Source organism: Drosophila rhopaloa, unplaced genomic scaffold (assembly GCF_018152115.1).
Source record: "Drosophila rhopaloa isolate 14029-0021.01 unplaced genomic scaffold, ASM1815211v1 contig_155, whole genome shotgun sequence".
Taxonomy (NCBI): Eukaryota; Metazoa; Arthropoda; class Insecta; order Diptera; family Drosophilidae; genus Drosophila; species Drosophila rhopaloa.
Genome location: NW_025335034.1, coordinates 6261976 through 6374266, shown reverse-complemented (window position 1 = coordinate 6374266; position 112291 = coordinate 6261976). Strand labels below are relative to the sequence as shown.

General features: G+C 38.8%; 6 protein-coding genes across 27 annotated transcripts; 1 reads left to right on the top strand and 5 right to left on the bottom strand.

The window, feature by feature from the left end:
• The first annotated feature begins 3888 nt into the window (after nucleotides 1-3888).
• Nucleotides 3889-72827, top strand: LOC108043908 (uncharacterized protein CG43427). Of its 10 annotated transcripts, none has more exons than XR_006417421.1 (16): nucleotides 3889-3977; nucleotides 4534-4694; nucleotides 16353-16405; nucleotides 27729-27783; nucleotides 37305-37347; nucleotides 55573-55923; nucleotides 57410-57616; nucleotides 59185-59327; nucleotides 59808-59964; nucleotides 60952-62250; nucleotides 67308-68445; nucleotides 69121-69494; nucleotides 69760-70670; nucleotides 71007-71212; nucleotides 71462-71589; nucleotides 72098-72207. XR_006417421.1 is itself a non-coding variant. In XM_044457040.1 (15 exons), the coding sequence occupies exons 6-15, from the start codon at nucleotides 55816-55818 to the stop codon at nucleotides 71336-71338; spliced, it is 4599 nt and encodes a 1532-aa protein (XP_044312975.1). In that variant the 5' UTR covers nucleotides 3889-3977; nucleotides 4534-4694; nucleotides 16353-16405; nucleotides 27729-27783; nucleotides 37305-37347; nucleotides 55573-55815; the 3' UTR covers nucleotides 71339-71407. The 10 variants fall into 10 exon arrangements, 8 of the variants coding, with proteins under 8 accessions (XP_044312975.1, XP_044312972.1, XP_044312976.1 ...); XR_006417420.1 differs by having other exon boundaries at nucleotides 71007-71236; XM_044457040.1 differs by lacking the exons at nucleotides 71462-71589; nucleotides 72098-72207 and adding an exon at nucleotides 71307-71407 and having other exon boundaries at nucleotides 71007-71236.
• Nucleotides 38260-39213, bottom strand: LOC108043910. Of its 2 annotated transcripts, none has more exons than XM_017122728.1 (4): nucleotides 39081-39213; nucleotides 38705-39022; nucleotides 38475-38655; nucleotides 38260-38408 (listed from the first exon to the last, which is right to left on the bottom strand). In XM_017122728.1, the coding sequence occupies exons 1-3, from the start codon at nucleotides 39144-39146 to the stop codon at nucleotides 38491-38493; spliced, it is 549 nt and encodes a 182-aa protein (XP_016978217.1). In that variant the 5' UTR covers nucleotides 39147-39213; the 3' UTR covers nucleotides 38260-38408; nucleotides 38475-38490. The 2 variants fall into 2 exon arrangements, with proteins under 2 accessions (XP_016978217.1, XP_016978218.1); XM_017122729.1 differs by having other exon boundaries at nucleotides 38485-38655.
• Nucleotides 45014-45664, bottom strand: LOC108043905. Its single transcript, XM_017122719.2, has 3 exons — nucleotides 45596-45664; nucleotides 45225-45542; nucleotides 45014-45169 (listed from the first exon to the last, which is right to left on the bottom strand). The coding sequence occupies exons 1-3, from the start codon at nucleotides 45662-45664 to the stop codon at nucleotides 45014-45016; spliced, it is 543 nt and encodes a 180-aa protein (XP_016978208.2).
• A 1107-nt stretch (nucleotides 72828-73934) lies between the features above and the next one.
• On the bottom strand, nucleotides 73935-75002 carry LOC108043907 (eukaryotic translation initiation factor 3 subunit F-1). The gene has a single exon (XM_017122721.2). It carries the CDS (start codon nucleotides 74901-74903, stop codon nucleotides 74061-74063), a length of 843 nt encoding a protein of 280 aa, XP_016978210.1. The 5' UTR covers nucleotides 74904-75002; the 3' UTR covers nucleotides 73935-74060.
• Nucleotides 75003-75644: 642 nt separating this feature from the next.
• Nucleotides 75645-90488, bottom strand: LOC108043906 (neprilysin-2). Of its 6 annotated transcripts, none has more exons than XM_044457111.1 (11): nucleotides 90257-90488; nucleotides 90057-90175; nucleotides 81524-82035; nucleotides 80013-80227; nucleotides 79465-79641; nucleotides 79029-79405; nucleotides 78887-78910; nucleotides 77520-77929; nucleotides 76804-77054; nucleotides 76562-76748; nucleotides 75645-75987 (listed from the first exon to the last, which is right to left on the bottom strand). In XM_044457111.1, exons 2-11 carry the CDS (start codon nucleotides 90071-90073, stop codon nucleotides 75836-75838), a joined length of 2322 nt encoding a protein of 773 aa, XP_044313046.1. In that variant the 5' UTR covers nucleotides 90074-90175; nucleotides 90257-90488; the 3' UTR covers nucleotides 75645-75835. The 6 variants fall into 6 exon arrangements, with proteins under 6 accessions (XP_044313046.1, XP_044313044.1, XP_044313045.1 ...); XM_044457109.1 differs by having other exon boundaries at nucleotides 90350-90488; XM_044457110.1 differs by having other exon boundaries at nucleotides 90354-90488.
• A 4341-nt stretch (nucleotides 90489-94829) lies between these two features.
• On the bottom strand, nucleotides 94830-111459 carry LOC108043205 (transforming acidic coiled-coil-containing protein 3). 7 transcript variants are annotated; one of them, XM_017121785.2, is made up of 11 exons: nucleotides 107968-109329; nucleotides 105999-106200; nucleotides 103241-105721; nucleotides 98149-98456; nucleotides 97962-98026; nucleotides 97827-97898; nucleotides 97669-97773; nucleotides 96066-96227; nucleotides 95848-95997; nucleotides 95609-95790; nucleotides 94830-95293 (listed from the first exon to the last, which is right to left on the bottom strand). In XM_017121785.2, the coding sequence occupies exons 1-11, from the start codon at nucleotides 108346-108348 to the stop codon at nucleotides 95286-95288; spliced, it is 4116 nt and encodes a 1371-aa protein (XP_016977274.2). In that variant the 5' UTR covers nucleotides 108349-109329; the 3' UTR covers nucleotides 94830-95285. The 7 variants fall into 7 exon arrangements, with proteins under 7 accessions (XP_016977274.2, XP_016977279.2, XP_016977276.2 ...); XM_017121790.2 differs by lacking the exon at nucleotides 107968-109329 and adding an exon at nucleotides 111199-111459 and having other exon boundaries at nucleotides 94830-95790; nucleotides 98149-98414; XM_017121787.2 differs by lacking the exon at nucleotides 107968-109329 and adding an exon at nucleotides 111199-111458 and having other exon boundaries at nucleotides 94830-95790.
• Nucleotides 111460-112291: the final 832 nt, after the last annotated feature.

The following is a 112291-nucleotide window of genomic DNA, read 5'->3' as shown; positions in this document are numbered from 1 at the left end:
GGACTCCGTTGTTCGCCGCCTTCAGATCGAACGGCGTCGAGGATATGGCGAACCGGCGGCTCACGACGTCTCGAAGCACGCGGATATCGTCGCGCACGCGCCTCTTGGCACTGCCAGGAAAGTGGCTCGTCTCAGTCCAGGCCAGCTCCAGCTCCTGGTGAGCATTGTGCTCCCGGAATGTCCGCGGCGACGATTTTGGCCAGGTGGTTCATGTCTGCCACCACCGGATAGCCACTGTGGCCATGAAGCAAGGCGTTGTTGGCGCATTCGTCCACTATTATTGCTATCAAATGCTTCTCCAGCTCCAATGATTTGATGAGCTCCGGTTCCTGCTCAAACTAAGCCATGATCTGCATGGCCGTAAATGCATTTTGTTTTTATATAGATCCGTCATCCACCGTGTGTCCCAGCGTTGGCTGGGTACATCAATTGTTTAAATAATAGTTTAATTATTGGAAATTAATAAGACTAGGTACCCACCCCAGTCAGGTTTATCAGGTCTACCATCAAGTAGAAACGCCTGCCGTGATCCTTTAACTGTTTTAGGCCGTCCAGGTGTTTACGGATTCCGCTTTGCCGGAGTTGGGAGGTGCTTGTCCACCTGGGCGCGCAGGTGGGGCATGTAAAAATATTTAAGCCTCATAATATCATAGAGTATGAAACTGTATAGAGGTTTCATTTGCTCTGGTTGCAGCAAGGTCGAAGAGACACAGATAAGTCGAAAATAATATAAATTTAAAATATAATTAGAAATAGATAATTACTTTGAAGCTAATATTAATTGTTTCTTTATTTAGCTTGCTATTCCAAGCAATTTTCAGTTCAGGAAAAAATCGAAAACCAGGATAATGGAATCGGAAAATGTGTAAGTAGCGTCAACAAAAATAAGTGCTTTGTATTGTTTGTATGTGTGTGACGCTTGTTGTCAGATTTCGTCTTCTTGTTTTCATTTCTTTGCGCGCCAATTCAATAACAGAAAAAAATTTGAAGACTTTGATTTCAAAATTCAATACAAACAGAATTTAGTTCTTTTTATTATTTTTTAATTACTTATATAATTTTTTTTTATTTATTTTTTGTTTTTATTTATTTTTTTTTAAATTTATTTTTTTATTTTTTTTTTGTATTTATTTATTTATTTTTATACCCTTGCAGAGGGTATTATAATTTTGGTCAGAAGTTTGTAACGCAGTGAAGGAGACGTTTCCGACCCTATAAAGTATAATATTCTTGATCAGGATCAATAGGGGAGTCGATATAGCCATGTCCGTCTGTCCGTCTGTCCGTCCGTCCGTCTGTCCGTCTGTCCGTCTGTTTCAATACCGTTTGCGATCTCAGTTTAAAAGCTAGCGATCTGAAACTTTCACAGTCGTCCTAAAACAAGTGTACGCAGATCAAGTTTGAAAACCGCCCCGATCGGATGTCTATATCCTATAGCTCCCATAGGAACAATCGGATATAACTTGCAAGAATGGAAGATATTTCGCGCAGTGTAAAAGCTATTGACATAAATCTTTCCAAATCTTATTTTTTTATGCGTACCTTGATCAGAGTAAAAGCGCGTGACGATCGGACGTCTATATCCTATAGCTCCCATAGGAACAAAAGGGTAAAATCGGTTAAAATTTAATGATTTTTAGGATATTTCACGCAGTATACAAGCTATTGACATGAATCTTTCCAAATCCTATTTTTTATGCATACATTGATCAAGGTGAAAGCGCGTGCCGATCGGACGTCTATATCCTATAGCTCCCATAGGAACAATAGGGTGAAATCGGTCCAAATTTGATGATTATCAGAATATTTCGCGCAGTGTATAAGCTACTAACATAAAATTTTCCAATTCTTATTTATTTACGCATATCTTGATTAGGGTAAAAGCGCTTGCCGCTCGGAAGTCTATATCTTAAAGGAGATAGGAAAAATTGTTAAAGGCTGCGAAAGTATCCCTATTTTTCTATTTGTATATGACATTTTTGCAGTATAAAAGCAATTGACTTGAAACGATGCAAATCTAGTTTACTTATGTATACCTTATTCCTTTCGCTACTTTTTCACTTTTAGCAATTTGTCAAAGTCTGCAAGGGTATTAAAACTTCGGCTTGCCGAAGTTAGCTTCCGTCCTCGTTTTATTTGTTTATTTCAGGTTGAAGAAGTGCATAGTTAACAACTGTGCGGGGCATTTCAATGCCTTTTGTTTCCCGAAGGAGGGAAACAAGTCTAAATGGTTGAAAAACCTTAGATTAAGCCACGTAACCAAGCGTTCTCGGGTGTGCCAAGCACACTTCAGGCCGGAATGCTTCTCAGGAGGAATTCTGAGGAAGGGAAGTGTTCCGACCGAAATGTTGGGTGAGTATTTATTCCATTTTTTAGTTTTTAAGTTAAGTTATCTAATTATATTTATTTATATTTATGTAATTTATGTATATTTATGTAACTTTACTAATTTTTTTTTATTATTATTATTATTTAGGTTATAGGTCAGTGCATGAACCCATGTTCAGCCCTTGGCAAAAAACTAAGCACTTAATGTATGGAATTAAGGCTTGTCGTAGTAATGAAGGCCTAATAGGGCTAAATGTAGAATCCGTTAGGGAATTCTTTGAAACCAAAAAAATTTTTAAAAAGGAAAAAGAAAATATTTTGTTGTGTGAGCAGAAATCAGAATTCAACACAAGACAATTCGACAAGCCTTAATAAATTAAATACTTAAGATGGATTGAGCTCTCCTAATTATTTAGAATCCAAAGGACTGAGCTCTCCTGTTTTTATAAATGTACCAGAAAAAGGATTGAGCTCTCCTCCTATTTTGGAATCAAAAGAATTGAGCTCTCCGAACTATGTATTAAAAAAAGGATTGAGCTCTCCGAATAATTTGGAATCCCAAGGATTGAGCTCTCCTAAATATTTATTAAAAAAAGGATTGAGGTCTCCTGTTTATACTAAATGTAAACCACAAACCAAGCTCTCCTAGCTTTTCTTGGATAAAAGCTAATTTAATTATAAAGTGTTTAAAACGAAATAATAAAGTTTTAAAAGGCGAAAACAAAAAGTTGGTAAAGGGACAACATTGTTTAAGATCTCTTAATATTTCGTTAAAAAAATAAATTTCTAAAGAAAATCGCTCAAACGAAATATTAATTCAAAAATATATTGAATTGGAGCAATGCAATTTGGTTTTAGAAATGCAAAATGATGCTCTCTCTAAAAGAAATTTGGCCGTTTGTAACAAAAACGACGCATTAGAAAGCCGCAATTATGATTTAATTTTGGAAACAATGCTGTTCCAAGAAAAATCATCAATGCTTCAGGTGAAAATGAATTCTTTGCTTTCACAAATATTGGAGCTAAAAGAAAAAAATAAAAAATTTGCAGAGGAAGTCGAAAGCGCTGGTCGCCTTAAACTTTTAACTTGATTTGAAGATTTTGAAATTTTAAAAAGCAAATTTTTTGAATGCTCCAATTTGTGCGGAATTAAAATTCAAAGCAAAGAAAATGCCGCAGGAATGAATGAAAATGTCATAACATTCCAGAGTATCATTTCACAGAAAAAGGAAATTCATTGCACCGATTCAGAAAAACGGCTATGAATATATTTATGATTTTGTTCATTTGTTCAATATTACTCTATGTTTGAACAACGGCGCCAAAACTGTATGACCACTTTGGAGAAAACGCAGAAAGTTCCGTAAAATCAAGACTGTCGGCGATGCCACCCTCAAGACCCTCCCCGTCCCGGCGTTGCCAGACTCCGCATGCCAGCATTGCCAGTTTTAATACAAATTTGTGTGACCATTTTTCAAAGTTCGAATGTCGATATTTTTTTGAGGTGAATAAACATCGATGACATCCGATGCTAGCATCGATGTTTCTCCACCTCTAAAATAAAAAATAAATAATTGAAAATTAGCCGCCGAACCGATCGGACGTGTGTCGCGCTTGTTCGCCTTTTCGTGATTTCGCCCCATGGCACGGTAAATAAATAACACAAGAAAAGTTATCAAAACTGTGGTGAACCCAGAGCCTTGTATTTATTTTTCCGTACAAAGTACCGTGTTTTAAATTACAATACACTGATATCGGTGTGAAAAAGGTGCACCTGTGCAGTGTAAAATTGTGAATTCAGTTGCGGTCTAATTATTGCGTGTGTGGGTGTGGGGGTGTGTGTATGTGAGTTAGTGCAATTTTAATTTTAGTTTTGACGAAATATTTAAACGAAAAAGTGAATAATATTTAGCGATTTAAGTTGTTGCTCATACGACACAAAAAAAATATAGTTTTTCTTGCTTAAAAATACCAGTTTAAACAACTACCAACTGCCATAAACGGCCAACAGCAAAAGCAACAACAATAACAACAACAACAACAGTTCTAACAACAGTACACAAACAAACACGTTTTCCGTTTTATTTTTCTGCTCCGCGTTTGCTGGTGTGTGTGGGTGTGAAGCTGTGTGTGAGGGTGTGTGTGTGTACGTGTTGCTCGTCTGAGTATAGAAATTTCTAATGATTTTTGGTTGTGTTTCCGAAGAGCAGCTCCAAACAACAACATCAACTATTGGACTCCGCAGTGCCTGTTTTATAATTTGCATATATAATTTTATTTTCGCCCAAAACAACTGCACTTGCAGAAATAATACAATTATTAAAAAGCAACTGCAATATCAACGATCCCAGCTTTGAATTTGGTTGGTGAGTATTTTGCCGTTTACGGAAACCTATTAAAAAAAATATGTGACAAAACTTGAAGTTGTTAATAATAATTTTCCAATTTAAATTTCAACTTTCAAATATTTTTATTTACAACTTTAACATTAGATAAGGGGTTTTCTTTTTAAATATATCTTTTAAAAAAGGTATTTAAAGAGGAACAGGTGGTTTTGAGTGAAACAAAAAAAGATCAGTACGTCACGGGTCCGATCGACTTAAAATTAATAATAAGTTTTGTGCTGGATCTTCTTAATGTTTTACAAAAATATTTATTTAACATTTTTACGCTCTCGACATATGTTTCGATGGTTTGTCTTATTTTTAATTTTTCCAATATTTTCACTTTGCTTACCAAAATTTCTCACCACTCAAACTTGCAGCATTAAGGCGCCTAGTCATTTATTTGATATCATCATTATCGTCATCACCTGAGCTACAGGTTTTTAGCTAATAAGGTAATGGGAAAAAAGACGAAGAAAAAATTGCTAAATTATAATCGAAAGAAAAAATCCATCATTGGAAAGTTGATTTGATTGCATTTGCGGAATGCAGTTGCCAGGGTTGCCTAGTTGTGCGACAGGCCGACGCATTTTTCGCTAGCCGTGCACTTGGCTAATATTTCAGGCTTCATGCTTCATTTGCCTTTAGAGCGGTTCAAGTCAACTTTCGGATCAAAGTCATTCGAAAGGGCTGGAATGAATTATATACGCGTCGACACACTCTAAGCTCAGCTATGTAGAGTTTCATTCATATCTCGAGTATTTTTTATTAAACAATTTTTATTATTAAGCAAGTATATTTTCGAAAAAAGTAATTTTTATTACACATTATTTAAAGCATAAAATTGATTGATTTTAGGGCAAGTTTCTTAGGGATTTTTTTTTGAGTGGGGTGTAACCACACAAACTTTCCACCGTCTTTTACTTGTACCACCCACAATAGTCGTAATAAATCGCTCCAGGTGACAGTGGTTGCTAACTTTTTGCAGCAATTGGCAGGGCAGGCGGAAAATGTTGGGTAGAAGCAGAGACGCGTGGGGACATTACACAATTATCCAAAACATTTCCCCCAGCAAATGCAATTTTTTCAGGCCGTTCACATGAAAATCAATTCCTTCCTCCCTCTATCCAACCCCTATTACACGAAAACAAATTTTTGTTATTATCGAAGACTAATTATAATTAATTAATTTATTAATTATAATAATTATAGTTAGTAATAATAACTAATTAATTTATTAACAATAACAATTAAAGTTAATAAATGTATTATAATTAATAAATAAAAAAATTATAATTTTAAAAATGTATTTAAATAAATAAAATATTTGAACACTTTCCTTCGAGCTTTTTCATTAATTATTTCAACCCGCATAAAACAAAATGTATTATATTTTCTTGACATAATCTTTGGGATAACCTATTTAGCATACATTGTTTTGCATTGTTGTTATTCCCATTAAGTGAATAAGGGATAAATAAAAACTAGAGACAAATATTATTACAAAATCAATAAAAAATTTGTATCTTTCTAAGTGTATTTCCCTCATTCCTTGCCCGTTGGTTGTTTTCATTGCCGTCTGTTTTTCGCCGTCATCCGCTGCTGCTGTTTTGTTTATGCTTTTCCCATCTTATTGTTTTTGCGCGCCCCGTGCGTCAATTTATGTGAGTTCAGTTCGCCTGCAAGACGGAAGCACTTCTTAATGATACAAATAATAGTAGCTGTAGCGGCAGCTGGAAAAACTGAAGAAAAAAGGGTGTCCCGGTCGTTTTTTGCATTTTCACTCGCCACCCCTGAAAACTCTCCGTGGAAAATTGGCGCCTCCGCAACTGCCCAAATGCCGCTGCTCAAAACTTGTTTGCCGCATAATTTCCAAAGTTGCAATTTTCATTTTTTATGGCCATTTGTCTTGGAGTTGCTTTTTGTCTGTTTTATTTTTTATTTTTCAGTTGAAAGTGTTTGCAATGCCTGTTGGGGCACATTTGGAGCTGCCCGGTTTTGTTTTTTTTTTGCCTTGCTCATTTTGTTAGCCGTTGAGGTAATCTGAGTTACGTAGAGAAAATTTTTTCATTTTTGGTTACTCCTTAGGTTTGTCCCTTCTCAGTCCGCTTTTCGTTACAAATTTACGGATATTGTTTACTATATTATTTTTAATTTCTCCAAAATAACATTGTATTTTTAAGTAATATCTCTTAAATAAACTTTATATGCTCATATTTAAAGTTAATGTGTTGGTAAAGGTGATCTCTCTGGCTTTATTCTACTTTTTAAAGAACACAAAGCTCGCCTTTCAGATTTAAAATTTTAAGCCAGTTTATGATTGATACTAAAGCGCAACTCTTCCCTTTCTGGGAGCCGGTACATTGTATCTGATTTCATAACCATTTCTGGTTTAGTCCGGCTCTTTCATAATCTACCAAAAGCACTTGTCACTGCCATCTGCTGCTGGCAACTTCCACTTGGCTACCCATATGGGCCCAGTTTGGGTATGCAGCTTACCTGTCCCACCACCAAATACAAGTGACACTTGTGCAATTATTGTACAAAATGTTATTGTCCACTCTTGAAAGCAAGTGTGTGTGTATAGTAGAACCCTCTTGGACAGGTTGATTACTGTAACGAATGGTTTTATTTTATGCCCACTTCTTCACGTCTACCTTTGCCGACGTCGCTCTGAAACAATGGCGGGTATTTAGTGAAAATGCTCTGTGCGGAGCGGTGGCAGAGCTAGCTTATTAACTTACCTGTTATTTCAACCATTTTCATTTTTCACACGCACGCAGGTCTGGAAAATGGAAAATGCACTAGCCTGCGGATTAGTTCGCCCAGGCTTGGATTTCTTTGTCTGTCCCGCTTTCCCGCTCCTGCTTTTCTCAATGAGCGGAAATGCCGCAGGGGGTGATTTCTTTTCAGGTGTATGTACCGGAAAAAAAATTTGTGAACTTTTATTACCATATGTAATACAATTTTTTAATTTTTATCCATAGTAAAATAAAACACTTTTTAAAATGTTCCACTAAAGTTATAGAGTCTTGGTACTTCATTATTTTATTGGTTAATAAACACAATTTTAAATATATTCAAACAATACCATATTTTTCTGATGTGTACCCTGTATTTCCAAACTAAAACCAGGGCCTAAAAAAGGGAACTTCTTATTTTCGGTCCCTACTGATTTTATTATTTAGGACGTACATAATTTGGGCGAGGTCTTTCCTATCAGATTCTAGTAAATTGATGGCGCCCGATGAGTATTTATTAGTTCGTTTTCGTGAGTTTACTCTATAATTAAAATGCAACCCGATTGTTAAGTTGGGTCTAGGTTGATCGCAACTGCGGCTGCTTATCATTAAAGCGCGATTAGTTTCGAAGCTTGATTTAATGAATCGCCTTGAGAAAAGAGATTTGTTGGATTTTTAATGAGTTGGACTGTGTTAATTTGAAATCAGAGCGCAGATCGTAGTATTAGCGTCTGCAGACATTAACATTTTTGGAAAGATATTCCCCAATCGCAAATCACAATGAAGCAAAGTGAGTTTTTGGTGCATAAATATTAATTCAATTACTTTTAAATTCCCACAACGGATTCCACTAATTGAACATTTCAATTACATAATCATTTCTCTTATCGACTCTCTTTGGGGAGACAATTGTCAAACATGGTTGGCTTTAATTTCAGCAGCCACCCACTCAAAGGATACATTCCTAGCATATATATGTGTAAAACTGTATATAGCAACTTATATAAAAGTATATATGGAATACAAACTGTTGACCTAGCTCCAAGAGCACTGGCAGAATTAATTGCCACAGGCATTTGTTGTGTGTATAACGCGCAAAAGTTGAGAGTTTTGGATCATATACATGCGCTTTTACATACTCATTCTGTTAACGCCTAACATTTGCATGCTAACCGTGATTTTATTGCGTGAAATTTCACTAAAATGAATATTACTTTATGGGCACTTTATTTAGTGGGCATAAATAGGCGAATAAGTGTTTTAACACATCGTGACTAACTTTGTTGCAAGCATTATTCTTCGCCACTGCTGTATAATAAATACAGATTAAAATTTTAAAGAGCATGGTTTAATTGACTATAAATAAAGGTAAAATCAAAGCTTCAACCCAACAGCTCGTCATCTTACATTTTTTGTGGCAGGATGTGTTTCGATTTATGAAAGTTTTACATGGTTGCATGGAATTTTCTGGTCGAGCCACCCTTGGCAACCAAAACAACCTACCCCAACCCCACCTCTGTTAGCCCTTAACAGCCGCCTGTTAACTTGGAAATGGGGGGTGGGAAACAACAGCTGTTCCCAGCTTGGGGGCGTCGCTCCCGAAGCCGAAAACGAGTGCAATGAAGTTATGTGCCCACTCTCGGCCCCACACCCTCCAACTTTTACAGGCTGCCATTGCAACAGAGTCGACAGCTTGTGACCTATATAAAATTGAATATGTGTATAGCATATAGGTACCGCTATACATATATACCTACAGATATTGCAAACTTTTAGGAGCCTAACAAATGTCCCAAGTATGTATGGAAATGGCTTTCCATGTTCCTGTGTGCCCAACTTCAGGTCGAGAATCCGTCGGCTTGGGGGCCTTATCAGTTGGCACGAATGCTTTCCGCCCCGGAAAATGGCTCAGTTCTTTTTGTGGACTTAACGCGTCAAGTTGGGCTCAGGAATATGTGTCGGTTCTGTGCGGGATAAATGAGGGAAAACTCGTGAATTTTTAATACGCCGGGCATAAAACCAGGCTGAATTCGGGTAAAAAACAAAATAAATGTGAGAAGATATAAAGAAGAGGGGTGTATGAAAGCTCGTCAAAGGTAGATACATTTCCCCTTTAAAACTTAAGTAAATATTTAGTCTTTCCTTGCCAGGCCCTGTCTGGGGTTATCTGTGTTTACTGCCCTACCTTTGTTTCTGCGATCTCATTTAAATATTGCAATTATTCACACCTCTTAACCTTCAGACCACTCTTATCAGCTGTATTTATAGAATTCCCACTCAGGCGTTCTCCGACTGTCCAGCGACCCATTTATGCAAATATAGAGCTCTGATTGCACCTGGAACTGCGCCTCAATCGGATTATATTTGTATAAGGACGAGCGGGGGCGCTTGATTAAAGTCAACAGAGACGGGATAGACAATGGGGGCTGAGTCCATATAGAAGCAGCGTCAACGTTTATCAGCAATTATTAGAGGAACGTCAAGTTTTTTATTTACTTAGCGGCACAACGAACCACGAGTTCCCTTTGGGGGAAATGTAAAACGTTCTCTGTTTACATTTATTTTACCAATTAAGTTTTTATTTATTTTATGTTTTAGGCTTTTGTTACAAATTCAATATTGTTTGGAGTTGAGCTAATTTCTAGGATATTTTTTACTATTCAAATGAAAAAAAAATAATATATTGTTTCAGTCGGTTCATCCAGAGGGCCATTATTCTAAAGACAGTTAGTTTTCTTACGAAATTTTTGAAATATAAAATTAAATAATTTTATATGATAAAATTTCAAAGCTATTTACATTTTAACATATACTTTTGATAAAAGCCGATAACATACATAGTTGGTTTTAATCATATAATAGGTCTATAAAAATATAAAGTGAATACCAATTTTTTTTTGCCTGCACCAGTGATAAGATAAAGCAATTTAATTTTACTCCCTATTTCGCTTTGCCAAATAATCACACTTTTGCACTATCTTCAAGAGAATTCATAAAAACCTTTGGTTTTTAATGTGTGGCTTGCGTTAAATTTCTTGGAAGGGGAACTTAAGTAGTTCCGACCAAGTGCAATAAAAACTGACCAATTCGTGTGATCGATCAATTCAAACCCCCAACCCTCTTGCTCCGTAATTAAAGCATTGAATTGTGGCTTATAATGGTTAGCAATACCATTATTCCTGCTGGTCTTTTTCGGCTGCTGTGAAGGTCAAACTGGGGCGTGGGGTTGGGGGTCACATGTCAAAGTCGATTTAGGGTAACCGTAAAACCAGATCTCCCCAGAGACCTTCGCATTCGGTTTTTTGGGTGCTTTATCTCGTCTCCAGCTGCCATGATAATTACTCGCATCGCATAATTTTTAGGCCTGTCGTATGCCTTTTTGTTTTGTTTCAGTTTATAATTTTTGATAAATGGGCTCAAGTTACTTCACAGTTTCGACGAACAGTGACCGATCAGTTGGGTTCGGATTACCAATAAGAAGTTGTTAATAAGTGCCTGACTAATTGTTTAACTATTTTTCCTACCAGTGTAAATAAACACTTTCCTACTTAACAGAGACTTTATGTTGCTTAAATGCAACAATTTCTCTTGCTGGGAAAATTTTCACTTTTATTTCTATAGAGCCAGTTTGCTTACTGTTGCGGTTGTTTTTGCTTGGCTGTAACACGAAAAGCCAGGCAACTCTAATAAATAAAATAAAAGGCAGTTGAATTGTCCGCCCGCAATGTGGATGTGCATGGCGTAGTTTCAACTGACAAACTCATCCGATGGGAAGTTTTTATTGTGGCACGAAAAGCTCCCCGGCCACCATTTAAATCCATCCTGTCGAACACCTTTTTAACTATGTATAATTTAAATATTACCGAAAGAAGAAATAAAGTAAAATTGTTGTATAAATCGGTAATTAGCAAGTATACAAATAGGTAAAAATCGTAATACCAAATGCAAGAAGGAAATAAAAACTATTTTCTAATGTTTTGCTTAAAATAATAACAATACATTGGAAAGAAATTGTAAGTATAAGTCTTAAATTAAAATAAAATGCACAATATCGTTTATTTTGTTTATATAATCGTTCATTTGTTGGAAGAAAATGTTTTTTTTTTCTCTGTAATTCGTTTAAAAAGAGTCATAATCATTTGGAGTAGCCACACAATTATTTCCTCTACCGTTTTGCAGCGCTCCACTCACTAAAACTGAAAAACGCACTTTTTTGCCTGGCTGACAACCTTAAGCCATTTGCCAAGATCCAGCACTTCGAGCTACACAAATGCATTTCCTTCTTCCATGCAAAGGTGAGGCCCCTAAAGGGCAAGGAAAAAATGCATGGGGAAAATTTAAATGAAATCGTGTTTGAGCGGAAAATGCACTCGGTGTGGAGTGGTGCTAGGGGCAGCGGGGGGAGCGGTGGAGCGTGGCGCGGAGAAGTGGTATCTAATAAAATGCACATTATTGCGAATTCGTTATGGCCGAGAGCTTGCCTCTTGGCTCTTTGCTGAAATTTTCTCGCTGGGATGCGGGCCATGCAATTATTGGTGACTGGGCTTGTGGAAGCTTCGGAGTGAAGCTTGGATCGGGTTTTCTGCGGCCTTCACCTCGCTTGGAAAACAGTGTTGTGAAGCGCCAACTGCCCCAATGTGACGACAGATGTGCTCTGTCTTGGCTGCCAAGGAATTCGCGCAATTTGCAGCAGCAACATCAGCAGCGGCAACAGAAACATCAACATCAACGGCGGCAACAGCGACCATCGACTGGGAGTGACTTATGCGCATGCCCAACAACGAGTTTTGTGGCGGTCGAAAATCGCTGCCTCCAAAGTAAACAAACTTTTCTCTAACTCCCACCGCCCCCATCACCTTTTTCTCTCTCGGCACAGTCTGGTTTCTATATGTATCTTTTAACATGTATATATGTTTGTTGAATATTAAAAGCGGTTCTAAAATTGCTCAGGTATTTTATGAAACCCCCAGGCAAACGTATTGGTATGTCATCCGATAAATACAATATGTATTATTATTTATATAAAACTTAATTACAATTTTAAGCAAGCTTTCAAAATTATTTCCTTAACTACATAAACAACTTTCCAATTGTGATGACAAATATTCTTATGCAAATTTGTTTTTGTTTGGTATATTATTATATATATATGGACAATTTTGTTCTGATCTAATGGTTTAGAAGATTGTCAATTTAAGCATGAACTAGTACATAATCAAATTATATTCATTGACAATATTTCTTTTGGGTATCGATGCCAACCGAATTAGCTTGGAAGATATTTTCCTGATCTGTGTTGCTAACGATTAGCACACTTTTTAATTGCTTTACAGCTTTACAACTAAATCTGTACCCATACTAATTATAATGTTTTAAAAAAGTTTCCCTATTAATTACTTTCCTTGTATGTACAGAAAATTCAAGCGATCGAAGTTGTACTGTAAATCTTTCTCTGTTCGCGCCTCACTGCGAAAGCCGGTTGTTTGTTATTAGTTGGCCCCCAGACAATGTTGGCCATGTGTTCGGGTCTTGGTATGCGTGCGTTTGTTGGCCTTTTGACGTCTCCCTTGCCTGTTTCTCCCCCAATTCCCCAGATCCCCTCCTCATCCTGTTGCCGCTGTTGCAAGTTCAGTGACTGCGGTCCGCGATCCGCTGAGGTTTTACACCGAAGCTTGCAGCCTTCGATCACAATCAGTTTACGCTTTGCTTACAAAACTGAATGACCGGCCATTGATCATCATCAGCGTTCAGGGGCAGAAAGGGGAGGGAAGACCACTCCCCAGTTAGCATCTGCTTTGCATTGACCAACACTGTCAAAGGTCTTTGAGCCAAGTTAACCAAATGGTCAATTTCCGCTTGTGCCCATCCATAAAATCAACAATCATGATTTATTTATAGCTCGTAGCTGAAAGGGGAGGCCTGCTTGCGCTTATCAGTTTGCAGTCTTTGTGGAACTTGACATAGTTTACTCACCCAATCAGTCAATTTGGGTGCGATTACTTAGTACATACTCGAATATTAACTGGTTGTCTTAACTGGTCTAGGGAACACTATAATGGCGCCTATTGTTGGCGGCAAAATCACAATGCTTTGCTTTGTCATATGTGAGCAATCTTGGTGTACATTTTTTATCTAAGGCTCGAGATAAGGAAATAGAAAAGAAAGTTAGCTTTGGCAAGCCACAGTTTAGATACCCTTGCATTTATTCCAAAAAATGGATTAGTGAGTTTGGCCATGTCATTCCCAGTCGGTGTTTTACTGCGTAAAACTGCACTGTCACTATGACAGATTTATATGAAAGCTATTTGATCTAGGTATCCGATTTGTATCAAACTCTATGTATTGGTTCGAGATGGTATAAAAACAATCAAAATTGTTACTGCAAGGATCCACCTTGATATTTTAGAGATCAGAACAGAAAGTTAACCATCAATAATGGTTTCAAATCCTGAAGATATTGTTTAAAACCGCTTAACTAGCTTTTTGGCAGAACCGAATTTAGTCATTCGGGCCGTTATGTCAATCGTAAAATATAATTTTTTTTGGTTTGGTTTGTTGGTTTTTCCTCATAAAAACCAAGTATATAGCAGGTGTAACACCGTTTCTTCATTAGCTTTGTGTGCTCGTAAATACCGAAAGGCCAGGAACCATCTTATCGACAAGGCGATTTTGAAAGCAAACAATAATGGTAAAATGCAATTGTAAAGAGCTGTAAATTATAGCATGGGAAGGAAAGCTTCATCAGACAAGAGAAAAAATTTGTCCATTAAGGCAAAGCCAAAGTAGTGGCAAAAACCAAATGCACTTGAAATTCTACGATTCTTTTTCTAGATGAGCTTGAATTGTCTTAAATTCGTTTTGAGTAAATGCCTTGGCTTTACTTGTAAGTGTGCTATTTCTGCAGTTTAATATTTGAATTTTTATAGCAACAAGAACAACTTTCCACTTGTCTGTGCTCTTTTCTTTCAGGCACAATTAGTAATTTTGTCACGAAAATTTCCTTTTCTTTTGTAATTGCTTGCATTTTTGTAACGCGTTTTCTAATTTGTATGTCTACCTGGGTTCATTGATTAGCTTTTTATACAGACATTTAGAGGGGTGGGGTATGAATAAATCCAAACATCAGTGGATGTATCACTTTGTTCTACGTCCATTCTTCTGGTGAAAATGTCTTGCTGGCTTTATGGATTTTTGATGAACGAAGAAAGTCTCTAGACGCCTGACCATATTGGTCAGGTTCCCCCTTCTCCAGATACGTGCTTTTGAATTGAGGCTTAACTGGGTTTTTTTGGCTATAGAAAGTTGGTTTTTCATTCTGTCAATTAACGAGGCGGAAAGTGTTCTAACAAGTGGATTTATGAATCTGATTTACTCAGAGACTGTAAAAGGACTATAATTATATCTATTCGTTTTTCCAAAGTACTTTCCTCAACCATATAGTTTTAAGTTGAAATTAGTTCTGAAAACGGGTCCCAATCCTTTTTATGCTGTCATTTAATTTTGGAAGGTATTTAAAAAGAGAAAAAGTGATATAAAAATAGCATACATTTTAATGGACAGAAAACTTTAAGATTTACTTATGGAAAGAAAAGTGCTTTAATAGGCGGACTGCATATGCACTGAAAAAAAAACAATTAAAATGGTATTTTGAGCTATTTATGTGAACAAAATAGTCGTTTCATAGCATAATTTATAATAAAAACTTTGTTGGTGTTCCTTGTACCTCCAATTGAATTTATATGGGCACGCCTCGTTTGAAATTTATGATCAATTTAGTAAATGATCCCAACCCTTTGGGCTCACAGCGTTTGATGTTCTAATGAATACAATATCATTAGATGGATCGGCGAAATCATCGCTGGCTAGGCTAAAATTTCCTCAATTGCTTTGCGTGCGTAAGAAATGTTTCTGTGGGTTTTAATTGCACATTTATTAGCAACTGGCACGGACATACGAATCTTCGCCTCGCGACTTCGTTTAATTTTATTTTACACATTGGCGCTGCGCTTCCAGATACAAGATACATCTTCGCTTTGGCGCCATGCGGGCAATAAAAATGTTTATTTTTGCACACCGAAATGACGACAACCAAGTTTTGTTCATCTTAATTGAAACGGTCTGAAAAGAGTTGGAGGTGGATGGCGAGCGGCCCCAATAAGCGGGCAGAACCCGAAACCGCGAAAATGTATTTATTTGCTGTACGACTTGGAATATTTTTGAAGAATTTCATTTCGACTTCGCATAGCCTTTGGCAATTTGATGAATAGTTCGTCCCATTCCTTGTCTTGAAAAGTGGTCGTCGTCAAATTTAATTGTTTGAGAACGAAACAAACAACTCATTCAATCATTCAATATCGATCCGCCAATAGATACTCATCTCGCCGTTTCTGTAGTTTATCTTGCCTGCATAATTTTCTGTAATTCGTTAGTTGATGCCGAGCTGTCAAATGAACAAAAAAGCAACGAAAATAGCGAATTCGGTGACTATTTTTATGCTTTTTCGCCCTGGCTGGCTGATCTTAAGGAATTTTGAGTTCTTGGCTGCGTAAAAATTAAAATATCGCCTGCCTAGCTGTCGAGGGTGTTACGCATTTTTGGCTGCGCAAATTATGCAGTCTGTAATAAATTTTCAATATATTTAAAAATATGATAAATAATTTTATTTGCATAAAAATGCCTTCTTATATATGGTTCCATCATTATGTGTCATTGATGAATTGGCCAAAAATTATTATTAGTATACATATAATAAATAAATAATAATATTATTAGGCGAAGTATTAAAAAAAAACATTTTACAAACATCGAAATACATCAACGATTTATAGTTTAATACCTGTGAAACTATTATTTCATCTCTTTTACCTTATTAATTTTTCAATTTTCTATCTTTCTACAGGCTTAAGGTGGCCATTTAAAGTTTGACAAAGAGAAGCCTAACTGCTTTGGACGGTAAGTGGATCTGCTGAATATATAATTTCATTAAAGAATATGAAAAATGTTCATCACATCTCTGACTTCAAAGTGCTAAAAATTGTAAGAACAATTTAATGTTTTCCATTTTAATGGGATGGCGCCAGTTCAGAGATCACGGATTTTCAAGATTCACGATAATTTATGGTGAATGAAATCGAAATATTTTATAGAGCGTACAATTTAAATTAGTGAAATGGAAGAAAAGAAGAAATAAATGTTAAGGCTGCCCCAAACTATAAAATGGGGAAAAGCTTTTATTTTGATTTTTAATGTTTGCCAGACAAGCGCAAACGAAAACAATGTACACAGAAATAGAGCAGGCCAAATAAAAAACCATAAAAACCAAAACCCGAAAAGAAGCCAAATAGATAAAAGAGAAAAAGTGAGGAGTAGGAAAATGCAATGAAAATTGAGTTATAGAAAGAAGAATACGGCGACGAAACAGCGCTAAAAATGCGCCTCACAAAAATAGAGCAAGGCATGTGGATAGAAATGAAAGAAATTAGATGAAAATAGGTTCCATATAAATATATATATATGCGTATATGCATGCTATATATATGCACAAGCATATCCGAGATATTTGTAGAGAGCTCCCTGTCTTAGCCAGACAGGAATTCTTCCCGTTTATTCGGATTTTCGGCGTGAAACAGCAGAGAAAACGAAGCTACAAGTTGGGAAACGCGTATTTTTATTCTGTTTTTGTATTTTCCTTTTGGCACAGAGACATTTTGGGACAACTGAATTTATGGCGCCTTTCTTTAAATTTTCCCGTTGATCATCGGAATTTGCCAGCAAGCAGCGAGAAGAAAAATCTTACCATTTAGAATAAAGAGTTTCTCATAATACCTTCAGTATACCTGAAGTACGGATTTAATCAAATGCTACACAAAATTCATAAAAAATCATAGAATTTAAATTTTTGGTTTAGGGCCTTTATGTTTGACACATCTTTTACGTCGATTCCCGAGATATTTCTCTTTGTCAAACCGTAAAACGCTCAGCAGGTCAATAATTACGCCGGCCCCCTTAACTTAACTCCGATCAAAACCCTTTCAGCAAACAAACACAGAATTGACTTTCTATAAATTTACGAGTGAAGCATTTAAATGTCTACAAATTATTCATAAACCAAATGACATATTCACAGGTTTACTTTTATATTACTGCGATGAATATTACCTTATGCATAATAATAATTTTTGGATATTGGTGACACGTGTTTTGAAAGCCAACTTCAAGTCAAATTTGAAGAAAACTTTGATGGACATGGACAACAATAGTATTGTTATGTGTATATATGTATAAAAGGTTTCAATAGACGCTCTTCACAGCAAGCCACTTTAAAATTCTTTTTTTTTATTTGTTAAAAAATGGTTTTAATTCTTTAGCATTCTTTTATTGTCAATCTTTAGTAAAGTTTTTTTTTGTGTATTTCTCAGACCAGAAAACTTGAAGTTTTCTTTGGGATCACCGATAGAAACCAAATTCCAAACCAAGTGGTAACAAACATTTTTTTCTTAGAATTGGTTGTCGTTTAACGTTGTCAAAGCCCCTTTCCTTGTATTAGTTGGGTAAAACAAGCAACGGAAGAGTTTATTCTGTACAAAACATGTACAGAAAACCAAGGCAGAGAAGAGAAAATGTGTATTTGACAAAATAATACACAGCATTTTTAATTAAGGGCATGCATATTAAATTAACTTTTGCTGAGGGAGGACAAAATAAAAAAAAATTAAAAGTCCTTTTTTTACGTCCAATTAAGTTTATCCCCCGTGATCTCTGCACTCAGTACATTGTAATAAAAGTGCCTTTACTGCTCGGCTTAGAAACTCCTAATTAAAATATAAAATATGCATGCCCATGAAATCTTATATTTCACGGTCAAGTCTCCAGGGCAAAGGAATAGAAATCAGATTATGTGGCCGATGTACACCTCAAGGAATAATTGTGTGGGGTTTGGTGGAGGTTTGTACCTTGATGATGATGACGATAATGATGATGACGACCACAAAACGCGCTGATGACTCTGTTACTCTTCAGTGGTTGGGCCCCTTTGGATCTTGGGTCTCTGGCAGAGTCACTTCAGGTGGCACTTTACACTCACTTCGGGATAAACAGTAGCAAAATTGTTCAACTTCATTTGATTCCTCCAGACTTTGCTTTGTGCTACGTTTTTCATTTTTCTCGTTATTACTATGGCTACTGCTTCTGCTGGGCTGTATATTGTAAATATGAAATTTTCTCAAATCAGTTCCCACGCATATTTCTTGGCGTAGTTGTAGTAAAAATAATAATATTTTTGTGGTTGTGGATGAGTCCCACTCATTTGCCAAGCATCAAGTGCCCGCGAGTTTGCTGATGCTAGAGTATTTTAAACCCCAATTGGAGAATCAAATGCGTTTTCTTGTTGATGAACCTGGTAGATTGAAGTTTTGGGAAAAAGCGGTATGATGATAATCTCTGCTGGTGGGCTGCACTTTTCCGCCAAGGGGTTGGGCGATTTATTTCACCGATAACAACGAAAGTTTTCCCTACATTTTAGTAGAATTAAACTATTTTGACTTAGGGTTTCTTCCATTTAAATTAAGACCCTGCGAATTCGGGTCATTTTAAACCGCAATGGTGCTTAAAATCCACTTTATATACAAGTTTTGTTGTATTCTACTGTTTTGAGGTTTCGGTTTTAGCCGAGATAATGTATATGCAAGTTGACAAGAGGCTGGGTTTCTTTTCATTTCTCAGTCTTGAATGCAGATTTCTCTGTTTTTTTCTTGGGTTGTGGTTAAAAACATTTTTCTGTATAGTGACAGATGGTTAAGTTCCATAAAAACTAATACAATCTTAAAACGAATTCGAGTAAAACGCTCGAAAATAATAATAACGACAAGAGAAATTGTATGCCCACTAGGGTTAATAAAAAGTACGTTTGAGATTTGAAAACAAAGTTGAATTATATTATCTTTTTGTAAGTGTCTACCTTTGATAAAATGTTATCAATTTGTGGACGCAAAAACCGTCCGAACGACCAGTCATAGAATATGGAAGTTAAACTGACAAATTCGCATGAATGATTTTTTTATATATATGCTGTGAACTGAATAATCTGCATGAATACGCATACGCAAGTATGAATTAAATGCACAATTCTATAAGTTGGGCTAAAACCCATAAGAGACGTGTGAGATACACGTAAAATACTTCAAAATATGAGAACTGAAGAAGTAAAGATTATCATATTAATTTCCAGATGTATCTTTGTTTGTTTGTGTTCCTTTGGTATTTGCATAATTTCTGGCTCTGAATCGTGAGCTTTTGTCTTTTGTTTGGTTCTTGCCATTTGCTTTCTGGCACTTTTTTTTGGCTCGTTGGCGTTTCAATTATAAAAATAACAATTTGCTAATTTGTGTATCGCATTGCTAAATCTGTATCCGTATCTGATGACGATGATGAAGATGAAAATGACGACGCTGTTCTCATGCGGTTGCTGGGCGACTGTGGGCGTTTTGACTTATAGCTTGAATTTGCTCGCTGGTTTCTGGATTTTCAAAGAATTTCTTGTGATGATATCATATTCTGCATAGTTGCCATTGCAACGACCAGGCTTTTATTCTCCTGTAACCCAATTGTGTCTGTCCATCAAAGTGATGCTGGGTCGGTCGTCTTCCCTTTTGCGCATCTTCCGCATGCAAAGATCTTAACTCGGCTATAATTTGAGCTGGCTGGGCGGATGAGTCACGAATTACGGATCATCATCAGCATGCCTGCCAAACCAGTCTGTTACTTTTTTTTAAGGATGTGCTGATTAAAATTTACGCACAAGGTCATTCCGGCTCTACGCCTTAAACTCTTTTAGACATGAAAATTAATGCATGGCATAAATATTGCCCATCAAAAAAGAGAGAGAGGAAAAGTTTGCGCGATCCTCAAGGCGCATTTAGCTTAATCAACAACTGGTTGCTGATTTTGCACAGGGAAAAACATTGAGCAGTATTTCTTATATCAGTTAAAACTCTAATAAAATTACTTAAACATATGAAATCGTAATCAAAGATTGATGAATTTAATTTTATTGAAATAGTTACCAATTAGTAGGGTAATTACAGCCACTTAATATCTAACATTTTTCTGCTGAGTTTGTTTTCAGTGTGCCTTCGGTAGTGGTGGTCTCCGGCCAACCAGTGAACTTGAGGTCTGACTTTGACTCTGGACCCGATCGGAGGTTCATGGCAAAAGAGCGAACGGCTCCAAATGCATTTCTGGCACAGCTGCGCATGGAAAATGCTTTTCCGACAACGACACATTTCTGTCATCATCAATAATGCCGCCATATAGACACTTCTTGTCGCTTGTCGGTTGTCGCTTTGTGGTTTGCCTTTTGCCTTTGCCTGCTGCAACAAAAGCAACAAACAAATTGGCACAATTTCTCCTCCATACGCGTGTTATGTTGCAAACGCTATGTGGCTTGGTCGTTGCCACCATCAGTATCCCAGTAAAATAACCGCTGCAGCATCAGCAGCTGACATCTCTTGCGGCCAAAGCAACGTTCAATGTTCAACTCAACTCTCTTTTCTGTTTTTTTTGCTGGTGCTGCTGTTGCAGATTTGTTGCCGGCTGTGCAATACTCAACATAAATTGTGCACAGCTGCCGCCAATCGTTTTGCATACCCTTTCCTTCTTATACTTCTTTTCATACTCAATAAAGTGAGGGAGAAAGAGTTTGAGACTCCACTAAGTATTTAATTTTTGATCAGCATTATCAGCCGACTTAGTCATGTCGTCGAAAAAATATATTTAAAAATGTACGAGTATTTAGTATTTTGGATAACTATAGAATTTTGTGTACAGATTTTTAAGGACGCCAAACAGATTAAGTTTGTAATTTAAACATGAACATTAGACAATTTTATTTTTTTTTATTCCATGCTGTGGTTAACCTTTTATTTATAATTACGAAATATTTTTAGACAACTTATTATTTATATATAAAACCGTTTTCGGATCCATCAGGGTAGTCGACAATCGTGGCTTTTTCAGTTCAAATTAACATTCTAGCCGGGAGTGAATATGAATGATCTTTAATCAACAGTTAGCGGCGCCGCCGACGCAAGATTGATGCAACCTTTATAGTCGATGCCGAACCCCGCCACATTCTATTTTTTCCAACTTATGTTTGAAATTTTTTTATTTTTTTTTTGAGAATTGGAGCGCGTGCTGCTCCATTTTTGCATTGGATCGGTTTTGGTTTTTACCAATGCAGCTGTGTCTAGGCCCCAACAAATTAATGTTTCTATACTTTATGGATGGTGGGGATACCCCTACAGGTGATTATGTACGGAAATGGTTTTATCGGTTGATGGTTTCAAAATGTCCTCCTTGTTACCAAGCCAATTAAAATAAATTCATAATTGAATTGTCATGGGCTCTATCAGAAAAAAAACGCGTTACCGTAGCTTTAACTTCGCATTTTTATGACAGTTATAAGATAAAGTCGCCAGGTTTTGATTGAATGAAAGAACGTGTCGTCAAAATCGTATAATATGACTATATTTCGATTTGTAATCATATACCAACTTGCGTGGAAAATACATACCTACATATAGTAAAAAACTAAATTCAAAAAAATTAAAATATTTGTTTTTTTTTTGTCTTCTGTTTTGATATACAAAGAAAGTTAAAGTTTCTACAAACTTTTAAAACATTACCATTAGATAGAAAAAAAATAAAGTTTAAGGTTTTTACCATGTTAAGTTCGCTACACTCTCTCTTAAATTATTGTGTTCCACAAATTTAAAATTTTCAAACAATAAAAATATATTAAAATAAAACAATTTCTTTCTCTGTACGAGTGTGTGCGCCTATTTTAGGCCACGATACTGTCTTTTGTGGCTTTAATTAACGGTCAACGGAAACTTATGCGCTTTTGTCTACTTCTTGGGTATTTTGCTGATTTTTTCTTCTTTCGCTTCACGTTGTCTAAGGTTACCGTCCAACCGAATTCCGCTTTCGTGTGGGGAAAGGGGGCTCTCTTAATTTGTGGTTTTTGCATATCGATATGCCTTTCCTTTCTGGCCCCTCCTCCATTTCTCAACCATGCCTGTGGCATGCTGCGATCTCACCCGATATGTCAATGTTCTATATGCATGACTGATTTGACTGAGCTATAAAAAAAAGAGAATCGCTGCTGTTGTGTGCGGCATGGCTGTACGAACGATCAACTGTCAACTTTTGTAAACTTCCGGTTCTGGGTTTTGCTCGGCTCGTTGGTTCGGCCCACCTAATTTATTATTTTTTTTTTTAACAAAAAAAAATGGTAACCACCAATAAAAAAGAGGATAAGTTTTGGTCTTTTCGTTTAGACTTTGGTTTTTATTTAAAAAGCATTTCATTACATATTTAACTTAATTTTTAAAAGTTACAGAAAGTAAAAAGTAACCTTAAAAATATTAAGAATAAAACAAAAATGCTTAATTCCCCAAATTTAGGTGCAAATAGCAGATATCCTTCTCAAAAACTGCATTAAATATAAAAAAAGTTCTATTCCAAAGATTATTAATAGCATAGGAATACAAATTAGCAAAAAAAATAACTTAAAAATAACTTTGAGACAATCTATTTTCAGTTTTGTGGTTAGATAATGGTGGTTGTAATAAAAAATTATTCCCAAAAAAATTGTCAGAAATCAATGAAAATCCTATCAGACATACAGACTTAACAGAATGTTTGCGATAAGAAAAATTTGGATAGTTAACTATCCAATACTTTTTAATTATTTGTTTTCAATCAGTTTTTTTTAATCAATGCTTAGGCATTTCTTTTTGTAAATTAATATAAACGAGGCGAAGAGTTGTAGCCAAACCGAGATGCGACCAGGATGAGCAAAACTTAACAATGAAAAGCATTCAGCTCCGGCTTCGTCTTACATTTCCCATCTGCTCCGCATCTCCCCAGTCCTCTTTCTCTTCATGGTGATCATCTCCGCTTTAAACAATCACTTTCGGCCAGGGTTCAATGCACCCGTCAGCATAATACACTGGTTATATTAGTGGAGGTTCGTGCAGCCCCCGAACTGATGGTGATGATGATGATGATGGTCGTAGCATAACAGTCAAAACAACCGAAAAACCAATGATGGCAGAAAATAAACAACCATCCGTAATGACTTCGGCTACAGAAACGACAATAACACAACGTCGGCCGATAATAGCAACAATGTTGCAGCATTGGACTTATCGGGATTGTTGGGGCGCCGTAAACTTGGCTTATTATGGGGACACTGGACATATCTGTCTATTAGCTGATAGGGCCCCACTGGCGTCCATCGAGACAGAAGTATATGGCGAAAGTCGACTTTTTAAACATTAGTATTTCTTAGACCGCAGAATGAAAAATATGCATTTTCAGAAACTTGATCAAGAATGTCTCGAAGTTTCCCCTAATAACAACAGAGCTCTATTTTTTTAGATTATCCCAAACTACATTCCTTCCCTGTCTCTATCCTGGGAAATATTAAAAAAAAACTAAAAGCTTTTCAACCGTATCTTAATTAATGACTTTGTTCCAGGGATTCCAGGGAAATTTCCAAAATAAAATCGAACTTCTCCGTAAGCCAAGATTGCAAATTGCGAGGAACCGCTGGCGGAGTGAATACAGGAAACTAGCAACAAAAAAGTGTAATTAAGATAAAATTAGCAGTGAACAAAGCCAAAAATGCGCATAACCTGTGCGTGCGATTCGAGTGTTGCAATTGCAACTAACAATTGTTGCTTGCCTCCAATTATCATTTCTGCTCGTGTGTGCGGCGGATTTCACGGTACTCTATTGTTTTGCATTTTGCAATATAATGCAGAAAATACATCAATAACGAAACATGCAAACTTTTGTCTTCTTCTATTAGTGCCAGGGACACAGCTACAAACTAACGAAGCAACGGCAAACGCAGAGAACAAGAAAAATAAAATAAAATAATATATAAAATGCTGTTGCCACATCTTTATTTCTTTTTGATCGAAAATCACAATTTAAATAGCTCGCTTATGTCATCGCTGGGCTATTGTTCCCAACTGCAAATGGTGCCTTGTTGCTAAAATTAAATAAGCCATTCAATGCTTAGAAGATGACAAAATACCGCAAATACTTTTGTTCATAATACGGTGCAGCTGTTTTACTGCCAACCAAAACAATCTGCGTTCATTGATTGTTTAGCCAAATAAATAAAGCGAACAATATGATTCATCCCCAACGAGAAGCTGCTGAATATTGCCAAACTGTAAATGCTATTTACAGCGTAAATTCTACATAAGCTTTTGGCCGTTTTGGGTAGCAAAACTGTTGACAAAATTTGGTGTTTTATTATGCAATCAAGTTAATGTGTTAGGTGCCTTAGCATAACCCGTTCTTCGCAGTCTGAGAAATCCGAACTCCCTTGCGAAATTATATAAAAATGCTAATTGTGCTCAGTAATCGGTTTGGCCATAGATAAAGCTATAGAATCTCCATCCTTGCTAGACCTTGCCCTGATTCATTATGCATGTACATAAATTATAGAAAACCCGTAAATTATATGGCCAAGTGGATGGATGGCAAGTGGTTAGCCTTTGAATCTGGCCAAATAAGCAGGAACATTAGGTGAAATTAGACCATAAATCGAAAAGATCGCAACAGTTAGCCTACCTTTGATAATGTAGTAAATTCTTTTTAAAATAACACGTACGTAGAAAATAAAAAAAGGGAATCTTCATGTAAAGAAGGAAGGCTTTAGACGACTATGACATACCAAACATATTTTATATTTCATTAAATATAATCAGAAATAGCTATATAAATAGGAATGTTCATATATGTACATGAATGTATACGATAATAATAATAATATCTGAATCTCTACAACTAAATGAAATAAATATATTTGCACTGCAAATGTAATTTCCTTTTCTAAATATTGGTATTCTTAACAAAAACATTATCATCCCTATTTTTGATACAGAAAGTTCTCAGTGGGAAAGCTCAAAATATTTCAACTATTTATTTTAATAAACACAAATCTGAAAGAAAATTACCCTCAAATGCTGTCAGTTCACACTTCGACCTTTCACATTTCGACAAAAATAAATGTATAGCAACTAGTGATACGACAACAAAATACTCTGTTCTTATCTTAAGAGCTAACCATATCTACCCTTGCTTTAAGAGTTAAATTAGAAAATTCTTAATCACAAAGTATGTATGGATATTTATTTATTTTTTAAATTGTAACATTATATAAAGTTACTTTTTTAGCCTTCATATCCTATTGAATCGACTATAAAACTGTAACTTGTACCACTGGAAATTTCTTTGGATTATGTATGAAATGTGCTTATCCGTGGAATGTATTTTTCGACGTATTAAAAACTGCGCCTCAGCATTTCTGAATTGTAAACAATCCATTCAGAGGGGCAAACATAAACGAAATTTATTAATTAAACTCAAAAAGGAAAACCAAAAGTGCGAAATCGTTTACTAAGAAACGAGCAGAGGCCAGAGAACGGAGACGAAAAATTCGATGTCGAGGCCAGCTGCAAAAATACGAGCAGACTTATATTTACATTTTGGCCAATGAATGAAATATATTTTCCCCGTCTGTTTTTCTCTTGTTTTTGCGAAGCTTTCAGTTCAAGGCCAAGGGGGCGTTTGATATAGATAAATTCAAACCGATAATGTGACACAAATACACTAAATATAAAAATGATTATTCATATTTATCTATATGTTTAAATGGAGGAATGAAAATAAAAGTAAAATGCCACCTACATTTCCCAAACCAATATTTACTCCTCCCAAGGTCAAATGCCGCATTGTCATTTTTTAAAAATAATTATATAAAATATTATAAATATTTTTTGTATTTTTTTTCACATAAAGAGCATTTTCCATAAATTACTAAATGCTAATTTCAAAGTAACAAATTAACATAATTTTGTCTTTTACAAAACTGTTAAAAATTAAGCATAAAATGGCGAATGGCAGACTTTAATGATCCACTCGCTCTGACAACTGATTGAGGGTTTTGTAAAACTTATGCTCAGATAGTTTGACTGATTTCCCTTAATTTTTTTTTTTTTTACGTTTCATAATTTTGTTATTTTATAATTCGTATGTATGTGTAAACGGAAAAAATAAAGATTAGCGATATTTTTTTCTCGTTATATCATGCAAAATGATGAAAGTTTTTGTGATAGTTTGTGAAGCCATACAAGTAGAGCAAAATGACAGTTAGATGAATGCATTTAGATTCATAAAATGGCATTAAATTTATACTGTAAGCTTATAAATCATTTTATTTTTTAGAAACAAAATACATTTTTACGATAAAAAAGTATCATAACTCAATAATTTGTATATTTTCATTGCCATTATATCTTTCTTTTGTCTTACTCTTTCTTATATATCCGAGTCACAGCATACTTAACCTTACAGAAATAACCGTAGAATTTTCACATTCACAGTTAAGTGATAAAAAGTTTTAGCGGTCATTTGCTAGCGAAGACGAAAAACGTTTTTCTCGTTTTGTTTTTTAGCTGAACAATGACAAAATCGTATGCTCATGTCTGTTGGCCAGTTCAAAATGGAACAGTTAAGTTTGTCTAGTTAGTGACCAAGCAAAAGTAGGGATAATCTAGGGAATAATTTGTGTATATTTATTATACCATGAAGCAGCAAAGTGTTCTCCTTAGTAATTTTAACAAAATATCATTATGTTACCTGAAAACAAAATTTAGTTTTTAAAGGCAAGTTTCTCGCTTCCCCATCAAGACGCTGACGACACCCGGCGGACCTTTGTATTCTATCTTAAGTATTAAATATGACCGGCTTTAACCCACCACAAAACAAAGTCCATCCTTGTGTAGCGTGTTCAACAAATATATGTACAAAAAAAATATTTAATCTTAAATCGGTTGTTTTGGATAGGACTATAGACATTCCTTTAATTCTATGCTAAACAAGTCAAGAGAAAGTCTAAGAATAATTTTAATTCTTTCTTTTCTATCCAAGAGCAAACATAATAATCGTAAGGTGCGGTAGAGACGACAATGCATTAAACACAATAGATCCTTATGTATTTACAAAAAACTAAATTTATAGTGAAAGGCCTACCAGGGCATTAAGTAATGTTCAGTAGAACAGTTGAAACACAAATATTTTTATTAAGTTAATCCTTTTATAAATTAATCCTTTAATCCGTTTTATCTGTATTGGAAAAATTAAAAGACCTATAAAAATCAATTACATTTAATAACTTCAATGTTTCTATTTACAGATCCCAACGAATAACACTTCGACCAATATCCCACTCAGTCAAGGAATTTCAAAAGGTAAGCTGGTTGTATATAAAATAAACAAAGTCCCCGACATCCACTCAATCGCGCAAAAATTTTAGCCAAGGGTCGTTAATCAAAAGGCATCAAAATAAAACGCACAGTTTGCCGTCTCACACGGCGCATTGCATCATTAACGTTGAATCAGCAGCTATGGGATACTATGTATATACTATAGGGGCGCATGCATACCTGCCAGATACAGATACTTATAGATCACAGAGTCAGCTCAGTGAGTGCACCGAGTGAAACAGCGTCAAATTGCATTTAAATTGAATGAAATTAATTTGACATGCAAGCTGTGTTGATTTGCCGCCTGAACTCAACTCGAGACTTGTCTGCTTTCAACAAAGCGTTATAGTTACATGTGTACAGATACGCACACACTGTAGGCAGCCAAAGATACAAGATACAAGATACACAAACTGCAACCAGATAAAAGGCAATGCACATGTCGGGCGAAATCAAAATGACAGCCAGTCCATACGGAGAGAAACCTATAAAGGGTAAAAAATATAGAGAGCTGGCAGGAACAGGCGAGCATAGATAGGTGGATTCTAAACGCATCCACCAGATACAACAGCCTTGGGCAAAGGAACGGTTCAGTGTGTTGGGTTGCCTGCCGTACCGTCTGTTTTGTGCTTTCTTTTAAAAATAACTTGGAAAATGATATATGCCACGATGCCGGGCTCCCCTGTTTTCCAACCCAATTTCTGTTCCTGCTTATGGAATATTATCATCAATTTTTACACAGAGACAAACACCTAAAACACAAAACATAAAAATTAAAATAACACATAATCCATAGAGTCCGTTTTAACGTGATCCGGTATTCGGAAAGTAAGAAAGTAAACAGTGTCTTAAAATTTGCAGTGACAGTTTTTTATAAATTTGTGATGGAGAAAATAATTATTAAAAAAATAAAGACTTAATGAGTTGCTCTTATGATGGTCTCCAAGTAAAGCCAATGAATGAGTCATGAGTAATTTGTATATTTAATATTGCTAAATAAAATCGAATTTTCTGTACAAAAAACCGATTTCATTACCTGAAAAACTTACCAAAGGAGAAAGGACAATTTTAAGCAGAATAAAATTATTTTCGAGTCTTTTATTTTTAATGCTTGCTGGGATAAGTCAGCCATAACAGATTTACAATTTAATTTTAAGAATGTTTAGAAAAACATTAATAGCAGGACTGCAAAAATCTGCATATCGTTAAAGTAACCAATGATATTAAATCAGTTGAAAAGTATTTCCCTGATGATATTTCTTATGACGAGCGAAATTGAAAAACTTATACCAAACCGAAGCAAAAATGTTGTCCTTGTGTATATCAGTATTACTCTGCCTTTTTTAGTTTCAGCTGCAATGGCCTGGTGATTGCGTAGGCGTTTTCAGATTTTGCATTTTGATTTCCTTCATTTATAGCACTTTGCTGCCAGCTTTTTCTTCCGTTAGCTTTTAGTAATTTCTCGCCTAGCGTTTTGTTGCCTCGAGTCGTTGAGTCTTGTATATTGTTAGTGGCCTAGCATCTGTATGAGCAGCGAGATATGTATCTGCAGTGTATAGCATTGACTTTGGCAGGCGGATAAATGAATGATTGCCTTGTTCGTTGTCATCTCTGGTCCCCGATCGCTTTGATCTCGGCTGCAGTGTGGGATTGTCTGATAGAACGATTTCGGTTGCCTCCAAGGTTAGTCTCCCAATGAAATATTGCTTGTTTAACTTTTCGGCGTCGGAGTTTCTGCACGATTTGTTTTGGTGGGCTGTGATCAATTGGTTTTTATTTGTTGGGCTAGTGTGAAAATTATTCGTATGCCCACTATCGATAAGTTAAGTATGGCGCGTAAAATTAAACAAGATAAATAAATAAAACAAAAAATTAGATGTTGTTAAATTTTTTATTTATTTTTATGGCCTTATTTATTTTTATACCTTTTATTCGAATTTAATTGTCGCTTTATCAATTTTGTATAAAGAATAAGCTGAAAAAGCAATATCATATCTTCCATTTAAAAGAGAGAACTTTCAATGGGGTTTAAACGTAGTCAGCTACTAATTTAGTTCCAAACACTTCACTTAGAAATGGGTGACCGGTTTGATTCGAGATATGTATTTTTACAATCTTTGTATAGCATATAATAATTTATTATACCGATAATACAGATCAAATCCTAAATAATATCTCAACACTTGATAGCCATTCACATACGGCCTTTAACGGCAATTTGATTCAATTGTTTATCAATTTGCCGAACACATTTGAAAATGCCATTTGACCAATTTGCTTATAAGTACCCACATTAGGCACACATTCCTTTGAAAATCTTTTGGGCTGGGCAATTTTGTGGGTGGCCGTTAAAACCGCACCCAAAATTTAACAGAACTTATTTGTTGCGTAATCGACGCTGGCATTCTAAAATATATTTAATTCACATTTTCCGAGTGGCTTTGTGATTTTTGGTTTAATTTGGATAAATCGCTTAGGCACAAAAATTACAATCCTCGCTGCACATAAGCGATGCTAAATCATTTTACATCGGCGGACGACGTTTAATTAACCATGAAGCTTGACAATCGAAGGCAAAGCTTAACCACAAAACTGAAATTAACCAAAGAAAAGTATCAAGCGAGAGCCCCTCACCTGTCGGCAATATACAATTTCAGCGTTTGCAAATTATTTCGCATATTCGCCGCTGAGAACAGAAAAGCACGGCTAACACCTGAGACGTGAGAGGGCGCGGCAGAGCCTCTAAGCCAACTCGGCATTCGCAAATCCGTACGAGTATCTCTGCACGTTTGGATCTGTAATTCTCCCCCGCCCCAAACTTTGCCGCAATTCAAAACGCGTAATTGTTACACCCTGATTACGCGACCGCAGCGAAACACAAATTAAAAAGTAAGACGAAAAATAAAAAAAATACACCGGAAAATATTTGTTTAATCGATTGTTTTTCGTTAACAAAAAACCAATAGATTTTTAGTCAATGGTTTAAATCAAATGTCTTCTGGGGAATATGAATGATTGTAGCACATTAGGACTAATGAATTAGTAATGAATAGTTTGAGTTGACAAATTCATTTTTATGGATTAATTTTTATTTGTCTCTACAATTTTTTGTTTGCGACGTTCATTTTGGTCACAGATAAAGATTAAGTCCATGAAACAATACAATTCAACTACACTGTTCACATACACTCCACATTACTTCCCCCGCCGGTAGATGGCGCTCGGCCGACAATTTTTGCCAAGTTTCACATTTTCAGGTCGTAGTGCGTGGGAATAAAGGGGTATGGAAGTTTTGGGCGAAGGGTAGGGGATCAGCAGCCAAGCCAGACTATCATGCTTCGCTGGGTCGCTTAAGGTATGAGAGCAAAAGTATTTTGCATGGCACTTGTGGGGACGCGGATGTGTAGAGCGGGATGAAGCCTTTAAGTTGCAGTTAACTGATGTAATAATGGGATTGGATGAGAAAAAATGCAGTGGAAAGTTAGTAGAGTGAATTTCTGGATTTCCTTGACGCAGATGAACCTTTCGAATGGAATATTTTAAAAGATATAAAATCTTTTGCTTCAATAGTGTAAGTTAAATTTGCAAAAACATTATAAACTAGAATATCGATGTTCGCGATGTATTGTTCAAATCGTCTACAATTTGTAATATACTTAAATTAACACTGAAACTTCTATACATTTTAATAAAATACATTTTTTGTGTATGTCCATAATACACACTAATATTTATCCGAAATACATGATAGAAAGAAAATAAAATATAAAGATTTGTGCACTTCGAGTACATTCTTTAGATCAGGTTTTATAAATAATCGAAAAATAGCTGCAAGGGGAACGATTGGAAAATCGGCAGAGCTTCATTGTTTTTAAATATACCGGCATAAAAATTAAAATATTTAGTTTGTATAGGAGCTGCAAAGTTAGTTAAAATTATTGCAAGCCAAAGTTTCATTCATTTCTGGTTGTTTTTCAGTTAAAACCGACTTTTGTCTTTCGCTGGTAGATAAGTAAGATTTCTTATGATCTGTCCGAATAAATATTTTTTGATACCCATTAGTGCATGCACCCTAGCAGTTTAACAAACACCTATCTGATCTGTAATAAATAATTCCCTATCGATTTTGATCGTAAGTGAAAAGTAAGCTCTAAACCGGCAAATATCGATCGCCCCACTAAACGCAAAAGCGAAACAAAATTGTTCCACTTCAGTTGAGGAACACAAAAAGAAAAAAAATAAAAGAAACACAAAAACAAGAATTAGAGATCAACAACAGCACAAAAGTAGTTTAGAGGAAAATTAATTTTGCACGATCATTGTGCTGATTCTACTCATTGAATTCTATTTGTAATTGTGAGTGTGGTGTATCTGTGTACCGATGTATTTGTATCTGCGAATGAAATGGAAACTAAGTATTGATTGCAATTGAAAACTGGAACTGGGGGAAGTGGCCGAGCAAATTGAGAAAACTGGCTTAAATTATAGGCAATGCCGTTCCGCAGAGGAAATCACTCCTAATTACAAAAATCGTCAGTTAGCATTAAGCAATGGCTCTCAAACTGTAATTCAGTTTCGTGTATTCTTCTTGATATGCCTTTAATAGTCGGCTGGCATTGGCTCTTGAGAAAAATTTAAGTAAACAACAGTTTGCATTTTTTCTTTATCTTTTTCGAAGTTTTTTTTCAATATATTTTGCGCTTTTAATGGGCAACTAATACTAATTTATTTAATTATTAATATATTCCTTATAATTAAAAAGAAAACTTTAAGATGAATCAGATGTTGGTGACTGTTGTTTTGATTTGTTTTTTTATACCCTTGCAGAGGGTATTATAATTTTGGTCAAAACCGACCCTATAAAGTATATATATTCTTGAACAGCCATGTCCGTCTGTCCGTCTGTCTGTTTCTACGCAAACTAGTCTCTCAGTTTTAAAGCTATTGAATTGAAACTTTGCACACACCCTTCTTTCCTTTGTACGCAGTATATACATATGTCGGAACGGCCGGGATCGGCCGACTATATCCTATAGCTGCCATATAACTGATTGATCGGAAATGCCATAACTTTGGTGTTTGTAAAGTTAGGAAGTTGGGATTTTCTATGGGCTATCAAATTTCATAAGGATCGGCCGACTATATCCTATAGCTGCCATATAACTGAACGATTGGAAATGCCGTAACTTTGGTATTTTTATACCCGTTACTCGTAGAGTAAAAGGGTATATTGTATTCGTAACAACTAGAAGGAAGCGTTTTCGACCCTATAAAGTATATATATTCTTGATCAGGGTCACTAGCCGAGTCGATATAGCCATGTCCGTCTGTCCGTCTGTCTGTCTGTCCGTATGAACGCTGAGATCTCGGAAACTATAAAAGCTAGAAGATTGGCATTTTGCATGTAGATTCTAGGAGTTCCTACGCAGCGCAAGTTCATTTCAAAAAGGTGCCACGCCCCCTTTAACGCCCACAATCGCTTATATACGATTTTAAAAATTTAAATATTTCGGAAAAGTAAAAATGCAGTTTTATTGTGTTTATCAATACCTATCGAAATGTTTTTCAAATCGGACCATTCGTTAAAAAGTTATGCGTGATCAAAGTTTCTATCTCCATCTCCCTCGCACTCCCTTTACCTGAGTAACGGGTATCTGATAGTCGGGTCACCCGACTATAGCGTTCTCTCTTGTTAAAGTTAGGAAGTTGGGATTTTTTATGAGTATTAAGAATGCATCAAATGAATAATTTTGGAGAATATAATTTACAGAGTATTCTGCAAGGGTATATCAACTTCGGCTCCGTCCGAAGTTAGCTTTCCTTGTTATTTGCTTAAAATAGTACAGCGAGGCACTTACGTAAATTGGAAAAAAAAATAAAAAAGGACTAAAATTTTAAATCAGATGTGTGTTTTAAATGGCTTATTCCCATTTAAAAGTTGTGTAACAGCCATTCATCTGTATTTGCCGACTAAATTATTATTGAATGTAAAGTTGAAGTTCATTTAAAAACAAATTTTAATAGTATTTTTTATTAGAGAGGTTAATAAATGCTATTGCTCAAGTAAAAAGTTTCAGTTTTGGTCCCTTTTTAATGAATGAGTTTCTAATATATGTATTTTTTTATGGGTCCAGAATAAAAATCTTTATTAAGGGAATTATAATTATTATTGAAAATTAAAAAATGTACGCTTTAACCTTATCGACTGTTTATTAAATTTAAGCTTCCCGTAACATATAAAATGCGAGATTACCTATTTGAGTGAAATTCACCTAACTTATACTGATATAATTGATTACAGTATGAAAAATGAACATGGGTAAATTTGAATATAACAATAAAGAAGTCCGTGAAAGTCAGAGTTTTAATCGGACTGTAAAATTGAACAAATCGAGATGCTGAACATTTTGTAACCGCCATAACAGGGTTCCAGTTTTTCTATATTTCTAACAATATTGCCAAGTACATTTCTTTGGCGCTTTACAAACACTTTGTCAAGCGTTGAAATCGCAACATTCTGCTGAATGGCTATAAATTCCTTTGACATCCTCGCCAAAACTCCTGCTTCGATTCATTGACCCAAACGCGGGCTGAACCCCGACCAAGTTCAAGTGCGCCCCACACTCACTGGCGGCTGCCATGACCACATGAACATGACAACATCTGCTCGGTCTGGCAGGCCAGCAATCAAGCTGGGGATGCGGTCACATTGAAGTTATGCCGGCCGGTCGAAGGGAGAACCTGAAATCAAGTCTGCTTAGTCATCGAACTTGGCCTAATGCAAAACACAGGCAGCCGACTGCCGACTTGAGGATGACTCAGCCCCGGACTGGCAAAAAAAAGCCAAGCAAAACAAAAAGAAAGAAGGAAATGTGCTACCAGTTTAGCTCACAGAGCCAAGAACAGAAGATCGAACGCTGAGCTGGCCCGATGCTTCTGCTGTCCTACTCCACTTCTTCGTGGATCCGAGATTTCAGTGTGTAGTTGGTTGTTGGTAGTGGTCTGCTGGTTGCTGGTTGTTATGCCCAGTCATGGTTTGTCGGCTCCGCAACGAACGCACGCCCTCAACAGGAGATGTATCTAATGGATGCCTTGCACTGGGAAAGGTCTTGGGCAGAGCAGATATTTGAAATCATTTGAAAATCTGCCCGATTGGTGATCTTAATCGGTAGTTGTTACTAAAATATAACGAACACTCTGTTCTTGTAGAGTTTTGAGCAGGGAGGAGCAAACTTTTTTGATCCCTAAAATGTATATTTCTAACCATCTTCATCAACAAGAGGATCTCTATAACTTAAATTGTAAGAACAATGTGATTTCTTACACAGAGATGAATGATAGAGGTAATGTATTAATTAGGTTGCTATAGACCTAAATGGAACATAACTTTTATAACACACCGAAAAAGCTAATTGTTTCTCTTAGTGCATGGCCACATTCCTGCCCCGAATACCTTTCGTACGTGTTGTGGTGTACAACCCTCAATTAGTTATTCATATAACGTGCTAAACAAAAATGTAAAAAATGCAAAAAAAATGACAAAGGCCACCCCCACTCCGCGAGTTGATTAAGGCCCGCATCCAGCCGCATTGGCTACTTATGTCTGCGAGGGCGAGCTCATCCTCATCTTCGCCATCATCCGCATCCTCGCTCGCATCCAACAACTCGAACATTGTTTGCCTGTCTGGGCTTTGACAAAACTTTGCATGTCATGTTGTCATTATGGTTCCTTACCCTTTCTTGCTTCCACGGAGCCCTAACTCCCCTCTTACATGAGCGGATCCTTTGGCTGACATTGTTTGTCTACTTTGGGCTGTGGTGAGCTCTTCGTGTCTGCCGGCAGCCGGATATTCATAGACATTATAGACACTTATCATCGGTTTAGGCTTCACGCCTTTTGTCTCACCACCAGCGAAGTTTACATAGTCCCTTTTCAGCACCTTATCCCCCCATTTGCAAACCGGGATCACTCTCTGCTTGTTCAGCATATTAAAGTTGTTGAAAGCGTCTTCTTACCCTGCATAAAATTCCGTCAACGCCTTTTGAACCCCATGCGGAGAAAACATTGGGTAGTCTCAGATTTTAATTTTTGAGAGGAACAGCAATTGAAAGCTTTCATTTTTGGTTTTAATATATATGTTATAAGTCTTGGCTTAGCTTAAAAAGAAACAGATTCTAATTAAGTTCCCAGATAGCTTGTTAGACGCAACATTATTAGCCATTACAAAAGCCTACGCGTATTTAGGTCACCCCTATTCGCAGAGGCCTTCATCTGGATGTCGGGATCCAGGCCCAATCGCAGGCATATATGGGACTAAGAGAGCAATAAAACTTCATAAACTGCAAACTGTGTCAATGGAACACAAAGAGCCTTCTTTGTTTGCGGTCGGGCTGATAACAATATCTGAAACTGTCCAATAAAAATCAAAGCCATACAGTCTATAGCCCCATAAACGTAAACAAAAATCGTTATTGATTTGAGTCTGCATTAATTGTTGTTCAGTTGATAATGTCAAAAGACCGTAAAAAGTGTTTGCATAATCATGGAACCCACAACAACACCTTGCACAATTTGACCACAATGTTGTATTAATTCGAGATACGAGAGAACTGCAATAAGTGGTTTGTTTGGCATTCAACTTTGGCATTTCGCTGTGGCTTTATTTTAAGTTTTGTTAATGTAATCGGATTGGTTATGAAATGATGTTGGGCCCACGCCACTATTGCACACCCAACTAAGAAAGTTCAAGTGTATGACGACACGATGGCTGCACTCAGAACCAGCCAAAAAGTATCTGACAGATACACACGTCGGTGAAGTGACTGCATCGCTGCCTTGGATTGCTTGGCTTGCCTAACAAGCGGAAAGCAAAAACATAACAGTAAAGTAAATTAAGTAAAACCACACACCAGCAGCAGCAGCCACATCAACAAAGAAACAAATGCACTGCGGGCAAAAGAAAAACCGGACAGAGCCTGGTCTTAGATGAGAGTAAATGTTGGTCTACAGTGTCCGAGAACAGAGAGTGTGGAAATATACACATATATACAAGAGGGAGGGGATGGCCGGCCGTCTCATAACAAAAGTGGCTGACCTCGAGAATTCTCGCTTACATTAGAAGCCAAAGAGATCACTCAAATGTATCTGAATCTAAGTCTAAATCAGTAACTGGCCGCTCGTCGCATTCTTGTTCTTCTTACCATCGCTTTGGGCTTCTTCACCTATGTCCAATTCATATGCCTAAAATTGGTAGCTTGCCTCAGAAGTTGGATATATTCTTTTGGGGCGAGCAGTTGGTTTTGTTTATCTTTCGATTGCGGTCTGCTTGCGATCGCTTGTGCTGGTATATTACTGTCAATAGGAATTTTATTAGCGCCTCTAAAGGCGACTTCAAGACCGGGTTTCAAAAGCATTTGTTGAAAAAATCTCAGTAATTCGGTTAGGCGTTCTTACAGAAGCTTGGTGATAATCAAACATATAAAAAATTGTATTTTCTTTCTTTCAGATCTTACTCTAAACTGTGACAATAACTACATTAGACCAAATCGGTAAGTAATGCTCTCCTCAACATTTAATAAAAAAATATCCCTTACAATCACTATTACATTCGACCCACATTAAATCAATTATCTTGCAAATCGTTCACTCGCTACGATGTGTTCACGTTTGAAGTGAAACCAACAAAGATTAGCTCAGATAAGTCGAAAACCAAATGCAACATTTATATTTTAATTTGTATACTCTTTCGATAAGTCTTTTAATTTTGGTCAAATGTTTGACTAATTGTCGATTAGTATTGTATAATATTATAATATTTTATACACTCAATTTATTTCTTGTGTAAGGGGATAATCTGATTTGCAAAATTGACATAACTTTGTTATAAGGTACATTGACATATACATTTTTCGTTAAGCTGCACAAGTTTTTCTGTTCGCCAAAGTTAGCCTCCTTTCTAGTTTTTATGAGCTTTTGTCAAAGAAAAAGTGGTGTACAACATCCGGCACCAAAAGCATTACACAAGTGCTGAGCGATATAAAACATTCAACAAAATAATTACAACGTAACATCCGTTATAAAAAAAAAGCTCTTACAAGAAAATATATTGTGAGTTATATGTATAACTTTTGAAAATTGAGTTTACGGTGGTCCAGCAACTTTGAACTAAGAAATTAAATAAGAAACAAGAAAGGAAAGCTAACTTCGGGCGGAGCCGAAGTTGATATACCCTTGCACGCAGTATATAAGTAGGAACGGCCGGGATCGGCCGACTATATCGTACAGCCGCCATATAACTGATTGATCGGAAATGCCATAATTTTGGTGTTTGTAAAGTTAGGAAGTTGGGATTTTTTATGAGTGTTAAAAATGCATTATATGAATAGTTTCGGAGAATATAATTTACAGAATATTCTGCAAGGGTATATCAACTTCGGCTCCGCCCGAACTTAGCTTTCCTCTCTTCTTTTAAATTAAAAAAACGTAGTTTTTAGGAAAAGTACAATTGAAACGAATTGGGCTGGTTAAAGGTGGGTAACAAGAACTACAGATATTGTACGATGAATTGCACCACATCAAGTCGAATAAATTGAAATTAAATTCTTCGCCCCTAAAAGTAAAATCGTTAGCGTTTTTTGTTAAAATATATATTGTTTGGAAATAATAAAAATCATACCATTTTTTACCTTTGCTTAATTTTTTTTGAGAATGTCTTCGACAAACGTAAAACTGACATTTGTATCGAATTGCAATTTTCGATCTAAAAACCACCCCATAGTCAACATGTAATCGCCAGTTGGAAGCGGAAGCCGTAGTAGTTCGTACTTTAGATAAAAGTCCTTTACGATCTGTGTACCCTAAAATAAAAGTTAGTGAGATGTAGAACAAATGTGTTGAAACTCTTACCATATAGGGGCATGTGTGGTTAAAATTTGAAAATTCCTTAAAAAGCCCGAAGACAAGTGTTGCAAATGGATTGGAACGGTATCGAATGAATTGACACACATCTAATTTTTGGTCAAATAGCCATGGTTTGTAGCCATTGGCCCTCTTTAAAACTTGTATATGAAGGTGTATATCATAAGCTGGGTGTAAGATCGTTCCGTTCATATTAAGAAGCACTTTGTTTCGACTCACAGCCTTTAAGCGACAGTTGTGAAACACAAACCAAGATGTGTTGTAGCTCTCACAAATGAAGTTCGTAAACTTAAATACGACCGCGTTCTGACAATATGAATTAGTATTCACTCCATATATGAGTTAATTTAACGGAAGGACTTACGTTCAATCCTGTGTTATAAGTTAATAATACTCCGCAGAGAGCCGGAATGATCAGCAAAGCCCGCATCGCAGAAATGTGTTTAAATCAAAATTGTTCCGTTCTTTATTTTTTTTCCTTAATTACTTCCGTCGCATTTATAATTGTCATATATTTATTCACTTTAATTTTTGTTTCCAGTATGATGCGTTTAACTTAAACATTTTGAGAACACTTATTTACGCTTTATATTTATACCCTTGCAGAGGGTGTCATAATTTTGGTCAAAAGTGTGCAACGCAGTGAAGGAGACATCTCCGACCCTATAAAGTATATATATTCTTGAATTATTATTGCTGAATTAATTTTATTATTTTTGTTTCAAAATTGCTTAGCGTAATTGCATTATAATAATTAGTTTTGGTAAATTCTAGGTAGTATCGAATATACATTTGGATGACTAAAAACTATTTAGAAATGTGAATATTTTTGCTTTAATTTGGGTACTATATACAGATAGAATGTATATAAATATTGTTTGGTGCTGGCTTGTTGCTCAGACCAATTAGTTCAAAGCATTATTTGTCTTTAACAAGAAAGGAAAGCTAACTTCGGGCGGAGCCGAAGTTGAAATACCCTTGCAGAATATTCTGCAAATTATATTCTCCAAAATTATTCATATGATGCATTTTTAATACTCATAAAAAATCCCACCTTCCTAACTTTAAAAACACCAAAGTTATTTCATTTCCGATCAATCAGTTATATGGCAGCTATAGGATATAGTCGGCCGATCCTTATGAAATTTGATATGTCGAATTGATTGGGCAAAACTAAAACCCATAGAAAATCCCAATTTTCTAACTTAACAAACACCAAAGTTATGGCATTTCCGATCAATCAGTTATATGGCAGCTATAAGATATAGTCGGCCGATCCTTATGAAAATTGGTAGGTCGGATTAATTGGCCAAATATAAAACCCATAGAAAATCCCAACTTCCTAACTTTACAAACACCAAGGTTATGGCATTTCCGATCAATCAGTTATATAGCAGCTATAGGATATAGTCGGCAGATCCTTATGAAATTTGGTACGTCGGATTGATTGGCCAAATATAAGACCCATAGAAAGTCCCAACTTCCTAACTTTACAAACAGCAGAGTTATGGCATTTCCGATCAATCAGTTATATGGCAGCTATAGGATATAGTCGCCCGATCCCGGCCGTTCCGACTTATATACTGCGTGCAAAGGAAAGAAGGGTGTGTGCAAAGTTTGAATTCGATATCTTTAAAACTGAGAGACTAGTTCGCGTAGAAACAGACAGACGGACAGACAGACGGACAGACAGACGGACAGACAGACGGACAGACAGACGGACAGACAGACGGACAGACAGACGGACAGACAGACGGACAGACAGACGGACAGACAGACGGACAGACAGACGGACAGACGGACATGGCTATATCAACTCAGGAGGTGATCCTGATCAAGAATATATATACTTTATAGGGTCGGAGATGTCTCCTTCACTGCGTTGCACACTTTTGACCAAAATTATAATACCCTCAGCAAGGGTATAAAAATTGCTCCTGTGTGTCAAAGAGTAAGCCATGGTGGTGTAAGCGTTATGTTGCAGAGGGCAAGGGTATAAAAATTGAAAAAGGCGAAACATTAATTAATTTAGTTAAGAGCTTCATGTAGGTTTTTACGTAGTGTTAACAAATGATAGCCAATCATAACGAACAAACAATTTTTATGCTAATATTGGTACCTGAACTTTTGTTTTTGAATAGACCCCAAAGTCAATTTCATGGGCCCAAACAATGAAAATCCATTGGGCTGTGTTGCATGACCAGCGATGCGCACAAAAATAAAGTTTAGTTTTTAATGCTTCGCACAGGCCGCCAAAAAAAATGTATAAGAAGAATATACTCCCTTGTCCCAAATACGGAGCTAGAAAACGAACACCTAAAAGCTACGGGAAAGCATGGCGTGGGTCTTGTTATGGTTTTGGCCTCTATGGCAGATTCTGGTGGGGCAACCTCGTTTTTATTGACGGATCCATGAGATGGCCTAGATGTACCTAAAAATTTTAAAAACTGGGCATACGCGATCGATTTCGGTATTACCAGGATAACGATCCTACACATTCAGCAGCAATTGTGAAGACTTGAAACTGCCCTCACGTAGTGAATCCACCTGCCCAGTCACCAGACCTTAACGTCATTGAAAATTTGTGGGCAGTTTTGGATCTCGGCATCCCCAAGAGTTCAATATTTAATTAATTAATGATCTTAAAAAGGGCCTCTTGGGATAATGGACCAAGATTCCAAAGGAGATCACAGAAAAGTTGGTTTCTTCGATGCAAACTCGATTGAAGGATGTCATCAAACAGAATGGATGCCTCACAAAGTATTAAGTTATTTAATAGTCAATATATTTAATATGTTTGGAAATAATAAAAATCTATAGAATTTTTTGTTTAATATTGTTTTGCACGAAATAAGCTGGAACATAAAAAAGTCAGTAACTTTAGTTTTTCTTAGTTTTAAGTGTTATCTAATGGAGTTTAAAAATAATAAAGTGCCTTAATGAATGCCAAAATACTACCAAAAATAACTGCATTTAAATCTTTTATATATTCCGTATAGTTTGCCAACTATATTAGCCACTGTACATACATTTGCACAGGGTCGAAAACACTTAGTTTTCCTGAAACATACTTTTTAAGAAATATAAAGTATATCTTTGAATTTATTTAATATGTATTAAGAAATATTAATGCTTTTATAATTATTTATATTGGAGTCATCTCGAAACAGATTGTAGCCTATTTTTTGTGAGTCAGGTCAGTAAACAAGGTTTAAATCCGCTCGTCTTTTTTTAAAATCTGGGCATAAAACCTTATTTCATACGCCGGTTGGAGAATATTTCCGCTCACGTTGAGGATCATCTTCCCAAGACTGAATGCCTTAAGACGACAATTATGGAAATCAAACTTTCGCACTAAAAATTTCTAATCTTTAAAGATTTCTAACATCCTACAAGATGATAAATATTCTTTCATCTTTTTTTAAAATTTTTACAATACCACATTTTACATTTAAGTCAAACCCGTCAAGATCAAAGGTGAGTTTATGAAATATAATAGTATAATAGCGATACTATTTTCATGAAACATGAAACACCAATCGGTTTTGTTATTTTGACAATGTATTTTTTAAATTAAACAAGAAAAGAAAGCTAACTTCGGGTGGAACCGAAGTTGATATACCCTTGCAGAATATTTTATAAATTATATTCTCCATAACTATTCATATGATGCATTCTTAATACTCATAAAAAGACCCAACTTCCTAACTTTAAAAACACCAAAGTTATGTCATTTAAAATCGTTCAGTTATATGGCAGCTATAAGATATAGTCGGCCGATCCTTATGAAATTTGGTAGGTCGGATTGATTGGCTAAAAATAAAACCCATAGAAAATCCCAACTTCCTAACTTTAAAAACACCAAAGCTATGGCATTTCCGATCAATCAGTTATATGGCGGCATTGATTAGCCAAAAATAAAACCCATAGAAAATCTTAACTTCCTAACTTTAAAAACACCAAAGTTATGGCTTTTCCGATCGTTCAGTTATATGGCAGCTATATGATATAGTGGCCCGATCCGGCTCGTTCCGACTTATATACTACCTGCAATAGAAAGACAACTTTTGGGAAAGTTTCAAGCAGATTGCTTTAAAACTGAGGGACTAGTTTGCGTAGAAACGGACGGACGGACATGGTTGAAGGTTAAAGGGGTGGATAACAAGAACTGCAGACATTGTGCGATGAATTGCACCACATTAAGTCGAATAAATTGAAATTAAATTCTTCGTCCCTGAAAGTAAAAAAGGTTGGCGTTTATTGTTGAAATATATAATGTTTGGAAATAATAAAAATCTATAGAATTTTATACCTTGTTTAATTTTTTTTGAGAATATCTTCGACCAACATAAAACTGACATTTGTATCGAATTGCAATTTTTGATCATAAAACCACCGCATAGTCAACATGTAATCGCCAGTTGGAAACGGATGCCGTAGTAGTTCGTACCTCAGATACAAGTTCTTAACGATCTGTGGACCCTAAAATATCAATTAGTGAGATGAAGAACAAATGTGTTGAAACTCTTACCATATAGGGGCATGTGTGGTTAATATTTGAAAATTCCTTAAAAAGTCCGTAGACAATTTTTGCAATTGGATTGGAACGGTATCGAATGAATTGACATCCATCGAATTTTTGGTCAAATAGCCACGGTTTGTAGCCATTGGCTCTCTTAAACATTTGTAGATGAATGTGTATATCATAAGCTGGGTATAAGATCGTTCCGTTCATATTAAGAAGTACTTTGTTTCGACTCACAGCCTTTAACCGACAGTTGTGAAACACAAACCAAGATGTGTTGTAGCTCTCACAAATGAAGTTCGTAAACTTAAATACGACCGCGTTCTGACAATATGTATTAGTATTCACTCCATATATGAGTTAATTTAACGGAAGGACTTACGTTCAATCCAGTGTTATAAGTTAATAATACTCCGCTGAGAGCCGGAATGATCAGCAAAGTCCGCATCGCGTTTAAAATTGATCTCGAATAACATCAGAAATATGTTTAAATCAAAATTGTTTCGTTGTTTAATTTTTCCCTTAATTACTTCCGGCGCATGCAATTACTTTATAATTTTCATATATTTATTTCTTATTTATAAAATATTTGACCTTTTTTTATACCCTGGCAGAGGGTATTATAATTTTGGTCAAAAGTGTGCAACGCAGTGAAGAAGACATCTCTGACCCTATAAAGTATATATATTCTTGATCAGGATCGCGTTCTGAGTTGATATAAGCATACTATGAATAATTTTGGAGAATATAATTTACAGAATATTCTGCAAGAGTATATCAACTTCGGCTCCGCCCGACGTTAGCTTTCCTTTGTTGTTTTAATTAACGTTATCTCCAACAAAAAAGGAAGCAAACTTCGGCAAGTCGATGTTTATATACCCTTACAGTTATTACAAATCGACTACATATCGATTTCTATGCCTATACTACTAAAAACAATGAGGCTATGTCGATTTTGCGCTGCATTTGGCCATCGTTTCTATGGCAGATATACGATATTGTTGTCCAATTAAAACCGTAATTCTATAATATTAAAGTATTACCAAATCCCAAAGAACAAAAAAAAAAAATTAAAACAAGAAAGGAAAGCTCGGGCGGAGCCGAAGTTGATATTCTGTAAATTATATTCTCCAAAATTATTCATATGATGCATCCTTAATACTCATACTTCTTTTGAATTTGACATATCTACCCTTTTCAGCCTCTTTTATAATGCAAGTAACGGGCAGTAACGGTCATAGAATTAATTATATAGGATATAGTCGGCCGATCCTTATGAAATTTGGTAGGTCGGATTGATTGGCCAAAAAAAAACACATACAAATGGCCAAAATCCCAACTTCCTAACTTTACTAACACCAAAGTTATGGCATTCCCGATCAATCAGTTATATGACGGTCATAGGATATAGTCGGCCGATCCCGGCTTATATACTGCGTGCATAGGAACGAAGGGTGTAGGCAAAGTTTCGATTCGATATCTTTAAAACTGAGAGACTAGTTCGCGTAGAAACAGACAGACGGACAGACGGACATGCTTATATAAACTCAGGAGGCGATCCTGATCAAGAATATATATACTTATAGGGTCAGAAATGTCTCCTTTACTGCATTGCAAACTTTTGACTGAAATTATAATACACTCTGCAAGGGTATAATAATCAATTCAGTTCATTTTAAATGTAACTATATTTACAAAATTTAAGATGGGGATCCATGCAGTTTTTTCAAATCAGTTTAAATTTGCTTTTATTAATTGGTTAAACATCAGCTTCATGATAAATTCTCTTCGAACGAAAAATATATGCCCGTAGAAAGTATAAGTACCTTATCGATGTACCACTTTATTGAAATTAGGTATTCCCCAGAGGGAAGCGGGACCGGAACTCCCTCTCCTGAGAGATGGAAACCCATTACGTAAACTGGACCCTTTAAAAAAATATTTTGGGAACATTAAATGGATTTGGAATAATAGGACCTTTACCTCGTAGGGACATGTGAAATTTAAATTGGAAATTTGTTTAAAAAGATTATAAACAAGTATTACCGGCGCATTATAGGGCCTCTGCAAAAATCGACAGCCATCGATTGTGATGTTGTAGAGCCACGGCTTAAAACCACTGGCCCGCTTGAAAATTTGACCGTGTACTCGGATATTTCTGGCAGTTTTCCGCAGAGTCCCGTTAAAACTCAGTGTAGTTTTGTCCCTGCGAATGGCTTTTAAACGACATTTGTGCACCGAAATCCAAGATTCATCCACTGAATCACAAACAAAGTTGGTAAACTTGAATCTGGAAGCATTCTAAACAAAACAAATATTTATTTGATAGGAATACATTAAAAAGAGTTACTTACAATGGTACTCTGTTCAAAAACAATATGAAAGGCCAGAATTAAACATATAATTCTAAATGCGGTTCCCATGGTGTCAAGTGCCATTATTAAATGCATATTTTTATAAAACTAACTCAGCAAAGTATACCTCTGTTATATCGGCTTTATTACTGGTCAAAATGAAGTTATAAGTATTGAGCTTAATGGTGTAATCACCATTATTATTAGATTAAAAGAATATATTATATTCCAGTATGCAGTATTTAGTTGATATTTCATAGTCGTTCCAATTAAATATTGAAATCTTTCTGTTTCTTTTTTGTTGATTTATTTTTATTATGTTGGTTTGAAAATGGCTGAACATAATTGCATTGTTATAATATATTTTGGATAATTATAGGTAGTATCGAATATACATTTGGATGACTAAAAACTATTTAGAAATCTGAGTATTTTTGCTTTAATTTGGGTACTATATACAGATAAAATGTATATAAATATTCTTTGGTGCTGGCTTGTCGCACAGACCAATTAGTTCAAAGGATTATTTGTCTTTAAAAATTGAAAAAGCCGAAACTTCATGAAGGTTTTTTATATAGTGTTAACAAATGATAGCCAATCATAACGAACGAAAAATTTGTATGGTAATATTGGTAGCTGAACTTTTGTTTTTAGAATGGCTGGCAACAATTAATTGGCGCAATAGACCCCAAAGTCTATTTGTATCATGTAGTTTTGGAAGCGAAAATCATGGGTACAAACAATGAAAATCCGTTGGGTTGTGTTCCATGACCAGCGATGCGCACAAAAATAAAGTTTAGTTTTTAATGCTTCGCACATGCCGCCAAACATATTGAACCAAAAAGGGTAAGTTTTGACTCTGCAAATAACACGTTGTCCAAAACAAATTCAAAAGAATATGGTCCCTTGTCCCAAATACGGAGCTAGAAAACAAGCACCTAAAAGCTACGGTTAAGCATGGTGGGGGTCTTCTTATGGTTTTGGCCTGTTTGGAGGATTCTGGTAGGGCAACCTCGTTTTTATTGACGGATCCACGAGATGGCCAAAATGTACCTACAAATTTTAAAGGAAATCGTGCTGCAAATTGCTGAAAACCTGGGCATACGTGATCGATTTCGGTATTACCAGGATAACGATAACACATTCAGCAGCAATTGTGAAGACTTGAAACTGCCCTCACGTAGTGAATCCACCTGCCCAGTCACATGACCTTAACGTCATTGAAAATTTGTGGGCAGTTTTGGATCTCGGTCAATATTTTATAAAAACAAGAAAGGAAAGCTAACTTCGAGCGGAGCCGAAGTTGAAATACCCTTGCAGAATATTCTGTAAATTATATTCTCCAAAATTATTCATATGATGCATTCTTAACACTCATAAAAATCCCAACTTCCTAACTTTAAAATCACCATTCGTTCAGTTATATGGCAGCTATAGAATATAGTCGGTATAATGATCTTAAAAAGGGCCTCTTGGAATAATGGACCAAGATTCCAAAGGAGACCACAGAAAAGTTGGTTTCTTCGATGCAAACTCGATTGAAGGATGTCATCAAACAGAATGGAGGCCTCACAAAGTATTAAGTTATTTAATAGTCAATATATTTAACATGAAGTTCCTTGCACGAAATAATATGCAACAGAAAATTCAGTATTTTTAGTTCTTCTTAGTTTTAAGTGTTATTTAATTTAGTTTAGAATAGATTGGCTTGTTTTTAGTTTGTTTTGATTGGCTATAATTTATTTACAACATATAAAAAAGCTACATGAAGCTTTTGCGACTGAATTCTATTAATATTTAATTCTATTAATGAATTAATTAATGTTTCGGCTTTTTCAATTTTTATACCCTTGCAGAGGGTATTATAATTTTGGTCAAAAGTGTGCAACGCAGTGAAGGAGACATCTCCGACCCTACAAAGTATATATATTTTTGATCAGGATCGCGTCTTGAATTGATATAAGCATGTCCGTCTGTCTGTTTCTATGCGAACTAGTCTCTCAGTTTTAAAGATATCGAATTGAAACTTTGTACACACCCTTCGTTCCTTTGCACGCAGTATATAAGTCGGAACGGCCGGGATCGGCCGACTAAAGCTAAAGCCGGCATATAACTGATTGATAGGAAATGCCATAACTTTGGTATTTGTTAAGGTATGAAGTTGGGATTTTCTATGGGTTTTATTCTGACCTACCAAATTTCAAAAGAATCGGCCGACTATATCCTATAGCCGCCATATAACTGAACGATTGGAAATGCCATAACTTTGGTATTTTTAAAGTTAGGACGTTGGGATTTTTTATAAGTATTAAGAATGCATCATATGAATAATTTTGGAGAATACAATTTACAGAATATTCTGCAAGGGTATATCAACTTCGGCTCCGCCCGAAGTTAGCTTTCCTTTCTTGTTAAAGACAAATATTGCTTTGAAATAACACAGTCCAACAATTTTTAGACCCAAAAACTGGACACAATTTTTCTTATGCAATTTTTCGCGCTGAATCTAAATTCGGTACTCCAGCACCCACAGTTTTTGAGATATTCTAACCTAAAAGTGTGAAAATGCAAATAAATATCCTAAAAATCATTAAATTTTAACCGATTTCACCCTATTGTTCCTATAGGAGCTATAGGATATAGACGTCCGATCGCCAAGCGCTTTTACCTTGATCAAGGTATCCATAAAAAAATAAGATTTGGAAAGATTTATGTTAATAGCTTTTACACTGCGCGAAATATCTTCCATTCCTGCAAGTTATATCCGATTGTTCCTATGGGAGCTATAGGATATAGACATCCGATCGGGGCGGTTTTCAAACTTGATCTGCGTACACATGTTTTAGAACGACTGTGAAAGTTTCAGATCGCTAGCTTTTAAACTGAGCTCGCAAACGGTATTGAAACAGACGGACAGACGGACATGGCTATATCGAAACCTCTATTGATCCTGATCAAGAATATATATACTTTATGGGGTCGGAAACGTCTCCTTCACTGCGTTACAAACTTCTGACCAAAATTATAATACCTTCTGCAAGGGTATACAAATTGTGATCTTTCAATTTGTATGCTAATATTGGAACACGAACTTTTTTTTTAGAATAGTTGGTAACAATTAATAGGCGCATTAGACCCCAAATTTGTATCCTGTAGTTTCGGAAGCGAAAATCATTAGTCCAAACAATGAAAATCCGTGGGGTTGTTTTACATGACCAGCGATGCGCACAAAAATAAAGTTTGGTTTTTAATGCTGCTTGTGCTTCGCACATGTGCTGCAGAGCCGTAAAGTCGACTGTTTGAAAAAGAGGTGGCAGTGCTACCAGTTCATGTTGCAGCCACATTTTTTAGTCTCGGGGGCGGAGCAAATGAGCTCCTTTCAGCTGGCTTGGCTATCGGACTCTTGCCCCATACAAACAACTACATTAGCCTTTAAACCTTAACAACAATGGGAAAAATGGGCCTACGGATGCGTATTGATTTCGCCCAATACGTTTTGTTCCTGATACTGTCAGATTAAAAGGGTGTACACATTCTGCTTGGGCACCACCGATTGTTCGTCTGACTGATGTTGTCCAAGAATATACATACATTTGCACAGGGTCGAAAACACTTGATTTTCCTGAAACAAACTTTTCAATAATTATAAAGTATATCTTTGAACTTATTTAATATGTATTGCAAAAATTTGTTAATGTCCAACAAACCAACCAAATTGTGTTATTTTAAATAAAATCCATTTGCCTTCTCCCTTCGGTGAAGCGAATTAAACATTCTGTCACGCCTTGAAACAAGCTCGATTTATAAAAGAGCCAAACTGCTATCCATGTATAAAATTTTAATTTCAGCCACAGAACGTTCTTGGCAACCTTTTTTCTGGGGCGTGTCTCGTGGTCGTGGGGTACTGGTGGGTGTGTACGAATGTAAATTTTTAACTTGTAACTCATTTTTAACGCAAAATAATAATTTTGAGCTTACTGTTGTGGTGGAACGCAAAATGGGCCAGGCAAAAAGTGGGCGTGTCAAAGGTCGGGGGTTGATTAAATAGCCCAGCTAATATTACATATCGATGAAGAACTTTTACTGACTGATACTGGAACTTGTATTTGGAGTGCTGAACAGTAAATTAAGTGAGCAAAACTTAGAGATTGGTTTTTGTTTGCTTGAAACGTGTAAAAATACTCGCTACAACGCAGATGGCAACACAAATTGCCAGCAGTTGCAGGCAGCAAACAGCAGTTGGCCTAAAATCTAACGTATCTAAGCGATACAGATACAAATGCTCCGAAATTGAAATCAAATTGCCGCCATAATGCAAATGCTGCAATTTGTACATTGTTTGGTTTTCCTTTCATTTGCTTGTTTTTTATCCAATTTTCCTGTTGATTTGGCAATTTTCTGCCCCCGGATAGAGATAGCAACAGTTGCTGCACACAGAGATGGAAACATGCATGTCACTGGCAAAGAGTTACAAATTGCAACTCAGTGCCAAAAGAATGTGCCATGATAAGTCAATAACTATTATTAACGCAAACCGACGCTGCGCGCAGTAACTCACAGATTCAGATGGCGTTTTCGAGATACAGATACTGATTGTATCTCGGAGGAGCGAAAGTGCATTTCGGCCTTATCGATATTGAAATGTTAATGAACTGAAAATTTTGCGTGTCGAATTGTCGAACAGTTCGCGCTGGGCATGTTTTCAAGATCTACGCTCAGATCGCGGCAGCGTGATAATTGCCCAGCTATGTTCAATGTACTAACATACCAAGATTGCCATTGCTGCGATTGGAAAGGCAACAACGACAGACAAAGACCAAAACTGAAACCCATTCGAGACTTCACTTCACACTTCACTTTCCATTTTGTTGTTTTCTGGCCACGCTTGAAAAATATTTCAATTAATGCAATCGAAAAATGAGTGGGCCAAATAAGAAATAGGAGTCGTGGCTACAACGAAAAGGCTAAAAATAGATTTTCACTATGCATTTTGTACATTTCAATCGGTTTATCACGGAATCTATAGAAATATTTTTTAATTTTTTTCTTTTTTCGTTTGTGATCTTCATTATCAATGTTGCGCCAAAAATATCTAATGATTTGCACACAATGCACTTGAAAAGAGTTCAGGAGCTCATTGCTGGTTGCTTTTCCATTTAAAATTAAAACGATTGCTCTTGACTTTTTAATTTTAGTGAAAAAGCTATAATAATAAATTGAAATAAAATAACTTATTCTATGAAATACTTACAAGGAAAGTCTTACCAATTTTACAAGGAGTTCTATAAATTTATGTAACCTACTGAAAGGTACATTTTATAATATAATGAAACCTACAGAAATAAACTAACTTATTCTATCATTATTAATTAAATAAAACAAATATTCCCGAGGAAAGTCTTGTCAACTATTACAAGGAGTTCTATATGTTTAAAGTGACCTACTGAAAGGTATAATTAGTCTTGTAAATTTTATATAAAAAGGTAATAAATTATGATGTTGTTCTATATAGTGTTGTTATTTACCAATCTACTATTTTTCGCAAAAGTGATCACGAACTAGGATGGTCCCCTGGATCGCAATCTACCACAAATGTTCCAACAATCCCATCCATCGCTCGCACATACCCACAGTTCAAACACCCTTGATTGGCATCTATTAACCCCTCGATCATTGCACAACACTGGGCAAGTGAAATCGACAACTGAAGTGCCCGAGGCAGACGTGTACATATGCTTTGGCATGGCATGTCACCCAATGCGCCTGATATCTTGCGGATACATGTAACACGAAGAAAAAGCATTCATTGAAGCGCATGGCATGGCCGTCGTCTCGATTTATGAGCCAACCCACGTCTTACGCTGGTGGGGGTTGGTGCTGGTGCTGGGAGGTTGGAGGTGGGAGGTGGTTCGGTGGGTTGGACTCAGTGAGTGATGGCTGCACTTCAGCGCCCACAAACCAAACGGCGACACTTTCAATTGCACGGCTTAGACTCGGTCTCGGACTTAGATTCGGGTTCGGACTGCAGACTGGAACGGAGATTGGAACTTGCACAGTGCAACAGACACTCACAAATATTCAGATATCGAGTTCGAATAATTTTCAACCCCAAAAATAATATTGCTAAAAGTTTTTGATATGTTTGCAATCATTTTTGACCAGCACCACTTTGTTTGAATTGCAAACCCTTTTATTTTTTAATAAAACATATGTTTTAAGCCGAATAACATTTAAAAACATATTTGTAAAAATGTTACCTTGAAGGCAGGCATACATTTTTTATTCCTTACAAAAGATGCAATCCTTTTCGTCGTGCTTCACTGTTTCAAAATCAAAAAATACTTAAGCTTCGAAAACTTTAAATATATTTTTACCAGTGCGGTCGCACTTTCTCGGTGTCGCGCTTTGATTTGTTTTCCATGGGTTTTCTTGCTTTATTTTTATGGCTTCTTTTGGCGCAACAATTTGAATGTCATTAGTGTCAGTGGCCGGCAGCTAACGGAGCTTGACACCATCTCGTCTCCAGCACCCTGTCAGTACCCAGTGATGATTTTCCGACGTCGACCCGCCCCAGACACTCTGTGATTTTTCTTTTTCACACTTTTGGAGGCGAGCGAGGCCGCGTTTGGCTGAAATACAATTTCAATTTAAAGTCACGTTGAACATTAACTACAATGCCACTTTCCAGCTGGTCAACTCTTCGAGCTGCTCCACTTTTGTCTTCGTTACCGAATCGCGGTTACTCGAAAGTGTCGCCGGCTCTATTTAATGTGCTCGGTCCGCTCAGCAGATCATTAGCGGAGCCCCTGCTTTTAAGCAGCCAATAGAGTACTACGGTTATTATTTGTTTTCCCCCGAGGAAAACACAAACCCAGCCATTGTTCTGGAGTATGGTGCCCCATAATCTTGATTTCACTTGCCTGATAAGGTAATACGTTTGCCCCTCTTTAGATTCAAGTCCCTGATAAATATTTAATTAGATATTTTGCTGTTACAGAACGGTCTGGTTATTGTTTGTCCGTCGTCTTCTAAGTGAAAACATACAATGATCGTCTTCTATGAGCACGGAGCTGTTTGCATTCGTATTAGACTATGGTAAACAATTAGCGAGAAAGCTTTTAGATGTGATTGAGTGGCTTGGATTATGGTGATTCAGAATATATTAAAGAAAAGAAGAGAGATAGGGGCCCGGACTATCGAGTGGATGTTTCTAAGCCGAGATATCGAGAAACCAAATCTTGGAAAAGCGTTTAAATTTGCTTCTTTGTTTAGTCATACGACTATTCAGAACCATCCCAAATATTTTGAATTTATCAATTTTCAAACAATTATTTTCGGTTCTGTCCATTCTATTTGTTTCTAATCTGAAAACGAAGCCCTGCCCTTGTTTGCCGCAAACACAATTCTGTATGAATCGGTGTCTTGGAGCTTTTCTTTGATGTTGCCAATCGCCGCTTTGGAGCGGCTCTAACTGTTGCCGCTAATTAGCTAAAACACAGACCCAAAGACAACAGCAAAGACAATTGAGTGGCATTTACGCGCCGCGTTCTGGTACAGAAGAATTCCCCTTCCATACAAACACATCTCACTCTCTTTCACTTCTCGACATCGTCATCATAGTCGCCATTACTATTAATTCAGCACCCCGGCGCATACAAAAACATCTTGATACAATTTCCAACTGAGGGCCGACCAAAAGAAGCCGCTTTGGCTTTGAGTCTCGATTGGCGCCATTAAGATTAGATTTGACGTTGATCTTTTCCTAACCATTTATATTTAATTATCATTTAATCATCGCTTAATAATTATTGTTAATTCGTCGGCACTGGGCAAGCGAACCATTACTTGGGAAAGTTGGCGAGTTGCTTATATAAAAGATAAATCCCCAGACTTGCCTTTCTGTTAAATTTAAATTATTGCAATCTTCTGCTGACGTCGTTGGCCTGGTCATTAAAGTTGTCCATTGAAGTTGTTGCCTTGTTGTCTTGTTGTCATAGTTTTTCATTGTCGTTGTTTGGCTACATTACAAGAAAAACTAGACTGAACGATAAAGCTTAGAGCGCCATTAAATATTCGCAAGATGTCGCAAAAACAGGACGAAGTAATTTTCACATAGTTTTTGGGCTTAAGAATGTTAAAATGATTTCCGTTCGTAAAATTCCGTATAAAAATACTAAATCCAGAGTTATAACAATGAAGTTAAGACGAAGTTTCTATAACGTTCCCAATGCTTTCTAAAGAAGCTATTTATATGATATAGATTGATCCCAGTCGTTTTCTTACTACTTCCAATAGAAAGAAAACCATTGTGAAAGTTTCATGCAGATTGCTTAAATACTAAGGGGCTTGTTCGCGAGAAAAAGAAAAGACGGACAGATCGACTGTGATGTTGTGCACTGCCTTTTAATTTAAAAATATATTGCCTTCCGCAAGGAATAATAATGGAACTTAATTTTTATTTAAGAATATAGCTTATATATTTGTAGCTTACCTGAGTACAATTCTTTTTTCAATTTGTTAGTAAACAATCTTAAAAGCCTCACAATTTGTTGCTGTGCATAGCAACTGCTGCTGTTGCATTAAGTTCAAACCTCAGTCTCGCCGTTAATTACTACAATTTGAAAATTTTGTTTTAAATTGTGTTGGCTTTTCCTTGCATTTATTGATTGCATCTAATGTCTGCACTGTTGCTGCTTTCTGCATTTTATATGCAAATTAGCATTCAGAAACATCAGCAATGAATGCTTAACATCATCATCAGCGCATGTTGATTAGCCTCGTGCCATTGGATAGTCTCTTCTCGAGTCTCGAGTCTTCTGTCTTCTGTCTTGAGTCCTCCATTTGAAGTGCCTGTCTTCTCCACTTACACTGGAGTGGTGAAAAACGTCGGCACACAACATGTGCTGATCAAATTTGGCATGCAAGTGTGCGCTAGAGAGATCGCAAGATATAAGGAAGATTAGTAATCATGATCATTGGGGCCATTCAAGAAAATCAAGAATTCTCTGACAAATCGTTGATAATCTAAATTGATGGCAGAATCTTTACAGACACATTCCACCTAATGGGGCACTATCAAGAGCACAAATAACACCCTAATGATCGGTTTCAATTTCATAATGTTTGCTTTTCATAATACAGGAAGCCATGGGTATAGCTAATACTCATCAGCTGTCATATTACCCTAATAATTATGATCGATACTGGTCCAGCAACTCTTACTCCCGATGGCAATAACCCGCTTTTCTCGCAACCTTTGAACCCACTTTCTAGGAAAAACTCGAAACATGCTGGGATGCATTCATAAAAAATTAATAAACAAGCTCGATTACAAGGCGGGGAGAACAGTGGAATACCTAATAGTTATTAATTAGTAGGAGGGAATGAAAAGCGTAGCAAAACGATCAAAAAATACCGGGTCACATACAGTGAATGGAGGGCAGGAAAAAATAAAGAAAAACAAAGCCACACAAGCTCGTAGGCTTATGTAGACAGATGGATGACGAACGGTGCGGATGACTACGTGGATGGGCTGGTGGATGTAAGATGTGGCTGGTGCACGATGACGATGATGACTGTGGCAGAAGTTTATAAGATTGACCCGCATACCAGCGTGTGGGTCCCAGGCCAGTGCGGCATCCACTCAGACGGAGGGACGGACGGGGAAGCAATTGCACAATTAGATAAAGCATCTTATGGATGCACTTTGATGAATGTTAATTGAACTCCACGCTATACTTTTCGAGCATTGTTCAGCTGTCGTCGTCTGTCAGTTGAGGAAATGCTTGCCGGTTTTTCTGTAGATCCTTCACGGATGCAGTGCCGCCAACTAGCTCAGCACATGATGACACCTGCCCACTCGTCTTGGAAGTTTTAGCAGGGGTTAATGGTTCCTAGATGAGGCCAGCTCTCAGGTTCCGACACCGTATTCATAATATGCCTTTTATACTCAATAAGGTGTATCTTTTATTTTGCAGCTAATGAAATCGGACACCTCCAAAGACCCCGCCCGATGCGCGTGGGTGGTGGCGCATCGCTTTTGAATCGAATTCGGAGACATGCTCAGCCATTGACCAGGGGCCAAGACGACCGCGTAGGAGTTCGCTGCCATGTGAGCAGAGCTCAGTCGGCACACAAAAAACGTTCAACGAAAAGCTAAATTACAGTCAAGAGCAGACGACGGTTATCCACAGACAGGTTGCAGTAGCACAGAGCTCCAAATGGAGGCCACTGAGCAGGATGTCATGCTGGAGGGCAGCGAAGACCTTATGTCCACATCAGCCTCGTCCACAAATGGCGGGGATACAAACGGTTGCGGCAAAAAATTGGTGAGTTTTTTCACGTTTATACCTTGGTATTGAATAAGTTTTGTAGATATAATACGCATAAGAGAAAACAAAAAAAACACTCTTTTTACCAAACCAATAACAAGTAAAAAAGAAATATTTAGAAAAAAGTGCAAAAATAACCTTGCCGTGATTATAATTTTAAGTAATATTTTCTTTATCAGGCATCAAAATATAGAGCAATGTTTCTGGAGGAATGTTATAATTTAGTTATATTCTCTGTTTTCTTTTGGTGTTCGGAGTTTCTGATTTTCCAATAACAAATAGTCTTAGGGTGTTCCCTAAGCTCTCTGGTTTCCACCTTCCACTTGTAATTTAAAGCCTACTATATTGGCGGAAGTATTTGCGGGCAATGAGCGATGAATGCATGGCCGATTGACTTTTGCCATTTTCCGTATAGTACTTTAAGAAAACTGCACAACTACACGTGAGTGGGTGGGTCAAAGCAATTGAAATAATTTTGAGGAACCACTAAGACCATTGCCAACAACTAAAAGTAAAAGTTTGCCATAGAAAGCAGAAAGTAGTAAAAAGCAAAAAACATTAAATATTTAATGGTTTTGGGAGGCATAGAATGAAAGAACGAACTTCAAAAAACATATATAAAATTGTTTTCATAATAATGACTTTTTAAACTAAGCCTAAATTACCTTTCAAGTTTTTCCTAAAACTAAAAAAAATATTATGTATGGTAGTTTATTCTAAACTAAACATAAATTAACTTTCAAGTGTTTCTAAAAATAAAAAAAAATACTATATTTTATACAATTGTAACAGATAGGACAAAGCGATTATGCCTATTTAATATATAGGTATATAAGTCAAGCCTTGTCTGTATGTCCGAGTGAATATTGAAATCTTAAGAACTAAAATAGGTTAAGCATGCCCTCGCAGCGCAACTTGGTTTCAAATATTTCCCATTTAAGGGAATATATTTTTGTACATAATCGCATAAAGTTACGTGAACGTCTAGCAGATTGAAGACCATATAAATTTAATTGAAACATATATTTTGTTAACTGTATTTATCGAACTCTTCGTAAACATATCTGACTCAGAGCTTACATAAACTTTCTTCAAGATGTAAATAAATCACAAAAACCAATCAGTTAAGGACCCAAGGTTTTCCTTGACCTGCAGTCTTAGCCAATCATAATTTCCATATAAGCCGCTGAATATTTAATGCAATTAAAGCCCGCTCAAGGCTGCCAGCTTAATAAGCAAATACTTAATGGAATTTAAGAGCAAAATACACAGGCATACAGGCACAACTGCCCACGCGTATATACGGATGCAGTAGCAGTATCAATGACTCCACGCCCTGGAGATCTGTCTGCTGACATTTGCATCTGACTCTCGAACTTGATCCCCTGCTCCCTTATCCCCCATCCCAAACTTTATTCGATTGAAAGCAATTCATGCTAATTAGAAATTTTATTGCACTTACTGCATTTGTTGTTAATTGCAGACCGTGACCTCGCCGGATCCCACATCGTACGTGACCAAGCAGCGAGTGACGCGGCCCACGCCCCCAGCTCCTTCGAAGAACCCGATGCAGTTCGTCCAGATCAAGCCCTGCAACCTATATCAGACCGCGCAGGAGCAGCTGAAGAAGGCCGAGGAGGTCAAGAAGCTGAAGGAGGTGAAGAAGGAGGAGCCAGAGGAGTGGCAGAACGTAAGTCCATATCATATATCACACCGATCCGCGTAAATCAGCAACTCGATCAAAAAGTCGTGACAAATTTTTAAATCGCTGTTTAGGTGATTTAATATATGTTACTATAATGCTGGTCAGATCTTTTTAAATAAAAAATAGTTAAAACATTAAATACCTTAATGAAATACTAGGATATGAAGACGAATAGGATATTTTTTCCGAGGTCTGTGTATGTAAACAACAAGTGGTACTTTACTAAACAATTACCAAACTCTGCTGAATAATCATCCAGTAAAAAAAAACAATAGTTTTTTGATAATGCTAAAATATTTTTTTTAGCTTTACACCACAAAAGCAAATAATAATGTGAATGGCTTGGTCTGAAAGGGTATTTAGCTATCGGCTCCCGAAGCCAGTCTTTCTTTCCATTTTTTGCTAACTGACTGTTTGGAACTTATCGCCACGGATAAACTAAAGCGAAACCACTTGGGCATGGCGCATGGCACATGGCTCGTTATGGCCGCTCCAGTTTCCAATGCACGTCGCCCGTTAGCGGACAAAAAGATATTGCATTGCATAATCACTATTACATTTTGTTGATAGTTTTTCTTCACCGCTTGTTTTTTTGTTCACTTCTATTTTCTTTGCACAAAGTTGTGTGTTACATGCAAATTTGCTGCTGCCATAACCCCGGCAAAGAGCTGCCTTTGACGTGACTGTACCCACCTAATTACCTAATCAGCCATTTCGATGCAGTCGTTGCATTTGAAATGCCTTCGGACGATTAACCAGTATTCCATGGGCATCATGTTTATCGAAATTTCATAGGTTCCCAGACATAACTTTTGCTTTACGACTGTGTGCCAAAAACAAAAAAGTTAAGAAATCCATTTAAATGCGTACAGCGTTTTGGAACTGGGCGACCGAATTCGATGGGAAAGGAAGTCCAAATGCTGCTTTAATTGTCTTCGAGTGTAAATTGCTTTCTTTTTGTTTTATTTAGTAATGCGAAAACGTTTAAGTCTTTTATTGGAGCCCAGTTTGGTATTCAGATTTGAAGATCAATAAAACCAACCGGAAACTGTATAACTGTTAGTCAAACGAGGAAAAGAACTTCGATGTGATTAACAATATGAGTCGATAGTCATTATCGGCATAAGAGAAATGTTCAAGAGATAAACTTATAAGTGAAAATATCAGGTTATTTAGCCGAGAGTAAAATCTGTCGTTAAAATCTGGACATTGGCACATCTCTCTGAATCATACAAAATGGGATCACAAATTCTTTATATATACTGCGGCGACGCTTATAAAACTGAGCGAAGTTCACGCGCCTCGGAAACATTTCACCTTTGTCACGTAGTTCCGCAGCCGCGTCAAAACTTTTTAATTGCCATCAAAAGAAACTTTTGCTCGTCCACTTCCACTGTGCGAAAATACAATAACAATTTACACTTACACATCTGCCCATTTCATTTTCTATACTAACTTTCGCTACCTTTCTGCCCCAAAACAAAACACGGCCAACAATGCGATCCGGTGACAAACAACAAATAATAAACAATAAACGGCAAACACACAAACAGAACCTTGACAATTGGAAATCATCAAGGCGAAAACGTGTCGAGCACATCATCGATCGTGCGGTGGAGACCAAGAAACTCGAGCTGGAGGAACATGATCGCATGCGACGAAAATCGAAAACATTCACCGAAATGATGGAGGAGAGGCAAGTACAAGTCCCAGTTTCGATCGAGTGTCAATAGTGTGAAAATGTTGCAAAAAATGTATCCTTTAACATAGAATGAGAACCAATTCAAATCAAATTTCAAAACACGGTGTTGCAAAAGAATTTTCCAAATCAATTTAATTTTAATGTTAATGTATCTTACATTTAACTGAATAAAAAAAATACTTTATGTGTGTGTCATCCTTAACCAATTGACTATGACTAATCTTTAACGGCTAACTAAAACAGAATATAAATTATAAAATATTTCTTCAAAGGTTAAACAAAAGTGTTTTGATTTTGCTATGTTTTTCAATAATTTATATTTCGAAAAGGTTTGCTTCTAATATTTATTCATTGTAATGAAATGTTTAAGCTATTTAAAACACACAACGTGTGGCACAATTAAACCAACCAATCTAAATGTTAACACCTGTGCCCCCTTAATGTATCAAGTAATTTAATAAAATGTCCTTTTAGGGCTGAACGGGGCGGACCTCGAGGGCGTGCAAAGCTGGCTTCTCTGGCCGTTTACAACGAGGATGAGACGAACGATCTGAGCGATCTGGGGATCGGAACCAGCAGTGCCAGCGGCAAGAGCAGTATGTCCGAAGATTATGACAATAATAGTGTGATGGTGAGTAAAACACGAAATTCGCCAAGAATAGGGGTCAATGTAACAGATTATCACAGAGGCAATGACATAATTAGCTCGATTTCTTGTACCAGTCCATTTCTTATAGTTTCTCCGCCTTAATAATTGTTTTTGCCATCATTAAGTGTCATTTATGGTGTTTGCTAGCCACGGCGTAACAATTAAATATAATTTATAAACACTTCGCCGCTGAGGCTCGAGCTTTCAATTGGCCATTGAAGCCTCGTTGGAAAGTGTTGCCAGCAAAGCGATGCGACACGGGCTAATAAACCCAAATAGTTTATTAATCAAATGCGCGCACAAGCATCACCGCAATAAAATCATAATCATAAATAATAAACAATGAGCCACAAACAATCGACGAAGCTCAGACAACAGAAACGGAGATTCCTATTGAGATTGAAATTGAGCGTTAGATTGAGCTGCGGATTGAGCAATTAGACGCGCTTGTCGCCAGGCCATAAAATGTTTAGCTGCAAACTGTAGAAAAAGTATGTTAGTTCACGACATCTGGGACCTTAGAGAATTGGTTGGATCAGATTGGAAAAAGGAAAGTAAAAGTAGAAAGGGAAATTCGTGAGAACACTAAAATAAAAGCTGAACGATATATGTTAAATGGGAATGGGAATGGGAAACTAAGAAAAACGATTTAAAGAATCATAAATTAATTTAGAAAGGGTAAAGCCTTGGTAAGATGGGTACAAAAACAAAACACATTTAAAAATCAATCTGTTATTAGAGTTTGGATTATCCTAGGTGTAATTATTGACATTGGAAATACCAAGGGCAAGAACCCTTTTTACAATACTAACAAAGCATGTGTAAATCCTCGTCTATTTGATATATTTAGTAAAAGCTAAGTTGAGTGTTATCCAAACTAAAAAGGCAAAACAAACTAAGTCATTATACAGACACCATCCATTAAGTACTTATTGACTAATTTTTGATTGAAATCGACTCCATCCACAGAGCGACCACGCCGCCGAGCTGGACAAGGCGATTGGCGCAGCTAGCCCTGGAGCTGCTGGAGTAATCTCTCGAAACGTAGAAGAGCAGCAGAATCACATAAATCGAAACGGCAGCAATGGGAACCACGGCAACGGCGTGACCATTGGCCAGGCGGGCATCTCGAATCCCTCCAAGGCAACGGGAAGGGAGTACGTCTCCTCGCCGGGATACGACACTTCGTCCAGTACGGCACCAGCTAGTTCCCCGGATCCATGTGAATACACCTACGAGGGAGCCATCCAGGACTACAAGCAGAGGGTCCAGCGGGCCAGCAGCAATGGCAATGGAAATGCCAATGGCAAGGTTATCGGAGAACCCATTGCATATCCTACAAGGCGTGGATCCAAGATCGAGGATCGCTTGAGCGGCTTTGAGGTGACCTCGCCTAGCGACACGCAAGAGGGTGTGGAGAAACAGAAGGTGGACGTGCCCAAGGTGGACATCTCCAAGCGCAAGGAGATCTTCGAGCAGGTTAAGACAGAGGTGTCCAATGGAGCTGCTTCCGCTGCCCCCAAACTGGTACTTCGAGATCGTTTAACCAACGGGAATTCAGCTCCCACTGCCCCCAAATCGGACGTTAGACGTCTCTCTGGCGACGTCTCCAGCATTCGGGACCGCATGCAGAGCTTGGAGCAGCAGCGCAAGGCCTTTAATTCCAGCAAGAGTGTGGATGTGCCAGTGCCGCCGCTCAAGCAGCGCCTAAACAGTCTGCAGCAGTCCGTTACCAAAGAGGAGCAGAAGAAGCCACCGCTGGTGGCCCTCATCGATGCCAGACAGCTGGAGATCATGAGGGGCGAGGAGGAACGAATGCGTCAGCAACAGCAGCAGCACAAGGAGCAGCAGCATCTGCAGAAGGGGAAAGATAAGGAGATGGAGAAGCATGTCCCACAAAACCAAACCACTGTGCTCGCTCCTGCGCCAGCACCACCGGCCCTTATTATAGAGGAGCCACCGGTGGCGGCCACAAACGATGACAGCGGCATCCAGGAGGACACCACCGACGAACTGCAGCAGCAGCAGCAGCAACTCAACGCGGCCATCGCAGCCTTGGCCCTCGAGGAGCGCCAGTTGGAGGAAGCGGCCAATGCGGTCAACCAGATCGAAGCGGAGTTCGATGAGCTGACCGATCTGAATCCCTCGCCATTGCCACCATCGCCAGCTCATCCATCAGTCCTACCAACTCCATCGGCAGCTGCTCCAGTTTCAACACAAGCGGCCAATCAAGCGGCTGCTCCTCCATTGCGGGACATGGAATTTAGTGTAAGTTCTACTAACAATTTATTCGAATCCGCTAAGATAAGTCCTTGTGATGTTGATGTAGTAGCTGCTTCAGCGGTGTCGGTGTCCAAATCTGGTCCCACTTCCAATCCCACATCCACATCCAATCCGGTTTCCCACGCCCCCAATTGTAACTTGCGTAGAAAGCCCTCCAACGAAATGGTCCATCATCGCAATTTGCTTAAAATGTTCAAGGAAACCTTTCAAAACGACGACGATCTGAAAGAGGTCGGTGAGCCGGTCACTTCTCCGGGTCAGTACACCCAGATCTTTGACTTTACCAATCAGCCGAGTAATCCCCCAATACCGATACCAGCACCCTCGAGTCCGATCCCTACCCAAATACCACGTCCTCTGGGCAAGCCGCCCATGTCGCCCAAGGCGGTGAGATTAGCCTCAAGTCCCAGGACTCAGATTAATCCTGTTAGTTCGCCCACGAGTTCTGCGGCCTCGCCTCCGCAATTTAGTATCAACGGCCGCGTAGAAATATTTAATTCACGGCAGCTTGAAAAGCCACCAACGCCACCAGCTCCGCCCAAGAGAATGGTGAGGATTGAGCAGCAGGTTAAGGAGGTCGTTCCTCCGCCAGAAGTGGTAATGTGTGCTCCCCCCATGACCATCGTTCATCCCGATGAGCTGCCCAAACCTAATACGGTCAAGGCCCTGTCCAATTGCTTCAGCCAGAGCGAATCCACCCCGATTACCTCGCCCATCATGTCGCCCAAACCCTTACCCAGGAGTCGCATTCCCCAGATAACGCCGCCAGCTTCTCCGAAGCCCCTGAAAAGAGCTCAGGTGGATGAGGTGGATCGTAGCTCCGGGGACTATGCTCCAGTGGTGGGTCAAACCAAGGCAATCGTGCACACGCCCCCTAGCAAAATAAACCTCCAAGCAAACAGAACCCTCGATCCTCTAGCACCCAATGATTCACTGTACCTGCACACATCTTCGCCTTGCGAAATGCCTTCCCTGAAGGCCTGTTCCCCGAACGAATCCAGCCTGTTTAAATTGGCCTCGTCGCGACCCACCTCGCCCTCAGTGGAGGTGGCTCTGTGCCAGCAATTCCTGGACAGAGAGGCACCCAGAGATATCCAGCTGGCCGAAGAAGATCGTAGGATATTGGAGCAGTTTGCTGTGGAGGAAAGGCCCTGTGATAGGATCGATGTGACCAAGTCACCACTGCCCAGCACTGGTTACCAGAATGTGACCGAAGCTCTGGTGAAGCAGTGTGATGGCAAGAAGGAGTCCCATGCTGTGAGGGAGCGGGAGGAGATCCCCAGCCAGGAAGACATTGCCCTGTGTGCGGGATTACTCGACTGCCTGGCCCCAGCGCAGGAGCCCGTCTGCGACAGCATCGATGTGCAGAAGTCACCAGTGCCGGCCACTGGCTTCCAGGACATCAGCGAGGAGGAGGTGAGGCGGTGTGATAGATCGAGTAAAAGTTCTGTGATCACAAACAGACCCAGCTCACCCATCGGCAGTGCCCGGGCAGCCCATTCTAAGGCTCTAATGGACACTTGCGAGCAGATCATTGCGGAGGAGCGGCTAGCCAGCAGTCAGATGATGAAGACTTCGCTGCCGGAGTCGGTGGACACCAAGCCATCGACTCCTCTACTAGGTCGCAGATCCAAGATTCCCATACCCAGACCTTGCTGTATATCCACCTCTGGAACTGATTCCATTAGTAGAGCGGGCTATGCCCCCACCGCAGCTCCGTCCCCCTCGGAAAATGTGGAGCAGCCGTTGATAGCTCGCACTCATCTGGTGGAAACGGAGATCAAGGTCAAGGAGATCTCTCCACCCTGCTCGCCCAAGCCCCAAGAGCGGAGTCAGCCACCCGCACCACCGGTGAAGGAAAAGAAAAAGAACATATTTGATTTCCTGCGAAGAAATTTCGGGAATCAGGAAGAGCCACAGCATCATCCCACGCTTAACGAGACACTCGAGAAGAAGGTGGTGCTGACCAGCACCAAGAGTGGCGTGGACGTGGTCAATGCAGATGAGTTCGTTCGGGTGGACAACTCCAAGTTCTATGTGGCCAGCGAGGAGGAGGATGAGCCGGCGCCACCCCCTCTTCCCAAAACCCCAGCTCCTGTTAACATTGAGATTCGGAAAAAGATCACTACCGACGAGATATTAGAGGAAAATACCACAGAGCAGGCGCTGACCCAGGAGATTAGCGATTTGCTGGACGATGAGATCATGAAACTGGAAGTAGCTGGTGCCTCAACATTGAGAAAATAGTATCGGAGTAGAAGTCGCCTCAAGATCTGCAAGACCTAAGGGGTTAGACTTCCTACACTTGGGAGTGATACGTGATCTCTCAGCCGTTTCGTTAGCTAATGAACATGAACATGAAGTAAACCGACTATCCTTATAATGACCTATAATGGCTCTCTCATATTGACATATATTGAAATTATACAATCGGATAATATGCAAATGAACACGAAATTAAGCTAATCTTGAACATTTTACAATCTTAAACAACGAATGATAATTTCAATCGAATTTATTTTTACACAAACTATTTATTTTACTATGGTTTTTGTTGATTTCTTTCGAATTATATTCAATTTTTATTTTCATTTTGTTATGGGCTCAAGCTACGTAAGCTACAGTTTTCTTTATTTAATAATATACTAAACCCAAAAATTATGTATGAAAACCAAATTTGATTTTATATAAAGAATTGTCAAACATATGTTTTATGGTTATATATTTTATACACAAACATACACACAAAAACTAAAAAAGATAAGATCGAATTTTTACGCGCTAATACACAAAAAAATAAATTAAAACCTCAAAATCATACCAAATAATATAAAAGATGAAAAATATTATAAATACAAATGAGATAATAATTGTTGTGCTATTTTATGAATAAACCTAAACTAAAATCCAAATCAAGCTGATGAAACTTCAATATTTAAAAAGATAATTATTTACATTTCTATACGCCGCTTGTAAATTTACGCCCATCCATGACGCTAGTACTAGAACTGCTTGCACTGCTTGACGTAAACGGCGCTGTAAAATAAATGTAGTGTCGTGTAAAAGCTGAACTGGAAAACTGAGCAACAATCAAATGTATATTTTACATGAAACATCACACTTTTCATATGTGAATTGTATGTAAGGCTTTAGAATATGGCTCTTTAAAAGATTTTCTCGTCCATATACAATCCAATCCGGAACATCTGAATCTAGAAAAGAAGATAATATCTTAGATATACTTAAAAAAACCATAATAGATATTTTTTATGTAAAAAGGAACCATATATATCTGGATAAAAAACCAATCGTCAAAACTTGATGCATCCTGATTCCCCCTATGTCTAAATAATTCCCGATATTCCCCATGGAACTCCAAACCAAATTCTAACGGTTAAGGATTCTTATTTAAGGCTTTATTCTACATGCTATCTGATTCACTCACTATCATAATTCGTATGCATATTTCTCTTACATGCCTTGCGCTCGTTTGTTGGCTAAAAAATGTAAAATATGATTTATCTATTAATGCAGTTACATAGTTTACATGCTTACTGCCAGCAAAAGTTGTTGCAAGTATACAATTTCCGAGGTAAGCGGTTTTCTCTAACTCATATCCCTTGTTTTGTGCCTTCTGTGTTCCTTTTGTGTTTGTTCTTTACTTGTCGTTTCTGTTTGTTTGTTTGTCTCGCCCGTATTCGTCGTGTTTACGTTCTCAGTTGCATTGCATGTTGCGTTTACCCACTTAGCACCTATTTAAAATGCCAAAAGTCACCCATCCGCCTAGTGGGGTTTCAGTTCAGATTCAGTACAGCGGGGCATACTTTGGGGGGCCGCCTCGGTATATCCAACCCCCATCCGCAGACCCTGGAGTGCTGTCTCCGCAGTTTTGCCGCCCCATATATTGCCTCCGCTTTTTATCTAAACAAATCGTTTGGGTCGATTCAGCGCTGCAGTGCCTACGTTTAGTGTACTTTAAGCCCTCGGCGGTTTTGGTTCTGTCGGGCAGTTTCATACGTACCCGGACCTACACGCCTGCCTCGGGCTATCTTTACAGCACCCTATAATAATATAGTCGTGCCAATAATTCGCATTGGACAGTGTGCGGGCACTTAGCCCGGGTATCTAGAGTATGTCCCATAGATACCAAGTAAATCGATTGCAGCGCTCCAGTTCGTTAGACTGTTTCGATCGTAAACCAGTGGTAAGCGGCTGGTTTTCATACTCAATACCCATATTTGCACAAGTACTTCCCCTAATATATAAATAATTTTTTCTTGGAATCTCGTGGGAATTTATAAGAACCGGAAAGAAGTGATAACGTTTCACGCATGTACATTTGCTAAGGGGTCTAAAGAATGTCCAAAATCAGCGACGACAAATCAGTTCCTTTTTGGTTACTTGACCGACGCAGACGTAGGAAGATTTAGGTTTCAAACGGACGGAAAGACAGTTGGTTATATATACTTATACCAGGTATTAATACAGTTTTATTTTATTTTTTTAATCAAAGGTTTTTAGCTGGGAAAATGTGCATATTAATGAGAAATAATTTGAAAGGTTTTGTTTGTTAAAATTTGTCACCTAAAATGTGTCAAACTGTACGTTTATTATCCGTATGGGAATAGCTAGGGATTAGCTTAACTTATCTTCCTTTTTTGCTCGTACCTGTTTTCGAAACGTAATTGTTTAAGTAGTAGTTGGTTATCTGCCCTTTCAGCTGCATTGAATGAACAGTATAGGTACTATTGTGGAAAATTCTGTGAAATTTTGTTTTGCAACCCCTTCCAAATTCCGTTGATATTGTGTTCCTTTTCTCGTTTTTCTCCAAGTTTTTGTTTGATTGATTTTCGCTGTATAATTTAATTTATATTTGTTATCTTTAGTTGTTTTTGTTTAATTTGCAAGCTAGTCTTTGTTTGAACTAACTGAAATTCATGCGATCCATGCGCATTCTTCTCTCTTTCTCTCTCTGTCATGCACGCTTTTGACGCTTTCTCGCTCGCTTGCCATGCCACGCCCACCTCATCCCGCCTCCACAGATCAACGAAGCTCTTGAATTGGCGCTGCAAGCTATCGATCGCGAGGCGACAACCAAGCCAATGGACAAGGCACAACATCCGCAGAAGCAGGAGGAGAAGGAGCAGCAGGAGGAGTTGGTCGATCGGCCAGAGGAGGAGGAGGAACCAACTCAGAAAGATGATGAGGAGCAGCAGGAGCAGGAGGAGTCCAATGAGCGGGGGGAATCACACACCGAGGGTGGGGAAATGCCAAATAAAACCGATGAGCAGAAACAGGGGGAACGAGAGCCCATCTATGAGAATGTCAGCTCGACTATATCTATGCATGAAGTAGATAATGAACAGATAGCAACGATGACGATAACCACACAGACCCAGGCGACGCGGAGGAGTCACAGAAGAAGCATTCCAAATAAGCAAACCAGCAACAATAACGAGAATAATCAAAGCCCTAATCAAACCAACAGCAACAGCAACAGCAACAAAAGCAGCAGCAGCAATCAAATGGAGAACAGCACAGCCGCAGCACCAGCAGCAGCCATCGTGCCCCCAGCAATATCTGGAGATGCCGAGCCCTACTACCAGGTGCCCAAGGCCGCGGAGCCGTACTACGATGCCCCGAAGCATTTAAGACCCGTGCCCGTTTACGAAAACATCGAGATCTTCTACTCGGGCCTGGAGATCAGTCAGGGATCAGCGGGAACGCCGGGAACACTGGGGTTGATGGAGCCGCCCAAGGAGAAGCCACCACCACCGCCCACCGAAAGTCCGCCGCCGATCCCGGCGGACGAGGGCCACGACGACGAGCTGGATGGACTGGGCAGCAGTCTGGGCCACAACACCGACACTTGGTCGTCGGACAACACCTACGAGACCATCTCGAATGGCACCCGCAGGCACCTTCAGGGGCAACTGGAACCCGCCCAGCCATCGCCGCCCATCAAGCGGATGAACTCGACCAAGCGCATCAAGAAGGAGCTGCGCAACAAGCGCTCCAGCTTCCTGGGCATCGAAACCGACGGGGACATCGACGACATGGAGACCTACCTGGAGCTCACGGTGGCCCCACCGCCGGACATGGCCCAGCTCTTGCAGGAGGAGCGGCGCCTGGAGAAGCAGCTGTACATCAAGGCGGGACTGTGCGACAGTTCCGACACAGGTTAGTCATTATGTCCCATCAGGTCTTTAAGTACAGTGGGGGTGGGTGAAAGAAAACCGATACCGAAGCCAACAGGGCATAAAAACGAACGACAATAGCAATGAGCAAATCACCCGCTGGACGGGGAAGGGGAAGGGGTGTCGACTGGGGCAGAGGGCACGAGGTGGCCCCCATCTGCCCCCGCGAGGTTAAGTATAAGTAATCCGTTTAGTGTGCGTGGCCCATGGAGCTGCCACAGCTTTGGCTGAGATGCTTCCCCATTCGGGTGATGAACTGTTGAACTAACGAGTGAGGTGGTTAATACATCTGTCAGGTGCAAATTTCCCATTTTCGGTTAATTAAATATAATTGGTACTATTTGCCAATAGTCTTTGTATACTAAGTTAAAAATAATTGGTAGTAAACTAATCTTATATTATAAGTAGCAGGCATATTAGTAATACATAAAAGTAGTAGTAATATAAAAGTTTAGAAATCAAGTTAATTTCTCAAAGAAAGCAGAATGTCTTTTTAATTATTTATTCTCTTCCATTTATACCATTTTTGATCGGGCATTATTACTGATCTAGCAATTGTTAATTGCTTTTAGAAATAGTTGACTCATGTAGGTACTCACAAAGTAAAAACTATAAGCGAACCCAATGTATCCCTTCACTTCCCCTTTTCCTTCTCCAGGAGAAAGTCGCGACTCTGGTGTTTCTGAGAACCACTCACGGCAGAGCAGTGAGCACTATACGAACTCCTCCGAGGAGAACGACACCCAGTCGGAGGCCACGCCCCCGCCGCTGCCCCCGCCCCCGTCGACCGCCCAGTTGGGCGAAGTCATCTACCAGAACGAAAGCCTCCTGGCTGCCCAGACTCCGCTCCTCCAGACGGTCAAGGGCAACTCGGCCGAATCCTGGACGGAGTCGGCGACGGCGGCAGCGGCGGCCACCCAATCGCTGAGCGAGGCCACAGCGACGGCCAATGCCAAGATGCAGTCCATCGAGGACAAGATCCGGGAGCAGGGCGAGGTGTTGCGGGTGGAGCGCGAGCTGCTTCATTTTTCGGTGAGTACATGGGTCGAATTTGATTTGCGCTTTTTTTACGAAACCGTTTAACCAGGTCTACCAAAGATATAATATCCCAATTGGGCCAAAGCTTTTTCAAAGGTCATTTGATTAAAAATACATAACGTTTTTATAAAGTTAAATATATCACTTTTATTGCACAACTGCATTGGTTATATTAACAAACCAAATTGTTTTGTCAAAAATATTGGGAAACCGTGGTTATAATGTAAGCCAAACATAATACCCTTAATTATTTCCGCAGCAGGAGGAACTGAAGCGACAGCGTGAGAACCTGCTCCTCCGTGAGAATCTGGCGCGACGGGAGCTGCAGCACGGAGCGAAGATGCTGATGACGAACAACAGGCGCTCGCTGCAGGATCTGCACCACGGCCTAGGCATCGGCAACGGGATGCTGAGTGCCTTCCAACCGCCGCAGCTCCATCAGCCTCCAATGCCGCCGCCGCATCCGCAGCAGATCTACGCCAACGTGCCGCAGCAGCAGCAACAGGCGCCGCTGTACGCTTACCACCAGATGGACACGGACTACCGCAAGTCCATGTCGGATCTGAACGAGTTCTCCAACCGGCTGATGCTGCCGCCGACGCCCCCCACAAAGCCTCTGAGGGCGATGCAAATGGCCGCCAATGGACATGGCCTGGAGCCGGACTATGCGGTTAGCACGAGGCAGCGCCAGCCGGTGGTCCCATACGGCGGCTCCCTGGTGAAGATCGCTGGGGCACCGATGCCCCCTCGGCCCTCCGGTCCAGGATATCCCGTTCCGGCGTCGGCTGCGGCCGCCTACCATCACCAGTCCGCCCAGAACCTGAGCAACATGTCCAGGAACACTTTGCTCGCCCTGAGTGCCACCCCCAAGCCCAAATACACGGACGGATGGGTGCAGGTGCAGCAGCGGAAGAGCTACGACAGCCACCAGGTCAACGACCCGGCCTGGCTGTCCGCCCAGCAGCAGAAGCGCAAGTCCATGCCGGACTACGGCGGAGCCCTCTACAACAACAACCACTGGCTGCTCCAGGAGGCGGAGCAGCGGCGCATCGAGCAACTCAATCGGCGTTCCATGCCGGCCAGCAAGTCGATGGGCAAACCGCTGCCCGACTCCATCATCCAAACGCTGACGGAACGGGTCCAGAGCAAGGGCATCGGCGAACGAAAGCGGTAAGTAGGCATGGTCTTTGTAAGGAGGCTAGTCCTAAATTACGGGTACCGAAAATTAAATTTATACGACACTGAAACATCTTGAACCAAATTGTACGCTTTTCTAAAAACTCTAATGAAGTTTAGCCCAAAAAGACAAAGCTCTTATAATCTCAATGGATATTGCAAGTGATGTTTATGACGCGATCCAGAATACATATACGAATATGTTTAATAGATCAGTTTACGATATAAAACACTAAATTTGAGAAATCGCATCTAAGGGGGCATTTGAGAATGCCTGTAACGAATAGATAAAATATTTCATTCATAAATCGAATTTTCTACTCCCAACAGCTTCGATGGCAACGGCAATTATAGCCAGGTCAACGGCAACAGCAATGTCTACCAGCAGCAACTGCAGCAGCCGCAGCAGCAACAGCAGAAGTCCAGCATCAACAACGGCGGCAACCTCAACGGCAACGGCAACAGCAACAGCAGCCAGGAGAAGGTGCTCAGCGTCAGTGGCAAGAAGAAGTGCTCCCATTGCGGCGACGAACTAGGTAAACTTTGCTACTACGTTGGTTGTGAGTGTTGCGGTTGTTCTCTTATTTCCCGAACCCTCTATTCATCGTTCATTTTGGTGACATCTTCTAGGCTTGTTGTCACAGCGAGCATCACAAGAATAGCACACACTCGGACTCACTAGTCTCATGGCTGCGTTCTATTGATCATCGAATGCTTTCCCTTCCCCATTAACTGCGAACTGTTTGTCAATAAGTTTATATCTTTCACTTTCATGTCTGTGACAGATCTGGGCTGCACCCACGACAATTGTCGACAAGTGCACAAAGCGCTCAAATATATTGTTTGGGTGTAATTTTAAAAAGACTTGATTAACATAGCTAAAGCCTAACTAAGCGAAATTGTAATATTTAAGGTAAACTATGGATATGGGTTACAATGTATCCGTTTTGGGAGCGGAATTTAGTATCTTAAAAACTACAGCTTAAGTAAAACCATGCTCCTGTTTGCTAACTTTTTGGAAAAATACCATTAAGTTTTTCTCTCAAGCTAACGATATCTCCATATATTCATGCATGCTTAAAGAAATTAAAGAATTTGAATTAATGCTTTTTGCAACACATGGATAACATTTTTTTTTCTATGTTTAAATATATAAAGATCGTTAATCGTTAACTTTTAAAGAATTAGTCCCAACAGGAACAGAGTTAAGGAAAAGATTGGCTAATCTAAGTTATTTCATTACTTAAAGCAAGACAGTCTATCAAAAAGTTTGAATGGAAATATTTAATTTAATTTGATCACTATATTCTCTTGCTGGAAATGAAAACAAAGCTGGTGAAAGGATATTTTCTGCTCCCGGTTTTCCAATATTGTGCAAGTAAAGAAATTATTTCCTAAACTAATGTTGCACTTTTTAACAGGTCGCGGCGCTGCCATGATCATCGAGTCGCTGCTGCTGTTCTACCACATCAACTGCTTCAAGTGCTGCGTCTGCCACGTCCAGTTGGGAGATGGCCTCAATGGAACGGATGTCCGGGTGCGGAACCACAAGCTGCACTGCCAGAACTGTTACTCCAGCGACGATGGCATCAAGTTCAGCTGCGTCTAACTGAGTCCTTGCCAAGGGAATGGAAGTCAATTCGAAGATGGAACTGGGGGTTGTTGTTGTTCTTGTTGCTATTGCAACATTGATTGTTGTTGTTGTACTAGTAATACATAGATACTAACTACTGACGTAATTCGTATGTTTACATATGCATATACACTACATATATCCATGTTGAGAACAAAGTCAAATGCAAAACGTTTCAGATTAGTGTTAATCGCTTCTATATAAGTACGAAATTTTTTGAATGTCTGCATTGCTTTTTGACTCAGATTTTAACTTTTTATATACGATATTCTACATGTTTGAAAATCCGACGTTATACATACATACATATGTTTGAAAAGCCAAGCTCTCTAAAGTTTTACGCCAAGTCAAAGTAAAGTTTCAAAATGCACTTAACATGTGTTTTGAAGAATATTAGACAAAAATATTGAACAAATAGAAAAAAAGTTCTATGAACGTTGTTAAAATTTTGAAATTGTATATTGCCTACATATATATATCTACGACAAATGGAAATTGTACATTTATTTACCAACCAATGCTGATGTTTTCTCTTTTTTCGTCCGAGCCATCGGATACTTCTGAATCTAGCGTTTCTGTGTTTCTATCTATCCTACTCGCCCCAGCCCACATAAAATACCTAACGACGTATCCAATGTACCTAAAACTATATACAAATACCCATCCATACGCAACACACTAACATAAGAGCATATTATATACTTACATTCTACATGAGATGTGCATATAACGTGAAAGATTTAATTTCTAATTGTCGTTATTCTTATTTATTGTAATTAAGCATAAAAATCAAAAATATGTATATTCTATACACTTCTTGAATTTTATGATTAACTTTTAAACTTGATCGGTATATGAATAATTTTTCTGTAAAAATATATCAAAGAATCCATTTGAATTTCGCTTAGTTCTATAATAAAGTATTTCAAAGAAGAAAAATCAGTTTGTTTAACTTTATTGATCCATGTAGTAACAAATCAATGCCTGTATGCTTTTTTTAATGGAATTTGTATATTCTTGCAGTGTCCAGCCAATATCTATATCTACACCCCTGTTAGATATTGTGTGCCCAGGTATAACAATTAATTGAAACTGTCGAGCAAAATGTGTGGTATACTATTAGGCAGCATTACCGTATAGCCGTATATCGTATATATCTGTAGTAAGGTAGATGTATGTTTCAAACTGAGTACCTTTAATTACTAAATCCTTACTTTCATATTAGCTAAGTCACTACGTTTTATTTTGATGTCTCTTTTAATTTTATTGCTAATAAAAATTCTCATGTTTTCCCTAAAAGCTGAAATCTGAATATATTTTAGTCCAACTGAATCGCTTAATAGAAAACAAAACTGATCGAACTGAACTTTTACGTAAAAGACTTTGTTATTGGACTTAAAAGAATTGATATAAACAAGTCCGTTTAATTTGTTTAGATGAGCAATTGTTGATTTAGACATTTTTATGATCTTATATCGGATTTTAAATGGAGAAAACATCTAATTTTGCAGTTTTAGCTTGCAATTAAGACTACTAAAAGGGACCACCTCCGATAAAAAATAATTCTTTTAAAAATGTTCCACAGTTTGGGTCAATCAATCTGACCAGTTTAGTCGATACACATGTTTGGTTTTTCTGGCGATCCAAGCACTTTATTACCCAGACCCGATGATAGAAAACACAATCCAATACAATCTGCATTTACAATTTCGCCGTTAGTAGATATCCCCACTTCGCCACCGATCGCCCTTCTAGGCGGTGGGCAGGAAGGTGAGCTTCTCGTTAAGCTGCAGCTGGGTTTTAATGAGCTGGGAGAGCGTGATGACCAGCAGGAGGTTGCGCACGTTGGCGTTGAACATCTGGGTGAACTGCTCGTGGGTCATGTGCGGCACGGAGTGGATGAGGTCGAGCAGTTGGCGGCCAACGGCGTTGTCCGGCGTCACCTTGTGGGCGATCACGTCGTCAACATACTTGAGGATCAGGTCCAGCAGGGACTGCAGCTTCGTGGAGGCTTCCGAAATCTGAGCGAGGTCCAGCATGGGAGGCACGGTCTTGGGCCGGTGCGCGGGCGACACGCCAACTGTCTTCTGGAGCAGCTTCAGCCCAAAGGTCTCCGGCTCGTAGCTGGTCAGCTCAACGGGAATGGGCGTGAACATGCAGCCGGTCTTGCCGCCGGGCACTCCGAGCTGGATGCAGACGTAGGCGCGCAGGCCCATGCGACCGCCCTGAAGCGAGGTGTCCACGGTGAGGTGCACCGGGTTGTTGCACTCGCGGGCGTAGTACTCGTGGATCACGGAGCTGTGGTTGGTCACGTCGTTGCCGGTGGCCCACCAGCCCACCACGCTCTCGTTGGAGTTGACCTTGCGGTTGAGGTCGTACATGTCCAGGGCGTAGCTCAGCTCGGCCTCCACCTGGTCGTCGTGCTCCTTGTGGGGCACACAGAAGCAGTTGGTAACCTCCACCACTCCCTTGTCCACGGATCCGAGCAGCGTGCCGATGACGCGGTGCGAGTCTGCGTTCCTGCGCTCGAAGGCGTCCACCACCTGGAACAGCACCACCGGGTGCACGCGAACGGTCAGATTGAGGGCCGACATTTCTATTGCTGCTGGCAAAGATTTGCAAGGGAAATTTCCGCAAAAATTTCTACTCAGCCACGCTGCGCGTATGTTTTAGGGATGCAAGAAAGGGCGTATCGATACGGCGGCTGCCTGGCGATAGTTTTGGCGCCTATCGGAAGGTGACTTATCGATAGGGGAAATGCCGATATATCGAGTGCAGTCATGATAGTTTATTGATATGGCGCGAGTTTTTAAATTGATAAATATTTTTTATTAGCTTGCTCCGAAAACTTATAGTATTTAATCCATCCAAATCTAGATAAATTTTGTTGGCTAGATAATGCGCGTATCCATGTATGCTCAGTCTCCTCTGGAGCTTTTTAAATGTAGAAAAGAAAAAAATAATAATAAAAAGTTTTTAGAATATTTAGCACTCTGTAAAACATTTATGTTTTCGGAGTTTGACCACGAAGATTTTTCACTCCCATTTTTTTATGGATTTACATTTTATTTAAAGTTTTTGCTTTAAATAAAAGTAGCTAGATAATGTGCTTATCCATTTATGGCCTGCTCGCTCCGGAGCATTACAAATTTAAAATAAAATTATTATTGAGTCCAATTTTGTTTCGAAACAAATTTTTTAATTTTAAATATTATTTTTTTAATTATAGGCGGTCAAATACACTAAATTAGTAATTTAGAAGGTGAATTTACATCTATTCGAATGTTCAATTCCAGCTTTTGCGAAAATATCAGAAGAAATGATTCAAAAATTGGTACATTCTTTACATATAAACAAATTTTTTTATTAAATACGATTTTTACATAATGCACACATGCATAAATACGCTTGGTATTGTATTTGTATTTCTACTTGAGATTATCCCTTCTAGAATTGGGCTTGCTCGCTGGCATTCTTTATTACTTATCGCGGACACAACAAGCCGTATTCAATGCCAAAATAGGTTCTACCAGACTTCGCACTTCTGAACAGGGTTCATCGGCGAACCCTCTGGACACTGGAAGTCCTTGGCAAAGTCCTTCATATTGCTAAGCGATCCAAGCACACGGAACTCGGATGGCGAGTGCACGCCGGTGGTAATACGCATCTTGAGAGATTCTATGAGGACAGATAAAAAGTACGTAATCACTTAATAAATTATCTTTAAAAAAAATATTGTAATTTTCTTACTAAAGGTGCTTAATAGATATTTTCCATATAAACTATATTTTTGTTTGATAGGTCAAATACTTGCGTATCATACTTAATAGACACCTTTGCTAAAGAAATTTAAATTGATTGCAATTGGATTCGTAATTTAACGAATAATGTTAAAAATATGTACTTTTTGTGTAATTTGTTTTTTGTTATCTCGAGTTCTGGTTAAACGATTTCGACGAAGTATTATAAAACGATCGTATCGATGATACTACAGTTGCTAAAATAAAAAACATTTAAGAATAGCTAGAATAAATTGCACATTGAAAAAACACGCATTAAAACCAACAATATATGAAAATTGCTCGTTTTATAAGAACTTAAGCAAGGGTACAAAAATACTAGTCTTGACCATTCGCAGGTAATTCGATTTTTGAATTTAAAGCTTATGTTTGACAGCTGATGTAGATCTTGCATAAGTTAATAACTAGTAATGATCGATATTTCATACCATGTTTGAAATTCCCTTATTTACCTTTACGATACTTGGCACACCAGGTCTGTCCGGATGATAGCCAGAACATCTGCTCCGGGGTGTAGTCCAGGCCGGGGAGCTTTGGCTCCGGTCCGTGCTTCTCCGCCCATCTGCGGTACGCGATGTACGACTCCTTGACTCCGCCGTTATCGGCTATGTTTTCGCCCTGCGTGTTGATTCCATTGAGCTGTTGAAAAGGGATACTTTAGGATTGGTCCGACCTCCTGAGAAGGATCACTCACGTTCATTCCCGTCGCCTTCTCCGTGTAGTTTCCATACTGCTCGATGATGCATTTCGCCTTGGCCAGATAGGCCTTCTGGGTGTCCGGCTGCCACCAGTCCCGCAGGTTGCCCTTCACATCGAACTGACGACCCTGGTCGTCGAAGCCGTGGGTGATCTCGTGGCCAATGACGTAGCCAATGGCGCCGAAGTTCATGTACTTGGGGCGTTGGGCGTTGAAGAAGTGTCCCTGCAGGATGCCGGCCGGGAATTCTGTTAAAAGAACAAAACGCGCTTAACAACATTTCATAATTTAAAAATATATGTTAATTCTATAATTATAATCTATTATTTTGTAAGTGCAAATTTTAAAGAAATTAAATATAGGTTGGATTTTATAGCAGCAACTTATGGTTTGGCAATTTCGATTTTTCAAAAAAAAAGCAAAAGCTCCCTGAAATCTAACTAACACAACAATATTACGATGTTAAATAGATTAAACCATATCTAAAATAAAAAAGGAAGGAAAAAACATTCATTTTACGAAAACTTCTAAACCTCCTAGATAAATTTATTTCTTAATATTCCACACATTACACCAGACCTGAAATAGTTTGAATGAAATCCTGGCCTTTACCAAATTCTACCCTGTTTCTTTTAAGTTTTCACGGATGCCCAATCGTGTGTTTGTTTCAGAAATGGAGTTCGGGAACGGCCTGATCACTGAGTTGGACTTACGAATACTATTCTCCAGGGAGGAGTAGAAGGCGTTGACGATCGCGGGGCGGGCGTGGCGAACCCAGTCCGTCTTGTTCACTGGCAGGCGCAGTTTGTTGAAGGAGTAGTCGGTGCCGAAGATGTTCATGCCCAGGAAGGACTCGAAGTACTTGTCGGGGTCGATGTCCAGCTTGGCGTAGTACGCGGCCAGCTTCTCGTTGTCGAGCATCTCGTCCGGATAGCCGATGTGGGTGGCCATGCTGTGCAGCTTCTCCTTGGCCTCCTTCTTCGTCTTGGGGTCCATCCAGTTGACCTCGTCCAGGATGTCGTTGAAGACGCTGCGGATGTCGTTGACCATCTCCAGGGCGTTGGCCTTCGAGTCCTTGTGGAAGTGCTTGCGGACGTAGAGGGATCCCACGGATATGGCAATGCTGGGATTCGATTTGATAACCGGTTGATTAGATGGCGCGTGGATGTGGTTGTTGGAGGTTGTTGGTTGGAGGTGTGCAGTTATTTAAATGGTGGGTTGAAGAGTTGGCGTGAAAGTGAAACATAAAATGAATATGGATATTAGGACCGAAGACTGGGATCTGGGTGTGCTCGCGTGCTTCTGAACAAAAAAAACATCAACAAAAGTGCACACGTGCAATGATGATGATGGTTATATTATTATATTCTCTCAACAAAATTAAATTTAAAACTCAACCATAATAAAATATGGCATGAGCGTCATTTTTATATGAAAAATCCGCCACTCACTGCCGTAAAAGAAAATACATTCATTTTCGGTACTTAGGTAAATGAATGTGCCCATTAGCCTTAAAACAAATCCCTAATAAGAATTCATTAGCGTTCCTGTGACCTCCATTTCCACAGAAACTGACTCATGAACGCACGGACAGAAGAGTTGTTGAATTGTGATTCAAAAAATAATATTTTACAGATTTTTTAATAGGGAATACAAACTAACTTCATGTACTGATTGGGTGAAATCTGTAAAATAATATAGCATGCCATAAACCAATCATATGATGTACGCACTCGATAGAAGTACAAAATATTTTTTGAAAAATTTAAGGGATTTCAGATGAGAGTTAATCCTATTCCCCAGTGATACTTCATGCATATTTATGTTTACGCAGTAAAGTGCAAGGACAATGATAACTACATCTAGGTGTGATCAAGAACAAAGAGTTCTTAACCAACTAGATAGGTGCCCCTATTGATTTGAGAAATCAAAGTCGATTAAAATATAAGGTAAATCGGTTTGGCGTGCGTGTGACTGGTTTAGGGTGTCTATTGACTTTGCGAGATGTGTGTGTTCTTTGTGCGTGTGTTATTGTTCGCTTTCTCAAGAAAACCTTTAACGCATTTTTCTAAATAAGTACCCATCGTCCTCAAATCTGCAATTGCTAAAGAAATCAAAAGAAGATACAGAAACAGGACAGAGAAACGAGAATCGAGATCCAGCCAACCCCGATGACTTTGACCCTTGACCTTGGCACCGGGTGGTGGGACGAACGCACTAACCTGCCAGTGACCATGTCCACGCACTCCTTCCAGCGGGCCTCCTGCTCCTGGCGTCCCGACAGCGAGGTGGCGTACTGCAGCTGGCGCTTGCGGAACTCCTCGTTCAGGAATCCCACCGAGAACCCGTGGATGCGCCAGAACATGTAGTTGGCGATGACGCGCTTCGGCGTCCTGGCCAGCAGCTTGCCGAGTTCCTCGAAGAAACTGGGCACCGACAGGTTGATCTTCTCGTCCTCGGCCACGTCCAGTCCCTCCGGCAGCAGGGCGTTCATGTAGTCCACCCACTGCACATACGGATAGGCAGCCTGCAACTGGGCCGGCGTCCTCAGATTGTACAGCTCCGAGGAGTTGCGGCGCTTCTCGTTGGGCCAGGAGATCTGCGGGAGAAGATTATGGGTACTCCGGGCCGCGTTGATCACCCACGCCGTGTACTCACATTGGCCAGGTCGATCTCAAACTCCAGCGCACTCAGCAGCTCCGTCTTGGCCAGGTCCTTGTTGGCCCCGAAGAGCACGGCGATGTCCACCATGTAGTCGTAGTAGGCCGTCACCAGGGTCTCATTGAAGCCCTTGACCAAGTACTCGCGGCTCAGGGCCAGAGACGACTGGTCCAGCTGGAATTCAAAAGGGTATTTTGGTTAAGAACGCACATAGAAAAATAAAAACATTTAGTAAATTGCAATTGTTGGTTTTATTCCTATGTTCTCGATTTTCTTCGGCCGAGTTCAATCATCGACTGTTATATAGCTTTCCTGTTTCTAATGTGGAATTACAACCTGGACGGGATGTATTTTATTTAAAAACAAAAATATGGCAAATTTTCCTAAAATAATCAGACTTTTCCTGTTTAGTTTTAAAGGTATTGATTTTTCAATTTCTATTATTGTCTAATACTATTTTAAATGTTGTATGCTGTTTATCTGCATCTTCGAGTTTTTGCCTGAAATGTAGTATTATTAAACACAATGTGAATACAAATACTCACATCTATTAGGCGCTTAGTGCTGTTCTGCAGATCCACTCCGATCGAGAAGTCGATGATGTAGTCCATGCTGAATCCGGCGGTGCGGAACTTCTTGACCTGCTCCTGCCAGGTCCAGCTGTCGTCCGCGTTCCAGGAGTCCCCCTTGATCAGTGGCCACCCGCCCAGCTTTTCGGCCACGCGAGTAATAGGCTCAGGGCCCAGGGTCTCGATGAGAGCTGCAGAAGGACATAAGCCATTACTAAAGTTACTCCGAAAAGGACACAACATCATTTACAACAGCATGTGCAATGAAAGTACTTTTCTAATAGGCTTCGGTGCGCAGATTACATATCGGGCCCGGGGAAATTTAATTCCGTTCACCTGTTATTGAGGTTTAAAAATGATTTTACAAAAATCTTTTAGAAAAGTATTAGGACTACAATTATCATCATGTACATTTTTATACCCTTGCAGAGGGTATTATAATTTCAGACAAAAGTTTGCAACGCAGTGAAGGAGACATTTCCGACCCTATAAAGTATATATATTCTTGATCAGCATCTACCAAATTTCATAACGATCGGCCGACTATATCTTATAGCTGCCATATAACTGAACGATTGGAAATGTCATAACTTTGGTGTTTTTAAAGTTAGAAAGTTGGGATTTTTTATGAGTATTAAGAATGCATCATATGAATAATTTTGGAGAATATAATTTATAGAATATTCTGCAAGGGTATATCAACTTCGGCTCCGCCCGAAGTTAGCTTTCCTTTCTTGTTATACCCGTTACTCGTAGAGTAAAAGGGTATATTGTATTCGTGCAAAAGTATGTAACAGCTAGAAGGAAGCGTTTCCGACCCTATAAAGTATATATATTCTTGATCAGGGTCACTAGCCGAGTCGATATAGCCATGTCCGTCTGTCCGTCTGTCTGTCCGTCTGTCCGTCTGTCTGTCTGTCTGTCCGTATGAACGCTGAGATCTCGGAAACTATAAAAGCTAGAAGATTGGCATTTTGCATGCAGATTCTAGGAGTTCCTACGCAGCGCAAGTTTGTTTCAAAAAGGTGCCACGCCCCCTTTAACGCCCAAAATCGCTTATATACGATTTTAAAAATTTAAATATTTCGGAAAAGTAAAAATGCAGTTTTATTGTGTTTATCAATACCTATCGAAATGTAGAAGAACTTTTTCAAATCGGACCATTCGTTAAAAAGTTATGCGTGATCAAAGTTTCTATCTCCATCTCCGTCGCACTCCCTTTACCTGAGTAACGGGTATCTGATAGTCGGGGCACCCGACTATAGCGTTCTCTCTTGTTTATAACTGCAATCAACTAAATGATGCTATCTTAAAGTGATCACAACAAATTATATTATATTAGCGGATGATTGTAAAGGCTTGCATTTATTGGTAAGAATAGTTCTAAAATGATGCAACGCTGTAACTTGAAGCTCTTGAAAGGCATTTTTATTCTCTGTACACCCAGATAAGATAAGATAATCTGGGAAGAGGCAAACATCACTCACTCTTGTTCATGCAGGCCTTGTAGAGCAGGTTGGGCAATCGGAAATGCTTTGGATCGGTTTCCGGTCGCTCCGCGGTGATGATTTCCTTGAGCTGCTCCTGCAGCTTGTCGGAGATCACCGAGAAGGTGCTGATCGAGACCTTGTCGTCCGGGATGTTCTCCTCCTCGAGGTAGCTGCCGCAGGCAAACTCGTAGAAGTTGTCGCACGGCTCCACCTCGGGCTTCATCTTGCGCAGGACGGTGGACGCCGTGTGGATGCACTCCTGGGTGAGGCACACGTCGCTGGAGTCCCCGCCCGACTTGCCCTTCGTGGCGGTGCCCATGGGCACCTTGTTGATGGTGGTGCTGTCGCCGTGCAGGGCGGTGGCCTGCGGGTTCTCCGGGGAACTGGCCGCCCTTAGAGCATCGTTTATCCACAGTCCGAACCCGGCGGCGGCTGCCACGAAGAGAATGCCGCTGACGACCAGCAGACTTCTTTCCAACTTGGTGCGGCGACGCCACCAGTTGGGGTTCCTGTAAAGGCACAGAAATACATATTGGTAAGTTATGGTTAAGCACTATTAAACATATATGTATTTAGTTAACAAAGTTGTATATTTTTTAGGCCCTCCGCTGTTTTCTGTTCCTATCTACAGAAAAAATGATCCACAAAATACTGTCTTAAATTAAGTATGAAAGAGCTTGAATTAAGATTTACAGTCCTCAAACAACTTAGTTTGTACTTTCATTCCATACGAAATTTTCTTATTTCATACCCTTTCAATGTTTTAATATATAACATAGTCTAGAGTAGAAGAATTAAGTTTAATTAGAATAACATGCTGGAAAAATTTCTTGTTGATAATACTTTCTTAATTTCAATTGTTTCGGCTTTATCTTTGGGTAAAATAATACCTATGCAGTTTAAGTCATTGGTAATTAAATAGTTCCACAAATGTGAATCTTTTACTTGCTCCAAGATTTAACACTGATAATTCTCAAGAAAAGTTTTCTGTTTCGTATTAGTAATCTAGAGATAAAATCCTTTTAGAATCATTAGCGCTTAGTCTTGGGCTTTTTTTTGTCGACCAGTGTTACTATTACATATTTTCCGCATTGTAATCGTAACTAAAAATATAAACAAGCCATTGCTCTTGTTCCAATGGATTGAAAGACCTAAAACCTGCTGTATGCCGTATGTAATTGTTGGCCAACTTCCGATTTCCCCTCACTTGACTTGCCAATTTATAGCCATAATTATTGTTGTTATTCCGTCGTTCAACTGGTTAAATTTTGTACACACAAGTTTGAAAAGTTATTTTGGCCGCCGAACTCGTTACGAAATTTGAGTTTTGGTGTTTGATGTTATTTGACATTGTTTCGCACACACGCAAACCGCAGCAGAACGCTTTTTATAATGCCCACCCATTTCCGCGGCCAGAGTGTAAGTGTACCGCAGCGAAACCCACACACAGTAGCCATTCGAAATAGATACAGATAAAAGTGATGAATTTTTGCACGCTTCAATTATTGTGAAAAGTTGTAACATAACAACGCCAAAAGTAAATACTCCGGACCAGAGCGAAGATGCGTTGCCTTTAAAGCCCGATTAAGTCACCGGCCGTGAATGAAAGCGTTTTCGGCCAATAGAGGGCAAAGGTCAGGATCGGTGAGCAGAGTCCGGGGATTTCGTGTCCGATCAGGCCTCACCCCCCAAAGCCGTCATAGCTGAATATACATTCTGAAAAAGCCATCCAAGTCACCGGATTCATATCAATTATCCGGTTTAATGTAGCTGAACCTTTTCCCCAACGCTAATGACACAGAGTCCCAAGCACCAAAAATGTTTAATGACTAAACAGATCATGATTAATATGTCTGCTCTAGGGGTTCTTGAAAGAACTTATATCTGCCTATATACTATGCATGGCGGATATGACCCATCTTCCTGCTTATGTGTTTGCTTTTATTGAGCATTTATTATTGCTTCTAATTTATTCAGAGTTCTTGTTTTGGAACTGAAGTGCATTATCGAGTACTGCCCGCTTAATGAATCAAACACCGGCAAGAACTCGCAAATATTTCGACATTTCGTAAGACTAAGTAAAGTCAATCAGCAAACCAGTTTCGTAAATGATTTAACCATTTTTTGGCCAGCGATTAATTGCATGTAATGAAACGGACTGTACGAAGTTGAACGACACTGCAGCTCGGCCTCAAATCGGAGTGCAGTGTTCTGAATTTCCCACCACGGCTAAGAAGTTAGCTATCTTCCGATGTGGGTGCATATTAAATCTAACATCATTCATTTCTGCCAAATATTTTACAATGTCCAAAGGAATTCCAGCAACCGAAGTAAGAGTTGTTCCTAGAATATCTTTTCCAAGAAATTTAATTTGTAAACTAAAGGCATAAACTTCAGAGTCGTGTGAGTTATTTGTCTAAAAACAAATCCATATATAACTAAGCAACAGAGCCTGGTGACGAAGCTTAGATGCTCTATCCGCAATTTTTTGTCGTGGGAGTAGACACGAATTTAACTTGATTGAGTGCAGCTTACTAATTAGTGAGCTTGTAAGTTTTCAGTCCGTTGTGTAAGCCGCAGCTCGTAATCTCAGAGCTGCCGAATATGAGATATGACTGCTGATCATCGCTCGGCCTGGCCAATTAACTGAGTCTGGAGACATGTCGTGCCCTTCCTTGGTCCGTTTCGTGGCAGGCGGAGATCACGACAGTCGGTCCGTGCCGGCGTCTTGGAGATCCGGAGATCGGGCCAGAACCCGGCTCGACTGACGCAGTCTGGCCACTGGCCTGGGCCTTGGGAGCACCCTATCTGGGCTTCCGATGGACGTGCTGCCGAGGTGTCTTGGGCCGGGTGTCGCATCGCACTCTCTCGGCTGTGAATACACAAGTGCGGCCGACATTATGTAAGTGGCCAGGTGGGAGGTGGGCGGAAGGGGTGACACTGGGTGGAACTGGGTGGAGGTGGGGCCCATGTCAATAGGGCGGCCAGTTTGAAGCCCTGCTTTTGTCTACGGACTGCGTTGCCCAATAAATGTGTCAAGTGCAGGCGGCGTGCCTCTGCCATTGACGTGGCAACCTGTACGTCACCTCGTCCCTAAATACACAAAATAAACAAGAAACAAAACCCACTGGCTTAATATGCACACGTGAAATCGCACATGTGTGCTGAGTACCTGACGTTTGTGTGAGTGGCGTTTGGCAACTTTTACGTTTCTGCCTTTATTGTTTAGCTTTTAATATGTTTTTGATAGTTTTCGGTGTCGGATGCCGTTGTTTTTATTAATATCACAAGCCTTGATTGACAGCCACCCATTTAAAGTATCATTTCCTTGTCTCGTACCCCGAAAAAAAATGGTAAGTCCCCATTTTACATATAGTTTATGTTTTCCCTCTGGCCCAAATGCAAATTGATGAGCATTCACCTTGTCAGCTTTAATAGTTAATAATAACTGGCACATATTCCTCATATAAATTGGTTAAATTTATTAGTGTTGACCATTGCAATAAAAATGCACTATGGGAATTGAGTCACCTTGAGGGAATTAAATTTTATGTTTTTTAAAGGCACTGCAAGCATTTTCCAAATTTGATCATTTTGAGCGAGGATATGTTTATCACTCAAAAAGATATTGCTACATATCTTTATCCAAGACAGATTGTATGGGCTCTTGGACAGTCTTTTAAATTGCCTTTAATAGTAGACCGACTTTTGATAGTTTTTATAAAGTTTCTCTTAATCAATTACTAAACAGCGGTTCGTCGAGCGTGACACAGTTAGCCAATGTCAGGGAACCAATTTGCATGAATCACTCCGGAAAACGGCTGTTCGACAATAACTGAGCACTAAGTACAGTCGCTACCGTGGTGACTAGGAATCTTTTTCGCAGTTCCATCTGGATGCATCATAGTTGCAGTTCTAAAACCGCCCAAAACTTATCCAATTAATTCAGATAATCTGAACGGCGACACGTGCAACTGGTTGCCTCATTTTCCCAGTTTTTTTCTGTTTTTGGGTTTTTCGTAATCCCCAGCCAAAATGCTCGACAAATTGCCTTTCAAGTGTTAATTTGTGCCACAGACACAATTACCTAATACATTTTAATTTCGCCGCGCGAGAGATGCGATTGCGATGGCGACTAAGACTCAAGATTCAGGCGTTACTTACTTGCCCGAATTGCTGCTGAGCGCTTTTAATTGCCCGACGAAATGTTCGAGCAGTCTCAAATGCGGTTCCTCTTAACCGAGCCCCACTGTCCGCCCGCGTTTCACTGTGTGCGCTCATTAAGAGGTCACGGACTGCAGCTGAAACAGTCTTGGCAAGTGAATCTCAACCTGCTAATGTGATATGAAATCCTACTTTCTCCAAAAAAAATGTACGAATGAAATACAATACACAATATTCTGACTTGTCCTTTGATATCAAAATAAAATAATTCAAATCACACCACTTTCCAAATTTTGCAGCTTAATACCATTTTGACAATTTAATATAAAGATGAAATATTCGAAAATTGTTGTTTACATATAATTGAAATTATATGTTTTGCTCCGAAATTATAGATTGTTTATCAAAAACATTTCTCTATCATCACAATTGTTGGTCTTTTTCCAAAAATAATAAATAAAGCTTTTTGTGGGTGGGTGATTCTAGAAGTGTGCCAAATATAGTCTGTGTGGTTTCTTAAATCTGAATTTTCAAACAAATCGGAATTTTCTGGAAACTTATTAAAGGGCTAATACTGTTTTGACAAACAGATTATTTCTTAAAGGCGTTTGTGCAAGAGAACGCGGCTCAATTAGCTGCAGTGCAGGGGCAAAGCGACAATAAATTTCAGTAATCGCATTATCTCGTGGGCTTGAACTTGGCTGGCCTAAGTGGATTTGTTGTGGCTGCGGCGCGGAGATGGATCTTGGCCAAGGCGAGTGTCCCGGAGCAACAGCTGCAGCCTGCGCCGACCAACCTTTGCCATCACTTATTAGCAGGAAGAGGGCAATTTGCGGCAGGAAGAAGCAGCCAGCGACGATGCAATTTGCCCCGTGCCGGGCCACTTAATTTTCTACCTTTAATGGGGTTGTGGGCCGGAAGGAAACGCGGAAAGCGGGAAAACGCCAGCACAGCCAATGCAAACAAATCGCAGGACGCAATGCTCATGCCCGATGAGTGGAAGGAGATGGGGTTGGACTGGGTGGGTGGCTCAATTGGCCGCGGGTGTCCATTCGGCAAGGCCGAATGGAAGCCAGATGTCGCAGGCAAGGCTGTTTTGCCAGCATTGCCTTTGCAACTGGCGCCTTGCATGCCAAACAAATGGAAATTTTCACGAAACAAAAATGTATTGGCAACTGATATCGTCGATACACAATGGGCCCAAGTTCGTTTGCTTAATATGCATTAAGCGTTACGACTGTCGGCGAAATTTTAACTCCCAACCTGACCTCAAAAACGGAATTATCAATAACAAAATTAAATACATTTTTAATGCAAATACCTTAAGACATTACTCCTCATTACTAACTGCCTTGTGGCACGTTCCCAGGTTTCGTTAACCCCCCAAAGCCAACGAACAATAACGCATTCGCGCAATTTCCTTAAGAACTCAAAGTACTTTAGAATCCAGAAGTTGCGACGATCAATCATCGGCCTGACAAGTACGCAAATTATTTTGATTTTATTATGTGCCAAATGAGTAATAAGCCGCTTACAGCAATCAAAGCCGAAGAACGAGAACGTTAAGGGAAGAAAGCCGAGTTAAATACCGGACTATTACGTGAGCTACACGCTCCAAAATCTTCCCGAATTACAGAGAATTATTGCCTGAGTTACGCAGCCATTGGCCTGGTTTTCAACGCCTCACGTGCACTTCATGAGGAAGCGGGAAGAATTACTCCGATACCTGGCCAGCCCCTCCCACCAGAGCGATAAATTGCTGGTCTTAATCTTAGCAAATAACTGTCAAATGTTATGACTCTTTCTTGGCTCAAAGAATTGCGGAAGAGAGCAGGATAAGTTGATTAGCAAAACGTGCCTCAACTTGCTTTATAAAAGTGTTCAAGAATGGCAGAAATCAGGAAGAGCGTTCGCAAAGAGACATATAATAAATATATATAATATTAAATATTTTTGGTAAAAAAGATAGAAGGATTCATGGCCATATTTCTTTAATTTTCTAAATATAATTGTTTCTCTCTGTCCATATAATTTGGACTTATGTTACTAAAGGATAGAGATCAGGCGAAAGAGTTGCTTATGATTCAGTTTAAAGTTATCTGGTTGTTAGTTCACCTTTTTTAATTTTGTATTTCAAATTAAACAAAGTTCCAAAGACAAAAAACAAAGCTTAGCAAAGTCTTACTGCAGAGATTATATCTTGAAAACAAGAGGCAGACAGTTTTACTTCCTCTTAAAAATGAGATATCAGAAAAAACGAATAAAAAGCTTCTCTCGCAAGAATTCAACTCTCGAAAATTAGAATAAACCTGCGACATCGATTCCGCTTTCTCTAACAGATTTCGATGGGCGGCGAATCGAAAATCCAACCGGAGAGAAAGTGGCCATCAATCGTGGCTAGAACCCACTCGAAGTGTAAAGAGCCCAATCTTCAACGATCTTGTTTCCCGAAATAGCCAGCCGATATGCTGCGGGCTTCATTGTTTGCGTAACCCACGAGTTTTCTTGGCCGCTTAAGAGGGGGGAAAGGTCAGTTAATGCCAGAGGGGGCGGGAGAATCTGTAAACCGCAGAAGTTACCTTCAGCGGTGCATGGAAAAAGAAAACGAAAAACCAAGAAAACGCAACCGCATGGCCAAGAAAACTGTGCTGACCATAATTGGAGTTGCACTGAGGTCTGCGTGCATTTAATTATGCAATTTGAGCAAATAGCTGCCCAGCTATAAAAACTTAAACCCATGCCCATATTCCGAAAGCGCTTGGTTCTTGGCTGTTTCCTTGGCTTAACTCTTTTTGTCTGCCCCAAAAACTTTAAGCAACTTTGAAAAAATATAGACATTCTGTATTAGTCAAATGGTAAAACCGGATAGGCAGTTTCATCAAAGGTGCGACTTTGTTTGGGTCCCTCCTTTTTTCTGGGCTCTACAAGGCGGCTTATTGTGGTTTTGTCCAAATTCGAAGCCACATCTCTTGTATCGCCTTGGCAGACATTCATATACAGCCGAACCAAAAGAAAGGGCAACAACTTAGTTTACGTAATGCTGACCTACAAAAATTTGTATAAACAAAGTCTACGAATATGTGGCTACACCTTAATCTAATAAAAATAATAAAAGAGAAAGATGCGCAAAGCAATTCATTTTGTTTACACCTAAAATATAAGTGGAAAACGTGATCGGCACAAAATGTTTTCAGCTGAAACGTTTAATCGGTGTGTTTATGCGGTTTCGATTACCCGAATATTTTGGCCGAGAGCAAACATTCTAATTAATTGTAAACAATACCAGCAGGGCTGAGTCAATCTCGAGGTTTACGGAATTTCTTATCTTTAGAAAATGTTTTTGTTTGCCTCTTAAACACAACTATTAAGTAAGCTCGGTGCCATCAGCCGTACAATAGTTTGCCTGTTAGGATTGTATCATAACGAATGGTTACAGTGCACTTAGAGTCTCCAACTCCAAAGAACAATGAGTTGTCGTGGGCAGTGGGAACCGGTAGTTATGTACCTACAAAAAATCCCTGCACAAAAACCTAATGACAGGCTATGCCTCAACGATAATAGAATAGGAAACGTTTACACAAATTTCTCCGTTCCAACACACAAAATGTGAAGACCTTGGTATTCCAATTACATTGTAGTTGCAAGCAACACGCACAATTCGATCATTTAAACTGTTCCATTGCAGCTGAATGAATCTGAAATCATTCAGCTTAAAACCACTAATTAAAGCGCGTTCGCCACCAATTAATCTCTCAGGCTCGTATGTGAAGCTTCCGAAGTCTTGGTTGACTGAACTCGATTAACACCGATCCCACTCAAATGTGAACCCCGGCCGATGGAAACTCGTTTTCGAATATCCATCGATGCACCCAGAGATGTCAAGCAAAGGCCAGCCGAAGATTTGCCGGGAGTTGGCTTTGCTTTTATGTTTGTCATTGCCACTCCACAGATAAAAAAAGTGATCATTCCAATGAAATAAAATGTTTTTTTTTTGTGTTGAATGTTCCTATATTGATTGCGTAACATTTTTGAGTTTAAAAAAAGTCACGACCTAATCTCAGAAGACGCAAATTTCCGATTGAATTGAATCGAGGGCAGTTTCTCTGCCCTTTCGGATTTAGATATAACATTGAAATTTCTTGCTGTGTGGGCCCATTTCCAATGATAAGCCAGGGACCCAGCTGAAGGCCCCTCGAAACGTGTTTTCAATAATCATGCGCAGCTTTCTTTTTACACATAACTTCCACAGAAATGTGGCTGAATGCCGAGTGGATAGGATAGTGAAACTGTCCGAGCAAAACCGCCTGGGATTGGGTGTTCAGGAAAAGCAGGAATCGAAATATTTCGGGGAGGTGGACATACTTACTTAATGACTGTCTGCATGTTGGCCGCTTCGGTTCGGTTTGTGTGGGGCTAACAATTTATAGTTTAGTGAGCGACAAGTTTGCCTTATTTCGGTATCTTATTCAACGAGAGGTTGTTAAGCTGTTAAAGAGAATTAATTGCATTTAGTAAACACTCTGCTCGAACTCGAAACTCAAAATTTAACAGTCGTCGAAAGATTACAAGCGTCACAACAGAGCTATGCCCGTTTCCATTCGGCTTTTTATTGTTTATTGACTTTGGATTGTTCAACTATTTAGCAAGCAATTAATTTACACACTGCTCCAGCTCCTGCTCCAGCAGCACGGATTTGAAACCAACTGCCACAAACCGATGCCCACTCCACAGATCAGAGGTGGAATCGCGGTGAACTTAACTCGGCAACGAACGAAAACCGACTGAGCGCTCCGCCGCTCCATCGCACTCCTATATAAAAACAAAAGTGAAAAGCGCGCTGCCACATTGCTGAAACTCGGATACTCTGCGGCCATGAAGGCGCATCTTTCCGATTCGATTGTACTCGGAACCCTCTTACTTACTGAAAGTCTGAAAACACGTTTCAGGATAGGTTGGGTTTAATTTTTAATTTAGCGTGACGTGAAAATCACGACTGAATCAGCCCCTAAAATATTTTACTTGAAAACCTACCGTAAGCATTAAACCCCACGTCTAGAGTATTTTTCTAGCCTAAGCCCGCTTCTGAGCTAGCGTTTAAAAACATCGAAGCGAACGTGTTTCAGTGAATGGCTAAAATCATATTCGGCGGCCAAATAAGAAAAATACTTTACTTACTTACTTACGTTTGTTAGTAAAATATCCCTTAAAGTACTCCATGAAATAATTTAATAATTTTTAAGGGAAATAAAGAATTTCTACATTTATTGCTAGTTTATAAATGGTAAAAAAAACCTTTGTGGACAGCCGTTAACGAAAACTTAAAAAAATTTTCGCCATTAAAATATTTATTGCAAAAAAGGTTATTGTGCAGAATACCGACAGAAAAATACCCTTTATTTAACGCGTTTTGCACAACTCGGAACAACAAGTTTTGTCTACAGGAAGGCGTAATGTATAACAAGAAAGGAAAGCTAACTTCGGGCGGAGCCGAAGTTGATATACCCTTGCAGAATACTCTGTAAATTATATTCTCCAAAATTATTCATATGATGCATTCTTAATACTCATAAAAAATCCGAACTTCCTAACTTTAACAACAACAAAGTTATGGCATTTCCAATCGTTCAGTTATATGGCAGCTATAGGATATAGTCGGCCGATCCTTATGAAATTTGATAGGTCGGATTGATTGGCCAAAAATAAAATCCATAGAAAATCCCAACTTCCTAACTTTACAAACACCAAAGTTATGGCATTTCCGATCAACCAGTTATATGGCAGCTATAGGATATAGTCGGCCGATCCTTATGAAATTTGGTAGGTCGGATTGATTGGCCAAATATAAAACCCATAGAAAATCCCAACTTTCTAACTTTACAAACACCAAAGTTATGGCATTTCCGATCAATCAGTTATATGGCAGCTATAGGATATAGTCGGCCGATCCTTATGAAATTTGGTAGGTCGGATTGATTGGCCAAATATAAAACCCATAGAAAATCCCAACTTTCTAACTTTACAAACACGAAAGTTATGGCATTTCCGATCAATCAGTTATATGGCAGCTATAGGATATAGTCGGCCGATCCCGGCCGTTCCGACTTATATACTGCGTGCAAAGGAAAGAAGGGTGTGTGCAAAGTTTCAAGCCGATAGCTTTAAAACTGAGAGACTAGTTTGCGTAGAAACAGACAGACGGACAGACGGACAGACGGACAGACGGACAGACGGACATGGCTATATCAACTCAGGAGGTGATCCTGATCAAGAATATATATACTTTATAGGGTCGGAGATGTCTCCTTCACTGCGTTGCACACTTTTGACCAAAATTATAATACCCTCTGCAAGGGTATAAAAAATCTGGGTGGTCCCAAAAATCAACAATGTTATTTCGTAGCGTTTGGTTTTCAACCCAACCAAGCAGTTGTTATTAATGTATTTCGGTGTAAGAGCATACTATTGGCTAAATTTAAATTGTTATTCAAAATTAAAAATTGGTTGGCATCATTAATTCTTCTAGGTGAAACCAAATTTTTCCATGGTTACAAGTCAAACGCGATATTTCTGAAACTAAAAAATACACGATGAAAAATGTACTATCATGTTAAAAACAAATGTTCTTAAAATAAAATAAATGAATACTTAACTTTCTGATTCACTCAGTGAAAGTTAATTTACTTAGTTTAATTTTTACGGGTAGTTATTAATTCTAAAACAATATACATTGTTTTCAGAAAGGATTTCTTTTTAAAAGAAATTATTTTCAAATTTTAACGACTGTTAACGTAAGTTTAAGAACAACGAGAAATGTTTTTTTTAAAGGGCTAACACTTTTTTCCAAATAACTATTTTCTTAAAATAAAGACAAATTCCAATCGACAGAAAATCTTGGATTTTGGTTAACAAAACCAATTTTTTAAAATCAAAGGTAAATTGTTTCTGTTCTAAGTGTAGCATTTGCTTACGGTTAGAGGCGTTTTTTTTTAATTCCGTTTAGTTTATTTTATATTCATTTTACTAAATTTACTAAATTGCAATTAGCACTGAGGCCGAATTCCACATTCCCTAGGCATCGATTGATTAGAAACACGATCTTCCGATTGCAAAATTTAAAAGTTATTTTAAAATTGTTTAAAAACATTTTAAATATTCACTTTAGAGCAAAATAAAAAAAATGTTGAGTTTAATTATATTTAATATTAAATATTTAAAAGTAAAATTTACAATACATTTTCTAATACTTTTAATGCACTCAGTGCCTTCGAAAAGTGTATAAAAATGTAACTTTAAAAATGATATTGCATTGTTGCAATATCAAACCATTCGGATTTAGTTTGAATACAGGAAACTCCTGTTCAATATCCTTAGTACGTACTTTAAATGTACGCTCTTTTGCTAAATAAATAATCAAAGGCCTTACAAAACAAGAAAGGAAAGCTAACTTCGAGCGAAGCCGAAGTTGATATACCCTTGCAGAATACTCTGTAAATTATATTCTCCAAAATTATTCATATGATGCATTTTTAATACTCATAAAAAATCACAACTTTCTTACTTTAAAAAAACCAAAGTTATGGCATTTCCAATCGTTCAGTTATATGGCAGCTATAAGATATAGTCAGCCGATCCTTATGAAATTCGGTAGGTCGGATTGATTGGTCAAATATAAAACCCATAGGAAGTCCCAGCTTCCTAGCTTTGCAAACACCAAAGTTATGGCATTTCCAATCGTTCAGTTATATGGCAGCTATAGGATATAGTCGGCCGATCCTTATGAAATTTGGTAGGTCGGATTGATTGGCCAAATATAAAACCCATAGGAAGTCCCAGCTTCCTTACTTTACAAACACCAAAGTTATGGCATTTCCGATCAATCAGTTATATGGCAGCTATAGGATATAGTCGGCCGATCCCGTCCGTTCCGACTTATATACTGCGTGCAAAGGAAAGAAGGGTGTGTGCAAAGTTTCAGTTCGATAGCTTTAAAACTGAGAGACTAGTTTGCGTAGAAACAGACAGACGGACAGACGGACAGACAGACGGACAGACGGACAGACGGACATGGCTATATCAACTCAGGAGGTGATCCTGATCAAGAATATATATACTTTATAGGGTCGGAGATGTCTCCTTCACTGCGTTGCACACTTCTGACCAAAATTATAATACCCTCTGCAAGGGTATAAATATAAATTCACAATATCCCCAAAAGCATGCTTCTCTAAACACCATTGCCATCATTGATGTTCTTGAGCAGGCACCATATTACTTTTATAAAACTAAAATAAATCAGCGAACTCCAACTCCAACCTTCGGGCTTATTGCAATTACATATTTTATTTATTGAATTATGCAACTCGTTCGATCACCTTTCGTACATCACATGCTCAGCACATCGTAAGCCATATGTGCTGGCATGTTTTAATACTATTTATGTGTTTTTACAGCGCATTGATATATAATCCATTCGTTTTCAAATGTCAAACTACGTTATCTTCTCCGGGTTTTTCCTCGAAAACTTTCCCTAAAAGCGCATGTGTTTGTCTGAGTGTTTCGTCTGTGTTTTCTACTTTAGAAAAATATATATGTATGCTGTTATATATTATGAAGTAGCATTTTTTCTGAATATATGGACTGGGTACAAATTTGTATACAATTCTCCTTTGAGTTTCTTCACTCACCACTAATGTGATCAACAACTTTATTTTCTTCTTAGAGTACAGTAAATGTCATAAATGGAAGTAAAATTCATTAAGAGTTCTCAACGGATTCATTGGGGGTGTGTTTTTTGAATGGCTTGCTACTATAAAAGTTTTTATGATTTTAGAATTGGCAAGCGTGCGCCCGTTTTAAATTAATTTGTAATTTTACATATCTTGAAGAAAAAAAAGTCCTACAAATAAACAATGTAATAGCTTAATATTTTGTTTAAGGCAATGCCAATTATTTTAATTTAAAGAAATAAATAATTTTTTGTAGTTTATAAATAAAAACGGAGAGCAACTTTTGATAGTTCCGATTGCGTGGGGTCTTAGCTCCTTTGATCAGTTTAATTGTTTTTTTTCCTATAAAAGGCAACCTCTTTCTGTGCTGGGCAAAACAAGTTTCAAGCGTAAACGAAGCAAACAAAAATCTGTTTTATGCATAAATAAATTTTTTGCGTGTATTTTGAAAGATTCCTTTTTGTTTTTTACGCTTTGTTGTTTTAGTACTAGTATGTAATACAGAGTTATTCTTAATACGACTATTACAAATTTGCAATTAAATTAAACTAAGTTTAAACTTAAACATTTAATAAAGGCGCTTCTCAAGCAAACGCCGTTCGTTATAATTTGCATTTGTAGGTTGATTTAGCTGCCGTTGCACATTATCGATTTGCTTCGCTGGCCAATTTCTAAACCACAAACGCAATACAGTTTTCGGGCAGAACTCACCGCCAGGTAATATCAGAGAACATAAATCAGTAGACAGATTCGATACGATAGAGAATTAGTAACATATGCCGGGCAACCAGACCCGTAAGGCGAGTGGAACTCAAACGGAACGCAATGGGTCTGCCTGTGACTTGTGTGAGTGAGTGTTTACGGGTCAACTAAAAATCTAGAAAAAGTATAATATGCGTCGGATCGTTAGGGGTACGTACATCTTGAAATTCAAAATAAGTGGAGTAGGCAAAATGATACAATTGTGCATTTGCATTTTCTTATTCAGTTAAGAGCACGCAACCGAGCAGTTATTACACCATGGTACGAATGGAGATGATGATGATGGAGGCGCTGTTACAGATCTACGGACATGCTGCGAGATGGGCTCCACATGCCGGATGAGAGTGTTGTGATGAGGGTGTGTGCGATTTTACAGCAACATATAAAATACATTCCGAGCAATCCGCGGGTTGAGTTTAACTACTACCACCTTGTCCCTTGCCGTAGATGAGCTCCTCGCATATCTTGAGCAGATCGGCGTTCTCACGAGACTTCTGCTGCAGCTGCTCCGTCATCGAGACCCGCGAGACCTCCTCCTTCTTAAGTAAAGCTTTCAGTTTTTTCGACTCGTCCGCATGTTCCCTCGCGTAGGTGTCCAGCTTTTTATTAGCACTAGGTTTGGAAAGATTATTAGGTAAAGACATATGATAAAATATATTCATAGCTCACATTTCCAGCTGCTGCATGGCATGGTTCTTCATTTTGTCGTAGCGCTGCTCCTGCAACCGCAGATTGTCCATCATCTGCTTTCGCTCTGCCAGAAGCGACTCCTCATTGCCTTTGAGCTGCGAGGTCATCTCTTTGCTCTTCTCATATTTCCTACAATAACACCGTGGTAAGTCGATTGTCCAAACCAGAATTACTGGCTCCACTGGGATATTGCTTACACATGCAGATCGGAGAATGTCGTTTCCAGCGACGTTAAGTGATGGTAATTGGCGTCCCGGTCTGCCTGCACTTCTTGCATTTGCCTTTCGTGAAGCTGCGCCTGCTGCTCCTTCTCACTGATCAGCTCCGCAATGGCTTTCTCATACGCCTCGATAACACCGCTGCAAAAAAAAAAGTAAAACAGGTATTTAGCGTATTTTTTAAATCAAACATTATAAAAACAATAGGAAAGCAAAAATATCCTTCCGATCACAATGACGGGCAGGCAGAGATGGCTGTGATTTTTTTTTTTTTTACATATTTTGCAAATATACTATACCAGATTACTAGTCTGTTAATGCTGATTCTCAATTGAAATGAGACCTTTTCACATTTTTTGGTGTACAAAATTATCATGACTATTAATAAAAGATGCATTACTATTCTAAAAATATAAAATTTAAGAGTTTAATAAAATAAAAAATTAATTGCAATATAATTTTATTTTAACTTTCATTTCTTAGTTTTGTACGTGTTTTACTTTATTCTCCTTAAATCATTATACAACAAGAGTAGCAAAACAAAAAAAAAACAAAAGAGCCGCAATAGAGAATGTAATAAAATTGTATAATTATAAAAAATAAAGTCAATATTTCCTCGGTAGATTAGATGTTATCTAGGTAATGGGTTTCAAAAAAAGTGCCTACTATTTACGCCTTTAAGGGGGTATATACCATTTTCATTTCCAAAAAATCGAAAATTTTTGTTCGCTTTATCTTAAAGAACAACTTTTTGAGAACATTTCCCCAAATTTTTATAGAGTCTTGAGCAGTAGAAAAAAAGTTACAGCGCTCCTAGCCGCGCGCCTCGTCACCGCTCAAACTCAAACTTAAAACTTTAAACGCGAATATCTCAAAATGGTGTTTTTTGAAAAATGACTGCGGTGATATGGATTGGCGAAAAACTACTGAACCGATTTTCTTCAAATTTTTTTTTAAATGTTCGTAATGAATTTTATTAGTACTTGAACGATCGTTTTTTCATGTAAAAATTTTTATTTCGCCGAAATAGATAGTTTTGTAAGAATTTTAGCGTCCAAAAACGTAATTTTTGCATAAATCGTTCCCGTATGCAAAAAAAAAAAAAAATTTTGAAACGTTCGTTCAAATACAGGATACTACTTTAAACTAATGAAATATTTTTATTTTTTCGGTATCAGTTGACCCGTTCGTCCTGGGGAATTATTACCGCAAGGCTCTTTAAAAAAAAGGCGTTAAAGGGAAACAGCCCCACCTTAAAAACTATTAAATATTTTTTCAAAATTTTTTGCATAAACATTGTCAACAATCTAAACTTTCAGAAAATATAATCATTCATTTAATAAAAACAATAGTTACATACATAAAAAAATCCAAACTTTCCTATTTTTTTCGACAAAAAAAGGTATATACCCCCTTAAGTTGTCAACAACTGCACGTTTCACAAAGTCTAAGCTTATTGTCAGACATAATTAGTATAATCTAATTCGAATTAAATTCTTATAAAATGTCGATTAGAAACCGTTTTCATGAGCATTACTCAATTTATGTTTGCTGCCTCATTTAAAAGAACAGGGTTACTTACTTCAGTTTTGCATTGGTTTTATCTTTTTCTGTAATACGTTTGATCAACGCTTCTTCGCGTTGTTCTCCCTCCTTCAACTTCTTTTCAATGTCTTCCGACCTCGTTCTAGAATGGAGAGTAACTTTAGTTGGCGCTTTTTTTATGTTTAGGATACATACACTTCATTTTTGATTTTCTTCTCCAGCTCATCCATGTTGTTGTAGTTATGGGACTTATCTTCCGTATTAAGGCTGAAATTTCAATAACAATTGATAACATATGGTACACATACAACTCATTCACCTGTTACTCACTTGGAATTATCAAAGGTTTTGTTGCAATCGTTATCAATAACGTCCACGCTCATTTTAACATGCTTCTGCGGAAATCAATCGAAAATACATTAGTTCAATTATAAATCATAAAATACAGTCATATCAAAGAACAGCTTATATTGCTATTTTTGTCCAAAATTATATGTAATTAAGAGTTATAACTTACTTTTGTCCTATCCACAGGCGGCTTAAAATCCAACTTCTTGGCGGTATCTTTGGCACTTGCTAGGATTCCAAACGAATGGTTACCACCACTTGTCTCGTGCTCCTCCAACGTTGGACTGAGGATCCTGTTCTGGTTCTGGTTCGATCCCAGAATATTCAGCAGTGCCTGCTCCTGCTGATTCGGATGATTTACGGGAACGGGGGCTCCAAGGAGCGGATCAAACTTCAGCAGCAGCGAACTGCGATCGATGGGCGCATTATTGCTGCCTTTCGTGTACAAATAATCAAAATCTGATGAGTTCAGTATTACTGTGGATGGTGTTCGTTGTTTTTGGGTGTATATGGGTATGTTTAGATGAGTGCATGCGCGTGCATTATGGTGTTTGTGAAGAAAGAAGAAAAAATACAAAAACAATAGTTAGTCACTGGCTTTGACGGCTCTATTTCGGATTCTATTCAGTACAGTTCAAATCAATGTCAACGTCAAGGTTCTTCGACCTCCTCCTTTCTTCGGAAATGGTCCATTATAAGCAAAGGTACATACTACATACAGCAGGAAAACTGGTGTGTAAAAAAGGGAATGGGTAAAAACGCCCCTAAAAAGCAAATGGGGTTGACATAGAAACTAAGAAAAATAAGTGGGATTAGATAAAAAGGGAAAAGAAGAGAAACGTAATGGGTTGGGTTTACGTTGTATCAGGATGTTTGGCTCTAAGAATTCAGAAGGAAGTTCTACTATAATGTCAACTCCATGACATTAATAACATATAGCTCTTCCGTGGATCACTGATATCAAGTTTCTAATCTCTTTTGTTGCGTCTAGTTGACAATTTCAAATATATTTTTAATCGCCTTGTTTCTACTATCATTAATACCACGTATTTTTCTATATCTCTAATAACATTGATTGGCTTTATTTACATTGTTCACTATCAGTTCTGAGCAGCCTTCTTTGTGGTTATATTTCCAATGATATTTTACGCAATCTCTTTTTTTAAAACCATGTTTATATGGCAGTAATTCATAATTTTTTAATAAATTTGCATCATCTTGTTTTGATTTCTCACTGTTAAATAAATAGAAAATTCAAATTAAATACGGTTTACAAAGATATCAGAGCAAGTACTGTTGATCGTGATCAAGAATATGTACTTTATAGGGTCTATTACTGTTAATCTATTATATATACTTTAGCTCGGACAAATAAGCTTTTTACTTTGTTAATAATGTGTAAAATAAGTCAATGAGGCTAAGAAAATAGTTTCTTGAAGAAATTTTTTTTTGTTCCAATACTATGTTCTCAGTGACTCGTTGAAAAAAAAGACTGAAAGACGAAAGGAAGAACAATGACAAAAAAGAAAATAAGATATAGCATGACTCAAAGCAAGTGTCCCTCCCTATCTAACCCCCTGAACCCCAAACCCAGATCCCGAGGGGCACGAAAATGAGGTGTGCCTGTTCTGCATAGAAGCCGCATTTTCACCCTACACACGAAACAGTTAAGATACTTTTGAGATTTGGGATGGGTATCAAATAAAAAATAAAAAAAATAAAAATATTACAAAAGTTTTATAAATTTTATAAGAACTTAATATAGTTCAGTGGTCGATAAATAATACTAATTTTTTGTTTTCTAAGGCGATGCTCTTTATTTGTTTAATAACCACTTGTTTGCAAATATATTGAACACAAACATTGTTAAACAATTAGAAATTGTAAAAATCATTAATCAACCATAACGACCATAACCGCTTTTATTGGTTTAGCAAATAGAACATAAATATAAAAAGACCCGATCATTTCCGGACCAAGGTGAATATTTTTCTTCAGTGCACATGGAAATGGAATGGAAAGGGTACATAAACAAATGTGATACCCAGCGATGGTCGGCTTTAAAAATAGTAAGAAACCCGGGCAGGCCCAGATATTAAATGCAGGTCACAGCTACTGGGTGGAATGTAGCTTTAGTTTATGCATTTTAAAGATTTTAAGACAGCGGACCAAAACAAAACAAAGTGAAACGATGACTTGTGAGTCATTTTATGCAATCGACAAATGGTTTCCGAAAGTGGGTTGATTGAAGGAGAAGAGAAACAGAGAGAGCGGAGGACCGAGAGAGCAGCTTTTCACTGCGCTGCATTTTAATTGCGTGTCTTTGACAAGGTTTGCATTTTCAAGATTTTACACAGTTACTCGCATAATATTGTTAGCCGTGACCACGCAGCGCTCAAAAAACACCCACATATAAATGTTCAAAAACACACTAATACCCAGAGCAAATCACACAATGAAGTTTCACGCTCTCACTCTCGCGTATTATTTTTTTCTTAGCGACTCGGAGACTTGTCTTCTGGCTTTATTTATGCTTATTTGTTGTTTTCTTTCTGCACAGCTGCTGGCTACTTTTCCAATTTCTAGCACTTGTCGTAAGCCAAACTCAAAATATTTCATCCACAACTTTAGGCAATTAACAAATAAATCTTATTTTGCGTTTTCCAAAATTTACATTTCCCGATTAAGCAGTTCGGCAGTCCTAGGATTGAACAGCAGTAGGGTACCGATGGATATAGCGACGTCAGATGTTGAAAACTAACTGAAATGGAATTTCTTATTGCTTACACTTCTCTCCGCAAGTCCAATAAGAAAACCAGCGCACGCACGCGAGCAAGCGAGATGGAGAACGGACGAGCCTGAATTCTGACTGGAGTGTGGGGACAGTGACGCGTATTCAGCAGTCAGCAAGTGCGCAGAGAGAGCCAGTGCGAAAGAGAGAGCGCTGTGTACACGTTGTCTGTTTGGAGTTGTGACCCCTTCTCCCACCACCCCGCAGACCTATCTGAATGTCTCTCGCTCTGCTGCAGCTGAAAGGGGGCTGAAAAGTGCAGGGCCGAGTTCTAAATTGAATTCCTATGCGCTTGAGCGTTTGTGTTTGTGAGTGGGCGAGAGTAGACGATGGGGCACAGTGAGACGTCGATATCAAAACACTAAAAAACATTTTCTCAAAAATCAAAATAACCTTGCAGTTTGCAACCATATAAAATTAGTCTATTGGCAACACGTACATAGACAGCTATATAATAGAGTCGTCTTATTTATTTTTAAATTAATATATTGATTTATGCTGAATTTAAAACGAAATTTATGGGCGCCAAGGAATTTAGAAAAACAATCTAAATTTAAGCTGATCTGAGCTAAAGCTGATTAAAAACCTGCTCAACAGTCTGAATGTCCAATAAGTCGTTGCTAAAGTTTTCGTAACAACAACCAGCTGAATAGTCTAAATGTAGAATTTCAAAGTCTTAGCTATATTTTTCGAAATCTTTTGGACAGCAATATTACTGCCAATGTAAACAACAATAAAACGAGTTTTTTTAAGGGTCGATTTAGCAAGTCTACACTGTCCTTCACTGAAGATTCTATGAATGATGAGAGCAGCACTTACATTTTCTGTTGCTTATATTGTGTTTGTTTGAGCACGGGAGATAGTCAGATATGCATTTTCCTAGTCAGCGATAACGATAGACATAGCGCCAATATTAAAAGATATTCATATTTTTAAACTAAAACCGAATGAGAATTATGAACAATATTATTGCCAATTTAAACTAAATATTAATTTGAAGAAGTAGACGAAATTTAACCAAATTATTTCTATTGCATAAGCGGGCAATAATCAAATTCCCGCAAGAGCTGTGGTAATTAATCAAAAATAAAAATGCGTTCATCAGGGCACACATACTCATGCAGTAGCTGAAAAAAAAACACAAGAACTGACAATTAGACGAAGTGACGTCACAGCTAACCAAATGCTTCTTTTTAGCCGCAATATTTATATTCGCGTACGATATTTTGCTGATAAGGGCTTCAAGAGAGACAGAGAACATTGAGAAAAGCAGAGAGTCGCAGTAGCAGAAGAGAGTCATTGAGTGGGAGCGGCGAGTATGAGAGAGCGCGTAATGCGGTATTTTCCATTAAAGAGTAAAGAAAATGCATTTTCAGCAAAGCAACAATAAAAACAGGAAACGGGATCCAAGCGTGGAGACAAACATAAAACATTAAAAGCAAAGAATCATTTCCTACTCTCCATGGCTCGCCATTGAAAAAGAAACTTATGCTACTAATTGGCATTGTGGGGTGCGTTTTGTTGTTGCTTATACTTTTGTTTTTGGGGTTTTACCCCCGAGTGGAGTGTTCCCCTTCTCGATTTGAAGTTCAGGTTCATTGCCTTGCATGTGTGCCGGGTTTATTTTTACGGTTAAATATCGCCGCGATATAGTCAATGCAGACGGACGAGGAACTCGAGATTCTCGAGTTCATGGCGTCCATAATATTTCAAGTTCAAAAGTTTATAAGTGCTGGGGTTTTTGTAATGGCTGATGAGCTAAGGTCACGAACATGCAAAGGAATCGTTGGCACAGTGAGTCTTCCACTAGAGGGAACTACGGTAAAAGATATGAGAAGCTTGAACTGAATTTTGTTTTTCATCCACTTAATTTACAGTTAACTTCGGGAAACCGAAGTTTATATGGCTATACCTTTGCAGTTAAAAAAAAAATTAATTTGTCAAAAAATCTTTCTAGAGTCGTTCGAAACGACTGTGATTGCGTATGTACATAGGTACTTTCTGAACGGCCATGTTATAATTTTGCAAAGGCTTTATTGGTAATATAAATTTTAAATTTTAGGCAGGCGGAGCCCAATTGTGAAAATATATATGACTCGCCTTGTGATGGTTTCATTGATTTATGTGCATTCGAATAGTCAAAAAAAGCCAACAGGAGGATTGAGTGATTATCTTTTAAAACAATACGCAGAGCCTACACGCATTTTTTTAAAAAACGCATAGCAGGTAATTACACTTTCTTAATATATATTTTATAGACATAATAAAACGATATTAAGTATAACTGGAATTGAATACATACATTCCACCGTAGTTCGACGTAAAAACACTTTTACATTTAAATCGATGTACACATATACAAATAAATGTACAGAGTATTAAATGTATTTCATAGATTTATGTTAAAGTTTGACTGTGATTATATCAGTTGGCACATGCTTTGCAAACAGAAAAGAGGTTATTGACTTACAGTTTTGGTTGCTGACGCCATCCTTGAATTCGGCATCGAAAAGCGGCTCCTCCTCGCCAGCTCCACCACTTCTCTGCCTGCTAAGCACAACAGCCGCTTTTCCTCCGTTTTCTCCGGCAGGATTGGCCTTAACCTTGGCTTGAGTGTGGAAGCCACTACTAGTAAACTGCGGGGTCTTGAACATGTCGTCCGACACAGGCGATATAGCCCCAAAGTGCTCGACAAAAACATCGTCTTTTTCATCGCTGGCGCTTAGAGTGGCTTGCTCCTTGGCGGACAGGGCCTGCTCCTCCAGGATAACGGTAGCATTTCCCAGTGGGGACGTTGGTGAAGGTGTCTCATGGATGGGTGCTCTCTTTAGATTTTGATGGGTGGGAATCGGTGGTGAATTAGAAACAGGGGCTTGGTAGTCCCTTCGATTTTGCTGAGGTGACCCTACCACGGTTACTTCTTCCACCCGCATAGAGATATCCACATCCATGGCGTCACCAGCCAAAATATCCTCTGTAGCCTCCACCGCTGGGGAGGCATTTTGCTCCAGGCAAAATGTGCGCCGTGGGTTTTCCCTTTCCATACAGAACGTCCTACGAGATTTCGCCTCCTCTTTTTCTGCCGTTGACTGAATCACCGAAAAAGTGCGCCGCTGGTTATCATCAACAGATCCAAGACTTGCAGCAAATGTGGGGGAGCCCTCGATGTCCTCCCTATCCAGCTCGGGGTTTTCCGGCATTGTCCTGCCGCTGTCGAACGTACCATTGAGGGGTGTAGGCGACAGTTCGCTCATGGGCAAGGTTTCGTTAAGATGTTGCAGCTTTTCTGGACTCGGTTGTGTTACCTCAATGACCACTCCTGACTTAGCGATGACTCCAGCCCCAAAAAGGCTTTGTTTGCGATCCAACGAAGGTTCTACCACAGCCTCTTCCAAGTAGGGCATATCCTCCTGCTCTGGTGGAGCATGGGGAGAGCGTGGGAAGTGGGAGGGTTTCTCCGCTGGTCCTCGGATAGGGAAACTAGGTGAGGTGGGTTCCGGGTTGCACACTGTGGTATTACCACCCAGATCCAAAGGCAGAGGCGAAGTAGATCGGATCTTCGTCGGTGTGACTGCCACCACTGGCGCGCAGTGATGCGGTTGTTCCTTCTCCAGCACCTGACCCTTCGCCTCCTCCATCGGCATATTCATGTTGTCTCCATCTGCTTCATCGGGCAAAGGCAACTCCCTCAGAGCCAGGAATTCCAGTTCCTCGGCTGTCTTTGGGCGATGCGTGGGTATGGGCGGAGAAAGGGGAAGCTCTTCAAATTTAGCCTGAAGCGTGGGTATCGGCGGTGAGACCGGTGCTGCTGGGAGAACTGACTCTGGTGGCTCTAGTTGAATCCTTTTTAATGGTTCTTCTGGGATCTGATCTACGTGCTGTTCGTGAGCAGGGTGTTGTGAAGGAGTCGTTTCCTTTGCCTCAGAGAGTTCTAAGGGAGATGATGAAAAATGTGCCTCGGAATATTTTTGCTGCTGCTGAGGTGACCTTATCACCGTGGCGTCATCCACTCGCATAGACACATCCACTTCCATGGGCTCAAACTCCTCCCCGGTTATTCTATCCTCGGTAGCCATAACAGCTGGTGTTTTTTTTTGCTCAAGGCAAATGGCGATTTCCGTTAGCTCCAGCTCGGTCTTTTTTATTGTTTCTACTGGCACCGGAGTTGCCTGTTCCTGATTAGGGCATTCTACAGGATCTTCTTTTTTTTCTCGAGTCAGTTCTTGAAGATTTAGAGGTTCTTCAAAGCGCCGGGGATCCTGAGGAAGGTTTGGCTCCTGCAATGTCGCATTTGGACTTGTTTGTTGCACTTTATGAATCTCCTGCTCCTGTAATAGCTCTTCCGGATTAAGCCGCTCTGTTTCCTGTGTTGGACTTATTTGTTTCTGTTCCATTTTCTCAAAATGTAAATTCTCTATCTCTCGCGGAGAATTCAAATCAGATAAGTTAGGTTCTGTACATTGGGCTGGTTCATTAGCATCTTCTGACTGTCTTAGTTCCTTTAAGGACGGATCTTCCAATTGACTATCAAGTACTTCTTGTTTATCTAAGTGTTCTTGAAGAACAAAAGACTCTTCAATCATCCCCTGTTTTCCGTGAATCTGCACTGGATCCATCTCTGGAATTCGCTGAGATTCGATTAAGAACTGCTGTTGCAATAGCTGATGATCTTCAGGACCCAGAACATCCTTTAACATTTCCATAGTTTCATTAATGTCATCCACATCCATGGCTTCATAACTGACGTTGTTGTAGTGGCTGACCGCCAAAGGATCTTCGAATTCGTTCTCCAGTGTGGCACCCGAGGTCATGGACAACTGCTGCTCTAACACATCGTTAAGGGCACTCGAATAGGCCTCCAACTCGGAGCGATCCCCCGTATACCGCTCGCTATGAAGCGATAAACATTCCACGAAAACATCTGAATCCGAATGACTTGATTTTCGTTGAGCTGTAGGAGAAATTAAAGATACAGATATTATAATTAAAATACGCCACTCTCTGTTCAAAAAGAACCAATTCATTCTTTAAGACAACTAAAAATTATACATATTTGTAGAAAACGTAATTAACTCTTAGGTTTTATTAATAATATTCAAAATACATCCTAAAAGGCAATACCGATTTTGTTGTCGTTTATTTAAAATTTTAAAAATGTGTTAGAACAAAATAAAATATTTAAAACAAATAATAATTATGCGTTTCCCGTGTAAGCAATTTGTACTCACCCTCCATTTCAGCACTTAAAGAAGCCAGATCCGGTATTTGCGACTCGTCGAACTCTGGAAGACCTCCAAATTTGGGAGCCGCGTCTGCATCCATCTTGGCGCAACCTGTTGCCGCCGTCTGATGGCCCAGAGCAGCGGCAAGAGCCTTCTGCTGCTCCATGCTTGAAGGCTTGGGACTGGGCTTCACCGCCAGCGGACTTAGCTGCCGAACGAAATATGCAGAAAATGTTTGAAAATTAATTACATATTGTGCATCGCGTGAGACATGATTCGAATAAAAAGTTATGAAAAATAATATGGACGGGGCAGGGAAAAATAAACATAATCCAAAAATTGGCAAACGAATACGTAAACAAGCAATGATCGGGATGGGATAATGAAGAAGATCACAGACAACAGCTGTTTGAGCATTTAATTAAGAATTGTTGTCAAATTGTTTGAGTGAAGATAGGTAAGGGACTCTGGTGACATAAATATGTCGCTCTGGGCTTACGGTCGACTATTCTCGACAAAAATGCCCTTTACCCAAAATTTGTACATATGGGCACCCTTTATTGTGTTCTGATTGTGGATTTTAATAAAATTACAAATTACAGTGCATCTGAAAGGATCGCGAAATTTTTAATAATTAGTACTGAACTTAACTGTTAGGAAAAATAGTAATATAAAGTTTTATCTTTTCTTCTTATTTCTGTAAGGGGAAAATCAAAAATATATCTGAAAGAATAAATTCATATAGAATAAATCGACGAGCAATCTTTAGATTATCACCACACTTGGCCAAGTGGGAGCACACATTTGAAATGTTCGTCGCAGTCGGTCATTCGACAACCAAGTGTCATTAATTTAAAAGCAAGCCAAGAAGTGAGAAAATGGGCATATGGAAGAAAAGCGGTGAAACGGAATTGTGGGGCACACGGTGGGGAGATGAACGTGAAACTGGGTCGGCGTCAGCTTTTGTGCAGTGCGAAATAAACATCTGAACATGCGGCGGATTCAATACGGCCGGCCTCAGGTCCGTCGTATTTTCCGACTATTCAGGGTTTGAGTGCAATGTTCTACACACGGAATTTAATTAGGCCGCATTATAGTACGATTATTGCGGCAAGGTTAAAGTCAGCGGAGACGATAAAATGGGCGCGTCCACGTAAATGTTGAAATTGGGGTGAAAGATGAATTAGACGAGAAAATGGGCGCGTCCATGTTAAAATACGAAATAGGATAAAGGTTAAGTTAGCCAGAAGATATTACCTAACTAATGACAAGAAACGTAGAACCAAAATATCATAGAAACTCAATTATTAATTTATTAAGAACGTTTAATGTATGTAGAGCGACATTTTTTCATGAAGTATAGTTTTAGAAAGCAAAACATCTGTCAATGCATCAATTTGAATATTTGTTTAAAACATATTTTTTTCCCTGACAATGCAGCTTTATGTCTACAGATTGTACTAATTTTAGCCAAAAGAAATAATGCATTTCAATGTAATTTAAATAATTATTTCTGCAGCGCAATAATCTGACAAAACAACAATCGGGGGTGTCACAGAATTTTCGTTAACCTAACTTCGTCAGTGACACCCCCGAAAGACTTAGATTTGGGTACAAATAACGAAAACGAAACCTTCTCAGAAATCATTAGTCAATATAACGATTTGGAAAGTTCTATTCTATGGAATCTATACTTCTTGTGGTAGTTTTTAAAATGACCCTTTGAAATCGTAAAATTTATTACAATAAGCCAACAAACAAGTTATTCGAAATACAAAGATTTTAATTATCATTACTTAAAGCCAAAATTACAATAATTTATACATTTTGATTTGTAATTGAAATCACTAATAATTACTTATTTCTTTGTCTATATTGAACGCGTTACTGTTTAACAAACATCTGACCCAATTGAAAATACCCCCTGGAAAGGTAGAGGCAAACTCAAAAACAAGCCCTTTTTTTGGAAACATACCTCGCAACTCATAGCCTGCAAGTGCTCCATTTCGTTAGCACTGACTTGGTTTAAATTCACGTTTATCTCGCTTAGGAGTTGCTGGATGGTTTCGCGACTGCTACTGCTGTTTGCGGGGGACGTAGGTGGGGTAGAGTGGGGATCCATCAGCAGGCTGGAGTGCTGCTCCTCCAATCGCAGCAGATCCTCCGAAGCCGACTCCAGAAGGGTGCCCAGATGCGTGCCTATAAGTGGAGCTTCTCCTTCACGATCTTTTGGTGAAGGATGATCATCCACGGGACTGGCAGTTTCTGTGGCTTTCTTGCCCGTTGGCTGAGTGGTGGTAATGCCAGTGGTGGCGATGCTTTTCGGCCTTTTGATTATATTTGCGATGAAATCCATGACGCTCTACGCACGATTAACTTCCAATTCGATTTACGGTTCACTTGATTCCATAAACCGATGGATCGAACGAATTTCTTGGTTGGTCTTTAGTGTTTTTTCCTTTTTTCGGGTTTTCCGTTGTGACACAGATTTCTTCTCGCCTACTCGGAAAAATCTCTACTGTGATTTTCCGCCTTCCGCTCTTTCATTATATTAGGCAATATCGTCGAGATTCTCGCGACCCGTTGCCGCGTACGTTCCTCGCTGGCTCCCGATCTTGTCTGTCTTTGAAATCAATTTAAAAATATTTTCGTTTTCAATTTGCTTTGCTCCGCTCAGCGTCACACATGCACAAATGTTTTTGGGTATGGCGAGATTGTGGGGAACCGGCAGAGAGAGAGAGAGCGTAAATTTGAATGCCATCCACATAACGATCCGGATGTTTTTGTATAACTATGAGTTTGGATCGTTTCTAGCCCTCGTCGCAGTTCTCCCTTTATCAGCACCCCTCTTTCTATTTTAATGCTGGCTCTTCCCGCTCTTAAAGTAAGTTGGCACTTACAGTCACCTATATTTTGGGATAATGAGAATTGATCTCACTTGTTCTTTTATCCAGCTTGCGTCTGCTATAACCCAGTCTTTTGTCTAAGTTATTAGCCACATAAATACAAAAGTTGGTCCAACATATCCAAAATTCTACATTTGTGGCAAGCCAGAAATGTTTTAACAATCGGTAGTGGGTTCAAATCGAACTTCCGTATTGAACAGTCTTTTCTTTTCCTTTTTATTTTTTTTTTGATTTTTAATGGCGAATTTAACTTTGTCCATGTTTTGGATTTGGATTTATAGCTCTGACCGCATGGGATCAGATAACTTATCGCCTCGATTGCCGATCGCCTAGGCGCGCGTGGGCGAACAAATGCAATTTAATTTATATAAGCCGCTTAATTGAAACGCAATTTACTGCAATGGGAATAGTGCAGGCGCCAGATGACAACCTTCTTGTTCGAACTGCAGTGGAAAACTGAAAAACTAGACAAGCCTTAGACTTAATTCAGACTAAAAGGCAGCAGTGAAAAATGCAAGACACCGCAAATAAGCCGAAACACTCATAGAGGGGAATAGAAAACGGGGGAATACGAAAATAGGGCGACCGTCGACTGCTAATGAATGAAAGTCTTCGCCAAACAGCTGGAGGAACCCTGCACACTTACAATAATTGGATGCACAAGCAAGAAAGCGCCAAACCCATTGCGCTTTCTTGAAAAATTCAAATTTGCACATTTTAGATATAGTGGTAAAACTGATATTTCTGGTCTGTTATTGAAGTGCGACTGCCTTTCGATTTGTTCTAAATAACATTCATATAATCATCATTTTTTTCCGGTGCAGCCCTTGTGGATGCCAAGTGACATGCAATCCCACCGCTATTGTTGCGCATCACGGCGCACTATCTGCAAGACGAGTCGAATCGAACCGAGGAAGTGCTCCACATTGCCCAACGGCTGACTTTGCATATTTGGCGAGAAAATCTAAGCAGTGAAACGGAATCCCACACGATGGGCCATGACGAGGTGGCAAATGATAGATGTTGGCTTTGGCGTTAGCCAAGCAATGCGTGACAGGTGACAAGACATTCCCCGGCCCCCAACCCCCTCCCAGTGGGAATCCGAAAACAATGAATGAGGGTGGTAACTTATATTAAGCTCGACTGGAACCCAAATAGAGCTTGTCTTCACTTAATCTTAATACCCCAATAATAGTTTATTAAAAATAACTTTTAAAAACATTACAGACTACTAAGCTCCAAACCACCATAAGGTATGGTGTAGTAACTGTTCTCGAAGTATTTATAAACTCATTTCATAATGAGGCTAGAAAAGCAGATAAACATATTGGGATGCCTGGTTAGACTGATATATGTACAATTTATAAAAATAAACAATTTATTTTTTTGTATATACTGGAAGACGCGATTTTTATACGTGGCATCTGATGGCCCAAAGTTATAAAAATTGAATAGGAAACTTTGACTGAAATTCGAATATCCTATGCCCCAACACATAGGGGAATATAAAGCAAACAAATATTGGGGAAAGGCAACTATAAACTTAACTATAAATAGGCGAAAAAGAAATGCAGACAACAAGGGTGCAGCGTCTGCAGATCCTCCATACTGAGAAACGTTGGTGGTCAAAGGGGAGATGGAGTTTAATGACTTCGGGTTCAACTAAGTCAAAAAGTATTTCCTTCTGAATCAGTAGATCCCAATTAGCCGGTATGTTTGGAAAGAAAGCTACCTTAAACCCGAAATAGCGGTCTAAATTAACATTTTGTATTTTGATTTTGCACTTTGGCTAAGATAGCATTTAGCCAACATCTGGGCAGTGGAAAATGTCAAGAGGCAGCCGGCACACTCCGATAATGCATCGAATTGGATTTTCACTTGGCATACCAGATTCCCTGGCCCGTTGTCCGACTTTTTGGATAATTTTCCGGTCGAGGCCCTCGTTTTCTTTGTCTTGCCCGGCTTGTTGCCCATTTTCGGGGTGGAGCTGTAGCTGGTCTTTGAGTCTGGACACTTGGGATGGACAATGTCCGGCGTACACTGAACGACTGGGGAACCATCGTCGACGACAGCTGCCAGAGCTAATAAAAATAACGCAAGCAAATAATATACCCAATGTACACATGCGAAGAAAGGAAAATAGCAGAAACAGCCTGCGATCAAAGCATTACGCCTTACATTATATTCCAGGAGGGGAGGGTGCGGGCCTACTTGTGCACATGCTAGAAAGTGAATGTTTTGGCATAATCGCACATGGTCGGTGGGACGGGCTCGCCCCAAAGTTTAGTTATTCCGCTTACCTTAACGCCGCCATCGTTTTTGTTGATCTCGCGCAAAACTCCGCGACCGCCGATTCCCATTCCCAAGCCATTGTCTGCCCCATCGAATTCCATGGCATATATCCAAGTAGGCAACGCTCTTAAATCGGCAGATTGCTGTTTTCAGTATGTATATGTTGGTTAAAATGGGAAAACTCCTATTTATCACGTTGGTCAGATAAGTGACGCGAATTTTCTGCGTTGCTTTTGCAAAAATGCCGCTACAATTTAAAGAAGCATAATTGGCAGTGTGACCGCGCGCTAGCCGCTGCAAAATACTATAGAACTCATACAAAAAATACTAGAGGCCCTCAAATTGTAACAAAGCTAAAATTTTCTTTAAAATAAATTTTATTACCAAACAAATTTGAAATATTTATAAAAAATTGTGACAGAAAACATGCTTTATATGAGGCTCTTCCAACAAAGTGTTTTGAACTTTTTGGTCCTGTTAACTTGGACTGCGTTATTGTGTTTTAGGGCCAAACTCAGTATTTTACATAGGGACACGGGAAAAAGTGCGTTTAATACAAAGCCATCTGATTTTATTTATATTTTTAATCGAAATTTGGCCTATCTTTTAACAACAAGCAATAATAAAGAAGGCGGGAAGATATGGATTTAAGTGTTTTTATTTGCAACCGAGAACTGTTCACAAAACGGTTATTTAACTTATATGGCCTTTGGCTAAAATACAATTTTTTATACGTAAAAACCAGTGTTTTATTAAAGGTGTGAATGTGAAACTCAATTCACCTTACATTCATTCATTTATTTATTTTTTATTTGCCCAACAATGGAGCACCCGCTATGCGCTTTTTGTGGGATCTTTCGAAATAATTTGACAATACACGAAAACAAGATCCATCATTGTGTGGCGTGTTCAACAATAAATAAAAATAAAAAAATAATAATAATTTAATTCATTCATTCATTATTGACAGATTGTCCTCGTCCTTTAAATATTAATACTAATCAAAACAAAGTACAACTGTTTTTTTAGAGCCAAATGTACTCGTAATTGCTAAGTGTAAACGATCATTTAGCGTGAGTGCGTTAATTCCAAAATCGATTT

Coding starts and splice junctions, on each gene's coding strand:
- LOC108043910 (XM_017122728.1), bottom strand. CDS start 39,146: ATGCGGGCTTTGCTGATCATTCCGGCTCTCTGCGGAGTATTATTAACT. Junction 39,023..39,080: donor CTTATAACACAGGATTGAAC/GTAAGTCCTTCC, acceptor TCATATTGTCAG/AACGCGGTCGTATTTAAGTT. Junction 38,656..38,704: donor ACCACACATGCCCCTATATG/GTAAGAGTTTCA, acceptor CTTTTATTTTAG/GGTACACAGATCGTAAAGGA.
- LOC108043905 (XM_017122719.2), bottom strand. CDS start 45,664: ATGGGAACCGCATTTAGAATTATATGTTTAATTCTGGCCTTTCATATT. Junction 45,543..45,595: donor TTTTTGAACAGAGTACCATT/GTAAGTAACTCT, acceptor TGTTTTGTTTAG/AATGCTTCCAGATTCAAGTT. Junction 45,170..45,224: donor ATTTCACATGTCCCTACGAG/GTAAAGGTCCTA, acceptor ATTTTTTTAAAG/GGTCCAGTTTACGTAATGGG.
- LOC108043908 (XM_044457037.1), top strand. CDS start 55,816: ATGGAGGCCACTGAGCAGGATGTCATGCTGGAGGGCAGCGAAGACCTT. Junction 57,617..59,184: donor AGCCAGAGGAGTGGCAGAAC/GTAAGTCCATAT, acceptor ACACACAAACAG/AACCTTGACAATTGGAAATC. Junction 62,251..67,307: donor TGCGGGACATGGAATTTAGT/GTAAGTTCTACT, acceptor CCGCCTCCACAG/ATCAACGAAGCTCTTGAATT.
- LOC108043907 (XM_017122721.2), bottom strand. CDS start 74,903: ATGTCGGCCCTCAATCTGACCGTTCGCGTGCACCCGGTGGTGCTGTTC.
- LOC108043906 (XM_044457111.1), bottom strand. Junction 77,055..77,519: donor CTCCCTGGAGAATAGTATTC/GTAAGTCCAACT, acceptor TTCTTTTAACAG/AATTCCCGGCCGGCATCCTG. Junction 76,749..76,803: donor AGAAGGCGACGGGAATGAAC/GTGAGTGATCCT, acceptor CCTTTTCAACAG/CTCAATGGAATCAACACGCA.
- LOC108043205 (XM_017121784.2), bottom strand. CDS start 108,348: ATGGATTTCATCGCAAATATAATCAAAAGGCCGAAAAGCATCGCCACC. Junction 98,457..103,240: donor TGGCGTCAGCAACCAAAACT/GTAAGTCAATAA, acceptor CACCATCCACAG/TAATACTGAACTCATCAGAT. Junction 97,899..97,961: donor AAAACCTTTGATAATTCCAA/GTGAGTAACAGG, acceptor TTGAAATTTCAG/CCTTAATACGGAAGATAAGT.